At 41.7% G+C, this 141,753-nt stretch overlaps 10 protein-coding genes and 1 long non-coding RNA gene across 29 annotated transcripts in view; 5 read left to right on the forward strand and 6 right to left on the reverse strand.

Annotated features, from left to right (window-relative positions):
• Window positions 1-24,224: 24,224 nt before the first annotated feature.
• fdx2 (ferredoxin 2) lies at window positions 24,225-27,586 on the forward strand. The gene is made up of 5 exons (XM_053418535.1): window positions 24,225-24,422; window positions 24,748-24,799; window positions 25,566-25,672; window positions 26,091-26,178; window positions 26,737-27,586. The coding sequence occupies exons 1-5, from the start codon at window positions 24,236-24,238 to the stop codon at window positions 26,891-26,893; spliced, it is 591 nt and encodes a 196-aa protein (XP_053274510.1). The 5' UTR covers window positions 24,225-24,235; the 3' UTR covers window positions 26,894-27,586.
• A 7,093-nt stretch (window positions 27,587-34,679) lies between these two features.
• LOC128436993 (forkhead box protein D1) lies at window positions 34,680-35,879 on the forward strand. The gene has a single exon (XM_053418951.1). The coding sequence runs from the start codon at window positions 34,756-34,758 to the stop codon at window positions 35,650-35,652; it is 897 nt and encodes a 298-aa protein (XP_053274926.1). The 5' UTR covers window positions 34,680-34,755; the 3' UTR covers window positions 35,653-35,879.
• Window positions 35,880-38,317: 2,438 nt separating this feature from the next.
• Window positions 38,318-40,490, reverse strand: LOC128433743 (sialidase-3). The gene is made up of 2 exons (XM_053417808.1): window positions 40,167-40,490; window positions 38,318-40,046 (listed from the first exon to the last, which is right to left on the reverse strand). The coding sequence occupies exons 1-2, from the start codon at window positions 40,386-40,388 to the stop codon at window positions 39,066-39,068; spliced, it is 1,203 nt and encodes a 400-aa protein (XP_053273783.1). The 5' UTR covers window positions 40,389-40,490; the 3' UTR covers window positions 38,318-39,065.
• Window positions 40,491-41,243: 753 nt separating this feature from the next.
• LOC128433759 (sialidase-3) lies at window positions 41,244-72,378 on the reverse strand. Of its 5 annotated transcripts, XM_053417809.1 has the most exons (4): window positions 72,095-72,234; window positions 71,271-71,372; window positions 43,052-43,140; window positions 41,244-42,932 (listed from the first exon to the last, which is right to left on the reverse strand). In XM_053417809.1, exons 3-4 carry the CDS (start codon window positions 43,094-43,096, stop codon window positions 41,994-41,996), a joined length of 984 nt encoding a protein of 327 aa, XP_053273784.1. In that variant the 5' UTR covers window positions 43,097-43,140; window positions 71,271-71,372; window positions 72,095-72,234; the 3' UTR covers window positions 41,244-41,993. The 5 variants fall into 5 exon arrangements, 1 of the variants encoding a protein (XP_053273784.1); XR_008336495.1 differs by lacking the exons at window positions 41,244-42,932; window positions 43,052-43,140 and adding an exon at window positions 70,301-71,019 and having other exon boundaries at window positions 72,229-72,378; XR_008336483.1 differs by lacking the exons at window positions 41,244-42,932; window positions 43,052-43,140 and adding an exon at window positions 70,301-71,022 and having other exon boundaries at window positions 72,229-72,374.
• lyl1 (LYL1 basic helix-loop-helix family member) lies at window positions 70,784-79,014 on the forward strand. Of its 2 annotated transcripts, none has more exons than XM_053417805.1 (5): window positions 70,784-71,082; window positions 71,260-71,510; window positions 72,621-73,990; window positions 76,116-76,213; window positions 77,060-79,014. In XM_053417805.1, the coding sequence occupies exons 3-5, from the start codon at window positions 73,266-73,268 to the stop codon at window positions 77,578-77,580; spliced, it is 1,344 nt and encodes a 447-aa protein (XP_053273780.1). In that variant the 5' UTR covers window positions 70,784-71,082; window positions 71,260-71,510; window positions 72,621-73,265; the 3' UTR covers window positions 77,581-79,014. The 2 variants fall into 2 exon arrangements, with proteins under 2 accessions (XP_053273780.1, XP_053273781.1); XM_053417806.1 differs by having other exon boundaries at window positions 77,063-79,014.
• Window positions 79,015-79,758: 744 nt separating this feature from the next.
• On the forward strand, window positions 79,759-86,400 carry LOC128436554 (uncharacterized). Its single transcript, XR_008338085.1, has 3 exons — window positions 79,759-82,901; window positions 83,288-83,316; window positions 83,758-86,400. It is a non-coding gene; the product is annotated as an uncharacterized LOC128436554 (long non-coding RNA).
• LOC128436551 (uncharacterized) lies at window positions 83,046-90,381 on the reverse strand. Of its 2 annotated transcripts, XM_053418304.1 has the most exons (8): window positions 90,223-90,381; window positions 88,546-88,880; window positions 88,265-88,375; window positions 88,044-88,166; window positions 86,585-86,921; window positions 86,406-86,462; window positions 85,451-86,283; window positions 83,046-85,264 (listed from the first exon to the last, which is right to left on the reverse strand). In XM_053418304.1, the coding sequence occupies exons 2-8, from the start codon at window positions 88,876-88,878 to the stop codon at window positions 83,684-83,686; spliced, it is 3,375 nt and encodes a 1,124-aa protein (XP_053274279.1). In that variant the 5' UTR covers window positions 88,879-88,880; window positions 90,223-90,381; the 3' UTR covers window positions 83,046-83,683. The 2 variants fall into 2 exon arrangements, with proteins under 2 accessions (XP_053274279.1, XP_053274280.1); XM_053418305.1 differs by lacking the exon at window positions 86,406-86,462.
• A 209-nt stretch (window positions 90,382-90,590) lies between these two features.
• Window positions 90,591-96,017, reverse strand: LOC128436553 (HMG box-containing protein 4). Of its 2 annotated transcripts, XM_053418309.1 has the most exons (6): window positions 95,781-96,017; window positions 93,829-93,868; window positions 93,433-93,539; window positions 92,871-93,215; window positions 92,282-92,404; window positions 90,591-92,181 (listed from the first exon to the last, which is right to left on the reverse strand). In XM_053418309.1, exons 2-6 carry the CDS (start codon window positions 93,842-93,844, stop codon window positions 92,137-92,139), a joined length of 636 nt encoding a protein of 211 aa, XP_053274284.1. In that variant the 5' UTR covers window positions 93,845-93,868; window positions 95,781-96,017; the 3' UTR covers window positions 90,591-92,136. The 2 variants fall into 2 exon arrangements, with proteins under 2 accessions (XP_053274284.1, XP_053274282.1); XM_053418307.1 differs by having other exon boundaries at window positions 90,591-92,404.
• A 1,920-nt stretch (window positions 96,018-97,937) lies between these two features.
• Window positions 97,938-100,521, forward strand: LOC128436552 (heme oxygenase). The gene is made up of 6 exons (XM_053418306.1): window positions 97,938-98,079; window positions 98,236-98,286; window positions 98,698-98,809; window positions 98,901-99,116; window positions 99,734-100,006; window positions 100,135-100,521. The coding sequence occupies exons 2-6, from the start codon at window positions 98,243-98,245 to the stop codon at window positions 100,321-100,323; spliced, it is 834 nt and encodes a 277-aa protein (XP_053274281.1). The 5' UTR covers window positions 97,938-98,079; window positions 98,236-98,242; the 3' UTR covers window positions 100,324-100,521.
• A 584-nt stretch (window positions 100,522-101,105) lies between these two features.
• Window positions 101,106-104,821, reverse strand: rnf11a (ring finger protein 11a). Its single transcript, XM_053418231.1, has 3 exons — window positions 104,415-104,821; window positions 103,547-103,719; window positions 101,106-102,904 (listed from the first exon to the last, which is right to left on the reverse strand). Exons 1-3 carry the CDS (start codon window positions 104,511-104,513, stop codon window positions 102,733-102,735), a joined length of 444 nt encoding a protein of 147 aa, XP_053274206.1. The 5' UTR covers window positions 104,514-104,821; the 3' UTR covers window positions 101,106-102,732.
• A 1,137-nt stretch (window positions 104,822-105,958) lies between these two features.
• The window catches only part of LOC128437050 (nuclear factor 1 X-type), a 108,699-nt gene continuing 72,904 nt past the window's right edge, over window positions 105,959-141,753 (reverse strand). For 4 of the 12 annotated variants that reach the window (XM_053419035.1, XM_053419041.1, XM_053419044.1 and 1 more), the window contains 11 exons: window positions 128,615-128,677; window positions 128,233-128,307; window positions 127,897-128,038; window positions 127,361-127,396; window positions 126,868-126,992; window positions 126,063-126,137; window positions 121,907-122,035; window positions 118,553-118,722; window positions 116,800-116,947; window positions 114,593-114,681; window positions 105,959-110,854 (listed from right to left, as the gene is read on the reverse strand). In XM_053419035.1, the coding sequence (XP_053275010.1) occupies window positions 110,840-110,854; window positions 114,593-114,681; window positions 116,800-116,947; window positions 118,553-118,722; window positions 121,907-122,035; window positions 126,063-126,137; window positions 126,868-126,992; window positions 127,361-127,396; window positions 127,897-128,038; window positions 128,233-128,307; window positions 128,615-128,677 (1,067 nt within the window). In that variant the 3' untranslated portion in view covers window positions 105,959-110,839. The remainder of the gene's footprint in view (window positions 110,855-114,592; window positions 114,682-116,799; window positions 116,948-118,552; window positions 118,723-121,906; window positions 122,036-126,062; window positions 126,138-126,867; window positions 126,993-127,360; window positions 127,397-127,896; window positions 128,039-128,232; window positions 128,308-128,614; window positions 128,678-141,753) is intronic. The other 8 variants (XM_053419036.1, XM_053419039.1, XM_053419038.1 and 5 more) reach the window with 8 other exon arrangements.

Below are 141,753 nucleotides of genomic sequence, written 5' to 3' on the forward strand. Positions count from 1 at the left end.
GATTGACTTTTTCCGGAGTGCAGGTCTGAAAACGTCCTTAGTGTTTTGTCTGTATCGTTGTGTGTCACTACCGATCGGCACCATGGGACTGCAGAGATCAGCGGGTCACTGTGAGTTCCAGCTCCATGTCTTATTTTGGTGTTTTGTTTGGGTGCTTTTCAGTAGGGAGGGTATTTTAGTTTTCCCAGTGACTGATAGACCTCTGTGTTTACGGAAGCGCAATTATACGAGCGACTGGGCAGCACGCTGGTCCCAAATGAGTCCCCAGGGGCCACCCTATAACAGTTGAAGTTTGGAGAACGGGTAGCTAGTGTCTTTGCTAGCTGTTATAAACCATTTTACTATTCGCTAACAGTGCAGTCACTGTGCCGGGCCTCTGTTTGCAAGGTCTCCCATACTTAATGTTAGTATTGAGAGGGGAGAGGTATTTTTACATGTGGTGGAGAAGCTGGAAGAGAAGCCGGTGGTGATGGATTTCACAAGTTTCCTGATGTGCCTCTGACATTCCCACTGGGACTTGTCATCTTGAACCTTTCCCCTCACCCCCTCCCCAAACGGTACGATGCCAGGAGCAATTTAGAAGGATAGAGGAGAAAAAGGGGGAAGAATAAAAATAATGTCAGTTTGAAGAAGAGCGGAAGAGAAAGCTGGACGACGATAAAAAGGACAACACCGAGAAGAATGATGATCCATTGATTTAGTTATTAGCCAGCTGCTCATTGCTTTTCTCCGACCTCACACATTAAACAGCATTAATGATGAAGACCTAAAAAAGAGCTGTGAGTGCGTCTCTCTGTGAACAGCCAAGAATATGCCATTGTTTGAAGAGAAATGGCGCTCTTCTCTGGAGCTTGTTTAGACTAGAAGAAAAGATCCTCCATTATTCTTCACACTGTCATCTAGTGTCTTTTCTTCTTCTATAACCGAAACCTTCCTTCCTCTCTGATCATTGTGCTTTCCAGGGCCCTGCACATCTGTGCTTATGTTCCAACAGGAAAACTTAAAACCCACTGCAACACTGAGGCGGGGAGATTTTGCGATTGATGTTTTTGAGATCAGCTGTGGTGTGTCTTTTGGCATGGTGCGTTTAATTACCTCACTAAGGACACACAGTGTACAGAACGTGCACTTACAGTGAATCCACTGGTTTGGTGTTGGACTATAAATCATTCGCTTCACGTTTGTATGTCCATGTTCTGCAGCAGGGTGTATGAGACAGGGATGAGGATGCATTGTGATGTACTGCTTAGTGTGACTGTGAGAATCAGCTGGACATCCAGCAGCGCTCTCTCCTCAACAGGGTTGGGGGGGGGGGGGGGGGGGGGGGGGGTGTTTACTGTGCTGTCTGCTGTTTTACTGTTCCGTTCTCACCCTGCACTCACTCCTACTTTCACTGTTTCCTCAAACCCCCTCTTCCTCCTACTCCCCCATGCCTCAACTCTTTTCTCTCAGCAGTTCACTTTCTCTGGAACACAGTCTTCTGTTCTACTCAGCTTGCTTGTTAAAGTTCACGTCAGCGTTGGGGCTTAGACTATGTGTGTTAAGGGCGTCTGTTTGCATAAAAACAAATAGCCCTTGGATTTTCAAACCGCATTTAAACCGACGAGTTGTGTCTAGGCGATTATTCCAAAACAGATCATCCGATAAGCATGACTACTTCACATGGAATTAGGCATGGTGAGCAGAGTTCATAAAGTTGGCAGGATTTTAAACAGAGTGTCCAAAGGTGTGAGATAAATGCAACTCATCCCTCTCCACAATGCAACGCTATGTAGAGCAGCTATAAAGACTTTGCAAAAGCTTTGTGACCTTCTCTGTAACCAAACACATACTCTGCTGACACAGATTCACATGACCCGTGTTGTCACCAGAAAAGACTGAAATTAAAAAAATTAAGAATGGCAAATTAAATAAACCTTAATGCAACTAGAAACTCTAAAATAGGTCAAAATCAATTCAGAATAAATATGCAGCCTGACGCCTGACACATGAAAGGAAATACAGTAATGATATGATCATCCTAATACAGTCAATTTGAATGAGAAGGAAAAAGATTATAGGAGCTCACTTTCCCATGATTACTACTTGTCTGTCCAGTTCATTGCAGGGTTTTGTTGGTTGGTAATATTTGGATGAGTCCACTGGAAACAGAACACAGATGGGGACCAAATCTCCCTCCAGGCTATCGCTCAAACTCCGTCTCCTCCAGGACAGCTGACGATTTCATGCTCATTCAGGACCACTCTTTTCCTGTATCTATGTTACATGGGAACAAAACAAGCCAACGGCAACAAAGCCACAAAACGTTAGCATCACATGTGTTTTGCTTAAGATGCAGACATTGACTGTGAGATTTTAACTATGTTAAAAAACAAGTTTGAAACCCATTAAACTATAGACAACCCTAACTGCTACTACTCTGTATAGCATTGGTGGATGAAGTACTCAAACATTTTACTAAAGTAAAAGTACAATCAAACAGAAAAAAAGATTTCAAGTTTCTTAATAAAAACAAAGTACTTGCTTCTAAAATATATCCTAAGTATTATCAGTACTTGCTTGTCCATTGCCTGCTATGGTCCTTGTGATACATAGAGTCGATTTCTCAATGTTACCTGCTAGCTCTGATCAGTGGACCAATTCCAATTCCCCTCGTTACTGAATACTTAAATACTACAAGTATTTAAAAAAACAATGTGAATATGGAACCCAATGCATTGTAAAGATTTTGCAGATAAATTGTGAAGTACGAATATTTGCTGTAGTGTAGTAAAAGTGAAAAGTACTCACAAATTATTGAACCTTAGTATAGATACATGAAAAATGTACTAAACCATGGTAACCAAGTAAATGTACTTTGTTACATCCCACCGCTGCTTTCTAGTCAAACATCTTAAGTCACACGTGTCATGCCAGCAGGACATGGAAGAGTGATTAAGTGAACAAAGTAGATTAAATCTCCAGGCAGGACATGTTTATTTGGGCTCTTGATCAAGCGCTCCCTAACGCAGATGTGATTTACCAATGGCTCTTAACTGGTTTATAAAGATAAACACTTCACCAGCCTTTACGTTTCTGTAGGAAATTGTGCAGGACAGCAGGTTAACGGATACGTATGGCCCACTCATGTGTATTTGCATATGTGAAGGTATGTTTTTTCTGTGTGTGTGTGTGTGTGTGTATGTGTGTGTGTGGCTGTAATGATGCCCCAGGCCAAAGAGGCAGGCAGAGCCATGTGCTCCAAAAAACAAAAATATTTTCACGAAGCAGAGTTCAGCAACAGTATCTGTCACCTTTGACCTTTCCTTCTTAATGGGGATTGCTAGGCGCTTGTTTTCATTCTTGACATTTACCTCGTTCCCACTTTAACGCCCCCCCCTCTGCTGAGAAACCCCTCATCCAGGCCTCAGAGCTCGGCTTCACAAGTTGTTTAGATGTGACCGCTTGTTTTTCTTTGTGACACTGTGCCACGGCTCCTAAGAGCTACATTAACATCCATTTAAACAATTAAACCAGAATGCATGAAGAGTTAGCACGTTGCCGCTCTCCAGCCAAATATGTAATTGAGCTAATAGCAGCTGTTCGAGCCGAATCTTATAACACATTCACATGTTCCATTAGGGGCTGCAGTCACGAGCCAGCGGTGGAGTGACTGGCTCCAGATGTTCTCCATGGCAGTGGAACAAGCCTCACAGGATACAACATAGGAGATGAGGAGATGTGTTTTCTGTCACAGGAGAATCGTCCCTGGTGATTTTAAATACCCCAAAAGGAGCTCTATTTTTACCAGCTTCAAACGTGTTGCCTGCATTTAATCAGGAAGCCTTTCTTTGCCAAATCCTCTCCAGCAGTCACATCTGAGGAGCCGGGCTGTCCAAATGAAAACACCTCGAATGATTATGTTATTACATTCTAGTCATGGGAAACTGAGCACTGTGGGTGTGAGTGAGTCACATTTGTGACAGTAAGTATGTAAACAGGTCCGAGTGGCACAAGAACAGAACTGAGTGAAGGAGACTCTTCCATCAATGTCCTGCCTCACTGTCAAGAAGATGTTTGTCTGGTGGTCTTTGTGTCTTTAAGAAAACCTGTCTTACGGCAATTTTGTCAATATTATATTTTTTTCCAGATGTAAAAAATGTCTATTGTTTGTGAAGAGAGGTCGGCCTCTGATTAGCAGCATGTAAACTGCTGCTGCCGACTCTACCGCGGGTAAACTTGGTCCAAACCAGACAGCTGTGTTCTCAGGGGGAAGTTATTCACATCACTGCTCTCCTTGGGCTGTTCATGTAGAGTCAAGCTTTCAAACATTTCTCTCACGACTCAGGAATTCTCTCTTTTTCTCACCAAAGAAAACCTGTCAATGAGATAAAAGATGATTTTTCAGATAATGTTTTCATCTAGCTTGTATTAGTTTGAACTCCATTTTGTTCACCAGACAGGATTATTGTTTATTGTTTACAAATGGCCGGATTACATTCTATCAAATATTACTTTTATTTGTGTGTGTGTGTGTGTTATATTTGTGTGTATATTGTGCATTCCTAATAACCTGCGTTGTCTGTTTTGCCTGCTCATCAGTTCTGGTAGGTTACTCATGCAGATTACTTGAGCCCCAGACCTGATGACAGCTCATCAAAAGAAGATTTCACTAACTAAGTGTAGAACTCTCAAGAACTAGAAAGGCAGCTTTTAAAGACTATACAAGTGATTTAGTCTTTTTCGCCCCCTTTTTTTATGACTACAAATCATTTACATGTATCCGTCACATTACTGCCAGTGGCTTCCAGGCAGCCATGATTTCTGTCCTTTGTCTCTGACATAAAAATGAACAGAATCTTAATATTCTATGGAAATGATTTGCAAAAATCAACCGAAAAGTAGTAAACAGCAGAAACATATCAAAAAATATATTTCTTGTGACACGAAAGGTAACTTTGCAGGGAACTGTGTTGGCCATTTGGGCTTTTACACCTTTCATGTTTGGTTCAGACCCTCAGACTTTTTAGTCTGAGCAAAAATTTGTGAAAGGCGTTGGGCAAAAATTCAGCCCGACCAAAAGAGGCTGACTCCGTTCCGGTGTTAACACTTCTTAGGATAGTTGAGACTTTTAGACCAGTTGCAGGAAGTTGAAACTGCATCAAACCGTACATAAAGTTAAGAAGCAGAAGTGGCACATAGGATGGCTTACAGTCTTCTCAGAAAGTATCATTTCCATTTTGCTGATAGTTTTACAATAATGATTTTTTAGTGGCAATGAAATTAATGAAATGAGCTGGTTCATACATTTACTTCATTGAATGCATTCCATTAAAATAGAAAATGCAACTCCCAGAAGGAGGTACGTTTATATACATAAAAGTATTTAGTCGGCTCGCTAAATTATCATGAGGGAAAAAGAAGGAAATCTAAAAAAAGCAGCACTCAAGAACTTGAAAATCAATGTTCATTTACTAAAAAGACTTTACATATTAAGCTAGAATGGCACTCAGCCAAGCACATAGCTCTGCCAAGGCTTAACAATCCTACACATGACACATAAGAAGGGCTCTGATTAAAAAAAAACTTGCTGGATACACCCCTCAAACTAAATTGAATGGGTTCTTTCAAGGCCCAGGCTGGATCGCTCTACCAAGTGGAAATCGGTTTAGTATGAACAGGCACAAGTGAAAACATAACCTTTAGACAAGTAATAACTATTTTAGAAACACAAAGCTGACACATTTTTGAGTCCCAACGTGCACTGGGACCTTTACTTTTTCCACACAGTGCCAATGTGGAAGTTACTCCTGTGTCAGGCAATGTGGTTTTAATGAGCCACATCTTCTCATCTGTGCGTAGTTATCACCAGTTGTGTTCTCTTGTGGTGTTGGGTTATGGGGCTCTGATCTCAGGAGCTAACTGCTCCTTAAGCAGTCGACTCAACTGTTAATCTTAAATTTCAAGCAGATCTGGAATCAAGAGAAGAGTTTTTTGCCACATCAGAGCTTCAGTAGTAGGTAATTTGAAGAACTGGTGTCTGGAGAGTTTTTTAAATGATGCAGTCATTGGGGTCGCTTATACGTTTAACGATGCTAATGTGGTTAACATCTGCTGGCTCACAGTAAAACACGTTCAGTTTGATGAAGATCTGGATGCATGTGTGTGTTTCATGTAAACAAGAAATGAAACGAAGGAAGAGCTAAGTTCTATATGATCATCTTTTCTGTTTTTTTATCTTTTAATAGACAAACATTTTGCGGATGTTTGCAAGCTAACATTTCTGGAACAACAGAAAGTAAAGATTCTTTCAGATATGCACTGTAGTTAGGATATTTTCCTGAAACTTTCCAGAGGGGCTGAATGAGAGACTGCAAATGTCCACTTTTGTGGTAAAATGTCCACACAAATGTCCAAAAAGAGAGAAAACAGGCGAAAAAATTCGGTAAAATCCGCAAGCTAGTGGGAGTGTTGATGTTGATAACACGAGACAGATCAAACACTGACAAACAAATATTTGAGGGTGATGTGTTATACATCAGTGTTAATTTCGTTGACGAAGACGATGACGAAATATATTCGTTAACGACCTTTTTTCCATGACGAAGACGAGACGAAGACGTAACGAAAACGAATCTTTGAAAATAAAAACTATGACGAAATCTATTTTAATTTTCGTTGACGAGACGAGACGAGATGAAAATGTTGGTGGTTGACTAAGTCACAATAATTTTTAAAACATCATCGTATCAGGCCGTCATGAAGTATCAGGAGCGGGCGAGTGAATCTGTGTGTGTGTGTGTGTGTGTGTGCCTGTGCGCTCCCAGATAGCGCTCCGGTCCATAGCTCCGCCCCCCGCCTCGCGCACTCGCTCAGAGAGACACAGTGAAAGCAGAGCGCGTTCTCGTGGAGCAGCCTCTCAGTGACCGACTGCTTCTTAACTATGGAAACAGTGAAAACCAGAGTTTCTCTGGTCTCAGCTGCTCAGAGATCAGCGCAGCAGCTTCTTCATCAGAGCAGAAGCTGCAGTTGGTTTGTACCGATGTTCAGTTTCTGTGTCCGGCTCCAGTCTGACCTGCTCTCCCTTTTTGTTTTCACATTTAAAATTAAATATATATTTTTAAGCTATTAGGCTGCAGCTATATGTTTTTATAGAAAAGGAGTTTAATGTGGCTATTAAATGTGACTAAAACTAGACTAAAATGGAATTAGTTTTCGTCGACTAAAACTAGACTAAAATGTAATTTGTTTTCGTCGACTAAAACTAGACTAAAATGGAATTTGTTTTCGTCGACTAAAACTAGACTAAAACTAAGAAGGATTAAAATGACTAAAAGGTGACTAAAACTAATATGCATTTTCGTCAAAAGACTAAGACTAAGACTAAATCAAAAATAGCTGCCAAAATTAACACTGTTATACATGAAGAAGAACCAGGCCAATGTGTCAAATTGGAGAGACAACGAGATCCCAGAAGTTTTTTTTGAAGTCACATGATTTCTTGAGCGGGACCTAAACATCATGTGCTGCCTCCTGCATGCTACACCAAGACATCTCCCTTTGGCTGAATGTGTTCATGTTGTTGTGAACACGTTTGGCCAGGACAGTCTCCTGCTGCGTTCCTCCTATGTGAAAGGCAAAATCTGGAAAATGCCTGGAAATTTTGCAGACATTTTCAGGAGTTCATGTCTGACAACATCTTTAGCAGCGACAACAAAAAAGCTAAACCAAAGGCTTTCATTGATCAAATAGGCATATTGTGCATTTCATCCAGTAGTATCTATGCTAATACAGCACAGGCAGCAACTGATTAAGGCCGATGACAAGTCTCACTCCAAACTGCAGCTCCCTCTAAATGTGCCTTTTTACCCCTCGCAAGAGTAAGCACATTTTGAAGACAAAGAGTGTGTGGGGAACGACACCGGTGTTTAATGAGCTTTGCTTTCAAACAGGGGGAGTGAGACTGTAATGGTGTCACAAGATCCCTTGTTTACATTAACAGCACTCTAAGTAATCTAAATCTGTTAGGTGCTGCTTTAATGACATGGAATTAATGTCAAGTATACAACATGGCAATCGACAGACCTGTGACTGACAGCACGGCCTTCCTGTGATGTCACATCGCTCACTAATGATCCCTTCAGAGAGAGAGAGAGAGAGAGAGAGAGAGAGAGAGAGAGAGACAGAGAGAGAGAGACTGAGAGAGAGAGACAGAGAGAGAGAGACAGAGAGAGAGAGAGAGAGAGAGAGAGAGAGAGACAGAGAGAGAGAGAGAGAGAGAGAGACATTCCCCACATTCTTGCTGCAGAGTCAGTTACTGCTCTTGAGGCTATGGTCATAGTTAAGTTTCTTACCGCTAAGCTTCGTCACCGGCCAACCAGCCGATTTCTGCTCGAAACCTCAGTCGTAAATCTTGGTGAATTACTGTTTTTTCACAACTTGACCCACCCTTGACCATCACAGCATGTATTTCAAAGTTGTATTCTTTAGAAGCCAGTTTACATCGATTTTAGATGAAGACAGGACAGCAGAGACAGAGTAGAACCTTTGACTTGATCACACTGTAACTGCTGAACTCACTTTTACAGCATTGCCCATTTTGGTTTAACCAGGGTTTGAGTAAAAGCTTTTGTTTGAGCAAGGTTTACACAGTATGGGCCTAGCTGTTAACACCACCATGGCTTAGCAGCTGCTACACCAGTCAGATCTTCATTTGGCATGAAGATCCTCCTGCTCGTCCATTAGATTCGACTCCATTTCACTTTCCTCAGACTCCTAGGGCCATCAAATCAAGGATCCTGTTCAAATGGCAACACACTGTGACATCACCCATTGATTTGTGAAGCCATGAATTTGGCATTTTCTTGCCATCTTGGTTTTTTGAAACATATTTGGAGGAGCTGGGGTTGAGCCTGACTGAGAGCTCAAGGACATGCCCGACTTCAACCTGCACCCATTGGACGTTACTGGGTGTCAATCACATGGTATCCACACCCCAATGCATATTTTGCATTATGGAATATTTAACTCTAAATAGGACCATAATTCACAAAATGATGCTATATTGAAAAAGACTTGAAACTAGTAATAAAGATCGTAAACTCCGAAGGAAAATGTTCATTGGGGTTATAAATTAAGTGAGAGGCAGGATCATTTTTTAACGAACTCTCTGTAGATGGGCTCTAGCTATTATTGATTAGCTCAGGTCTGATAGGCCAGATAATGCATTACTAGTAAGCTTGTGATCAAGAATAGATCACCAAGAGTGAGATCAGTTGATCACTAGGTCCAAACGTCACTTGAAAACGTGTCACTTTCTGCAGAGGGGGATAATGGATTGTGGGCGTCACTCTGCCGCATCGCTCTCAGTCTGTATGACAGATTTCTGATTGTTGCATAGAAAAAACATAAAGTAACCAGTGAGACCCTCCATGCTGTCATTATCCTAACGATGCGAACTGTAAAGCTAGCATGTCCCACTCTGCGTAAACACATCGTGTTGTTCAGCCCTGCTCCTAGACAACTGGAGCCGTCAGCCGCCACCACAGAAACCCAAGGCTCTCTCCTTATTAAAGATCTGCCATCATCCATGGTCGTTTTCATAAGCCCCTCTACTCCCTCCTCTCTTTCCTGCACTTCCTCCCTTCCCCTCTCCCCCCCTCTTCTTTGTGGGTTTGGGGTTGGCGAGTGCTCTGCATCTCAGAAATTGAGGCCCGCTATTTCTCTTTCTCTCACTCTCTTTTCTCCCCATTTTTCTCTTTCTTACAGCCCCCTCCACCCACCCTCTTCTTCCTCTCTCTTTCCATCTTTCACTCCCTCTCTCTGGACTGGGTGTTCACGAGTTGTTGGTTGTTTTTTTTAAAGGAGGGAGACCTTGCCAAAGCTCATGTTAGGCAGAAACAATGAGGGAACGTTTGTTTGAGAGAAAACACAGGAAGCCCAGATGTATGGACTCCAATGGGCCGGTACCCAGGTAAGAATGGGAGCCAGCCAGAGGAGAGAGTGCGGTTCGCGGGTGCGGCCCGTCAGGCTTTCTACCCAGGAAACAAGTGATTTACCTCACACAGGCAGAACCCGCTGAACTGGACACACACACGCAGAAACACACACTCACTTGCCAGAACAATAATATTTGAACATTGATATTCTAAAGTCTCCATTTCCTCATTTTTTTTTCACTCCAACTGCATTTCATGAAAGCAAATCACCCCAAATGGTCCAGAAAGTTCTTCTCTGTTTCCAAGTGTGTTTGACTTCCATTTGTGATAGATTGGCAGATAGCTAATGGAAACCTGCAGGAACAGATAAGGAGAAGGAAGAATGCTGTTGAGCGCTGAGGGGACACACGCAGCATGTTATCACCAGTGTGTGAGTGTGGGAGGGCAGATGGACCCCTGCAGATGTCGGTGAACAGGGCCTCTGTTGATACCAGTGATGGATGACGTTCTCAAGCTTATGAAGCTGTAGATGGTATCTGTTTTATACAGGGTGGGTGTCTGGGGAGATCGGCCACCCTCCCTTCATCATGTGAGGATAAGAAGGACAGAGGGGAAAGAGAGAGGGAAGTAAGAGATACTGGTGAACGCGAGTTGTTTATGGGGAGTGCTGCTCCTTACATGGGGCTTTCCACTAAAGGCCTTTCAACATAGCAACATGAAACACATGATGGAAACAGGAGTTGGGAAGAGAACAAGAGCAATTACTGGTGCAATGGGAGTTAAAGAGTCAAGAGGGAGTGCAGCCTGTGCAACTGGCATATCCTCCCATGCTGTGGTTTCTTATGAATCATTGAGAAGAATTTACAGAGGACTTTCAACTCTAGTTCTCGCAAGACATTTTCTCCGGACTATGGTTGCACAGTTGGAGTCAGACCTTCTATCTGGAGTTTGCCGTTCACACATGAGGAACACAGCAGGAGATTCTCCGGTCAGACTTGGTCACGACAACACAGAAATTCTCAGATCTTTTGATATATTTGTCTGTGTCTTCTACGTGTGTGGATCCTCTGTTTTACTGTGAAATATCCTTGTGTCTATTATGGGGGTGATTGGCAAAACTCTCATTCTGACTGTAGCGTTCTCCCATAGAGCCCAAGTCAAGAAATAATCCTTAGTTCAGTGCGTGTCCCAAAGCAGCTACATATGTACTTCTTATTGTAGCTGTTGTAACTCAGTGAATGAACCTGCTAAAAGGACACGTCGTGTTGTTCACCTCCCTGCGGCTCCTGCTGACATGCTTCACATTGTGGCTCCTCATCAAGCATCAAGCTTCATATTGAACACAGATGGCGAAGCTGACCTCGCGGGTGGAGGCAACCCAAACCAAGAGGCACAAACTATTCATTTTCTTGTGCAGGGAAAAACTTGCATCAGTGAAAGGCTTTATGAAAAATGTAGCTTTCAAGAAAAAAAAAAACATCTGCTCGGAGTCTCTTTGCTGGGAGGGTTTGACTGACAGCCCACCGCCTCTATGTGCCGCTGACATTTGGCATTTGCAGCAAAGGTCACAGTGGAGAGTTTGAAGTGGCAAAGTGCCACTGATCAGGAAACATGATCCAAGAAGCCATGCTGCTGCACCAAACACCCTGCAGCCTGTCTGTGGGAAACAAAATCAAATGAAGACCAAAACTGTATATGGAACAAATACACTGACAAAATGCTTAAAGCTGGATCATTACATAATAGTGTTAGTTACATAACATGCACTCTACCAAAGTATCTATTTCCATTGTAGAGTTTATATAGTATTGGTATAGTTGAGTAACATGCAATGTTACTCAACTATACCAATACTATATAAACTCTGGAAAAATCCTGTTTATAGTATTCCACTTGACTTAACCCTGTTTTATTTACTTCAATGTCATGTGGCATAGGGAAAAGCTTCCATTCTTCACATTTGAGAACAGGACATAGTGCTTTTTCTGAAATGTCAAAACCAACATTGTTTAATTTATTATTTTAGGATAGTTGGTCATCATTTTTTTTGTCAATTGACTACTTGAATATTCCACAGCTCCACACCACGATCACTCCTTTAGAATCTGGCTTCACATTACGGCCAAAAGCTCAACATTGCGTCACCCATGTCAGGAAACTTGAGCTAAATTTTTGTAGAATGAGAAGAAGTGGAGATGCTCTGTCCATGTTTATATACAAACTACATTGTCAACTAATATTTGTCACAAAAGAATGATATTTGTTGAGCCAGTCACATAGTTTTCTGAATTGCTCCACTGATATTAAACAAACAAATACCAAAACATGAAAACATGGACTGAGTTGAGGAAAATGGGAAAGCTTTTATAAAGAAAATAGGAGAAAGATAATTAATTAAATGTGCCAAGAAAGAAAGGGAATGACTAAACTTTCAAAAATGAAAACGAGTGACATATACAGTATAGGACATTATATAACCTCGGGCCTCACACACTCTAACCTATATACAGTTTCCTCTCACATACAGTGCCTTGCATAAGTATTCACCCCCCTTGGACTTTTTCCCATTATGTACTGTTACTAACTGGAATTCAAATAGACTTAAATAAACTTTTTCCCGTTTGATCAACAAAACATACATAGTACTTTGGAGGTGCAAAATAAATTTTATTGTGACACAAACAATAATGAGAACAAAAAAGTTGACATCTGTTGGGTGCATAAGTATTCACCCCCCTGTGTCAATACTTGGTAGAACCCCCTTTCGCTGCAATTACAGCTGCAAGTCTTATGGGGTATGTCTCTACCAGCTTTGCACATCTAGAGATGGAAAGGTTTGTCCATTCTTCTTGGCAAAAAAGATGAAGCTCAGTCAGATTGGATGGAGACCGTCTGTGAACCGCAATCTTCAAGTCTTGCCATAGATTCTCTATTGGATTGAGGTCTGGGCTTTGACTGGGCCATTTTAAGACATTAACATTCTTTAATCCAAACCATTCCTTTGTAGCTCTGGCTGTATGTTTAGGGTCATTGTCCTGCTGGAAGATGAACCTCCGCCCCAGTCTCAAGTCTTTTGCAGACTGCATCAGATTTTCTTCAAGGATTTCCCTGTATTTGGCTCCATCCATCTTTCCCTCTATTCTGACCAGTTTCCCTGTACCTGCTGAAGAGAAGCATCCCCACAGCATGATGCTACCACCACCATGTTTCACTGTTGGGATGGTGTGCTCAGGGTGATGGGCAGTGTTGGGTTTTCGCCACACATAGCGTTTTGCATTGAGGCCAAAAAGTTCAATTTTGGTCTCATCTGACCAGAGCACCTTCTTCCACATGTTTGCTGTGTCTCCCACATGGCTTCTGGCAAACTCCAAACGGGATTTTTTATGGATCCCTTTCAACAATGGCTTTCTTCTTGCCACTCTTCCATAAAGGCCAGATTTGTGGAGTAGACGACTAATAGTTGTCCTGTGGACAGATTCTCCCACCTCAGCTGTGGATCTCTGCAACTCCTCCAGAGTAACCATGGGCCTCCTGGTTGCTTCTCTGATTAATTTTCTCCTTGTCCGACTCTTCAGTTTGGGTGGACGGCCTCCTCTTGGTAGGTTGGCGGTTGTGCCATATTCTTTCCATTTTCTTATGATGGGTTTTATGGTGCTCAGAGAGATGTTCAAAGCTCTGGATATTTTTTTATAACCTAACCCTGCTTCATATTTCTCCACAACTTTATCCCTGACCTGTTTGGTGAGCTCCTTGGTCTTCATGATGCTGTTTGTTCAGTAATGATCTCCAACAAACTCTGAGTCCGTCACAGAACAGGTGTATTTATACTGAGATTAAATTGCAGACAGGTGGACCCTATTTACTAATTATGTGACTTGCAAATGTGACTTGTGAATGCAATTGGTCGCACCAGATCTTTGTTAGGGGTTTCACAGTAAAGGGGGTGAATACATATGCACTCAACACTTTTCAGATTTTTATTTGTAAATAATTGTGAAATCCATGTAATATTTCCCCCCACTTCCAAATTGTGCACTATTTTGTGTTGGTCCATTACATAAACTCACGATAAAATCAATTTTAATCTGTGGTTATACCATGACAAAATGTAGAAAAGTCCAAAGGGGGTGAATACTTATGCAAGGCACTGTACATATCATGCAACTTTCTCATGCAGTGCGTTCAGAAAGTTTGCCTTCTTTTTGTTAACATTTTCTTATGTTGCAGCCTCTTTTATCAGTTTTCTGGCTCAGTCAACTGATCTCCACTCAGAGAATCATTGATACTTTGGGCGAGGAAATGCCTCGAGGAAAAGTCAAAGAGTCAATTCTAATTCTTTCCATGAAGGGAATTTCCACACGCCGGTGGGTTACTTTAAGACATGTCTAAATTGTATATCTTCGGTGTGAGTGGAATGTAGGCCCCCCCACTCTCCTTTCATTTACACAGCCCTGACTGTATATTAATAAATCCCCCCCCCCCCCCCCCCATCTATGTGTCAACTTTAATTAAAAAACAGATTACTAAATGGATTTTTGGTAAATGACTTTGCAACCATAGATTTGGCAGAGAATTTGTCTGTGGCTAAACTTCCAGTAAAGATACAGTCATTGCACTGTCTTTCCAATTTTTTTTTAATTTGCCCTACTTCATCTTCTTGTCAATATTTATTAAAGTTATCTGTACTTGTTCATCTATTTGTTTTCATTTGAACTTTCTAATGTAATTTTTTACTTCTCTGTGAATTACCGAACTAACTTGACCTGACTATAGAGTGACTGCTTGTTTACATGAGGTCATGTGCAGGTTTATTTTTAGTCTTTATGAAGTATAGAGACCAGGTGCTGCTATACAGACTTCAGAGAGAGGATGAGGTAAGTCTATCATGATAATGAAAGGATGTCGTGTGTGTGTGTCTGTGTGTGTGCGTGTGTCTGTGTGTGTTTATGTGTGTGTGTGTGTGTGTATAGGTGGTAGGGATTTCGTGCGCTCATTTCACTGTCTGTCTGAGTCTGACTACTTGTTTGGATGCGTTCATCGTGGGGTGAGTGTTTGTGTCTTGGAATGTGTGTGACTAAAGCTATATTTGCGCTGGCTGGATGTTACAGCAGCCGACAAACAGTAGAGCCTGACACACCTGTTCTCACCATGTCACCTCCTGCAGTGTCTGGTTTTGGTACCACTCTTTAATGAGGGGATCTTATAGACAGATACACTGTACGTCTCAGAGAATCCACCTCACAATATGAGTGGTGACGAGTGTGACTGGAAACCGCCTCTGTGTGTGTAGGCAGGAAACCCCAGAGTAATAACTCACACAGTGCAGTGACATAAGCTGCTGGTGATGCCCAGTGTAGATACACCACAGAAGACCGTTCAACTGCCACCTGCCAAGCCTTTATCATCACATACACGGTGTGTGTGCGTGTGTGTGTGTGTGTGTGTGTGTGTGTGTGTGTGTGTGTGTGTGTGTGTGTGTGTGTGTGTGTGTGTGTGTGTGTGTGTGTGTGTGTGTGTGTGTGTGTGTGTGTGTGTGTGTGTGTGTGTGATGTTTTTTGTTCCCCCTTGAGACATTTTCCGGTATAACCACTGACCTTTTCAGTACCACCTGATCTGTCCAAATGAGGCAAGATTTAATTTCTAAATCATGGTTAAAGTTTGTGGTCAGATGTGAATTGTGGTTGTGGCTATGAATGTATTGGTCTTGGTTAAAGTTGGGGATGGCGTCTTGGCTTGGTTTTCCACAATAAGGACTAATGAGTTATGATATGGATAACTGTGTGTGTGTGTGTGTTTGTGTGTGTGTGTGTGTGTGTGAAAAAAACTGTTTAAAGTATTGCATAGTAATGACTGTGTAAAGTGTAAAAGGTTAAGATAAGAATTAGGACATGGTTAAGGTGTAAATTGTGTAAATGATTGTCCTCACAAGGATAGGAGTGCAAGTTTGTGTGTGCGTGGCTTTATTTCCATATTTCTAAATTCCAAAATCACACAGACCATCTACAAAATAAGCATATTTTTACTAATAAGATATAATTAACATCACTGGTCAGAAAAAACACATTGTGATGAGAGACAAGGGCCAGTTCGAAGTAAATTACTTTTCCTGAGTTGTGCTTGACCCAGTTGGGCCATTTATATTCTTCTCTCACACGCGCCTCGATCCATCTCTATATAAATCTGCCCCGATATAATCCTCTGTTAGCCTGCTTCACGACCCCTGGAGATGCAGAAAGAATGAAGGCTTTGTTTAAGTTCTTAGGCGTCGCTTAAATCTTAAATCTTCACAGCTCTGGAGAGACTAATCTTCTTGAAAGTCTTCAACCACAGCAGAGCTTTTAGTACAAACACCAACATCACAGAGAGACTGGGTTAAACCTGAGAAATCAATGACAATCTTTAAAAAATCGAGCAACGCTACAGAAAATCCTGAATCCGACCCCGGAGCTGGATCTTCACCATTGTTAAAAGGATTCATACTTCAGCTTTCCAACAAGTTTTGTGGTCACCAATATAAACTTGCTACTTACCAGCCAACAAACAAACAGATGGTAATAATGTCTTCCACGTCATGGTGCGGCTCTATTTTTCCACTGTAGACTCCAAAAGGGCAGACAGAAAATCAAACATTCAGTGGAACAAATGATGCAAACTCCCTTCTTTTCAAGCACGTTCGACTCTGCATCAAAACAACAATAAAACCTCAATGAAAATCAAGTCCTCTCCATGTATGGCATCATCAGGCTGCCCGTGCTCCTCACTTTCAGGGGATTCTTTTAATTTCTTCGCTTCTTATCTTCCTTATATGCCTCTTCAAACCTTTTTTTCTCGAAAAGCGTCATTCTGGTATCAGGCACATCTAAACTCATCAAGATTCGTAGTTTCTGCTTGTCCTTGAATACTTCACTTCTCTTCATTCTGCACGTCCTCTGCTTCTATTCCTGAACCCCCATCCCTCATCCTCCACTCCGTGACCAAAACAAAACACAAGCTCAAATTTGATTTTTTTTATGAATCAGACAGACGTGTCTGCAAAATAGCCAGTCTAAACTGTGTTATCAGTAGCTGCTCGCAGATTAAACCAGCCAAAGCAGCATTCTGTGTGTGGTGCAAATATTGTTTTATTGTTGCATAACTTGACGCCAAGTATCAGAGAATATCAACTTAAAAACTCAGATTTCCAAGCATTTATTTTTCCATGACCATAAACATAAAATAAGGAGCACAGTTATGATCTACTAGCAATTTGTAATGAGAATTTGTGTCTAGTCATATCTGAACAGTAAGACTTTGAAGGTGCCAAGTGTAGCATTAGTTTCATAATCATTACAGTGGTGTATCATATACAGTTTATTTTGTTTTATTAAAATGGTTGGTGTGGTATATGGGAACATTTTTATCCTATAAGGGATCATTTTTGTGGTATGTTTTTCTTGTGTGTATGTTTTTCTTGCGTGTTTTTCACATGTTGGGGTTGTCGTCTCCTGCACGCCTGAGTACTGTTATTATCTGGAGCTCGGGGCTTTATCGCTGCCCAGCAGAGACGATAAGAGACAGCTCAGGATGTGACGTAGTTGTCTGGGATATATGTTTCTTTCCATATTAAACACAATGACTGTACACACTGGCAAATACACATGTAGTCCACAAATATCTGATTCAAAGTCTGATCCGACCCCAAAATGGGACTGTAACAAAACTAGTTTAACTTATTAGAGCCCAACAGTTTAAATTCAGAAAAGGCGGGGAGATCCTAAAAAAGTTTTATATCTTTATTTAACATTTTTCTAGATTTTTGGGGAAATAATTTATGGATCTTGATGAAGAAAAGCGGAGACATTTAGGAAACCGATATCTACGAGTCAGTGCAATTTGGTGCAGCTTGATTCAATTTAAGAGGAGGGTCGAAGTATGCAGACATTCTAGCTTTACTAGAGCTCATACTTCACATTTTCTCTGTGGTAAATGTCTTAAAAAACACCCTTTATCAAAATGTTAAAGAAAAGGCACAAAGCAGAAAAGACACAAGACTATGTATGGTGCTGATGTTCACTTTAGCCAAATGGGCAAACAAGAACCAGATTCTGTTCATGTTGGTTTGGTTGTGAGTCTGGATTCCTTCATACAGTGCGACCTGACCATTTGGGAATTGTAACGCTCAGCTAGACACAGTAATAGGTGAGACAGAGAGGACTGGTGTGCTCGTACACAGTGGCATACATAGTTTTCAATTAAAATGAAAATTACTGGCAAAAGGAAAAGCAAACCACTGTCACCACAGTCACGGTGTTTTCTAAAGGCCATTCAGTCATTTTGAAATATATTGTCCAAATGAAGAAAATTTACTGCGGCAGTGAAAAGTTGTATTGGATCATGTGGAGTGAAACAGTCCGGTAAGTCACAGAGTTTACACCTCTGCGTCCCCAGAGGGACATTGTGCTCCGGTTTGGACTGAATGTTTCACACAAACTGCGTCTGCACCACAGAGGGTCAATTACAGTCACGGCTACAGCCATAATTCAACAACACAGACACACACACACAGGCACACATTCAGGCAGGTAGCCAACAATTTTAATGTACACGAAAAGGGCTTGTAGACACAAATACATTGTTGTGAAAAAGTTTTAGACGTCTAGATTCTTATATCCATCGCTCAATATGATCAAGGAGGCGTCCAAATTTCACTCTGCGGCAGGACAACGACCTCAAACATGCAGCCAGAGTCATAAAGAACTGTCCTCAGCGACAAGGCAAACATGGAATCCTGTACCAGATGGCCTGGCCTCCACAGAACATGGATCTCAACATCATGGAGTCAGTCGGAGACAGAAGACCTGGAGACAGACGGAATCCACAGAGGAACTGTGGTGTGTGGACGCTGGAAAACAACCTGTCTGCCAAATACCTTCAAAAACTGCAAATGTAGAACTGCTGCTGTTTAAAGGAAAAGGGGATCACACTAAATATTGATTTGTTTCTATTTTTTTCCACTCAACTGCACTTTGTAAAAAGTAAATTCATAAATAAAAACCAGAGTGGGTCTGTACCTCTGCCAAGGCTCAATAGTCCTCTCAAATCCAATCAAGCTGCAACGTATTAGATATCAGTTCCCTATACACATGCCTGATTTGTTTCATACACAATACAATCCCCTTTGACTCCTGGGTCAAATAACTCTACTGCAACTTTTCTGGGGAGATGTTAAGAAAGCACTTAAAAAACCTACGTATAACCAAAATGTTGTTGTAAAAGATGTATAAGTATCTCTTAACCATAGAACTTTACTTGTAGCCCCTTACAAACTTCAAGTCACTAATAAAAGTGCCACAGATGGTGCAGGAGAGTTTTGATTGATTGACAAACACATCCATTGTTGATGGAATTAATTGTCGAAAAGAGAAGAATACAATTACATACGTTTTTTTATTTAGATTGAACTTAAACTGTCATTCTCGCTTCAAGGTCTGTTTGGCTTAGTAGCTGTTCTTGAGCAATATCTGTTAATCTGCCAAATAATCCCTAAACAAATGCATTGTTTCTTTCTGTAGTGTTTGCTGAAAACTGCAGGTTCCCACAGAAATAGGAAATTATTTAACCATTTTTTAAATACTCGTTCATTGGTGACCTATTTTTAAAATGCACATCTGGGGGGAACAACCAGGCCTGATGCTTAAAGACACTTAAGCCACTAACTGGGGAAATTGGAAAAACCAATTAATGCAGCAATAAAACAATATATCTAACCCTATTCTTTTATTGTTAGGAAATCTCATCAGCATTAATGGGTCTGTTATGTTGAAGTTTATTAGCTTCCAGATTTTTCCCACAAAAGTAAGACACAAAAGAGCATAATTGGAGGGGACCCGTAGCTTCCTTGGTGTGTTTAGATTTGTTGACATGATTCGTCTCACCTCTGTGACCTACCCAGTCTTTGACCCCTTTCTGCTGCTTTTTTTTTATCTGGTGTCAAAGGTCAACAGTCGGTGGTCAGTGCTGTCTATCACACTCCAGACGGCAGCCACTGGGAACACAAACTGAAACCACTAAACCACATCAGGACCTGGGACTAAGCAAACAGTTCGCTGCTGGCCGCTGTGCAGTTTTTAGAGTTGTGTGTGAAAAAGGTAATTAATCATAAAAACAACCATGAGCCGTGGGGAGGCTCCCGGGAATGCTCCTACCTTTAGATGTGTGACACATAATAGAGAAAGTGTCCCAGACATATAAACATCACAAGAGTATGAGTAACAGCATGTTTTCCCTAATAATGCTTGATCAAGACTTTTGCTGTGTTTACTCACATTGATGATAAGTTCTCCTTTTGTCTGGCGGAGACTCAAGCGTTCCCACGCTTCTTTTACCTTAATTAAATTTGTTATTTGAAGACATTTCTGTTAGTCATCGGAGAGAAGTGAGACACAACACAGCTTGCAAAACAATGCTCATGTACATAGCTTCATGCACGCACACACACACACAGTTGTGTCACCATGATTTCAGGGTACATTGCATTGACCTACATTTCCTGCAGACTTCATCTAATCCTAACCAGTTTCCACTTGCCAAACCTCAACCTTAATCTTCACCCAACCTTAAAACATGTCTTCACCTTAAAATGTGTGGTTTGATCTGCTGCCCTAATTACGATTTTGTATGGTGGTTCACAGGTATCCTGTTTACTGTACAACTAAGATGTATACAAAATGCATCTTTAACATTTTAAGAAAGACTATTGTGTCCTGTGCCGGGAAATGGGGCAAAAAGGGTCCATTACATTTGGTTTTTAGCTGTAAATGTTTGCATGCACATGGCTGTGTCATTCCAAGTGACTTTAAGGGCAACGTTGTTCCAGGAAACATCCAAAAGGCATTTTCCTTACTGCACCCACATGACATCCATCTAACTCTGAGCAGACTGTTCCTGAAGGAGGGAAGTAAAACAAGTGAAGCTGAGGGAAACAGCTGCTGTCATTCAACCTGGTGAGCCGATATCGATCATCATTACTGTTGATTTCTTATAGCAAAGTCTGGACCAGCATAAGGTCTGGAAGGTCATACAGAGTAAGCATGGGAGAGAGTTTTGTGCAGTCACTTACACACACTCAGTTTTTACTTTATTTGTCTTAATAATTTTCAACATTTTTACAAACCTTTCGGCCTTTGGAAACCATTACATTGGAGAAAGGGATTATTCTGTACTTTATTCACTGACAACTGAAAAGACCGTTCCTACTTCATCCCTCATTACTGTCTGACTTCCATTCTTGGTCTGTCTCAAAACTTAAAAGACAAGTCCTACTATATTCTTCATTTTTATATAACTTTTCAAACAGCTCTGATGTTTAAACATTAGTTTAATATAGTAAGTATTTAGAGCAGCACGATGTGAACGTGGAATTGATGGAAATAAAGTTTTTTCATGTTAATAGTGATAATGTGGTTTATAGAGGAATATGTCAAGTCAGGCTTTGGCTACACAGACAATATGATCTAGTTTGCATTTGTTGACAAGACCGTATATAAATATGGACGACCTGACTGCTCCTCAAAAGTGAAGCCAACACATCTCAATCGCCCCTTGGTGGCTGGCAGCAGTATAGCACATAAACCCTGCCCCCTCCAAATCAAAGTAAACATCATATACAAATTTGTTGAAGATGATATCTCTAATTTTGGGTCATTCGTATCACATAGATGTTTGATCAAGTATTCATTTTTCTTGTAACTTTGGTTTTGATTAATTATTTGTTGCTATATAACGGGGTGAAAATTCATGATTGACAGCTGACTCTGACTCTTGATTGGTCTGCGCAGACTCTTGTTCCAACTGGAGTCATCGGCAAGTTCCAAATGGAGACTCCAAAAATTCCATCTTCAGTTTTCAAGAAAAACCAGCAGAGAAAAGACTACAGCATAATAAACTATAATGGGAGGAACTGAACTGAACTGAACTGCACCCTATGGACGGCTGTTAAATGTTGTCTCTTTCCATGTTTTATCTGTTCTTGGAAATATAAGCTCTCCACAAATCAAACTCAGGGAAGACTCATCAGATTGCTGCAAGAATGTCCACACATGTTGCTGCGGCTGGGCCCCGGAAGAGGCACATGCACTTGAAGAGTGTTTGTGATTTGTGTGGGAGTCAGGGAGTGTGTTTCATGTGTGTGTGTTTCTGAAGAATCGACTGTTGCATGTATTTCCGTGTGAAAGCGAAAACAAAAAGATTTACAAAGGAAATATACAAATAAAAAAACATCTTAACAATAAGATGTAAATAATACCAAAAGAAGTATGAAATAAAGGGTGTAGGACTTATTGTACGTAATTGCCATCAAAGTGTATTCTAAAGGATCAGGATACATTTTACACACACACACACACACACACACACACACACACACACACACACACACACACACACACACACACACACACACACACACACACACACACACACACACACACACACACACACACACACAGGGCCCAGTGATATACTAACTTCCCATACTTCACAGACACAGGTAAGCGGTCCCCAGACTCAACTCCGGCACAGGTGTGTGTCTGAGAGAGCCACGCATGAAAGTGTGATAGTGTTTTATTATGTGAATTCATAGTATATATAAAGTGCAATAATCTATATGCCAGTGAATGTACTCCCAGCACTCACTGTAGAAAAAATGCAGACACGAAAGCGCCCCATTTAAGTTTTACGGCCATCCACATGGGAGGAACCTCTCCAGTTATGGGTCCAGATGGGGGGTTAGCATACATTTTAAGAGCGACTCTGAGAGTGTGATTCTCCCTTAAAGGACTGATCAGCATGAAACACCGAGGGAAAGATAAGAAAAGACAGATAAATTATAGCGGATGAAGTCATTATAGAGTCACTCAGGCCCATAAATCACATCTCAAACATCCACACATTGCTCCTCTGTGGGATCTGTAAAGGGATTACATGTTTAATAGGTTAGTTCTGTTTAGGATAACTTCCCTCAAGCAGATGCCAAAGACAGTGATATATATTTTCTCTTCTCTAAGAAAGATCTCTCTTTTTCTTTGAGAGGTAAGATTGAGACCAGGCTGTAGTCACAACAGCACTTCTTTGACTTCACACATCAGTAGCTGCTGTCATGAAAACAGTTGTCCATGCACTGCCAGCCTGCATCCGATTTCTTATCTAGGTTTGTTTTCCTCTGCAGCACAAAAACATGGCAGAACATGTATTTACTGTTGTGTGATGCTTTGAGGACTGGGAACGGGACTGTGTGGAAATATTACATATTTTTATTTGATTCTTCAGAAGCAAGGGAAGATTCACTTCTTTACTGGAATATGAGTTGACAGGTTTAGACTTGTGAGAACTGCGACCGGAACAAAACACAGTGACACCAAATGTCATGTTTATGTAAAGTGAGAACATTCAGACTAAATTACATTTGTATGGTTGGTAGTATACTTTATTATATAATTTAATATTTTATTATAGCTTGTGAGACAAGTTGAGGTGAGAAATATACGACTAAACAGGGAGTGGTGGAATGTAAAGAAAAAACATTTACTTCTGAATAAACACTGATAGTCTGACACTCATTTGTTCACACATTAAAACAGCAGACTAGGAAAACTCTTTGATTAAAAGTTATCATAAGACAACACAGATAAAAGAGACACATAAGATAAAAAGAGATAGAATCTTTCAAACACAATTACAAGGTGCTTTACAATTTAAAATGTAAAATTGAAGGCAAACAATCGGAAACACAATAGAACAATATAACAACTTTATACACAATAACTACTATATGATATGCCATGATACTTGTATGACAACATTGACAGGAGCCTCCCTATGTAGGCTGTCCATATGGAAAATATTGGTTGTAGAATAGTAGACTGGAAGATAGAATATGCAGAGATGGGGATAATGCACTTTGACATTACTGCTGTATAAAGTTTTAAAAACATATAGATTGTTTTGGTCATTTACATTTTCTATTTTATTTTATGATTACAATTCTTCGATTGTATTATTAATGTGTTTAATCTTATTGTTATTGCTTTAATCGATTTGTCTTATTTATCACTTTTTGAATTCACTCTTTTGTTTGATTGAAGCTTCTCTCCAAAGGTTTTTCACTTACTATTTTTTGTAGTAACAGTGATAAACATCTTGCTCGTTTGTTCCCAGTGTACTGTGTGTGTAGAGACCTGCAGCGCCCTCTGTTGCCGGTGCTGCGCAAACGCCCGGCGACCTCGCACCGCCAGCGCTGTTTTCTCATTGGCCGCTGTGGGCCTCGTGACCACAACAGAAACATGGCTGCCGCAGCTGCAGTCCGGTCGAGCGTGGGTCTGACTTTGAGACTTTCTCGAGTCAAACCGGACTGTAGCACATGTCCGCTGTACCGGCTGAGTAGCGGGTTGACCGGCGGGGCGGGCCGGCAGAGGAGCGGCTCCTTCCCCAGCTGCAGGACGATAAACCGACATTTACAGACGAGCATGAGTGAGTCCTGCAGTTTGCTAACAGCCTTAGCCTCAACAAGACAGTGCCCATGTCCTCAGAAGTGAAGTTATCACCATACGTTTTAATGAGCGGGGACTGGCAGTGTATTTTTACCAGTGACTTGTGCCAGTAATGTTCGGTTTTCATGTGATCGATGGAGAAGAGCAGTTATTTAAATGTGTCCTCTCAGTAACACTCCCAGCATTCACTCTGGTAGGGAAAGTTTGTGCAACAAGTCCAACACCCCCCTCATCCCTCCCTTCCACAACCGGGAGCAGCTGATCTCACCCTCTCTGACACCGTGTCCGTGTTTGTCTTTCCAAAGGTCTCCACCACAGTGAGGAGGGGGTCTCCAATGCTGAGGACCCAGAGGATGTGTAAGTTTGTTGTAAATCCACGCACACATCCTGCATCTGTAGCACTAGAACAACTTCTCTTCTTCTCTCTAGCTGTAAAGTTCAACTTACTCAAGGTTACATGTGGTTTGCGTTCAAGGTCAGTTAAATAATCACATCCTTTTCAATCCTAACTTCCCACTGACCATATATCTGTTATCTGTATCACTGATCCTATGAGGGTCAAGGTGAGGGCCATCCCAGCTGGTAAGGGGGGGGGGGGGGGGGGGGGGTGCACCCTGGACAGGTAGCAACAACACAATGATTCACACTCACATCCACGCCTACAATGAACCTAACCCCGGACTGCATGCGTTGGGACTGTGGAAGAAAACCCACTCAGATACGGGTAGAACATGCAAACTCTACACAGAAAGACCCCTGGCTGAACTGGTGCATTGCAGGCCCAACATGCAGACACTGGTCAGCGCTGAGTTCATGTCTGGACACAAATAAATGTGTCCTGAGATCCGATCACACATTCAGAGGTGGTCTGGGTCACATTGTTTTCGCTGTGTTAACATTTTCTGGAATTTTCAGGAGGATAAACAACATTATTTAATTTCTTGTGTAGTGCTTGCAGGATATAGTGGTGAATTCAACTTTTTTTAACCTTCTCCAATTAAACTCAAACGTCTGGAAAAAAATGTAATTATTTTTAAACCTTATCTTTGATCGTTTATCTTGATCTAATGGGTTAAAGGTACACAATTTTGTTGTAACTCCTGCTCTCATCTTTGTTGTTTAGGGTGAATGTGGTGTATATAAATCGATCTGGACAGAGGATCCCAGTTAGAGCCAAAGTGGGAGATAATGCTATGTATTTGGCTCACAAGCATGGAATTGAGCTGGAAGGTGAGTGATTAAATCTCTCTTAAATATTTAATCAAAGTTTTAAGACAACTGCTGCTTATTCACTCTGGCAAGGAGGTTATTTATGTACCCATATCTGTCTGTTTATTTGTTACCAGGACTATGGAAAAACTACTAAACTTATTTCCACCAAACCTGGGGGAAATATATATTGATTAAGGGGGTGGATCCAGAATTATTTCGGTTTTTGTATTTTTTTTTTTACATTGGTATTTCTCATGGAATGCATAAATCTTGATTTTTCCAATGTTTAGTAAAATGATTCCTGATAAATTAATTAAGGTCATCAGACTACCTCCTTTTTTCTTATCTATTTTCTACTAACAGAATTACTCAATCATGTGCAGGGTTGTGCTCTTTATTAAGGTCTGTTTTAATTATTTGTGTTTGTTTTATTCAGGAGCCTGCGAGGCATCGTTGGCCTGCTCAACCTGTCACGTCTATGTTAACGCTGACCATTTCGACAAACTGCCAGAGCCTGATGAGCGGTAAGTCTTGTGTCCAATCTAATGCAGATATTTTTCAGAACTTTCCCCTCTGTTTGTGTCTCTTGTCCACACGCAAACTAAGTTTTAAGACATTACAGTGCAGATTTTTACAAATGCCAGATTTTCTAAATCGCTGGTTTCTGTGTATATGTGTAAACATGTAAAACTGAGCTTTTAGAAATTATGCCACAGGTTACTTTGCTCATTTTCCCTATTGCCTTGTATATATCCTATTAAGCTTTAGGCCAGAAAGATCCTGGATAAGATGGTGAAACAGTTGTCATATAACTACAAGCAAAAACTGAGCTACTGTTTTGATTTTGAAGTAACTTCCGCCAGAGGGAAAGAAGCTCTCAATGTTCTCTGGCATTTGAAGGATCGTTGACCTTATCAGAACCTACTTGCCCGGTTTGCTTGTTTTAGCATTTGTGGTTTTTGGTGTTTTCTTAATACTAATACTAATCTTCCTCTTAAACCATGACATTTACATTTCAACTAATGTGTGTGATAGGGTGATCATTGGTAATATTTACTGATTTGATTAATGTTGGTTGTCAGGGAGGATGACATGCTGGACATGGCGCCCATGCTCCAGGAGAACTCCCGGCTCGGGTGCCAGATAATTCTCACTCCAGAGATGGACGGCATCGAGTTGACCTTGCCCAAAGTCACCAGGAACTTCTATGTGGACGGCCATGTTCCCAAACCTCACTGAGAAGAGGCCCAAAAGATGAAGAAGGGGGACTGGGAAAGAAATGAGGACGTCTCTGTGAGCTCGACACCACGTGTGCTGGTAGAGAGAGAGGGCGACGCACGGCCCAGATAGTAACGTCCGTAGCATCTCCCAAGACGTCTTGCTGACTGACAAATTCAACAGTTGACCAATGACATGACCGGCCTGCAGATGAGATCAGTCAGATACTGAGTCTCACTGAGGGTCAAACTAATGGTTTGTTCAAAATACAACTGGGATGGTTTGACTGATAATGTATTTATTTATGTGGAGCATTCTCAGGCCCAAACTAGACAATTCAATCTAAACTGTTCTTTGAGAGGACTTTGTCATTGTTGAGCCATTTTTAACAAAGTATTGTTATGCCGTCAAATGGAACATTCCTTGTTACAGCTCATATACGCACAAGTATCACATGATGTTCTCAGTTCAGCATTTCACACTTTTTTTGATGAGTCAGATATTGTATACATGACATTTATTCTCATTTTTATGAGTCTGGTTCTTTAGTAGCTGTTTTTTTCCTGCAAGGACAAAAGCCAGATACAGAGGAAGCAGCTGTATATTATGATGAAGTGTATCTGGAAAGCCAAGGTTGGTGGGAGGGTCGACTCTTAAATACACAAACCAGACTGTTGAAACTAATTTTATTCACTATAAACAAGCAAATAATCATTCTTTGTGAGTTGTGTTTCTGAAGGTCAGATGAAACATGCATGTTGAAGCACTTCCTGTCAGGTGACAGTGATTGTGGCTCGATGAGTTGACGTGGTTCAGGTTTGCTGTGATCCTGGTTTGAAGCTGGTCGACACAATCAGTTTACCTCATCTCATCTTTACTTGTTCGCTCTACTCTACTTAAATCCAGCTCACACACACGTCAGTGAACTGTGTATATTATGTATTAGAAAACATTTAAAGTTGTGCAATAAAAGTTGTTTTCAAAAGTATGTTTTGTACACGTCCTCCATTACCCCTTAGAGAAAAATGGCAAAAGTGAAGCAAGCATTGATATATATCCAGACCTAAATATTCTATACTAGTTGGTTGCAGATACAAATACGTAGAAAGGCCTCACGTGTTGTTGCAGGGAGCTGTTTGCTGCAGCAGCTTCCAGGTGAAACTGGAGTTTGCTGAGGGGCCACACTTTTATCCCCCTGCAGGTGTAATCTGTGTAAACCAGTAACACCCGTGCGAGCGGCCCAACACGACAGGAGCCGGCCATGGCCACCAGCTCAACCAGTGTGGCCCCGACTCATCCGTATCAGCTGATGATCGATCCTGGTGGTGAATGGTGAGAATCAACACATGCAGCGATCGGTGGATGTTGGGTTTTGATTTTGAGAACAGGCTCTTGTACCGTGGATCCCCTTGATGGCAGAGAGGGGGTTAGCTAAAGAGGCTATGACAGGTCAGAAAGGAGGACTGATGATGAGGAGAAGAAGGATCGGTGAGGTTGATGCGAGTGTGATCGCGGGGCCCAGGTAATGTACGATCACAGGTTATGGATCAAAGTTTGCGATAATTGGATTTATTAAGTCCATCCATGAGATCTGATGCTAAAACAGACACCGATCTATAGCTTAAATGGAGCCATGGTGAATTGAGGCGGACATGAGGATGATATACGCGGTGGTTACAGACAGTGTAAGTTCACGATTTGTGATTGTAGGAAAACAATTTTCAACACTCAAGTCGCTTTAGTACACGTTACTTTATTCGTGTTTAAAAACCACCGGATCAATCACTGCGATCAGCTCGTGCGCTCGCGACAGTTTTAAAAGTTGACACCCGCGAAAATCTGCGACATCTTCAGCTGCTGCATCAGAGTCCGAGGAGAAGTTCAACCGCAGCTTTGTTTCATCGTTACCGGTGAGTTTAAAAAAGTTATATTTAATAAAAGAAAAGTCTGTTTAAAAAAAACATGTCTATATTTTAAAAAAACAACACACACACGGTGTCCACACGGAGAATGTGCAGCTTTACTTTATTTAACTTTTGAACAGCAGTGAAAAACTTAATAAGAATGACCCGGATGTTCTGGTTTGTAGGCCACAAAGATGGAATGTATTTAACAAACAAAAAGAAAACTGATCCTAACTGTCGAGTTATGTTGTCAACTGTGAAAAGCGTTGTAGCACTAGCTTACACAGGAGCTCAGGTACAGCAGCTGTTTAAATGGTGAAGTAGCTGTTTTCTAAATCCAAGACATATTATTTACTCCCTAGAATCTATCTATATAAGGTCATGTGACACTTATTGAATAGCAATTTGACACTGTTCACTGTTTTGCATTTTGCATTTCACTTTTTACTTCACTTTTTTTTATCTTTTATCTTTTATATATTTTGATTTAGATATGTTTATGTCTAAATAAATGTTACTTTGTATAAATATAAGAAAAAGTGAGTAAATAAGTAAATAGTGAGTAAATATATATATATTTTTTTTATTGCTTTTCTTACGTGTGTTGTATTTATTGTGTTTTTATGTTTCTATGTTCATTGTCTGCACCAATAACCAGAGCAAATTCCTGGTAGGTGTAAACCTGCTTGGCAATAAATACCTTCTGATTCTTAAGAGGTAAAAACATTAGGGGTTACACAAGGAAAAATAATTATTAGATACAAGTTTTAAGAAATGTTTTATTATTGTCTTAGAATCTATGTCTGAGGGCAGTTTGTTGTGTGTGTGTGTGTGTGTGTTTGTTCCTTTCTGATGGAGACACCTCAACATGAGCACAGGACCGACGACACAAGCCACTTTTATTCAAGGAAACCAGAAGACAACCGAGCAGGATGGGTCTCACTCTGCACTCTTCTACCTCCTGCAAGAAGTGTCCAGGCTGGCGTCCCCTGGCCACAGCAGTGTCCTGGGTACACACTCGCCCTCCGAAAGTCTCGACGAGGCGTCCACACCGGGGGGGTTCATCGTCGAAACGGAGGGAGAGGATGAGCATTCAGGATGTGATAGTTTCTGCCAGCCAAGTTTCTCACCTTTAAATCAGGTGAACGAAGTGGAGGAGGAACGTCACAGCAGCCAGGTCACCAGTTTGATCGAGCCGCGTCGCGAGGGTGCCAGCCCCTTGAAAGTGCTGAGTCTGATCAACCTGCAGTGTGACAGGATCCTGCATCAGGGAGATGTGGAGGAGCCCCATCCAGGTTCAGTATCATCCAAGGCAAAATTAGGCCGTTCAACACTCACGTCTTCAACTGCTGCAGCGGATGTTACAGTACAGGGGGTTGGAAGTGACAATTATCATATCAAGAGACAAGAAATCCAAGCCTCTGTCCGTGATGTGGAAGATGTGAGAGGGCTCAGTATTTATAAAGACTCCCAGGTGGGTTGTCGTCTTCAACCTCAGCCTGCTGAAATAACAGACACTGATTTACCAGAGCTGATGAAGGATAATGCAACTGCCTCCTCTCAACCGCAACGTTGGGACAAAAGGGAAGCCATGTTTAATGTTAACAGACAATTAGAGTTGAGCCGGGAGTGTAAGATGGACTTTTTGAATGTACCCTTCTCTGAAAATGCTTTGTCACAAGCACACATGCACAGTGCACCCATTAATACCCAGCCAATTGTAAATTCAAATGAAGACACAGGTGTATATCTACCAAAGCCTGCACTGACAGTAGACTGCAACGCCAACATTGTGTTGACCCCGTGTGACACCCAGCTGTCGTCTCCGAGCGATGAGAGGTGTCATTCATTCCTAAAAACTGATCTCAAAACCACAGGACCTAATCTATCAAAGGAGGCATCATCCCGAGTTGAAAAACTAAAATCCTCGAGCTACAACGTGCCTTCCGCAAAGATACAACCAGAACTCAGGCCAGTGCAAAACAAGGAAGTTGCTCCTCCGTCTTCCTGGCAGTGGAGAACCAAGACTCCAAGAAAACAACCTCATCCCAGCCGGAGTGTTGACATCCAGGACCCAGACATCCAGGGAGTGACGTTCAGGATGGGCTCGGAGCTGGACGACAGCAGGGAGCAGTGTCGGCTCCTCATAACTTCAAAGTACAGGTACTGACAGATGTACTGCATTTTTTGGTGTGTGTGTGACTTTAGAAGATGGTGATTTAAATGTATAGAATTATCACACATTGCTGGTGTCTGCTGGATGCGTACCCTTCACAGCAAGGAGCTCTTCAAGTGTGTGAGAAAGCCGAGGCTGAGGACACGGACATCCCAGAGAACCCTCAAAACTTGCAGCTCAGAGGAGGAGAGTGACCTGACGGTTTCCAGTGAGTAACACTTGAATACCTACACTCTTTGCATACCTTACTACACCTGCTCCAAAGGGTAATGTTGAGTCCTACAAGTATCTCATTGATGAAATAATCATGAATCTTGTCAAGTCAAGTTGATTATGTTTATGAACTGAAAATCACAGGGTGGTCTCTAAATACAGTTTCTATAACCTACAAGGAGAAAAGGGAAAAATAGTCAAATTTGTATCATGTAGATCATGTTTGCTGCAGAAATGCCAATTTTCTCCACTAGGAGGTGCCACTGTTATTACAACATGTAAGGCAACAGCATAATTTGCTTAGGACAGGTTTTAAACTTTGTTAAATCTTAAGTGAAACTGCTGTGTAAACATTCTAACACCATAGTGTTTATCATGACAAGGGCCCATCATAGCAAGCAGCAAATCCAGAGGACTAGATGTTCAAACGTGTTATTTTTTTGCATCAGCTGTACGACCATTATTATTTTTACATCGTTGGATTTCTAAGGGGAGGATTATCAGGATTTACTTGAAGTTTATCACAGTGACATAGATGTTACATATGTTTGACTGATCGTTTACAGATGAGAATATTTGCATCCGATTGAAGCTATTTTTTTCAGTCAATGTTCAACATTAACAAATATGTTTGAGGCCCAGAATGATGTCAAATAATACAGATTAATAATCTAATTGAATGTGTCTTTAATTTGTGGTTTCCTTGCACACACTTTCTCTTTTTCTTTTTCTTTATATTTACAAATAAACTGGTTTCAATGTGATTGTTTCTCTCTGCCGCATCAGAGGATAAAGTCTGTGCATCGTGCGGCACCAGGAAGACGCCCATGTGGAGAGATGCAGAGGATGGGACCCCGCTCTGTAATGCCTGTGGGATAAGGTAACTCATATTAATCATATATATATATATATAAATACACACACACACACATATTTCATGATGTAGAGAAATCCCTCATGGTTGACTCTACGTGGATATTAGCCCTGCAAGGCCCAAGATGATTTGAAACACTGGGTGGCAATATTAAAAATGTTATAATAATGTGATGTAGAGCCAGAGTGTGTTTCATCTAAGAACATTCATATAATCACTCTAATCACCTGTGTATCTCTTCACAAGGTATAAGAAGTACAGAGTGCGCTGTGTCAACTGCTGGCATATCCCCAGGAAAGAGGGGAACTCCAACTCATGCTGCCTCAGGTGTGGAAACTTGGTGAGGCTGACCTCAGCTCAACGGAAACACACAACCTAGGGAACCTACACAGAGAAAAGGCTTTTAATGTCCACGTGTGACGGAGCTGTGCAAACACCAGCACAAGAGTGTACCCTTACTTTGCTGTCGTTCTTTGTCCTCGACAATTCAGTACTGATGTTAACGCAAAAAAAGAAAGAACCAACACCAGCCTCTTGTATTTTACTTGACTCAGGGTATTTAAATCAGTTTCACTGCCTCAGTTTTGCACCTCAGACAACAGAATTAATTTACAAAATATATATAATATAAATGAACTAAATCAATAAACTGACAAAAATCCTTTAAAACTAGAACCTTCTAAAACTTAAAAATGGACACTGTCAAAGAGTGGTGTGCACCTCTATCTTTCCTGCACTGGTCCTTGTATGTAGCATGTCTGACAAAGTTTATTCAGCTGATTGGTTTTGTCTTCCCTCTGTCTGCTGAGCACAGAGCACAGACAGTTTGTAGCAGGGCTCGGAGTCATTTAGCCCAAATAAACGGGATTCTGTAGTGCTACTGTAAGAACTACACACATTCTGTGGAAAGTGTATTCATAATTGTTGAGTTTTCATCTCAATAGCTTCAGTGTTGCTTGTGTATAATGGTCGTTGGTCTCCAACAACAGCTGCAATACAAAGTTATCTCTGTGCAGGACCAAAACACTGCAACCTGAGCTCAGTGTTGTGTTCACTGTTATTCACTGCAAAATAATTAACTTCATCTTGGCCTTGACAGCAAGTTTGTCTGCCATATATTTAGTTACACAAGTGAAATTATTTATTTTGTCGTGTTCGTCATCATTTCTAACTTATTTTTGGGATGTTTGTTTATCTTGGTGTATTTGGATTGTTGCTGCTAACGTTGGTACATTTTTTTTCCTGTGAGGAAAGAAACCCTGTTTGTGTGAACCTGGATGGGTTAGGGTTTGTATTAAAGTCTGTATACAACACTCTGTTTCCCGGCTCTTTCATGTGTGTAGCTGCATGAGCACTGCCCGGTCTTGATCTAAATATTATACCCACACTAAAATGCAATTAGAACATAGTATAATAGTTTTAGAGGGGTGCCCTACACATAACCTATCACATTAAACTGTATGTGAGGGGGAAGAATTGTTCATTAATTAGGCTTCCCACAGTTTCCTCAGCCCACCCTGCAGTAGTGACCTGTGTACCAGGTGGGTGGCCTCACACAGATTGATACAGTGCAGCTATTATTTCAAAATGGATTACGTCTTCTGATTTGAAACAGCCCGAGCGAGAGAGTTGTCTTTCTCACCATGAGCCAATACGTTAAGTGAAGAGGAACTGAGGGAAATGAGCATTGTGTTGGCCAACAACATAAAAAGACTAAGCTTTATAAAATTAATCATTAAACATACTTCAGCCAAAACCAGTTTCACCTGCTGTTGACATGTTAACATTGCAATTTCAAGGGATAATAAACATGTGATGGGAAGTAACTGAGAACTTTAACTTCAGTTTAGTAGATCACTCCAGAGGCTAATAAAGATAAGCTATCTCTTCACTGATCCCACACTGGGGATATTCATTTGTTAAAGCAGCAGATAGAATCAAGTAGACAAGACTTTAAAAGGCAATAAAATATATTTTAAAAAACTAATGAAAAGAATATGTATATTATATACACCTTTGAGTTCAGATGTGAATTAGTATAATGACATTGAAAATATTGAAACAGACATATCCATATATATGCAAATATAGAATTAATGATTTTCACACTAAGAGGCATGTAGAATACTATAATATGATATAATTGGTATACATTATACAGATAAAGTTATTTTTTAATGTAAAAGGATGTTGAGCTTCTACTAATTGCTCATTTATGTAGCTTAAGTTAAAGTTGGCTCCACATTGATCAATTACGAAGCTGATCGCAAATGAAGTCAATGAAAAAAAATAAACAATATAATTTATTATTAGAGCCAATCTCCATTGAGGGTCCTCTGTTTAAAAATAGAGTTCGAGTTAGAATCTTTAACTCCCACCGCTGCTAATCAATACACATGGGGACTGTGAACTCCATGAAGGTTCAGGCTATAATGGGCCTATAAATCTAAATAAACAAAATATTGTACAAACTATTAATTTGATCATAGAACTGAGTGGATTACCGGTCATCAGTTAATGTTAGAGGACCATTGAGAATCTGAAGCTTCGTGTCTCAGCTCATTGCTGTGTTCAAGAGGAGGAGGGAGTTTGCAGTGGGAGCTGAAAAGTGGAGGATACAGTCAGATGCGTTACTTTTAGTGAATGAAAGGGGAGAAGGGGGTTTGCGCCTGCTTCATCCAAAACAGGCGCTCGGCCACCGGACACTCTTGGGACCATGACCTTGGACTGCATGGAGCCGGAGACGGATATTGACGTGGAGGGACAGACAGATAATGGAGGTCATGGGGATGTGAGGAACACATGTGGGTCACTGTTCAGTAACACGAAGGAAGACTTGGAGGAGAGAGCGTCCTCCCTCACTTCTCGGCTGCGGGAGGATGGAGGCTTCTCTGTGCGTGTGCAGCGCGGTGCCGGCTGGGGAGGGTCCTCGGCGAAGCCCCCCTACTCGTACATTGCTCTCATCACCATGGCCATCCTGCAGAGCCCAGAGAAGAGGCTGACCCTCAGTGAGATATGTGATTTTATCAGCCAGCGCTTCGCGTATTATCGGGAGAAGTTCCCCGCGTGGCAGAACTCCATCCGGCACAACTTGTCTCTGAACGACTGCTTCGTGAAGATACCCCGGCAGCCTGGGAATCCCGGGAAGGGAAACTACTGGACCCTGGATCCCTTGTCCGCAGATATGTTTGAGAATGGGAGTTTTCTTCGGCGGAGGAAACGCTTCAAGAGGCGACACTTCCTTTTGGGAACGGTGAAGGAGTCCGAGGCGCAAGAGCGCATCAGCTGCACGTCCGTGTTTCCTCTGCTCGGACCACGCAGGATGGTTTCCTGTCTCCAGGGTCTTGACCGGGGCACAGGAGGGGGTTTAAGACCTCTCACTAGTCCCAGCCTCCCACCCGTGAGCCGGATTATACCTGAGCTCTCCTCGCTTCTCTCCAAGAGTTTCCCCTCGTCTTTACCCTTTGAACATCTCCACCCGGGACGCTGCGCCCTCGTCGCATCTCTGCCTCCAAACTTCATGCCTCCCGTCTCGCTTCGCGGTATCGCACCCAACTACCCTGTTACTCAGTTATCCACTGTTCCTGTTGGCATCTTTAAACATTTCCTCTAATTTCATTTGATTTGATCATCTAATGATGCCCTTCAATGTCTGAACTCACAGAGAAATTAACTGAATCTTCTTCTCTGTTAAATAAACTCTTTATGTATATAACTCTGGCTATGGCCTAGACTTACAACAAGGCCAATGTATTTCTGCGTTTTTTTTACGCAAATTATGTTGAATAAAATATATTTTACGGCTCTTATAATATTTGGAATAAAATGTGATGGTATTTACACCGTCTGTGCAGTTTGAAAGGTTTATCATTATTCATAAACACAATTGAATAATGTGTGTGTGTGTGTGTGTGTGTGTGTGTGTGTGTGTGTGTGTGTGTGTGTGTTCCCATGTATTATGTTGTGGGGACCTAAATCTCATTATAGGGACTTGCCTTTCTCATGGGTACAAAAAATAGGCCCTCATAATTTAAATCATTACATTTTAAGGCGAAGACATGTTTTAAGGTTGGGTAAAGTTTAAGTTGAAGTCATGGTTACATCTAAGGTTAGGTTCAGGTTAAGGTTAAGGTTAAGGTTAGGGTTAGGCAAGTATAGTAACTATGGATAAGCATATAGGTCTCCAGGAGATCATTGTAAATCAATGTAATGTACTCTGAATGGAGACACAACTGTGTGTGTGAGAGAGCAACAGACGTGTTGCACATCATGTTAGAAGGTGGGTCCACTTCACTCAACACAGGCCTGTAGCAACACACACAGTTCTTGTATATGTCTCTGCAGCTCAAATAAATAACACGTGCAGTGTTTGCTCCGTCAGCATGTAGTGCACATGAAATACATCTGGTCATCTGGTCGCCAGGTGACATCAACCTGACACTGTGACTGTCATCAATGAAGGGAAGTCAAGGCAATGTCCTTACAAGAACAACATGGAAACATAAGAAGCTAAACGATGAGTTGGTCAGAGTTAACAACAAATACAATGATTGTGAATGTGCTTTCCAGTGTTCACCTGTAAAAGCACATCAATGCCTATCAACCCTTACAAGTGGTGAAACATGTTTTTCGGGTTATAATAAATTGACCTCTAAAGTACCTCATGAACAACATGAAGATGTCCCAGTGTTTACTTCAGTCTATCAACAACTCATTTAGCATTAGTTATATATGAATTAAGTGCAGTCAGTTTTACAATATTGACTGTTTTGCACTAGATACATTTGTCCCTCAGATGTGTTGAGGAAAATGATGATGGTCGTAAAAGATATTCAAACAGCTGCCTTCCACTCAAACAACCCTTCAGGGAGCTGTTTTCTTTTCTTTTCATGCTCAGTCATGTTCGATTTTCCTTCAATTATAGAACACTTATACACTTGTTTCCAAAATCTCTGTGTATCTCCATTGAGTGTGGAACATTAAAGTCGGACAGAGAAAAGTGAACACAGCCCCTGAGATGAGCTTGAACTCAGTGGCAGGTTGGAGGGGAGTGTAAATATTTAGAAGACAGAGAAAGTCGTTAAACCTCAGAACTGCAGGAATAGACAGATGACGTATAGACACAGCAGAGTCCCCCATGAGCTGGTAATGTATTCATAGCAGCCAAAGGGACGCTCTGAGTTCTCACTGAGACTGTGAGACCCAGACACTGTTAGACCAGTGTCTAAAATCCATATATCAACAGCACATCAATATTTAAAAAGCAGATTTAACTGAGTGACACGTTGGAAATAAGAGTTTATCAGAAAGTGGTCCCAGCAACACCTGATTGCATTTAATTACATATTTTAAAAGTTCTTAATTGCATACTTGATAGCTTATATCTTGATGGCTTGAGCTGCTAACTGAAAGACAGATGAACTACACAAGACAAAAATAAAACCTACAATATACTAAAATACATTTATATTTAAATCTTTATTATTAAAAAAATATATAATATCCAGCTGGTTAAACTCAATGTCTGCTGAGAAAAAAAAGGTGGGTAAAAGTCTACGTGACTATAGGTATGTTTAACAAGTGAGTGATGTGAGGGACTTTCCTTTCATTTGGCAGGAGTCAGTATTGTATTGATATTGGTAACAGGAAAAATAGGTTTCCTGCTGATTTAGTTTTTGGCAGATCATCGGTTTCCTGTGGATGGAAAATCCTGCAAAGGAATTTTTACTGTAAATCAGTTACAAGCACATTAATTTATGAAAAAGAAACTTTTAATTTATTTTTATATTGAAAACATTCTGCTCTTTAATGAAATCTCATTATCTTGTACATTTGCACAATTTTCATGGTTTGTAAAGACAGAGAAGTTTTCACATGTTGTAGATACAAACCAACAAGGATTATCTGCTAATTTCTTTCCTCTCCCCACACTCCATTACTCATTCAAACAAAACTTTATACAGTGAGGTCTTAGTTAGCAGGTGGTGAAACATGTTTTTCGGGTTCTAATAAATTGACCTCTAAAGTACCTCAACTTTCTGAAACATGAAGTTGAGAAAAAAAAGGTGGGTAAAAGTCTACGTGACTATAGGTATGTTTAACATATGAGTGATGTGAGGGACTTTCCTTTCACTTGACAGGAGTCAGTGTTGTATTGATATTGGTAACAGGAAAAATAAGTTTCCTGCTGATTTAGTTTTTGACAGATCATCGGTTTCCTGTGGGTTGAAATCCTGCAAAGGAATTTTGGCAAGCACATTCATTTCTGAAAAAGAGACTTTTATTTAGTGTTTATATTGGAAACATTCTGCTCTTCAATGAAATCTCATTATTTTGTACATTTGCACAATTGTCATGGTTTGTAAAGACAGAGAAGTTTTCACATGTTGTAGATACAAACCAACAAGGATTATCTGCTAATTTCTTTCTTCTCCCCACACTCCATTACACATGCAAACAAAACCTTATACAGTGAGGTCTTAGTTAGCAGTCGTCTCTACTTCAGCGATGTTTGTCTCGCCAGCTGAAGACCCCAGTTATGAAGAGTGTGAGCCCGGGCAGGCAGGCAGGTCGGTTAGTGACAGACAGGAACACCCGCCAATCATTTCACTTGGTCTGTATGAAATGACTGGTCATGTTTATTACAGTCCTGTGATGGCTACAGACAAAACTTTAATAAAAAAAATAAAAGTTTCACTAACAACTGACCAATCTTCCATTTATCAAAAATACTAGTTATAACAGCTCTTACAATTTATCAGAGGACAATTTGTTCATTTCATGAACAAAATAAGAATTACATTGGAGAACAACATTATAACCTAAATTGTCAATGCCACATCGTTTTCATTGTTGTTCGAGCTGAAATCAAAAGCAAAATAAAATCCACATGCAAGCATAAAAGAAAATATAGTGGCTCTTAATAATTTTAAGATAAAACTTTGATTAGGATCTCCTCACTTAATAGTCATATCTATTGAGCCTTTGAAGTCTATGTAGGCTATAACACCGGTACAGAAATTGACATCACTGTCTAATGCCTTGCTCGACCTGGTCGTAGCTAAACATCACAGAAGATATTATATGATCAGATATCGGGTCTTTTATTTTGTTGGTCTCATCCTCCTTTGTTTTTTCCTTCCCACACTCCATTAGACACACAAACCTTCCATTACCAATATAAGCCAGATCTGAGTAACCACTGATTCCAATGTTAATCTTCCAGGGTTCGCTCCACTTGTCTGGATCCTGTGGGGATTTGTTCAGATACACTCCTAAATCAACCCTTTTTTTCACATCGGTTGTGTGGGAGAAGAGAAGCCAGGTTTTCGTACTTCCAACTTCACTTTGAGCTGGAAAGGAGACCACACTACCCTGACAACCTGTGTTCTTTGTATCAACAAGCTTCCCGGTCAGGATGGAGAAATCGTCACCCTCGTTCAGACTAACAGCTTCCACTCGATGGCCACTCTTGCTACGGGCGTTGCAGTAGACAACCCAGTTGCCTTTGTCATCTAAGAACTCTGCCATTTGACATTCACCTGATTCAGTTTCAAGCATGTTGCCAAACTTCCACCCTTTGTCTGGATCATCAGTGTACAGGGCGAGAGCATATGAAATAGGGGCACAAACTTTCCGACAGCAACAGGAGCCTCGTTTTTTTCTCTTTTTTATTTTATATGCGTAGACAGGAACAATCAACCTGTCCTTCTGTGTTTGAAGACCATGGCCCGGCCCGACAGCAAATGTGGCCCAGTCATCAATTTCGTGCAGATCTGGAGTCAAATCTTTCAGCTCGCTCCAGTTTTCACCATCATCGGCGGTAGTGATGTAGCAGAGATGAGCCTTGTTGGAGCAATCAGTTATCTGCGACTGTTCTGAGCAACCATTTTTAACACAGATGAAAAACAGGAACAGTTTGTTGCTCTTCTTCTCATACACTGGGCAGGGGTTCATGGTACGGTGTCCAGAAAGAAGTGCATTTTTCACTTCTTTTTGCTCCGACCACTAGAAAAGACACAATTCAGAGGTGTGTAAATCAAATAATCAAATAAAAGTGTATCTAGTTCTGAATATTCACATGTATTTCAGCCATTAGAAAAAAAAGAAAGCTTGTGAGACAATTACCTGAATCTCATTAGAGTCATCCTCCTTCAGCTTTCCTGTTTTCATCACCAGCATTTCAGCATCATCATCACTCAAACTCGTCCGCTTCTCTGCAAAGGCGAATAGAGTTTGACTGCAGCTGTTGTAGCAAAGAGCAGGAATCCTGTACACACATCCCTCCTCCTGAGAGTCAAAGACAGGCTGCTTCTGAGGTTTGTTGTCCTTTAAAATTATATTTACCATGTTGGGTTTACACGTATAAAACAGTCACTCTAAAGAGAAAAGACAGACTCGTAATGTGTGTCTCTCCACAATCATCAACGTCGGCAGCTGCATTTATAGAGTGAGGGAGGGGACTTGAATAAGGCGTCAGCTGATGATAAATGAAGATGAAGGGAGTTCCCCAGCTGGAGCGGAGCCAAAAGCTATTTGAAAGTTTCTTTTCTATTTATCAAAAAGATTCTTTACTTGTCTAACACAATGTGTCACAAGAATAATGACTGAGTATTAAGTTCGATCCTGGTTAAAAATAAAATAAAAGAATCTATATGAAATCTTGAATTAAGCACTATTTGCATGTTGGCCTGCCAGAGACTGTGAGACCCAGACACTGTTAGACCAGTGTCTAAAATCCATATATCAACAGCACACGTTGGAAATAAGAGTTTATCAGAAAGTGGTCCCAGCTACACCTGATTGCATTTAATTACATATTTTAAAAGTTCTTAATTTCATACTTGATAGCTTATATCTTGATGGCTCGAACTGCTAACTACAAGACAAAAATATAACTTACAAAATACTAAAATATATTTATATTTAAATATTTATTATTAAAAAATATAATATCCAGCTGGTTAAACTCAATGTCTGCTGAGAAAAAAAAGGTGGGTAAAAGTCTACGTGACTATAGGTATGTTTAACAAGTGAGTGATGTGAGGGACTTTCCTTTCACTTGACAGGAGTCAGTGTTGTATTGATATTGGTAACAGGAAAAATAAGTTTCCTGCTGATTTAGTTTTTGGCAGATCATCGGTTTCCTGTGGGTGGAAAATCCTGCAAAGGAATTTGACTGTAAATCAGTAACAAGCACATTCATTTCTGAAAAATAAACTTTTAATTGGTTTTATATTGGAAACATTCTGCTCTTTAATGAAATCACACTATTTTGTACATTTGCAGAATTTTCATGGTTTGTAAAGACAGAGAGGTTTTCACATGTTGTAGATACAAACCAACAAGGATTATCTGCTAATTTCATTCTTCTCCCCACACTCCATTACACATGCAAACAAAACCTTATACAGTGAGTTCTTAGTTAGCAGTCGTCTCTACTTCAGCGATGTTTGTCTCGCCAGCTGAAGACCCCAGTTATGAAGAGTGTGAGCACGGGCAGGCAGGCAGGTCGGCTAGTGACAGACAGGAACACCCGCCAATCATTTCACTCTGTCTGTATGAAATGACTGGTCATGTTTGTTACAGTCCTGTGAGGGCTACAGACAAAACTTTCGAAAAAAAGGTTTCACAAACAACTGACCAATCTTCCATTTATCAAAAATACTAGTTATAACAGCTTTTACAATTTATCAGAGGGAAATTTGTTCATTTCATAAACAAAAGAAGAATTACATTAGAGAACAACATTATAACCTCAATTGTCAATGCAGCATTGTTTTCATTGTTGTTCGAGCTGAAATCAAAAGCAAAACAAAATCCACATGCAAGCATAAAATAAAATATAGTGGCTCTTAATAATTTTAAGAAATAAAACTTTGATTAGGATCTCCTCACTTAATAGTCATATCAAGCCTTTGAAGTCTATATAGGATATAAAACCAGTACTGAAATTCACTTCTTAATGCCTTTCTTGACCTGGCTGTAGTTAAACATCACAGAAGATATTGCTTTTCCCTCCCCATGCTCCATTAGACACACAAACCGACCATCACCAACACAAGCCAGGTCTGAGTAACCACTGGTTCCTTTGTTAATGATCAAGGGTTTGCTCCATTTGTCTGGATCCTGTGGGGATTTGTTCAGATACACTCCTAAATTAACCCTTTTTTTCACATTGGTTGTGTGGGAGAAGAGAAGCCATTTGTTGTTGCTGTTGTGTTCACCCTTCGTACCTCCATCTTCACTTTGAGCTGGAAAGGAGACCACACTACCCTGACAACCTGTGTTCTTTGTATCAACAAGCTTCCCGGTCAGGATGGAGAAATTGCCACCCTCGTTCAGACTAACAGCTTCCACTCGATGGCCACTCTTGCTACGGGCGTTGCAGTAGATAACGCTGTTGTCTTTGTCATCTAAGATCTCTGCCATTTGACATTCACCTGATTCGGTTTCAAGCATGTTGCCAAACTTCCACCCTTTGTCTGGATCATCAGTGTACAGGTCGAGAGCATATGAAGGGGGGCAATCTTTGCAACAGCAACAGCAGCCTAGCTTTTTTTTATAAGCGTAGACAGGAACAATCAACCTGCCGCTCTTTGTTTGAAGACCATGGCCCGGCCCGACAGCAAATGTGGCCCAGTCACCGATTTCGTGCAGATCTGGAGTCAAATCTTTCAGCTCGCTCCAGTTTTCACCATCATCAGCGGTAGTGATGTAGCACAGCCGAGCCTTGTTGGAGCAATGACGTATCTGCCACATTTCTGAGTAAAAATTTTCAACACAGATGAAAAACAGGAACAGTTTGTTGCTCTTCTTCTCAAACACTGGGCAGGGGTTCATGGTACGGTGTCCAGAAAGAAGTGCATTTGTCACTTCTTTTTGCTCCGACCACTAGAAAAGACACAATTCAGAGGTGTGTAAATAAAATAATAAAATAAAAGTCTACCTAGTTCTGAATATTCACATATATTTCAGCCATTAGAAAAAAAGAATGCTTGTGAGACAATTACCTGAATCTCATTAGAGTCATCCTCCTTCAGCTTTGCTGTTTTCATCACCAGCTTTTTAGCATCATCATCTTTAAAACTCGTCCGCTTCTCTGCAAAGGCGAATAGAGTTTGACTGCGGCTGTTGTAGCAAAGAGCAGGAATCCTGTACACACATCCCTCCTCCTGAGAGTCAAAGACAGGCTGCTTCTGAGGTTGGTTGTCCTTTAAAATTATATTTACCATGTTGGGTTTACAAGTATAAAACAGTCACTCTAAAGAGAAAAGACAGACTTGTAATGTGTGTCACTCCACAATCATCAACGTCGGCAGCTGCATTTATAGAGTGAGGGAGGGGACTTGAATAAGGCGTCAGCTGATGATAAATGAAGATGAAGGGAGTTCCCCAGCTGGGGCAGAGCCAAAAGCTATTTGAAAGTTTCTTTTCTATTTATCAAAAAGATTCTTTACTTGTCTAACACAATGTGTCACAAGAATAATGACTGAGTATTAAGTTCGATCCTGGTTAAAAATAAAATAAAAGAATCTATATGAAATCTTGAATTAAGCACTATTTGCATGTTGGCCTGCCAGAGACTGTGAGACCCAGACACTGTTAGACCAGTGTCTAAAATCCATATATCAACAGCACACGTTGGAAATAAGAGTTTATCAGAAAGTGGTCCCAGCTACACCTGATTGCATTTAATTACATATTTTAAAAGTTCTTAATTTCATACTTGATAGCTTATATCTTGATGGCTCGAACTGCTAACTACAAGACAGATGAACAACACAAGACAAAAATATAACTTACAAAATACTAAAATATATTTATATTTAAATATTTATTATTAAAAAATATAATATCCAGCTGGTTAAACTCAATGTCTGCTGAGAAAAAAAAGGTGGGTAAAAGTCTACGTGACTATAGGTATGTTTAACAAGTGAGTGATGTGAGGGACTTTCCTTTCACTTGACAGGAGTTAGTGTTGTATTGATATTGGTAACAGGAAAAATAAGTTTCCTGCTGATTTAGTTTTTGGCAGATCATCGGTTTCCTGTAGGTGGAAAATCCTGCAAAATAATTTGACTGTAAATCAGTAACAAGCACATTCATTTCTGAAAAATAAACTTTTAATTGGTTTTATATTGGAAACATTCTGCTCTTTAATGAAATCACACTATTTTGTACATTTGCAGAATTGTGGTTTGTGGTTTGGTTTGTAAAGACAGAGAGGTTTTCACATGTTGAAGATACAAACCAACAAGGATTATCTGCTAATTTTATTCTTCTCCCCACACTCCATTACACATGCAAACAAAACCTTATACAGTGAGGTCTTAGTTAGCAGTCGTCTCTACTTCAGCGATGTTTGTCTCGCCAGCTGAAGACCCCAGTTATAAAGAGTGTGAGCACGGGCAGGCAGGCAGGTCGGCTAGTGACAGACAGGAACACCCGCCAATCATTTCACTTGGTCTTTATGAAATGACTGGTCATGTTTATTACAGTCCTGTGATGGCTACAGACAAAACTTAAAAAAAATTATATTCAGAAACAACTGACCAATCTTTGCTTTATCAAAAATACTAGTCACATCAGCTCTTACAATTTATCAGAGGAAAATTCGTTCATTTCATAAACAAAAGAAGAATTACATTGGAGAACATCATTATAACGTAAATTGTCAATGCCACATTGTTTTCATGGTTGTTCAAGCTGAAATCAAAAGCAAAACAACATCCACATGCAAGCATAAAATAAAATAAAGTGGCTCTTAATAATTTTAAGATAAAACTTTGATTAGGATCTCCTCACTTAATAGTCATATCTATTGAGCCTTTGAAGTCTATGTAGGCTATAACACCAGTACTGAAATTTACATCACTTTCTAATGCCTTGCTAGACCCGGGTGTAGCTAAGAATCACAGAAGATATCTGGTATTTTGTTTCTTTGGTCCTACCCTCCATTCGTTTTTCCTTCCCACGCTCCATTAGACACACAAACCGACGATCACCAATATAAGCCAGGTCTGAATAACCACTGGTTCCACACTTAATGATCCAGGGTTTGCTCCACTTGTCTGGATCCTGTGGGGATTTGTTCAGATACACTCCTAAATTAACCCTTTCTGTCACATTGGTTGTGTGGGAGAAGAGAAATCCTGTACACACATCCCTCCTGAGAGTCAAAGACAGGCGGCTCCTGTAGTATGTTGTCCTTTAAAATTATAATTACCATGTTGGGTTTACACATATAAGACATTCAAATGAAATAGTTTAAAGCATTTTGAAAAATTGCCCTTGTTATCATTGTTCAGGCGTATGCAGTGGAAATCACTATATCCCTCTTTCCTCTCCTCCTCCCATCTCCCTTTTTTCCCTTGCTCCACACCACTCTGCCCTGTTGCTCTTGTGATGGAAATTCATCTTAAGATTTGAAATAATGAAATCCTCAGACTGGAGTTGCTTTTTGAGTCTTTATAATAATAAGCCCTGCAGAGTTTATACAACAAGCACGGTTGCTCAAAATAGAACAACTAGCCGCAAGTTCACAAAAGCCAGAACTTATACAAAGAGGCGTTACATAACACATAATATGAAAAAAAGAAGACATGCCAGAACTAATACGAAGAGGTGCTTCATAAAACGTAATAAGAAAAAAGATATGAAATCCTCCTCTGTGTCTATCTGCAGTGTCCGTCCACTGTGGCAAACTCCCTGTTTGCCAAACAGACACTATTCAGAGGTGTGTAAATAAAATATTAAAATAAAAGTCAATCTAGTTCTGAATATGGAGGGCTCATGAATGAAAAAACCCTCATCTTCAAACTATTTTCCAAATACACTACCGTTCAAAAGTTTGGGGTCAATTTCCTTATTTTTCAAAGAAATGCACTGTTTTTTTTTCAATACAGATAACATTAAATTAATCAGTAATACACTAGAGGCCCATTTCCAGCAACTATCACTCCAGTGTTCTAATGGTACATTGTGTTTGCTAATCGCCTTAGAAGACTAATGGATGATTAGAAAATTCTTGAAAACCCTTGTGCAATTATGTTAGCACAGCTGAAAACTGTTTAGCTGGTGAGAGAAGCTATAAAACTGGCCTTCCTTTGAGCTAGTTGAGTATCTGGAGCATCACATTTGTGGGTTCGATTTTGTCTCAAAATGGCAAGACAAAGAGAACTTTCATGTGAAACCCGCCAGTCTATTCTTGTTCTTAGAAATGAAGGCTATTCAATGCGAGAAATTTCGAAGAAACTGAAAATTTCCTACAACGGTGTGTACTACTCCCTTCAGAGAACAGCAAAAACGGGCTGTAACCAGAGTAGAAAAGGAAGTGGGAGGCCCCGGTGCACAACTCATCAAGAAGACAAGTATATTAGAGTCTCTAGTGTGAGAAATAGACGCCTCACAGGTCCTCAACTGGCAGCTTCTTTAAATGGTACCCGTAAAACGCCAGTGTCATCGCATACAGTGAAGAGGCGACTCCGGGATGCTGGTCTTCTAGACAGAGTGGCAAAGAAAAAGCCATATCTGAGACTGGCCAATAAAAAGAAAAGATTGATGAGCAAAATAACACAGACATTGGACAGAGGAAGATTGGAAAAAAAGTGTTATGGACAGACGAATCAAAGTTTGAGGTGTTTGGATCACACAGAAGAACATTTGGGAGACGCAAAACAGTGAAAAGATGCTGGAAGAGTGCCTGACGCCATCTGTCAAGCATGGTGGAGATCATGTGATGGTCTGGGGCTGCTTTGGTGCTGGTAAAGTGGAAGATTTGTACAAGGTAAAAGGGATTTTAAATAGGGAAGGCTATCACTCCATTTTGCAATGCCATGCCATACCCTGTGCACAGCGCTTGATTGGAGCCAATTTCCTCCTACAACAGGACAATGACCCAAAGCACACCTCCACATTATGCAAGAACTATTTAGGGAAGAAGCAGGCAGCTAGTATGCTGTCTGTAATGGAGTGGCCAGCGCAGTCACCAGATCTCAACCCCCTTGAGCTGTTGTGGGAGCAGCTTGACTGTATGGTACGCAAGAAGTGCCCATCAAGCCAATCCAACTTGTGGGAGTTGCTTCAGGAAGCGTGGGGTGAAATTTCTACAGATTACCTCAACAAATGAACAGCTAGAATGCCAAAGGTCTGCAATGCTGTGATTGCTGCAAATGGAGCATTGTGTTACGAAAGCAAAGTTTGAAGAACTAAATTCATATTCCAAATAAAAATCATTATTTCTAAACTTGTCAATGTCTTGACTATATTTTCTATTCATTTAGCAACTCATTTCATGGAAAACACGAAATTGTCTAGGTGACCGTAAACTTTTGAACGGTAATGTAATTATTGTAATTATAATAGTAGTAGTATATGTTATTCAATATTTTGTTATGTTTATAATCTTCCTGTTGCAAGCTAAAGCGTATATCATATGTTGTTTCCCCCCCAAAAAAATCAAAAATTCCACGACAATGGGCTAAACCACAACTTGTGATGTAGAGCTACTAAATGAATCTTGTGATGAGGTTGTTTTTCAGGAATCACAAATAGTCTTGTTCATACTTGTTGCCATATATGTGAAATTCTTATGTCAAGTTACCACTGATTAATCACACTGTCTTCTGCCATAGACAGTATAAATATGTTCGATTTTTCTACCTCACCTCAGGATATTTGCAGTGTTGGATTTCTGCATTTTGCCAGTACACCACGTTTACAATTTACACAGTGTCCTTTGAGGTTTTAGTTGAGCATCTCCTTGTCTCAGTTCCTATATGGATTAGCTGTTTCTGTCCTTCCAGTGTGTGTGTGTGTGTGTGTGTGTGTGTGTGTGGTTTATGGCTGTTTACATAGCTAACAGTGGGTGAGCCCTGTTCAACAAGACATACCTCTGGGAGTTAGGCGTTCTAAAGCCCTATAAAATGTGGATGAAAGCTGAAGCCAAATTAATAAAGTTTAACAGGATAAAGATGTGGCTTGTTTCACAGCGCAGCATTAAAAACTGCCCTCCTAACTGACAGAAAACAACCTGTATTTATGAGTTCCTGGCCATAGAACATCATATAAAGAAGAGTGTGTGTTTATATCCGTTGCTATTTGTTATAAGTTCTTATCCTCTCCCTATGGGGCCTTTACCTGATCCTTCATGTTTCTCCCACACTGACATCAGCCCTCTCTGTCATAATAATCACTTAAGTTAAACCAATGAGCATTTAAAGACTAACACGCATGGAGAACAGAACCTGAGGCCATAACCAATGTTCACTCCAGCTAAGCAACCATGGCATGATGCGTTACCTGGCACTGTTAAAAGCTATTTCGGTTGATGCTCTGGTTATTGGGTGCGATGAGGTTTTATTCCACTTGGCACAGTAATAGTTGTTGCTATTTTGGCGAAAAGTGGTGGAACTTTTGTCACATAAGTTATTGACCAATAAAAGCTGAAAATAAAGTGCCTGGATTCCTTTAAAGTCGACCTATTGTGCTAATATTCCTTTTTTATGTTTCTCTGGAGCTCCACTCCAACAGCTTTGCTTGATTCACAGTTTAAATAAAGTCCTTATTTATCCCAAACTGCCTGGTATGCCGCCCCTCAGTTGAGCCTCTGACTGATAAATTAGTGTGTGACATTAAAGGTGCATTTAGTCCTTAAATCAAAATCTGTTTATAAAAATGCAGTCAAATTCCAACTAAAGAACTGTCATAAAAACTAAAGCCAACATTGCAAGTTAAATGTTATTCTGCTCTCATCAAATGACCCACGAAAACCTGTATGTAATGTCAACCTGCACCATTGACTATTTTTATGCAGGAGTAGATAACGTGCAAATAATGCTACTGTCGTAAGGAGAACCGCCTGTACTTGGAGCGAATTAAGAAACCTGTTGTAGCGTAGGTTTTCTAAATGGAGAAAATATAAAAGTTGGGCTCCAGACAGGGATTCTTCGCCTGTCAACATTTACAATATATCCCGGTATGAGAGATAACCCGGATAGCTCAGGTACCTAGCTACGCAAAACATCAAAGGAAAATAAATCAAATACAAAAAATACGGTTAATCAGTATATCTTCAATTATCTCATTTACTCAGGTTAACATCAAAAACAAATACGTACGATATATAACTCAACAGAAAAATAACAATTTTCAACCAAAATCTTCAGTATACCATGAAATCAAATTCTTTTCCACATAAGAACAATTAAACGTCCCTTCGTGTAAACTTCTGGAAGAAACATTCATTAAGAGTTCAAGTTCAAATGTTTGTTGGTGTGTGTGTGGGGTTTTGTTGGAGAGGGGAGTTAGGGTCCAAAGAAAAGGTGCAGTTAGGGAAATGTTTGTTCTTTTGCTTAGGAGGGCCTTTATCCCCAGGTAGAGGGAAGAGAAGGGGTATTTTCCAGAGGCAAGCGAGCTTGGTGACGCCAGGAGAGGGTAAAGAGTGTACTTATCTGGCTTCGTCTATCCAGGACTGAGGGAATCGCGTTCTGATCCGAGCAGGGTCCAGGGGTTTAAAATCCACTTCCTGCTCCAGGGATTAACTTGTTCCTCAGGTTCCAGGACGTTGGTGCCATCACTCCATTCAGTTCTTAGTCATCTTTCTTTACTTGTTGAGCTGTTTTTTTCTCCTTCCTTCCGTCACGCTCCTTCACCTGTTTACACTCCATACTCCTTTGTTTGAGTTTCCCTCTCTTTTTCTCACACAGGTGTGTCACCTTTATTATCTTCCTGGCCCCTCCTTTTCCTGTTGAGGCCTAAAGGGCCAATCTGTCCTTTTAGTTTTCCTCAAATCTGCTACACTTCTCCCCCTCTTGACAAGTCCACACTTAGTGGCGGCTCAGAGTTCTGGATCTATTATCCCAGCTCAATCTAGAAACCTAGGAAATCTTCCTCCTCTGAGCTTTCGTGAAGGATGTCTAGTACTCTCTGTTTTCCCATTTTCTCCAAGTCCTCAGCACTAGGGTAGAACGGTTTACATCCTTACATCCTGACCGGTATCCTCCAAAGCAACTTGATAGTTTATGGGTCCAAGTTGTCGAACTACCCGGTAGGGTCCTTTCCACTTTTTTGCCAGCTTAACGGTGAATTTCTTCTCAGCATGGGACTGAGGAAAATTTCGAACCCAGACTCTTTTTCTAGGTTTGAATACAACATCACGGCGGTTTTTGTTGTAGTTCCTCAGTTGCCTTTCTTTTGATTTCCTTATATTGTCCTCAACGTCTGCTTTGAGTTGTTTTAGTTGATGGATCACATCATACACAGGTGCATCAGGTGGGTAGATCTTTCCCTTCAGGACTTTATCCATTGGACTATTGAGCTTCCTACCAATCTGAAGTTCTGCCGGTGTTACCCCTGTAGTTTCTTGAACAGCAGAGTTGATCGCAAATCTGAACTCCGGGAGGTACTGATCCCATTTGCCATGATTATCATCTACATAACATGCTATCATACACTTCAGAGTACGATTCACTCTCTGTCATATTTGTCTGTGGATGATATGCTGTGGTAAGCTTGGGAGTCACAGTCCATTGTTCACAGAGTTCACGGAACACAGTTGACACAAACTGGGGCCCCCGATCAGACAAGATGTAGTCAGGAATGCCCCATCTAGTAAAGATTTCCTTCCTTAGGAATTTAGCCACTGTTCTTGCTGTAGCAGTTTGCAGAGGAGAAAACTCAACCCAGCGGGTGAAATAATCTACTACTACTAACAGGTATTCCTTACGCTCTGAACTTCGGGGTAGTGGACCCATAAGGTCAATACCTAACATCACATTAGGGCCTTTGACAGAGGTTTGTTGCATTTTTCCAGCAGGTTTCTGATTTCCTGCTTTAATACTTTGGCAAACCACACAGTTCTTTAAGAAGTTCTTCACATCTGTCCACATTCCAGGCCAGTATACTACTTCATAAAGCCTTTTATAGGTTTTGAAGATACTTGCGTGTCCACTTAATGGATTATCATGATAGTTTTGCAGTATCTCCTGAACCAGACTCTGGGGAATGTAGAGCCTATAGTGGAACTGATTTTCACCCATCAGTTTTTTGTGATATAGTTTATCTTCCATGACAACAAAATTCTGTTTCAGCTTTTGGTTGTCAGCTAACTGCCTCATAAGTTTCTCCACATTAGTTTCTTTATGTTGCTCTTCCCAAACCTTTTCCAGGGAAATAGGGATATTCCCATCTCTTTTCTTGGAGTACAGGCAGCACTGGCTAGAAGGGGGAATCCTCAAAAGAGCATCAGGAGCCCCATTTAGTTTGCCCTTCCTGTATTCCACAATAAAATCGAACCGTTGCAGTCTGAGTGCCCATCTGATCAAACGACTGGTGGTTTTGGTTGATGAGAGGACCCACTTCAAGGCAGAATGGTCTGTAATGACCGTAAAGAGATTTGGTTCCAGATAGTGTTGCCATCTCTCTAGAACCCAAATTATTGCAAGACATTCCTTTTCTGTAACGGAGTAATTTATCTCAGCTCGGTTTAACGTTCGGCTGGCATAAGCAAGAACAACTTCGCTTCCAGTGTCTGCTTTCTGCGTCAACACCGCTCCAAGACCTGAATTACTTGCATCCGTATAGACATAGAAAGGAAAGTTGAGATTTGGGTGTCCTAAGATAGGTGGTGAAATCAAACTGGCTTTTAGTTTGTCAAATGAATTCTGGCATGCCTGACTCCAAAAGAAAGATCTTCCTTTTTTCTTTAGATCATTTAAGGGCTCAGCAATTTTCGAGAAATCCGGTACAAATTTATGATACCATCCGGCAAGCCCCAAGAAACTCTGAATCTCTTTGAGGTTAGTCGGTGCTGGATAGGACCTAATTGCCTCAACTTTGTCGGGATCAGCACTGACTCCTTGACCAGAGACAATATGTCCCAGGAATCTGATTTCTTGCAAACAAAATCTAGACTTCTTAAGATTTATGGTCAGATTAGCTTTGTGAAGATGATCTATTACCGTCCGCAGCCGGTCAAAATGCTGAGTGACAGATGAAGAATAAACAATTATGTCGTCTAGATATACTAAACAGATTTCTCCCCGCAGGCCCTCCAAGACATTCTCCATTAGTCGTTGAAAGGTGGCTGGGGCATTCTTTAGACCAAAAGGCATTACGTTGAAATGATATAATCCAGAAGGAGTTACAAAGGCAGTTTTTGCTTTACTGCCAGGATCCATGGGTACTTGCCAGTAACCACTATTTAAATCAATGGTAGAAAAAAGGGAGGCTCCAGAAAGGGACTCAAGTATTTCATTTATGTTTGGGAGAGGATAGGCGTCTGTTTCAGTGACAGCATTGACTTTCCGAAAATCTACACAAAATCTATGTCCTCCATCTTTTTTCGGTGGTAGGACTACAGGGGAAGCCCATGCAGAATAGGAATGTTCCAAAACTCCTGCAGTAATCATATCTCTTAATTGTTCTTTCACAATAGCTTGCTTAACAGGATTCATCCGGTAAGGTCGTTGTTTGATGGGTACACAGTTAGTAGTATAGATGATGTGCTGAAGAATATCAGTTTTTCCAGGCTGATTGGTGCAGACCTTTGAGTTAGACTCAAGGAGCTGTCGTAGCTGTTTCTTTTCTCCATCTTGCAAGTGAGCATTTGACACAGCAAGGGTAATGTAATCTTTGACTTCCATTCGCACCGGTTCCAGAGCTAGAAGGGGAGGTGGAACAGAACTTATCAATGAAAGATTCCACACTGGATTTGTTTTTGACGTTGATGGATTTTCATGAGCTCTATTCGCTGGGGGATGGGCACTGCCTGGCTGAAAGGGATAAGTAACAGGGGGGTTCGACTTGAAACTGTATACTGTGTCAGCTACATTGATTATCATACCGACCTTACAAATGAAATCAAGACCAAGAACCATACCATAGGCTAGAGCTTCTGACCCAAGTACAACTGTAGGCAGCGTGGACACTTGTCCTTGAAGTTCCACAGAGAGGTTTCCCCATCCAATAGGAGTGGCTGCTTCGCCATTGGCCAGATACAAGGGACCCTCTGTCCATGGCTGGAGATCAGCCTTTGACCCTTTTAATTCCACCCAAAGGTACTCATGAATGAGAGTATAACTGGCTCCAGTGTCAACTACGGCTTTTCCACGCCAAGTATCAATGGTAATTGGCACAAGGAGTTGATGGGGACAGGATACGGTATCAAGAGGTTCAAATGTTGTCTCTGAATTTGACACAGGTGACTTTTTGTGTACTCGGTGGACAGGGTTTTTGGATTTCACAAGTGACACAGAGCCATTGCCAGGCAGACATTTTGTTTTTTGTGGTCGGGGAGGGTGCTTATGCACCTGCTGCTGGTGATAATTTGTAGAAATGCCGGGTGAGTGGTAATGTGGGCAGGAACCAGGAGGGTGGTTTCCTTGACATCTCCAGCACAAAACTAGGTGTCTGGCTTGATTTTCAGGTTGCACTGCGGGGTTATTTTGGGGAGAAGGGTAAGTATGTCTAACACCCATTCTCTGATTGTAGTCAAGCTGTTGTTCATAATCTCTTTCTAACTGGTGACCAAGGCGTACTAAATCTTCAACAGTTTCAACTCGGCCCCTGAGCTGACTAGCAAGAAGAGGCTTAATGTTTTTTAGAATCATTTTAACAATGCTAGCCTCAGTGAGAGTGGGGTTCCATCTTTTACAGAGAGCTCGATAGGAGAAAGCAAAGTCTCTTATACTTTCTTTCTCTTGTTGTCTTCTGGTTCTGACACGTTCAGCTAGCTCGTCCTCATAATCTTCGGATAGGAAAGCTGCTAGAAAAACAGTTTCAAACTGGCTCCAGGTGGTTACTGTTGATCGGGCAATTTCCCACCAGTCACGAGCAGTCCCATGGAGTACAGTTCTGAATGTGGCCAGAATCTCAGCATTAGATAGTGGATGCAGGGCAAGAAAGTCATGGCATTTTGACAAATAAGTGAGGGGATCAGGGTCATCATTAGCTGATCCATAAGTAGGAAAGGTCAACCTGATATGATCACTTTTTATTATAGCTGTGGGTGTGCCTGCAGCTGAGAATTGTTTATCCAAAGGAAAAGCACTAGAGCTTGCAGGAGATGGTTTAGCTTTGGTTTCTACCATTAGAGATTCAAGCTTTTCTTCCAGAGAGGATGTTTTCTGTTCAAGAGTTTGTAACCGTTCTTTACTTTCCACCTCCACTTTCCCAAGGTTTGTCGTCAAGATCATTTTCTCACTGTTACTTGCTTGAATCTTTTCTGATAACTGGCAGATTCTGTCTTCAGTAATGGTGTGAAAACTTTTTAGATCTTGTTGAATCTCCATTTGCAGCTGTTCTATCATAAAATGGATCCCTGACAAAATGGAGGTTTCAGAGTTTCTCAGTTCCTCTTCCAGCAGCATTTTGACCCCCTTCACTATCTTATCCATTTCAGTTTCCAGAACTTCTTTGTTGGATGAAGTTTTTTCAAAAATCTGGTGATGATTTGCATTTATTTGAGCTACCAGATCTTTAACTTGTTCATTTGATTCATTTTTTTGTCTTACAAGGCACACCGTCAGCTCTTTGATGGCTAGACTTTGTCCTTCCATTTCTTCATGCATTTTGTCCCAACCCTCTTGGGTCTTTATTGCTAGTTGAGTGAGGTCCCGAGCAGGAGTAGATATTACTCTTGGAAGTTCACATTGCGATGGAGAGGAAGCTGTTAGATTCAACATACTTCCTTCAGGTGAAGAATGCACAACTTCAGCTTCCCAAGCAAGGGACTAATTGTTGGAATGTATATTATCCATGTGAGCAGAGGATATGGGTCGGCTGGAGACATTAGGGGTCTGTACTTGGGGATGATATGGAGTGGGGAAGTAAGTCTGTAAATGTGCACTAAATGCATTGTTTGCATCGTAAAGGCTGGTAGGGGTATTAACATCAGGAGCTTCTATTTCCAGAGAAACTGACGGGGACCGTGAGAAAGGCTGTGGGTTAGCCATAATGTAATGAGTGGGAATGTTATATTTCACACAATGTAGGGTTAGTAGTCATTTCCATAAATCAATACATTTAACAACAATAGCCATCAAAAACAAAACATCAGAATATTTCAAAGCATATGCAAAGCGTTTTGACCACAAAACCTGCAAAAAGAGCCAATAGAATAAACATAAGGAAAATAAACTAAGTTGGAGCTTTGATTCTCTTGATGTTGATTTAATTTAATATAATTTAGGCTCGGGCCCCACGTTGGGCTCCATTTCTGTAGCGTAGGTTTTCTAAATGGAGAAAATATAAAAGTTGGGCTCCAGACAGGGATTCTTCGCCTGTCAACATTTACAATATATCCCGGTATGAGAGATAACCCGGATAGCTCAGGTACCTAGCTACGCAAAACATCAAAGGAAAATAAATCAAATACAAAAAATACGGTTAATCAGTATATCTTCAATTATCTCATTTACTCAGGTTAACATCAAAAACAAATACGTACGATATATAACTCAACAGAAAAATAACAATTTTCAACCAAAATCTTCAGTATACCATGAAATCAAATTCTTTTCCACATAAGAACAATTAAACGTCCCTTCGTGTAAACTTGTGGAAGAAACGTTCATTAAGAGTTCAAGTTCAAATGTTTGTTGGTGTGTGTGTGTGGGGTTTTGTTGGAGAGGGGAGTTAGGGTCCAAAGAAAAGGTGCAGTTAGGGAAATGTTTGTTCTTTTGCTTAGGAGGGCCTTTATCCCCAGGTAGAGGGAAGAGAAGGGGTATTTTCCAGAGGCAAGCGAGCTTGGTGACGCCAGGAGAGGGTAAAGAGTGTACTTATCTGGCTTCGTCTATCCAGGACTGAGGGAATCGCGTTCTGATCCGAGCAGGGTCCAGGGGTTTAAAATCCACTTCCTGCTCCAGGGATTAACTTGTTCCTCAGGTTCCAGGACGTTGGTGCCATCACTCCATTCAGTTCTTAGTCATCTTTCTTTACTTGTTGAGCTGTTTTTTTTCTCCTTCCTTCCGTCACGCTCCTTCACCTGTTTACACTCCATACTCCTTTGTTTGAGTTTCCCTCTCTTTTTCTCACACAAGTGTGTCACCTTTATTATCTTCCTGGCCCCTCCTTTTCCTGTTGAGGCCTAAAGGGCCATTCTGTCCTTTTAGTTTTCCTCAAATCTGCTACACTGTGCTCTGGGGAATTATCTCAAAATTTTTAGAGACTTTTTTGTTGTCAGGATATTTCCAAGGAATTTTCTTCAGAAATCACCATGTAAAAGTTTGAGATCTGTTTTGAGATTTATTGGGAAATTATCGTCTTATGAAAAAAAAAGTCATGAACACTTTGGAACATTTCTGGGAAAATTCCGAAAGTTTCCTGGGCTTATATAAAAATTGTCCTGTATCTTTCAATATTAATAATACAGTTTAGAATTTTCTTTTTGAACATACTCTGGCAATTTTATGAAAATGTTTTAGACATTTATTGGTGAATTTAGAAGTCTTCCAAGATTATTTCAATAAGATTTTCTTGGAACATTCTGATAACTTTATGAAAATGTACCAGAATTTTCTTTTAATTGGTATATTTCCATAAATGTTCTGTTATTGTCTGCAATTGTTTGTTTATTCTGAGAGAAAAGTCTTGTACTCCTTTCATCTGTTTGCTTTGAAATAATGCTGCAGTTAATGCTTGGAAAGAAATCCGAGTAAAAAGTAAAGTTTGGACTGAAGCATTGATCTATGACCACATTAACAGAGACTGAACATAACGTGGAAAACAGCCTGAGGATCTTTCCGCTCCACCACAACAAAAGATGAGTATCAGATTCCAAGCATGTATGACTATAAATGGAGCTGTCCATCAGATATAACAAAAACTTACACACACAAATGCACATCACTTCATGATGCTCCTCTCATTCATCCCTCCTTACCCCAAAACCAGGAAAGGTTGTATTTATGCTGGAATTATGCTACAAATCTGGAGACCATATGCTGGGACATCCTCAGCTTCATGTCTTTCAACTCAGTTTTTAGTCTTATGAAAGAGTCTACCCAACGCACATGTGAATCTATTTTGCTTTGTATCCCTACTGTTTTTGAAGAGAATCCTAACATTGTGTGGTTGCTGAAAGGGCTCTCTCAACATAGGGGGAGGAACAAGGTGAGACAAACTCAGTGCAGCTTTATATGAACTACTTTGGGCTTGGGTCGGATTCTGACACAAAATACCAAATCCCTGTCGAGTTCTGTCGGCCTCCTGTTGGGTGCGTTTCGTTGAAAGGGGCGGTGCTGAGCTACAGCATGACTCTGCCCTGGCCTGCACATTTACTTATTTCTGTTACAAGCTTCGAGCAACAGGGGAATTTAACACAGAATGTTTTTTTGTTTCCTGGTTCTTCTTACCTTTAAATGTTTTTGCTTGTTTGAAATGTGGTTGTGGACGTGACAAACCGGATCTTGGAAACGGGTTTTAAACTCAGAAAGCATTCTGTGATGTTGTTGGTGTGTCAGCCCATCATCAGAGTCACTGTGTGATGACAGTATCGTCACATATCTCAGAAAACACCTTATCAACCTGGTCTGAAATTTTGGTTTCGTCAAAGAACAAAATACAGATCCTAAAAAAAGTTCCCCTCCCTCTCTGGGAATGTAGTGCAGCCCCAACTGTATAAACCCTGGAGGATACATCATGTAAGAACACAGTGAACATCCCTCACCTCCACCCCCCGCACCGGGGATTAAACACACATGCTACCTACACAGTCACTCACATCAAATTGGTCATGGCCTCCTTGTCTGTCAGCTGTGCTTTTTTCTTGGAAAAGTTTTTGTGAATTGTCGCAGCCCCTGTGCTCCTGCAGCTATCAAAGCAAACAGCCCATTCCAAACAGACAGCTTATGCAATGGACATTAGTTTGATAAGAGATCTATCAATATTGCTTAGAAAAGTAACTGTGACTGATACATAATATTTTTTCTTGAATTTCAGGAGCCTCAAATTCATCTTCACCAACTTGCAAAATCAACATGAGGCAAACAAAAAATGTCTCACATATGAGCAGAGGAAAGGGCGAGCAACGGTGAAGAGAGAGAGTTTTTATGAGAGCACAGAGTCAACCCGGGTGGTCCTTCGCTGCAGGTTCAGATGGGCGAGCTTCTCAACATCACACACCAGCAGAAAAAGCATCCCGCTGCTCCTACGCTCTCCCGGGTTCTCCTTCAGCTGAGCATTACAGGAGAAGCTTAGCTGAGGAGGAGGAGGAAGGTGTCAGTCGATTAAAATAAAAAATGCTGCTCTTGACACTATCATTGCTTCTGCCTCCGTTTCACTTCCCTTGCTATTCCTGGTCACTTCTCCCACAAGTTGGATTGGCTTGATGGGCACTTCTTGCGTACCATACAGTCAAGCTGCTCCCACAACAGCTCAAGGGGGTTGAGATCTGGTGACTGCGCTGGCCACTCCATTACAGACAGCATACTAGCTGCCTGCTTCTTCCCTAAATAGTTATTGCATAATGTGGAGGTGTGCTTTGGGTCATTGCCCTGTTGTAGGAGGAAATTGGCTCCAATCAAGCGCTGTGCACAGGGTATGGCATGGCATTGCAAAATGGAGTGATAGCCTTCCTTATTTAAAATCCCTTTTACCTTGTACAAATCTCCCACTTTACCAGCCCCAAAGCAGCCACAGACCATCACATGACCTCCACCATGCTTGACAAATGGCGTCAGGACTCTTCCAGCATCTTTTCACCTGATCTGCATCTCACAAATGTTCTTCTGTGTGATCCAAACACCTCAAACTTTGATTCGTCTGTCCATAACACTTTTTTTCCAATCTTCCTCTGTCCAATGTCTGTGTTATTTTGCTCATCAATCTTTTCCTTTTATTGGCCAGTCTCAGATATGGCTTTTTCTTTGCCACTCTGTCTAGAAGGCCAGCATCCCGAAGTCGCCTCTTCACTGTATGCGATGACACTGGCGTTTTGCGGGTACCATTTAAAGAAGCTGCCAGTTGAGGACCTGTGAGGCGTCTATTTCTCACACTAGAGACTCTAATATACTTGTCTTCTTGCTGAGTTGTGCACCGTGGCCTGCCACTTCTCTTTCTACTCTGGTTACAGCCTGTTTGTGCTGTTCTCTGAAGGGAGTAGTACACACTGTTGTAGGAAATTTTCAGTTTCTTCAAAATTTCTCCCCTTCATTTCTAAGAACAAGAATAGACTGGCGAGTTTCGCATGAAGGTTCTCTTTTTCTGGCTATTTTGAGAGCATATTCAAACCCACAAATGTGATGCTCCAGATACTCAACTAGCTCAAAGGAAGGCCAGTTTTATAGCTTCTCTCACCAGCTAAACAGTTTTCAGCTGTGCTAACATAATTGCACAAGGGTTTTCAAGGGTTTTCTAATGATCCGTTAGTCTTCTAAGGCGATTAGCAAACACAATGTACCATTAGAACACTGGAGTGATAGTTGCTTGAAATGGGCCTCTATACACCATGTATATATTTCTTTAAAAACCAGACGTTTCCACCTAGAATAGTAATTTACCACATTAGCAATGTATAGAGTGTATTACTGATTCATTTAATGTTATCTTTATTGAAAAAAACAGTGCTTTTCTTTGAAAAATAAGGAAATTTCTAAGTGACCCCAAACTTTTGAACGGTAGTGTATATGAATTTAAAAGTAGGTATTTATGATATAATGCAGGTTGTTAAATCGTGGAAAAGTGCTCAAATGAAAGAAGACCATATGATTTTTGGTTATCTATTTTTACATATTAATGTTTTAGCCTTTATGGTTAAAACTAAAAGCCATAACATACTTTAAAGGAGGATCAAAATGTGTCTTTTGTTTTGTCTCATTCCCTCCCATAAACCCCTTCCTAAAACACCCACACCCACACACACACACACACACACACACACACACACACTGTAAATTTGACAGGCAGTCATCACTAGTTTACACTGTATGGTGACAGAAGTTCCTCTGGGAACTAAAGAAGAAATGGAAAGAGAGCAAGAGTGTGTGTGTGTGTGTGTGTGTGTGTGTGTGTGTGTGTGTGTGTGTGTGTGTGTGTTGTGCGTGTGTGTGGATGTGTTTATGTTATGAATAAAACTAAATGACAGAAATCCAGAGCGTACACACACACACTATCTTGAATGACGAAGAAGTAAAGGGAGCTGAGTGTTATTTCAGTCACAACGTGTCCACTTGTCACTGAGGCCTGTGACCAAAGGCCTTTTTTCATTCCTTTCTTTTTCTCTCAAAAACCATCAAACCTCACATCTGGCGCACAGATGTGTGCCTCTCCTCCATCCCTTGTTTTCTTTATCTCTCTCTGCTTCTTTTTCCTCTGGGCAGGCCTGGTGTTAATCCCTCTCCCTTCCACCTGGTCCAGACCACCCACTCAGCGAGTGGTTCAGCTGCAGCCCACCAGCAGAGTGTCTGTGTGTGTTTGCGTGTGTGTGTGTGTGTGTGTGTGTGTGTGTGTGTTTGTGTGTGTGTGTGTGTGTGTGTGTGTGTGTGTGTGTGTGTGTGTACAGCAGTGTAACAGAATGTCATGTCGACAAAACATGAACTGTTATTGCATTTACAGGGCTCAAACTGCAATGCAGAAAAAAAGGAAATTAATAAACGTGTATGAATTATTAGAGGAAGAAATAGAGTTATTTATGCTTATATATTCATGATAGCTCATAAAATAACAATTCATCTTTTTCTATATTGTAAATGTAACAATTATATAGGCCCTTAACTAGCAATCCTCAGTTCAAGCACGGCACAAGCTACTTAGTGGAAATACGGACAGAAAATGTGTGTTGTCTTTGAGAGAGTGGATGTCATTGTTCAGGCTGGTTAGTCTTTAAGATAAAAATGAATAATACTCAATTCAAGGTGTGTACCAAAAGTACACTCTTAAACTCTTAAAATGTTGATGTTGTAAATGTTGTGTATCTTAAACAAGCACTGTTGCCAGTTTAAATCCTGCAACAGATGAAACATTCACAGGTTAAACAGTTGCAAGATAGTTGAATCATTCTTGGTTTAACTTGAGCTTTTTCTGTTTTTAGGACCATGCACTCGTAATGATGGTAACTTTAAGCCTATTAAACTAGGCCAAGGCCCCATCACTCCACCATGTTTGATGGAACTTGATTGAAGTAGATTTTGCGTAATCCTACATAGAAACAAACAAACAAACAAACAAGGAATGAGTTCAAACTTAACAAGTACTCCACTCAAATACTCAAACAAATGTTTTGAGGCTTGAAGGGGATAAATGATAAGCCTTTGTCTCCATCTAGTGGTAAAAAAAGAAATCCATGGAAAAATACACATTTGCACAGTCGACATTGAGAAAGATGAGCTAGATTTCATGATTAGATAAACAGACAATGAAAATCTATGTTGTGTTAGTTGAATAATAGCAGGATTGTTGACGTGCATATATCGGATAAAAAAAATACTTTGAAGAATATATGTAGAAATTAAGTTTATCCTGTTGAAGACCTTCAAGTAGTAAATTGTATATTAAATATTATTTTCATCTGTGAAATACACAAAGACTACCGGACAGATTACTACCAAACCTGGTGGAAGATGGCAGTATGGAACAGAAAAGACTTCATTTAGTTTGGGATCTGGATCAGGGAGTGGATCCGAGATCTTTTTTTCATTTTCATTACATTGCAAGATGTTTTTCCTCATCTTCTATCGATTTCTCAGAGAATGATTCATGAATCTTGTTGGAAAAAACAGACATGACTGAAATGTATATTTATGAGGGTGGGAAAATATATGCAGATCCAAATGAAAATTCCGATCTAGGGAATTTGAATGTGGTTTCATGAGTGGACTGTTGGTGGACACTGATGCACTGCCCCCTACCCTTTTGGTTAGAGTAAATCTTGTCCCTTGGTGCGGACCGTGCTCTGAGGAACCTTTCATACCTGTTATTTTGGTTCACACTAAACTGAAAACTCTGAAGGTACTGTAATAGAAATTTCAAGGACAAGCACACAGTAATACAATTATCTTTCTGTAAGTTTAATTCATGTCTGCAGACGTGGCTCAAAGGTTAAATCACAGTGACAGATTTAACACAATGGCACCAGAGCTATGGAGTCGCGACACATTTATACTTGACAAGCTCCTCCTTTCCCAGAGGCAGAAGGTTATCCAATCAGCTCCCTGGGTGTCCTGATCAGAATGATCAGACATTCTGCTCTATCTATGTCCAATAGGTCTTCTTGAATTCTGGTCAAGATGACTATGCATAATTTCTCTCTCTCTGGCCCAGACACTTTGAGAGACTCTTGGTGTGAAAACATCTTCCTCAGAGATCCCTTGTCTCTGGCAACTCACACCTACATGCCCCCCGCAGGTGCAGGGACCCCTGCAGTTAACCTCTTGTTTAGCTACATCTGAGGCCTTCCAGGACGCAATACACATAGTGTTTCCTGGAGCAACAATCTGTTCACTTAAAGTTAAGTGAACAGAAAACCCATCTGTTCATGCATTCCTCTACATCCATGTCATTTCTTTCATTAAACATATCTAGATACAGAAATTCCCATCACAATACAGAACAAAAAAAGCTGTCAATAAGAATGAGCCTGTATTTTGATTCACCATGAGTCAGTCAGACTGAGTCACACCTAATGGTGTGTTTCCTATGACCATTGTGTACAGTGGCATATAGTACATGTGTAAAAGCAGAAGAGGTGGTGGCTACATTACAAATAACGTCTACTCATACACAGTAAAACAGAAGCACTATTCAAAAAACAAAAGCACTTTGGATGAAAAAGAAACTGCATGAAGCGTCTATCCAAAACAAACAATCAGGTCCAGAGCCAGGGAGCTCCAAACAGGAACTTATGTATTTTGAATTAGCAGTGACAAGTGAGGCAGAAAGTGGAAAGTGATGCTGTGTTTCCTATTATTGCAGGATGGGGGTCAACAAGAGGGCTGAGTCCCTCCGCCACGCTGCAAACACGGCAGTGGAATTTGGATGGAGGCAGTGCTGATGGTGAGAAATATAAGAGACACAATACACTGTTGTTCCACTCTGTGTCATTGTGACCCGAGGGCTGTTCGGTCAGACACACATGCACACACGCACTAACAAACAAATATACACACAAAATTGTGCAAACATCCACGCATGCAAACATCCACGCATGCAAACACACAAACACACACACACACACACACACACACACACACACACACACACACACACACACACACACACGTATGTACAGCTATCTAACTGAGGACTCATTGGCATATACCCCCACTAATGCTGGCCCGTTCGATTGGTACCATCTACGAGTTTGTACGACCTTGGTAAGTGTAGGTCAGGGTAAGGGTTGTGATTAGGGTTAGGGTTGATATTAGGGTTAGGGTTAGGGTTGCAAGTCTCTATGACCTTCTTGTCCATAACCCTAACCCTAACTCTAGCCTTAAACTCTAACCATACCCCCTCCCTTGCCATAATTGCACAAATTGGGTTTTTCCCTTCCAAAGGTCGTATAAGCTCGGGGATGGGACCAATCAATCGGGAGTGCCCGCGTTAGTGGGGGTAGAGCCTACTCGCAAGTCTCTACGACCTTCTTATCCATAAACCTAACCCTAACTCTAGCCTTAAACCCTAACCGCAGTTTTCAAGGAGTACAACATCAGCCGTCACTTTGCTACGCTGCAAGAACGGCCGGCTACGGCTCAGAGGTTGGCGGCTAATTTACAGACTCAGCAACATCTTTTTCACCGACAAACTGTGATTCAAGAGTCAACTACCAAGGCAAGTTTTTTGCTGGCATTCAAAATAGCAAAGGCTAGCAAGCCCTTCTCCAAAGGCGTGTTTTGTTAAATTGCCTCGCAAATAAATGCTTTGCTACTTGTTAAAGGCCAAATCCTTTCATGTAATGATTTTCCATGTCATTTATATTAGTTCATAAAAACACTCCATCTATCTGGTCCTGGCCCGGCCCCTCTTTCAAATTTTAGAACCCATTGTGGCCCGCGAGTCAAAAAGTTTGCCCACCCCTGCTCTACAACCTTCTTTTATCCATAACCCTAACCCTAGCCCCTAACCCTTTACCTAACCTAACCTAACCCAACCTAACCTAACCCTAAACCTAAACCTAAACCTAAACCTAAACAGTCCATTAAAGGGGGTTCACAAAGTGAAGGGCCAAATGTCCTCACTTTCCCAAAATGCCTCACTCCTTCCCTTGTAGGCTCACACAGGCTTTTGTCAAATGGAAATATTTGTGATTGTGTTGCCAAAAGTGGAAGTGGATATGTGTCGGCTTTTTGAAAAGCTGCAGTTGGCTCGTAAAATTCTGCACGTAATCCTGCTCAGGTGATGACGTTTCAGAGTCAATGGTCAGATTGATCCCTAGAGGTCACATGGTTCTGACCAGTCCTCCCAGTGAGAGCTGCTGGACTCGGTTGTCTGATATTATCTCTTAACTTAAATGACCCTGAAAAGCTTCCAACAGTACAACCACATAATTATTATAGTTAATGCTCATCACTTACAGGGTACAAATATTTCTAACATCACCACACTTGACAACTAATCGTGTACTGTAACACTCACCTTGTCTTATACTTCCAGGTTTGGTTTTCTATACATTTACCATATGGTTGTATTATTCCACCTGCCTTCCTTTCCTCAAACTAACAACACTGTCAATCTACTCTGTCTATTTAAAAGGGGATATCATTTAATGATTAAGAGCAAATTTGAATTGGTTATTAGATTTAACTTGTACTCAGACTAGATATCAGGAAAAGTGGTAGTTGAAAATGTTTAACTTATTCTATAAACTTTTTAAACATAAATTAAATCAACATTCAGAAATTAAAAGATTTTGTGTCTAATGGAATTAGTTCAACAAGGAACAAAAAGAAGACTTACTGCAACATGTTATCTCATAACTAATAATTGTAAATGAACCAGTGTCCCAGACATCTGCAGTTGGAGTCACTGTTTGAACCTCATCCTCTACAGACAACATGATGAGTTACTGACTGTATTCATGGATCAGTATCAGTTACCTCTCTCATCAGGGACAGTTTCCTCCTGGTACATAAACACTATCTACACCCGACCCTGAACTGCTGTGGAATGTAGAGTGTCTGTGTAATGAAGGAAATCATTGGTCGAGTCCATTATGCTCTGATTAGCTCGCTCGCTGCTCTCTCTCTCTCACTCCCAATAGGGTGAATTTGAGTTGTGAGGTACAGGAGATGATAAAGGAGTCAACTCTTCTCCCTCCTCGTGTCTTTTTCACTTTTTTCCCTCCAAACACTCATCGTTCTTTCAACTTCCATCCATGTTCTACTGATATGACAATAGATAATTTACTTTTTAGAGATGTATTTGTGTATGAGGTTGCGGAGCGTCTGTTCCCTCACACCTGTGGCTGTGGCAGACATATCCTGTTTGGAAAAGGCCAAACACCCTCATCCAGCCGTTTACACCCCTCCCCACTAACCCTCCCCTCTGCAAAACCAGGAAGTGTGTGCAGGAAACAGCTGTCCCTCACGTCCGCCCGCTCGCCTCTCGCCAGGTGCATCCTGGGAACGGAGCGATGTGTGACCGTCGACATGTGGCAGACACTGTATGAGGTGTCATTACAGTAATCAGGATCACCGTGAACTTAGAATACAGTAAGAGGATAAAAGTAAAAGCTCCTTGTTTCTTAACATCTCTTCCACTGTTTTGAATTATAGACATGTACAGTTTTTGGGCCGTGATGTTACAGCAGATTTATAATAAAATAATTAATTTGTGTTTAATCTGCTTGATAGAGTTTCTCACAAATGGTCACATCAAAGTCTGTGAACAGGAGTGTCAGGAATAATAAAACATCTCTGGTTCTGCATTGATTACATTTTATTCTTCTGAATTATACATCATGGTTCTCAGTGTTACAGGCACATGATGCCAAATTCTAAACTATTTGTGTTGATCTATTTAGAACCAACATTTTTATCCATATTCTGCACTTTCTCTCTCTCCTTGACATCACTCAAATTCAATTTTTATTCTAAATTAGTAATTTTTGAAAGAAATTACTTCTTCTTTGTCTAACGGTTACAATAATTCATGGATGGTAATGCAAATTTGTGAAATTTGGTTAATCTTGAATGAATTTAAGGGGACAGTTAGGCCTCGTATGATCTCAACACAATTTTTAATTTTTCTAATTATCTTAAAGTTTTACCACCAGAAAAGCATTTAACTGTCCAAACCTGTTTTTCAGAGTTTGATCTGATGATATCTCACATACAATTTATTTAGCACACCTCCGCTAAGGCCCTTTGAATTCCATCAAGCTGCACCAAATTTCACACACTCATTGATATTGTCTCCCTAAGTATGATTTTTTTTAAGTCAAGATCCATGTAATAATTCTTGAGAAATTCACAAAAGGTCTTATTCCACAATGCTAATAAAAGTTTTTTTCCTGATCTGCTCCTTAATCTGGATACGCACCAAAAGTTAATGGATTCTTCCTTGGCCCATGTCCAATCCATTCAGTTGTTTTTGTGTAAACTTGCTGACTAACACACAAATGGACCGAGTTAAAAACATAACCTCCTTGGAAGGAGTATTAAATTCTAGCTCTCTCTCGTGTTGATGCTGTTTTAATTGCATTTCAACATGTTTCCAGTAATCGTCTTCCCCTGCTGATTGCAGAGGGACAGACTGAGTTTATGTCATGTAACTCTAGGTGTTTGATATCAGATTCCAAGCTGGCGATTGTAAAAATCCATCTTCATGTTCAGCCCTGAAGCGCCGTCTCGGTCTGAAACTCTGTACTAAGGCTGAATGGCTGGTCTCCAGGACAATCAGGAAAAATAAACAGAGTCGGCATCTGTCGCAGCCGTGGAGGAGAGAGAGCGTCTGTCCCGACCAGTGCTTGCAGCTTTGTTTGTCACTTTCTCCATGAAATGCTCTGTGTATCGAGCCTCAAACAATTAGGTTCCAGTGATCCCTATCAGCCGGCACACAATGCTGTTTACACGACATGGAGGAAACGTGGCCATGGAGCCCGCTTGGGGGAGTGTGTGTCTGTTTTCTTGGACGTGAGCATTTGTGTGAGTACTTGAATGCTTAGTGTATGTTGGTGTTTAAGTGACGATATTTATGTGCCATAACAATATTACTCCTAATCTCTATTGTCAACTCCAGTTGATCTTAATCCTTGAAATGAGAAATAAAAAAATCTTCCTTTTACAAATGACACCAAATGAATGAAGCATTACTCTGTATGGTATGAGTTTAAGGTAGCTAACATTAACTACCTTTATATCTATGTATGATATTCCTTTTTAGTTGTCTGATGATAGTCCAGTGAAGTGAATTAGGTGCGCATAAGCAGGTGCATCTTTAACCACAGTTTAAATGAATCCACAGAATCAGGAAACCTTACAGTACAGACTGCACGTAAAGATGGACGATATGAAGGCTCCCAAGACGTGAAGCCAAAGACACTCCATTGCCCCCTGGTGGCTGACTACATTATTAGTGGATAGGACCAAATAAAAACTCAAGGCCTCAAATGTTGATCACATGTCTTTATACAGGGGTGTGATTTATATATTAGATTTAAGTTATTGGAACAGTGAGAGTGAGACGAAGAGTAAGAGTGGTAATACTGACATTAGTTACATATGGATGCCTTGTGATAGTTAGATCGTTGAACTATTGTAGCAGCTGCTGAGACTGAATTACTGGGATCATTCATTTATCGTAGAGTGGAAAAAGGGAGACCAGGTTTGGTTTGGATTCTCCAGATACTGAAATATGGATGATGAGCTCCACTGATAAGTATCAAACCTGCACATCCTCAGAACTTCCCAGCCGAGCCCCAACACTCCTAATCTGTTTCATCTCAGAGTGACAATTTAATTCCACAACCTCAAAACTTCAGACACAACTTTAAACACCCAGGGCCACATGGTCGGAGACGTCTGAGCCGTGTGTGTCTGGACGTACGAGGAATTGAGTATTTGGGTGTTGAAATAATTTGAGTGAATGTTTAAGGATCTCTAAACCTCAAACACACATCGTGGGATGGATGGATGGATGGATGGATGAATGGATAGATAGATAGATAGATAGATAGATAGATAGATAGATAGCTAGAGAGAGCGAGAGAGCATTTACCTTTGTTTTTACTCAAGTCTCTCTGGTATCACACACACACAAACTCTCTCTCTCTCTCTCTCTCTCTCTCTCTCTCTCTCTCTCTCTCTCTCTCTCTCTCTCTCCCTCAGTTTATTGAGTGGGGTGTTTTGAGGTAGCATGCAGGAGGAGGGCGTGCCGGTGCGGCTCTGAGATTAAAACAATCCTCTCTTGATTTCTTCCGCACTCAAGGGAGAAGCGGAAACTGTCTGTTATCGCGTGTTTCTATTATTATTCCCCTTTACAGTTTGGGTGTTCACACGGGGCTTTAAATGAGGGAGCCGACGATTTGTCCTGTGTGTGTGCGAGTGTGTGTGTTTTTGCTTTTCAGAAAACAGTGACTGTCAGCTGAGAGGTCAGGGCATTACAGTAGGACGGGGGGTAAACCCCACAACGTACACTAATGAGTTGTCCAGCTGCTCACAGGGTCTCATCTGACTCACCTCATAACACAACAGGGACCATGGCTCCAGACTATGACACTCAGTTTATTGGTTAAAGCAATTAAGCACCTTCTGAGTTTGGGTTCCTTTTGAATCATTTACTGTGAACTTCTCACCTCAGCAACAGAGGTTCTTTTGTGGATTTAAATGTGGTTTCAGAAGGGGACTGGGGCCTTAGTGGAGGTTTGCATGTTCAGGAGACTCACGCATATTTAGTACTAATCTCTCAAAGTAGTATTACAGAAGTGAAGGAGGGCTGAAAGTTCTCCTTCACTACTTCCTGTATACACAAATGTTGCTGAAAAAAATCCAAGTAATACAACTATGATGAGTCAATATGCACATTAAGAGCTTTTACTCAGATCTATTGCAACCACTGAAAATATTAGATAACATTTTAGTTCAAGTTAATGCAATAACTTCACTGCACGTCAATGTGACAGCAGAAATAAAGCTGTTACACAATCTATAAAATCTAATAAGTAAATTATTCTGAATTTTGTCCCATTTTGTCAATTTAAGCTGAGACGAATAAAGTATAATTTAAAATCGATTTGACCTGCTTTTAAATATGTATTTATTTGTCTTTTATAGATTCAATAGCATTTCCGTTGATTATATTTCGAATGATCCCCACAAAACAACAAGCACAAAACAGAAACCTTTAAAAACTTTTAATAAAAAAAGTTTGACAGTATTACATGTATTACATGTAACAGGAAAAAGCTAAAATCCCAAAGGAATTCTCTCTGTCCCTCGTGAAGCTTTTTATATGTTTCAGGCAAATTCATGCAGCATCTGCAGGTGTCACGGTGCCACTGCAACGTTCTTCTCACACTCAGAGTGTGATCAGCCGGAACCACAGCTGCTGCTGGACGCACACGAGTGTGACAGACCAATGGATGATACTGACTGCTCCTAATGTCAGCACGTTCAGAGCCCTGGGCAGCCTATTGTTTATACCAATATTTTGAAAATGATCACAATGATGATGATTATGAGGATGATGGTGGTGGAGGTGAAGTTGACGACAGATTTGTTGAGCAGTTGCTCAACAGACTTTCCTCGTTCCCAGGACCTTTAAGGCCACATAACTGTAAAGCCCTTATAATGTTTGTCTTTCAGTCTGTCTAAGAAGGAAATGACTAGGGGAACGCAAAAAGAGGTGCTGACCTTGAGGTTGTGACACACACACATACAGCCACACACACACACGCACACGCACACACACACACACACACACACAAACACACACGCACACACTCACGCACACAGAATAAGTGAATAGAAATTGGTGGGCACGAGGGAGAAAGGAAGGAAGTTAGGGAGCACTCGGAGAGGAAAGTTACCATGATGACGACTTGTTGTGTGTTGGTCAGCAGTGACACAGGTGCGCTCTGATGTCAGAAGAAGTGATCTTAAAATAAATTTGATTATGATTTCAAAGAGCCAGAAGGGACGTGTTCTTACTAACTTAAACGTGAAATATATAACATTTTCTACAATCGATGATAAAGAAAATCATAAGCCAATTTTGCCCGACATTACTTTAAATGATAAATCATTTACCACATATTTGCCTGTTGATTTGCGTTAGGGCCACCTAATCATTTAATTACCAATTAATTTGAGTAACTCAACACAAACAGCTTTAATTCTCTCCACTCATTTTTATTAATTTGTCTCAAATCTGGTAACTCAAATAACCTCAATGTGTTTATGTAATGTTGCTATAAACAAATATCATTTGGAGATATATAAACAAATTTTATCATTTTAAACAAAGATGTCGAACTGGGTGATTCCCCAAGCAATTGTGTGAGTGGTGGCATTGTCTATACGTGCACGATCACTGTATGTGTGTGTTTGTACGGATGAGCACATGCACGTGTGCACAATTCATCATTGTCTGTTTATTATATTGTGATATAAGGGCAGTTGCAGATATATTCTTGGATGCAGTCCAGGTCCCTTCAAAGTCTGGCACTGACCAGTGTGTGTGTGTGTGTGTGTGTGTGTGTGTGTGTGTGTGTGTGTGTGTGTGTGTGTGTGTGTGTGTGTGTGTGTGTGTGTGTGTGCTATGAGAAGTGTGTGTGTGCTGGTATTGGTGGTGGAGCGGTGGGAGGGGGGCTGGTGGAGGTTCCTTATCTACAGGCCACAGGCAGCTTTTGAGGCTCTTATCAGCAGCCACCACATTGTACGAACACATCCTCTTGTCCAGCAGGGAGCGGAAAACCCTCCTTGCATCATGGTTCCCTCTCTCTCCCTCTCTCTCCCTCTCTCTCTCTCTTCCCCCTTGTCTCTCTCTCCCACCTCACACTTGCCTGTACCAGACTCTCTGCGACTGGCAACCAACTCGAGCATTGTGTCTTCTTGGCGAAGAGCGTGAGGGATAGACCGAACAGTGAAAATGAGAGAGAAGAGTGACAGAGGTGAGAGTGACATATGAACTTTGAGTGTGTCTTCATTCGGAGGAGCGACTTCACGACAAAAGAAAACTAATATAAACGGCGATCCTTCTCATTCTGTCTACATGTGTCTGTGAATACCCTGGACTTTTTTTTATTATAATTACTGTTATTATTTAATTTCGAATAATACATTTTCAGAGGGGTCTCACCTGAGCACGAGGAGTTATGTTGACTGGTGTCGGACAGTTTGGCTCCATCTCTGACCTCAGGGACTGACAGACAGTGACAGACTGCAGAGGAGTGTGAGCGACCTGAAGGAGGAGGAGTAGTGGAGGAGGAGGAGGAGGAGAAAGACGTTAAACACTGAGGAGATAAAACATGTGCGTTCACACATCACTGGAACTCTGATGGATTTTACAGGACAAACAGATGGATGTCATCATGTGTCTGTGAGTATTAAAGATCATTAGACGTTTCGTTTATTTCACTTGACTCGTGTTTTGGTCTGTGAGCTGTTTGCAGCATTTTATTATTTTAACTAATATTGATAATAATAAAATGATGAGAACAATAAGTATAAAGCAGAAGTTTCGGTTGTTATGTCATCTACTTGTTTGTACATTCAGTAAAATAAAATAAAAAATCATGTGGGTTGGAAAGTGCTCTGCTTATGAAATGATCATGTATATTATTTAAATATATAATATAATCAGCATTGTGAGGCAATAACCAATGCATAAATGTCATGAACGACATTTGTAGCATAAAGTTTCAGCGAATGCATCCAAAAATATTTGATATGAGTAATTTAATAAAGTATTTGTTATTAGCTAATTTTGTATAAACGTTCAGTTAAACTCTCTGTGGAAAGAGGTTCCCCTTGACAAAATATTACATTTAAATAATAAATAAATAAATATAAACAAATATTAAATATATCCTATCGACTCTACAAAATAAAAACATGTAACTTTTTGCTTCTTAGCTTCTTAGAAAAATAACTGCCACAGATTATTCTTTCAGGATAACTAACCTTATAGTGATGAGTATTTAACACGGTCCCCTTTGAGAAATTCATCAGTGATTCTGTCAGCTTCCCTAATGGTTCGTTTAACCAAGGTGTTTAAACGGAAATGAATATAAAACTGTGACATAAAAAGATTGTACCTCAGAACAATGACCCGACACATCATCTTTAAAAAAACGGAACAGTCCGAGCGAAAAGTCACGACCACGAGAAAAGATAAAACAGGAACAATTGCGATTGCAAAACCTGAGACATCATCATGTGTTCGCCTTGCAGAGCAGAGTGTGTCTCCCTGCTTGAAGACACGGCAGCAGAGCTTCATCAGAATCTGTAAATCTTCCATGAAGTGAATTCAGATTCAAACAGTAGAACACCTTCCGCTTAAAAATCCCCTAAAACAACTTCATCACAGTTTAGTTCAAGGTCTTGTGCAAACTTTGACCTTTGACCACATTTCCACATCTTTTCCATTAATATAAACCATGCATATATCTATATATCCTGAGTGAGCTTTTCTTCTTTTGTTCAACAGACTCTTTGATACCAATCCAATCTTCCCTGGTCTGGGATGTTCTGAATGCTTTAAAGGATTTTGACTCACATCCTCAAACTAAGCGCAGACGGACATATAGACTGAAGGACTCATCAAGAGCAGCCACCGGGGACTCGTCCGAAAAGTTGAATCCGCCGCTCAGGATGTACTGTCAGGAAAATAGAGTCATCCAGTTCAAATCTGACCAAAAAAACCCACTTCAGCTCTGCGCTGCATGCACCCACAGACAACACTAGAGAAGAAGCTCTTCATTCATGACTGCAACACGGATATAAATATATTTTGTTTCATTTTGCGTTTCTATAATCATCCAGCGGGGGATGGATTGAAGACTCAAATGGTGACCCTGTGTGGCGGCAAAAAGACCAACTGACAATTCTATATGTTAGAGCAAGAAAAAAGCTGCACAGTCTGCAGGAAAGTGGAGCAAAGGAAAAGGAAATAAAGAACTTCCAGTCACCTTTAAGGGAAATACACAAAGGTTGGGCTGTGAGAGATTTAAAAGGCTTTAGCTGCAGGTGGAACATGTTAGTAACTCTCATACACATATAAAGACACCCAGCTCACAGCACGTGGGCAGCAGAGAGAACTAGACTGTGGGATTCCCTCTGGGGCTTCACCATCATGATGGAGAAGCTGAAGCCCACCACTCCACCCACCTCACCCCCGAACCGATCTCGACCCTCTTCCTCCTCCTCCTCTTTCTCTGCCTCCTCGCCCACGTGTGGGTCCGTGGAGCAGCACAGCCCCTCGGAGAACCAGACTTCAGCTATCAGCAGCCCGTGTCCTGCTAAGAGGACAGGGCCCAGGGGACACACAGATGTCCCTAACACTGTCTCCATTCAGTCCTCCATCACCACAACAACGTCGTTGGCCAATCACTGTGCGGATAAAGCTGTTGCGCTTGAGCCCATCACCATGGAGACCAAGCAAGAGCAGGGGGAGAAGCAAGAAGGAGGAAAGAGCACAACGGCCCCTGGTGCTACCTGCTACAGGTCCCCAACTCTGTCTTCTCCTCCTCCGCTCCTCCCAGCTCCGGCCAAGACATCTCCGTGTACGCTCCCACCTCCAACCGCTATATCATCATCCTCATCATCCTCTCCTCTTCCTCCCTACATTCCGGTCATCAGTCTCGGTCACAGCAAGCCACCTCTGCCGCTGCCCAACACCCCTCTGACCGCCCTCCATCCGATCCCCGGCCTCCTGCACAGGCCTCATGGGGGCATTCGCCGCGGCCATCAGACCTGTTTGACTGTGGCGTGCACTGGGGGTCCTGGAGGTCCCTCAGCTCACTCCCCGGGGTCCCTGCTGCCTCAGCAGTACCTGCCAGCACACGCCTTCTTCAGCAGGTGAAATTTGGCGTTTTGTTTTTGGAATTATCCATTTTGACAGTGTTTCCAGTATATTTAACCTATGAAGACAAAAAATATCGCTATACTCAACATTGGCATTTTCGCATCTGCGATTTTTTCATTTTTTAGGCCTAACAAGGAGCAGTCATAAGATCCTTATTACTAACAGACAGAATAAGTGATAAATGGACAGTAGTAATATCTAGCACATTTCTAGTCTTAGCGACTAATCAAATTTCTTTACAGTACATGTTACATTCACTCAAGGCACTTCTATATCTCTCATACAACTGATTCATAGACTAATGACACAACCATCAGGGCAATTTGGGGATTAGTTGTTGTTCCAACATGATAATGGACAACCCGCTCTACCTCCTGCCACAGCCTTCCCTGCTGATTTTATTTAGCTTTAAGGAAAGGGCCTGCTCTTATATCTTGTCCGGGATTAAATAATCCTATTAATAAAAAGTCAAATAATGCAGGATGTTGAACTTCTGTCAGAGGTATGTATAGGAATAAGAATAAGACATTATTTTTATAGCATTTATTGAATCTAAATACTGATGTATGAAAACAAACAAAACCCGTTAAAATGAGGTAAGAATAATGCTTTGACACGCTTTCTGATAAAAATATGTTTTTAGATGCAGCATCCGCTCCCCACAGAATATCCTGCCGTATATTAAGTAAGACAAATCAATGTCACAGACTCCTCCATCTACAGTACTTTTTTAACAGGAACACAAGCAGATGTGTGTCACTAAACTATCAAATTGACTAAATGCGGCTTCGGGAGATGTTAAAGTTTCTGTTTCACATAAAACCTCAACTGCTGGGATTCCATACTGCCTGCTCTGTGACATGACAGCAGGATGTGTGCTGTTATAAAAGAGCCTCACATTTCTCACACTAGATTTACTGAGAAATGTTATTTAATGCTTTTGTGGTTGTGCGTTTTGTTGCAGAAACCTGTAAAGGCTGTCATTTTAAAACTCTACATTATTATTTTAGTTGCAGCTAAATTTAGACATTGCACTGACGAACAAGACAAGCAAAGTTCTTTTGGGGTTTGAGGAATTGGCACCTGGTAGATTACACTTGTGAAGTAATGCATTCATTTTTTTGACTTTATAAAGCCCTCCTACTGTTCATCTATCCTCTACTCCAAAAAAGGGTTTTCCACAGTTTTCTTTCTGCAACAAAGGAGCACAAGCTATATTGAAAAAAGGGACCCCCCACCCCACTGTGGCTACATCTATGATTTCCCCATCTGTCATGGAGGTGTGGGAATAAGATCGCCTCCCCACTTCTCTCTGGTTTGTTTGTAGAAGGAAGCGTTGGTCTGTTTCATCCTCCTGAAGAAGAATCAGGCAGTAGCTAGGCTTAATGAGACCGAGCTAAAACTGTGCACGTACATTCCATCAACGCCAGAAATATATTCCCACCTCAGTTACTGGCTTTCACTGTCTTCCTGCTTTCTCCAGCCACTCTGCTCAGCCTTATTCAAAACAAGAGACTCTGCAAAGACCCAACTTGTTTGTTTTGTTAGGAAATGTAAGAATATGTTGTTGTTTTTTTAACACTCACTCAACTGAATATAATATTCCAGAGCAATTTAAGACCTACTGAACAGCTTCACTTTTATTTAATTAATCCTCAGATCCTTCTGATATTTCTCATTAGCAGAGGACAATTTTCACTCAGATTTAGAGGAGCCACATCTTGATGGAATGACTTTTGACAGGTGGCAAATAACTTTATTATAAAATGTTACAAAAAATGCTTAAAATACTATTTAGTTTTACCGCTGTTCATGACTATTCATATTAGTTTTACTATTGATTACTTTGATCAGGAGAAAGTTTTGTTGTTTGGTTAGAAATGAGAAATAAGTTCTTGAATTGAATTTAATGTCATTAATTGAGTAATTAACTTTCTCTCCCCTGAACCCTATATTATTTGTCTTGTTACTTTTATACTTGTGCAAATAAATAAATTACCATTAAAAACATTAAAACTGTTTTATATACAGTTGCATAAAAAATAAATCTGGCTAATTCTGTATGCAATTACCAAAATGTCCCACTTACACACAATGTGCTGTGCTTTCTGTCTCTAGCTCATACCTGGGTCCCTCAGGAGGAAACTATGGCGTCCTCAACAACAGCCGCATCAAGAGGAGGCCGTCGTCACACTTTGAGATGGAGATCAATGACTGTGAGTTTCACACGTGGACACAGATGCAATGATATTACCTCCGACAGTCATGAGAGTCAGGTGTGATATTTTAAGAGCTGCATTTAAAGGAGAGACGTTTGGAAATGGCTTTTTTCTCTTTATCATCAATTCCCATGTTTTCATTTATGTCTTGACACCTTTGTGGCTTTCAGTGCAGAGTATTTACTCGATTTTTTAAAGATGAATCTCAAGCACATATACTGACTATACTTAAGGTGGTTATTTAATGCCCTAATTCCTGTGGGCATCGTAGGCTTCCACAGTAAAAGGTACATGTGTTAGAGTTCTATTTTCAGCCATGGATTAATACACATCACTCTAATGAGTATTTACAGCAGCACTTAGTGTAAAGTGTGTGAGACTGATTTAAAATGAACTAGAAGTGCTCCAACAAGGTCCAAAGGTCTCCTCATGAAACCACATATAAACACACTGGATCTGTTTATTTATTTTTATCTGCAGCAAAAATGCTCGTTATAACACACACACTCATAAATATCAGTCCCCTAAATGTGTCTAATTTTTTTCAGCAAGATCCATGAATTGCAAACTGACAAAATCAACGAAATTGTTGAAAAACATTTGCAATGTTTAAGAAAGTCATACGAAATCTTGGCTCCGCCCCCTGATCCATATGAAAACCCTGAAGGGTCACGATGAGAATTTATATTGAGGATTACTTTTGCATTATATCGTAAAACTATTGCGTGGTTATTGGAGGTATGCGCTCAACTGAGTGCCATTCTACAGTTTGTACTGTTGGATCCATGTATTGTAGCTTTTGATGTTCATTTATAAATTGACCCTCTGTTTATGTGTTTCCAGCAGGCCCCCCTCAGAAAATCGCTCGTCGCGTCTTCACCAACAGTCGTGAGCGCTGGCGGCAGCAGAACGTGAACGGGGCTTTCTCTGAGCTCAGGAAACTCATTCCCACTCACCCACCGGACAAGAAGCTCAGCAAGAATGAAATCCTGCGACTGGCAGTAAAGTACATCAACTTCCTGGTCACTCTGCTCAACGACCAGGCCGAGGACAAGAGCCAAGACTCCGCTGAGGAGGAGGAGGCTGAGGATGAAGGTACGGCAGAAGGCTCGGACAGCAATAAACTGAACTCCCCTTTTCGGTCCCGCGCCGCTCTGCCGCCCTCGGCCATCGTGGCAAAAGCCCGCAGAGACTCCACAGACTCAGTTGTTGCCCTGGCTAATTCCCCAGTGACATCCAGTTGCTATGGTGACACGGACAGTGAAGAAAGCTTTGGGGCTAAGACCTCTTTGGTGACCCAAGGTATTCTGGGAAAGGTCAAGGGTCAGATGAGAATGGTGGCTGCCGCGAACGATGAGAGGTGACCCCGGAGAGGTGCAAACAAAGAAGTGTGCAGCCGGCGGGAGTTTAGCTGCCACACTGACGGAGAAAGACAGGACGATGGTCTGAGAGAGTTCCCGGAGCCGGCATGGTTCACTCCTCACATGCTGCTCCAGCTTCACCTCCCAAATCATGTGAATAAGAGGACGACTCGCTGTTGGTGATATTTTGCCATTTTAACTGTCTCTATATTGATTGATTACAAGGCTCTGTGTTTTCAAAAAGTCTGCAGGAGGCTGACAGACATGCATTCTATTTTCTGTTGTTTATTTCCAAAATAATGTGTTCTGTGGTTAACATTACACCACAGTGTCAAACCATTGGAGTTCATCATGTGGCTGATTTATGCAGAACAGAATCCTGGAAATATAGTTACATAATATTTCAGGCTGGATTGATGTTCTAACATGTTTTAATAATAAAAAATCTAATAATCAGGATCTTGAATCCCCAATCTGTCTCCCCCCAACAACAATGTAGAATCTCTAAAAAGATATGGGATGATCATGACACACTCTGAAACTGAGAGAAGGTGTTTAACAGCTTGAAATGTAATTTAATCAAATAATCTAATGAAAGCATGTTAAAATATCTACTCAAGAAATGTATGGGAATCTTTACTTCCTCCATGTTGAGCTCAATTGTTGGAGGAGTTGATTTCCATGTGATTGACATGTGATTGGACCTTACTTCAACTAAGAGCAAACTATAGATTAGGAGCAAATGCCTCTGCCTCCAGGATCCTAGCTCAGTTTCAGATCAGAGCTGCATGTCAACACTGCTGAAGATCCTGTGATTGGCAAACCTCATGATCGTGGCAATCTCAGAAAAACTGCGTGTTGTAGACTTAACTCTGAAATAACAGACAGTTGTCCCTTTAAAATTCAAGTTTCAACATTTCAGACCTGTAAATTCACCTCTGTTCAGATCACATAAAATGTTTCGAAGCAGGCAAACAAACTGATGCACTTGGAGAACAGGGATTCATTTAAGATTCCGAGAATGTGTTGTAAAAACTCTGCAATCAAGAGAACTGCAGTTTTGAAAAAGGGAAACTCAAATAGTAAGTAACATTGGCAGAGATTAGTGTTTTATTTTTCAGCCTATCACAACATTGTGCAACCTTTCAACGCCTTTTTTTCAGTTGCAGAAAATGTCATCATTTATATCCCATAAAAAGAGGGTTCAAAGACTTTCAGTGAAAATGCAGCCTCAGGTGTTTCTATGTTAATAAGCAGCATCTCCTCTGTTGTGCGTTTGAAGAAATGCAAGACACGCATTCCTGCATTTCAGTGTTGCAGTTTTGGACGTTCCTGCTGTCTTCACTGTCAGGGAAGCAGGGCCGATGGTCCCGCCCTGACATTGTGACACACTTGTACCAGACAGAAATAAAGTGCGTCTCAGTTTGCTGTTCCTTATTTGACATCCTCTTACTGCGTTACTAAGACTGCTCTTCGTCAGCACGATTTCTCAACAGCATCCAAATGTTCTGCTGCTTTCAGTTCATTGCACATACGTGTGGATCCTCAAATGTTTAGTTTAGCACAATGACCATCAGATGCAGTTAGAAAAGTGCAATGCTAGTAAATTAGAACTATGAGAGATAGATATTGGTCTGTATGTCTTTTTAATAATATTGAACGTTCATAATTCACAATAAAATGCAGTCATGTGTTTATAACTCAACACAAATGTCACCACATATTACATGGGCTAAACAGCAAAAGCCGAGCATGTCATATTTTGGATGAGAGAGGATGAGAGAGTTCAGAGCTCTGCCGAGGCCCAACAATCTCCTTCTCAAACCACATTTTAATTCACTACCTCTGGATTTTTATTTGGATCCGCCACACAATGCACAGCCTCATGAATGTCAGTCCCCTAGACATGCAATAAAATGTTAAAGAAAGTGAAAAGAAATTCTGGATCTGCAAAATGTAACAGGTTCTTTTCTGACCCATCCTTCCAACAGGTTTTCCTGACAATCTGTGCAGTTGTTTTTGCTTAATCCTGCTAACTAACCACGAACACAGTTGAAAATATAACCTCCTTGGAAAGTCACCTAGAATGGCGCTCCGTAGACATCATAACTCCACCAACGCACAAAAGACCCTTTTTTTTTAATTTAATCAAACTGCACCAAATGGCCAACACTCAGATATTAGTCCTCTTAATATGCCTGAATCAAGATGTCTACCAAAAACATAACCAAATCTGCTCCAAATGTTAGTTGGTTCTTCACTGGCCCATATCCCACCCTTCCAACAACTTTCAAGAAATTTGGTTCAGTAGATTTTGTATTATCCTGGAAAAGGGCAGATAAACAGCATTCAAAGCAAAACCTCCTTGGCATAAACAAAACCAGTTAGAAAACTACTAAATGATTCTAAACCCTTGCACCAGGTGAAACTATTTACTGAAAAAAGGGGGAAAAAAACGTTTGTATTAATTTGTCATTGCATTTGAAGAAGCTTCTGCACATGTATTGTACATGTTTGTACCTTCTGTGCATGCGCGTGTGTGCAAGCGGTGAAGTGGATGCGGTGGTGAAGAATTCACAAAAAGACTGATGCAACAGCAACATTAGTGGCTGGTTTTGTGTGAGGAAGGTCAGGGTGGATGTGGGATGCGGTTAGAGACGGGGCTCCACGCGTGGGGGGGGATTGTATAAGTGAAAGTTTGGGGTGTACACTGCAGCTGTGCGTTGGTGCTGCTGTCTTTTAGCCTGCGTGCACCGACCGTCAAGTGGCCAGGAAACGCCTACAGTTAGAGCTGTCTCATTGACGGCCAACGAGTTTCCTGGAGGAGGGGCGGTGGAGGTGAGGGCTGTATGTGTGTGTGTTTGATGGATTTTTTGCACATGTGGGTTGGCAACCGCTGCACGGGGGAAGAGAGTGGGGGAAAACAGGCACCAGGATGCTCTGGGAACCCCTGTACACCCTGTTTCGGGACCACACAACAGGAAGAGCTGCTTTCACAACTCCTGCTCTGGCTGTTTGTGTCTGCTCTGCTGTGCCAGGCTGCTCTGTCCCCTCCCTGCTTCGCTCCGAAACCACAGAGACCATTAAAAACAGAGGCAGGGTTACATGAAATACAAATAACAACTGGCACGTGCTAAGGTTTTTGGTCGCTTTCAGTAGCAACACAAATAACAAACTCACAATAGTCACCCTGGAGTCACAGTGTGATGTGTTGAGGGGTAAACCAATAACTGTTGACTATTTGCAGCGGCAGCACCACAGTTTGTCTCATAGAGCAGGAAAAGCACAGGTGTGCCTTTAAAAATGGCTGCATTCCATTTAGGTGAGCCGGCTCGGTGTTGGCACCGTGCGACTCACTGTCATCACAAACTGAGACACCTGATGGACCTTAAAACAATGTGGCATCTGAAGTTCCCCAAAGTTGATAGAGAATCACAGAAAGGTTAAACTAATTCAGCGTATTTTTTAAAACCCTTGAAAAGTAAAACAGTTAAATGATTGTCTAGTGTACTTGTCAGTCACTAACTGACCTGTCTGCGCAGCCTGCCCATGGTCTCAAGGTGAAGGATCAGAGACTTCACAAGTTAGCAAACGAGTCACGGCAAAGACGTTTACTGGCAGTCATCTGTCGCAAATGTCTTTCGGGGGAGTAGCTATGAAGAGAGGGTCGATGGGACGTTTCTGTTTCATATGTTCAAAGTGTAGCTTGTTCTTGCTAGTTTTTCTAGGATTACCCACCCTAGCTTTAATGTTCTAGCTCATTCTCAATGCTCTCATAGCTTCATTTTAGGCTTTCAGCTGCTCGGCTGCAAACAGCAGACGGAAAAACTTCAAGATTTCTCTCAGGAGCTGGTAGGGACCAAACATGGAACTACAATAGTCATCTGTTCAGAAACATGAAAGGTTTATTTGCTCCATAGCTGCTGGATGTAAAAATTGTTTGCACAAATTCATCAACTTAGATGATGATATGTCTCATTCGACAGTTGTGCAGTGTGTATTTATTCAGAACAAACAGCCAGTGTACCGGCTCTGCAGGAATCAGCTCAGGCTGGCAACACATGCACCTACGCCCATCATGTGATTTGATCTGAGTCTGTGTTTGTGCTACAGGTCAGACTCAGATAGATCTGAAAACCTAACAGGAACACCTTTAAAATATTTGTTTCCTTTCTCCTCATGCTTCAATAATCCGAGACATGTAGTCGAGAGTGAAACCTAGTAAACGGCAGGAATGCAGACTTGTCATAGTAGGAAAAGCACAAGTGTTCACCAACAACAATGGCTCTGTTCTATTCAAGTGCTGCACAGTGAGAAAGACAGTGAGTCATGAACAACTCCAGGGCCCTGAAACTGAATCACTCATTGTATAATTTAGATCTGTGTTGTTACTACTGGGAACATGACAACATGTCGTCTGTGAAAAGAACATGCTAAACCTCTCATATTTTCTCTGATCTAATCAAATCTTCCAACTCTCCATATCCACCTTTACCTTCACAAGGGAGGATATGTGTCTGTTTGTCTGAAGGTTAGTAGGTTTATGCAGAAACTACTGGATGGATTAACACACAACTTGGTGGGAGGTTCTGCTGTGGGTCAGGGAGGAAGGATCCATTACATTTTAGGTTTAGATCTGGATAATTTTCCTTGATTTCCCAGAAAAGAAATATGGATCTTGAGGAAAAAAATAACCAAACATGTGTAAGGGACAGTTATTATTGAGTAAATGACATCTGTAGCTGAGCCACACAAAAATCTGGGGCTTTGGAATTATAAAAATACAATTTTTCACATTTATTCATTACAATTAATAAACTCATAAATTAGAATTGTAACTATCCATTTAGGGTAAGCATCTTAGGAACCTCCTTTTAACACATGTTATCTCTTCAGATCTAGACACCGAAATCTACAAAACATCACGTTTTTCTGCTTCAGGCCTTTGGAGGAAATTGCCTGTTTTTTTAAACTGCACTTTTTAACAGTCAGACTGCAGTGACGCATTAGAGAGGCCAAAATGAAACTTTAACCTTAACAGCAGTTGAGCGTGCTGGGGTGATATATCCTCTCTGTCCCGATAGAGGAGGTCAAACGGGGTGAAGCAGGTCAGGCTGGGACTCAGAGATAATGACCTCGCCTCCGCCCCTTTTCCCCTCCAACACTCTGCCCCACTCAACATCACACCCACGTGTACAAATATGCAACAAGCTCAATTTCAGCCATGACGTACAGAAACGTGCACGTGAGGAGTGGTACTGATGGTCTTAGTGCAGCTTTGGCTTGTGGAAAGTAAGGACAGCGCTTTGTAATAAACAGGTTTGGTAAGCTGCCAGGTTTTTCAAATGTTAAGTCAATTTAGTATCAATAGTAGAAATATTTAAATACACAATATTAATAATTCATGTTTTTAAAACCTTACATTTGTCAATTTGCAAAAACATCATTCAAAAGAGACAAAAAAGCAATAATTTAACAATGCATTTTTCTTTAATTGAGTACAGGAGAATAAAGTATAAGGGGAAAGTGCTCAGTGAATGACGTACTGTACAGTGTAGAGCGTGTAATATAACATTTTGACAGACACAGAAATCAAGTTTAAATTCACCTTGACTTTACTGCTTACATTGAGTGATGGGTAAGAATTTGGCAAACTAATAGTGTAAAGTATAATAATTATTTTTACAATAATTGCATTTTTTTCTTACAGAAGCTGACTGCAGACTGTATATAAAACAGGTACCTACATACTTGTACAATGTGCCCTAACAACTGTGAGTTATTGTGGCCAAATGTAGACATTCTTTCATATATTTGTTGCTTGGATGACAAATATCCATCTATCAATTACTGTAGGTAATACTAAACATTTCTTAAAAGACACAAACACCAAATTTCTTAAACTAGAGGAACAAAAGGGAAGTTGAAAACAATATCAATTCAATTGATAATCAAATATCTTTTATTTTAAAATAAACCCTTTATCTTGAATTTCTGTGAATAAATAAGAAGTTGATTTTGAGTTAAATTGAGACGGTACTAAATTAAAACAAATCAATGTCTTAATTAATGTTAAGCACTTTACAAACACACTCCCTTCAGTCGTTCAGTCAGTTTTCAGAACCTTCTCTCCTTGTTTTGCCAGTGAGTCCACGCTGTCGGTCACTTTTCTCTCCACAGATTTTACGGCTTCGTTTGTCTTTTCTAACGTGGTTTTCTTGCTGAACTTCCGTCTGCCCACTTCAGTAACCGCTGATCCAGCAGCTGCACCGAGAGCTCCGCCGAGGAGACCCCACAGAAACAAGCCCAGCAGGAGACCCAGCATTGCGCCCGCATAAACAACCTTGGGCACCTGTTTAACAGTGGTCCAGGCTTTCTCCCACATTGGGCTCTCAGCCACCATTTTGGCCCCTGCCTTAGCCCCTGAGCCCATCTTCTTCCACGCCGGACTCTGCGCCACTTTCTTTGCACCAGCACCGATTCCAGCTCCGACTCGTAAAGAGCTGTCAGCTATCAGTTTAGCTCCGCTCTTGGCCCCAGATCCTACTTTTCCCCACACAGGACTCTTTGCCAAATTCTTGGCCCCAGATCCGATCCCGGACCCTACAACCATGGATCTGTCCGCCACTAGTTTGGCCCCGGAACCAACTTTCCCCCACATGGGACTTGCTGCTGCTGCTTTTGCTCCAGATCCCACCCACGCAGAACTATCCACTACCACTTTGGGAACTCTATCTCCTACTAGTTTGGATGCATGTTGGGCGCTAGCTCCCACCTTTCCCCAAACTGAACTATCAGCCATCATCTTCTGAACGTTTTGTGCTCTGCTGCCAACCGTCCCCCACACTGGGCTACTTTTCACCTTCTTAGCTCCCTCACCAACCCACATGGAGCTGTCTGACAACAGCTGGGGTAACATTTTTGCACTAGACTCCATTTTTTCCATAATGGAACGAAGGAGTGAAGGGGACAAGCCTGAAAGCGTAATAGGAGGAAGGCTCTCGATGTCCATGGTGCTTACACTCATCTCTGCCTCATGCCGTGTTTTCTCTATCTCATCTTCTCTCACTTCCTCTTCTGCCTCGGCCACAGACTGCATGTAGGGATAGATCAACCGCCTCTCAGAGTTAAGCTGTGCAACCTCGCTTGATTTTTCCGGCTCCAGCTTTTTGCCTCTTTTCTCTCTAGCTAACTCTACCTGTCTCTGTCTCACTCGGTTCTCAGCCTCCTGAAAAGCGGGACAAGAGTAACACTGTCCTCCGGCCTCCCTCACCGTCTGCTCCACCTTCTCTAGCAGCTCCGCCACGTTCCCCTTCTCCACCTGACCCCCTCCGCTCTCTAGAACATGAAACCTGTCACAGCATTTCTCCACAAGGTTTAAAAAATCCCCTCGCTGACTGGCAATATATTCCTCTATGCTGTTGTTTCCTGCCTTCCCGCTCTCCCTCAGTCGATCTGTGTAAGTGAAAAGGACCAGAGTGTGTTTCTGGATCGCGTCCGGGCCGAAAACAACTTCGAGGGCCTTGAGGGCCTGGAGCTCGGTCTTTGCGGGCTGGTCCAAGGGGACGCACAGGAGGAAGGCGTGGGGGCCGGGACTGGACAAAGCAACACAGGAGGAGATCTGAGCTCGCACCTCATCAGGAGTTCGCTCTGAAGTGAACCAGTCTGGGGTATCCACCACTGCCACCTGCAGGTGATAGAGAGGAGACACATACAGCAATATAAGAACACAGGCAGATCATGGGAGACTTCGACTGTTCTATGACAAAATGATTGTGTCACATTAAAGTAATTTGGGATTTTGGCACTTGGTGGGATAAGAGAAAGGAAATTGAAAATGAGGGTGAGCCAAACAGCAATAACAATCACTAACCCTTCGTCCTTCAACCAGCGCCTTCTTTTTCTCACACTGCTGAGTGACAGACGTGAGGCTGTCCGGGTCCGACTTGAACTCTTCTCCCCTGAGGATGCTGTTGCCGGCTGCACTCTTCCCTGATCCGGAGCGCCCGAGAAGCACCAGACGCAGCTCCGGAGAGGATGAGGAGGATGAGGGGTACGAGGTGGAAGAGGCTGAGGCAAAAGTTGATGAGGAGGTTGAATAAGATGAGGGCAATGTGGAAGAGGTGGAGGATGAGGGGACTGTGGAGGATGAGGAAGATGAAGGGACTGAAGAGGATGATGTGCGAGAGGCAGAAGCTAAAGTTGATGGGGAGGTTGAATAAGATGAGGGGAATGTGGAAGAAGTGGAGGATGATGGGACTGTGGAGGATGAGGAAGATGAGGGGAATGAAGAGGATGATGTGCGAGAGGCAGAAGCAAAAGTGGATGAGGAGGTTGAATAAGATGAGGGGAATGTGGAAGAAGTGGAGGATGAGGGGACTGTGGAGGATGAGGAAGATGAGGGGACTGAAGAGGATGATTTGTGGGAGGTGGAGGCCAAAGTTGAAGATGAGGTTGAATAAGATGAGGGGAATGTGGAGGATGAGGCGAAGGAAGAGGATGAGGAGGATGAGGGGAATGAATAGGATGACGTGGGAGAGGTGGAGGCAAAAGTAGATGAGGAGGGGGAGGAGGATGAGGGGAATGTGGAAGAGGAGGCAGCAAAGGTTGGCGAGGAAGGGGAGGAGGAGAAGACGGGTGAATAGGGAGAGGAAGTTGGAGGCGCCTCGGGGAATCTCTCTTCAAAGCTGTTGATTCTGTGATGAACTGAAAAAAAAATCCAGAATTTAGTAAAGAATTAAAAAAAGTAAATTATAATGAGACATGGATCAATATATACGTGAACTGTTAAATGATATTATAAAAGCCAACGAAGTCCTGTGACTTACACGTTGTAATCATTTTCGGAGATGCAACCTCAGACATTTGAGAGAGTACAGCTCCATCTACAAAAGCAAAACAATAAATAGTCCTAAGTCCTCCACGATTTCTGCTCATATTTTCCTTAATATAAGATATTGTGATATAAAACAAAAGTGGATGCATACTGGGCTCTATGGGTGTTTACCTGGGTTCAGTCTGAAGCTGGGGGTCCTCTTCACCTGCCTGTCATCCTGCATCTGTGAATATGATGAATACGACTCTTGCTCTGGCGCTGGAGTTGAATGAAGCCCATTGGACGTTTGACTTCCATCTGCTCTTCTCTCCGTCTCGTTCCTGTCTTCTCTCCTCCATGTCTCCAAGGTGGTACCGCCCTCCTCTCCTCTACTTTCTATTCTCTCTTCCTTTTTAGCTCTGTAACTCTCCATAAGTTCCTGTCGTCTCTCGTTCACTCGTCTCTCCAGATCTCGCTCCTGCACCATTTTCCTGTGGTACACCCCCTTTGCCTGCACCATATTCTCCACCTGTTATAACAAACATTAACTCACATTTACACACAAATAATTGTGTCACATTTTATAATAACTTTCATTGCACAATGAATTTCCAGGTCAGTGAAAGTTAGCGTTCATGATTAATCATTAATCACCAAACCGGTCCTGACCACGGCTGGGTGTGATTGAGTGGAGAACAGGGCGTAGCTGGGACCTACAGCGTGCTCAGACAGAATAATTCAAACTACATTGTCACTCAGTTGAATTCTTTCTTCCACCAAGGCCAAACATTTCCCTTTGGAAACCACGTTTCATCCAGATTTTTATTTTGATCTGCACACACTCAAAAATATTAGTTCACTAAAAATACCTTATTCTTTTGTCAAAAATGTCCTAGGAGGTTCAGTGTGTAGGATTTAGTGACATCTAGTGGTGAAGTTGCATATTGCAGCTGAATACCCCTTGCCTTACCCTCCCCATCCAAACAGGAATGAGAACCAGTGGTAGTCTTCAGTGGTCATAAAAACTCTAACGGTGTCTAGTTTTTCGAATTTGGAATGCTGTAAAATACATGGTGGCCTCCGTGGAGAGGACCCGCTCCCGATGTAGTTATAAAGTGTGTAAATATAAAGTATTTAAATATAAAGGGCTCATTCTAGGGTAAAGTAAACGACAATTTATCAAATTTAAGTGATTATTTTATATTCAATTTCTTTCAATGGATCCCTTTCACCTAAATCTATTACACTGGACCTTTTACTTCTCGCAATGTTAGAGAAAGTGTAAGAGAACTCTTGGATCAGCACCAAAATGTAATGGGTTCTTCCCTGAACCACATCCTTCCATCAAGGTTGGTGGAAATACATCCAGAAGTTTTTTGTGATCTTGCTTTAACTGTCCTTGGGTCTTTTTAAAGGCGCCAAATAAATGCAAGCTATTATTACAACAAAGCAACCAACTCACAGGGGTGAAAATATAGCCTCTTTGGCGGAGGTAACAAAAAGCTCAGTTTTCAATTAAATTTAAGTGGTTGACAAAGTCTGAATAAAATCCCCTGGATAGCATTCCAAGTACACACAAAATAAGATAAAATTAAATAATGATTTAATTCTGAATTGCATCGACATTTCTTTGTTCATCGCTCTGTCTCACCTTCTCCAGCAGCTCATGGACCTGCTCCCTGTCCTGTCGCTGACGATTATTGATGACATGGAAGCGCCCCCCGCAGCGCTCAATTATCTGCCGCAGGCCTGGATTCTCTTTCTGCAGGTATTCCTGTGGAAAACAATTTGCACTGTGTGAATTTACAGTACCAAATCTAATTAAACTCAAATAAAGATGAGTTGAAAGGGGACAGGTGTACATGTCTATACCTCCACTGTTCTTCCCATCAAATAGTCCCCACACGTCAGCAGGACAAGGGTGTGATCCAGTGACTCCTCCCCAAACAGCTGCTCCATCTCTGCAGGTACTCGACCCTCCATCTGGGAAGACCAGAGAAAAACATATTGCTAAATCCACTGAAATAAAACGATTACATTTCATACTGGCTTAATTTTGTTCATTGTAGTTTGACTGAATCTGACGTTTGAAACGATTTGTCCAAACAGTTATTTTCCAAAAAGCTCAAGCACAACTGAATCAGTAAACCAACCTCTGTGAACTGGCCCACGGGCACCAGCAGCAAAATGGCATGTGGACCCGGTGCTGCCAGTGTCAGCACTTGCTCGGTCTCCTTCCTGACGCTGTCCTCCATCTTGCCGCCGTTCCAGTACCATCTCGGCGCCTCCACCAGGGTCATGCTCCTGCCCTCGGTGATGCCCTGTCGCAGCTGGCAGCTCCTGGAGGCAGAGGGAGAGACGGGCGACAGTTGGCCCAGGATGGTGTCGGCTGAGGACGTCTTTCCACATCCAAGGTTCCCCAGAAGAATGAGCCTCAGCTCCGGGGCTGAGGACCCAGAGTAGCTACTTCTGAGGTGATTACTCATGGCTGGAAAGAAGGAAAAGATGAGACGTTGATAATGATGCATTCTCATACATCTCAGGTAAAACTGAGGAAGCTCATGAAACGACTTTTCATTGTTTTCAGACACAACCTGCCTGGGGGATATAAGGCTGGCATTTTAAGTTCCTTCTTAAAATGCCCCAAAAGATGATTTTATCTAAGTAGTTTGATTAATTTATTTCAATTACTTGATCTATACTGGTAGAAGTACCTCAGAAAGTATTTTAACATCTGGATTTTATTTAATTTGTTTGCTCATTTGAACAATTTGTATCTATAGAGGAACTTATAGCAGTCCCTAAAACTGTACTTCTATTCTGTCTATTTGGCCAGAGCCCTGTAGGTGCAAGATACCTATTGTTTTTTTAATGGTGACTATGATGATGGGGATTATTATTATTATGATAATTATTATTATGCTGCAAGAACCTATTTGTGAGGGCCTTAGGATGCTGGAAAACTCACTTAATGTGGCTTCAGGCAATGTGAAAGTCACAAAGTTTATGTTGCAAAGCCAATGGGCTCCATAGCGCCCCCTGTAACACGGCCACTTTTAGTTTCAGGTGCTCAGAAGTTGATGATGATGGGGACATCTTTAAGATTTAAAGACTTTTTTTTTGTTGTTCATTGGTCAGGAAGTCCCCCAGTCACTTTTCATTTTCAATTTGTTGTCTTGCACTAGTGAAGCACTTGGTTACCATGTTTTGAAAGGTGCTATACAAATAAAGCGTTTTATTATTATAAACTAATCGGTTATTTATAGAAAGGATGTGTGATCTTTAAATACACATGAACTTTGTGAAGACTGATGCCTGTTTGAACTCCGATTGTTTTTCCTTCTCTGATCTCTTTGTCCCACAGTCAAAGATCTGTCCTCTTCTTGCATTCCTTCCTCATATTTCTACTTTTTCACGTCCTCCTCTCACCTGTTGTGTCTGAGTGAACCAGATCTAAACGGTGATCTTTCATTTTACTGGTACCTTTTTCTTAGGTTGCTCACTGCATCCCAGCCACACCCTGTCCGCCCTGTTCGACTACATTCTACCAGGACTTTAATAATCCCAGTTTACATGCAGGCATGAACAAACCACATCCACGTACATGCGCACACAGAAATAAGACCCATTGCAAGTTCACGATGAAACAAGACAGTGACTTATTTAACAAAGACTGTATTTGACACAGATATAAGAATCTTACTTAACTAAACTCTAAACTAATAGTGAAAGTAAACTGTATTAGTATTCTAGTTGTTTAAATGACACTGACAACTCCCTCACTGGTATCTATACATTCATTATTAAAACCATAGGAAACATATACTCACTCAGATGTGTGATGTCCCTGTTGCTGCGTTCATGTATCGTCTTCTCTCACTGCTCCGTCTCTTCAGCTGTCACTGAGTCACGTCGCTCGACCTCAGTACATGTCGACTGCCCAAAAAGCTGCCAGTGCAGGTGAGGTTCGCGATCTCAGGAACACCACCAGACGCACAGCCACTCCCAATTCTCAACTCATGCACACATGTCTTTTTTTTTCTGTCGTGCACAACAAGTTTCTTTTGTTTACTGGCTGCTAAGCATTCCAGGATGGGGCGCAGGAGGTGTATCCCAAGGCGGATGTAAATCTTTCTTGGTTTTGATCTGCCACACCCGTGAAGTGTCACGGCTCATGCAAATCTGTCGAGATGAGCCGTCCCTCCTGGTCTACAGTCGCCAAAGGGAATAACTGGTCAAATACGCCTGTAAATATTATGATGTTGCTTGACGTTGTCATTGGAGAAGTAGTAACTCAACCTGTAAAATAAAGTTATATACTAAGATAAAATACTTTATTTCATAAAGTGAGAGTATTTAGTAGCATAAAGTGAAAATAATAACCCTGATTTTATTATTATATATTGTTGTATATTGTCTATTTTGTTTTGCTTTATTTTATTCCACTTCCTCTCTGATGCTGAAGATGACAATAATAATTATAATGTACAAGTACACGCATCTTAAAATTGTTCTTTAAACCAGTACCTGAGTAAAATGATTGATTGACTTTCCAACAGTATCTGTTGCAGTCATCACCTCAGAGCCGGTCGGAGGGCAGGTCCCAGAACCACGGGACAGGTTTACAGTGTAAATAGAACAAGTTTCTCCCTGCTTGTGCTGTGAGTCAGTGTTTGATGGGAACCTATGAAATACTTCTGAGTATGAAACCATCAGAGCCTCAAACTGGATCCTTCAGACTCTGGTTGGATTGATTGATTATCCAACTTTTCTTTAAATCACAGGTAATAAGGAAATTATTGATGATTCATAAGTGAGTAGAATGTCAATCAAACCTCGGCCAAGGCCCAACAGTCCCCTTAGGAAACCACTTTTTAAATCACCAGATCAAAATGCCCAATTTCGCAATGTTAAAGGAAGCGGAAAAGAAAAATCATGGACACGCCCCCTGATACAGATCTGCAACACATGAAATGGGTTCTTGTTTAACCCAAACTTCATACCCCACTAAGTTTCATAGTATCTGCCAAGTTTTTTGACATTAATCAAATTAATAATTTACAGTAAGAAGCACAGGTTAGACACTCACATGGAAATTACCTGCATCTCTTGGCTTTTATTACAGCTGAGGTGTTTGGTCAGTTTGAGCTTGTGTGAGTTTTTGCTTCCATATAGAAAATGATTAACTCTCTGGTATACATGATTATTTAAATGTACAAAGGGATAAATAAACATTTCACCATTTTAACATTTACTATCGTACAATAACACATTTAGATGAGAGCTGAATTCATTAAGTTGCTTCTGTACCTCGACTATTTCTTGTTAATGTGCAATCAAATGAACATTTTCATCGGTCAGGACTCTGAGAAGATATAGCAGCATTCCATACCTGTGCTATTGCAAACTAATTACATTGTGGAAATTGTATCATAAATAAATAAGTATAAACCTAAGACACCAAAAGTTTGCGATGCTGGATTTTCACTATGAACCAAGCTATAGAAGCAGGAAGTCTGTGTCAATTTTCAAATGAAGAACAGTAAATAAGTGTACAAATGTCTTTTAATTAAACAACCAATACATAAACGTAAACTAATGTGTACAATTAACACAAATATAAAGTCCAAACCAAAAATATTTTATAATGAAATAGTTTTGATTCTCACTTTTTCTATGTAAACTAAACTGAAGTGTCTTTCAACATATCAGAGCACATGTGCCCTTGTGGTCTCCGTCATCACTCACAGCCCAGGCATCATATAGGCAATGTTTTCCAGGGTGGAGGCCTTAAAAAGAGACATGATGTTTCCTCCTTATATCATCAAATACTGACAGAACAGTAGTGTCATGTGTGGACAGTGTGTGGTGTCCGTGTGCGTCTCTCACCAGTGTGTGTTGTGTGCAGCTCCTGAGCTCTGGTATCTGTGCGGTGAGGCAGATTATTGGGGCCAGGGCACAAAGCAGAGAGTCGAGGAGCAGAGACAAGCTGCTGGACACGTTCAACATTTTCTACAGGGACACATAAAGACGACAAAGGTTCCTTCAGTCAGTGAATGTGCTGCATGTTCTCCAGGAGCCAAATGATAAGTGCAACCGCTTGTAAAATCCTGCAAATGTTACAAATTTACATTTGTATTTAGAAAACACATATTAACACAGAATATGTGTTTAAAAGTTTAGGAGTCAAATCTCTTACAAAATTAAAATTGTCTTTCAACGACGATGCCAGAGACTGCTTTAATACAATATAAAATATGCATATACATCCATATAGCTATACATAGACATGTAAACAAGATACTTGTTTCAGGCCTATCTCACTCCAACGGTATGAGCTTAGTTCCAGGAATACTTTCATCATGATTTAACAGATTCATTATGGTTTTCCCATTATGAAGGTACAGTCCTTTAATGATGTATGACACTATAAAACAAAGCACCACTGAGCTGTATTCAAAGAAAATGTATGACCTACATCTGTTTCCTGAAGATGGTGTCCAATCAGGGACAAGGACTCCCCCAGGAGGTGAAGATGAGCAGCAGCACTGACAGGATCTCCATCAGAGCAGCTGGGAATCGTGGATGTGGATCTGAGAGAGTCCCAGCCTGAAGCAGTGGGAGTGCACATGGAGCAAATAGGACTGCAGGTGCCAGTCATGGGGCCAGCTGGATCTTCTGCAGAGTTAACTGCAGCAGCCACTGAACTAAGAGGAGGTGTGAATGGACAGGGCCTCTGGGCTGGTGGGGTGAAAGGGGGGTTGGTGGTACGGTGCTGGTCACGTAGATGAACGGTGTACTCGAGCAGGGAGCTTGGACGTGCCTGAGAGAGGCACCAGAAGAAAAATGGTGAGTGGAAGTGAAAATAGAAAGCAAATTTGGACTTTGGAACAATGCTGCCCCCTGCTGTGCAACATGAATGCAACACGTTGTCAGACAGGTTCTGTTTATTCTGAGCAATCAAGATAAAGTTTGGATTAAGTTTTGACGAACAGTTTCCGTCCAAAGCTGGTCAGGCCTCCTCTTATACATTCTCTCACCTCTCTTCCTCCTCCTCCTCTCTCACTCCATCTGTCACGGGGCTCACAGACTGGAAAGGCAGACAGGACGTCCGCTCCATAAGGATCAGGCTCAGTTCCACTAACACCTGAAGAGGAGATTGTGGTGAGAAAACAGAAATGCGTCCTAAACCAATATCTTATTTTTTAAAGATATAATTCCTATGCAACAGATCACTTATATAATTAAATATATTGTGATAAAACGATTTCTCTGCAAAGGGCTATGTATTCACACGATTTCCCCATTACACACTCAATCTTATCTAATGAAATTTTCCCTCTCTGCAGACTGGAGTCACATGATGGCTCCGAGCTGTTTTAATAAAAGTTACGACATAACCACACGGACCTTTACTCTTCACACGTCCTTCTTACCAGATTGTTGTGTCATCGTGCTGACTGAGCCTTTCGGTTCCTGAAAGAGTTGAACAATAACCCATCATATTTAAGGTTAATGCAGGAAAGTAAATACACTCATATTTACCTATCAGCAATAGTACTATGACAAAGTTAGTCTTTTTTTTATTATTTAATAAATACAGAGGGATTAACGTAACCCTACACTCTCCTTTTCATGCATCAGTTAACTGAAGATATTCACAACCCTATATCAGCAGAGATAGCACAACATGTTCTAAACTGTGCAGTAATGAGCACACAGCCATATACCTACAAACGGCTGCAACAAAGCAGCACAGTTCAGAGTTCACATGTCTGCAGGCAGGCCTGCAAAGGTCTGTTGTCGTAGCAGCAGAACATGACACTACAATACTGTTGACAGTGCAGCAGTCAGGTTTAGAGCTTGAATGTGCATCACGAGTTGTCTCGTCACAGCTCAGTGTTCAGAATCCAGCTGCAGCTGAAGGAGAAATTCACCTTGATGTCATGCTCCTCAACATCTGACTTTGGTTCCTCCATCAAAACCGATTTGTGCAGCTTTTTATTTCCTTCTTAACTGCTCAGGCCTGCCTCACCATCCATCTACACAGTCAGCAATGAGAGGCAGAGTGGGACAGCCGCATCACTGAGTGCAACGTGGCTGGAGAGAATGAGCTCCAGTTGAGATTAAGTAGAGCTGCAATGATCACTTGATTAGTAAACTAACAGAAAATGACACGTCAACTATTCTGTTGATGAATGAACAACTTCATCACCATACACTTATTAACTTGGAAGTATTAACCCAGGAAGTGATGCTTCGCCTGCGTTTGTTTATCTGTTAGTTAGCGGGTTGACACAGACACTACTGGTCAGATGACCATGTGGAGGGATGAGGTGCCGGTCAGGGAGGAGCTCATTCAATGTTGCTGCAGATCAGGATCAGGGGGTCGATTCATTAATTGTTTTCTCACTTTCTTTAACATTGTGAGATGGAGCATTTATCAACATTTAACTCATGGATCTTGATTAAAGAAAATTTGACTAATATGAATAAGTGTGAGGAGTTTGTTGGAGATACAAAAACATCTAATGAATTTAAACGTGGTTTCATAAGGGGACTGTTGGGCCTTTAGCGAATATGAATTCTACTGAGTGCAAGCTTTGACCTCAATGTGAGGATTTAATGCTCTGTCATGAATGAGAGTCAATTTAAAAGCCTATTATTGAGTTTTTAGACTGTTGGACAAAACAAGGTGCAGAGAAATAGACAGCTGTAGGGGCAGTCGTGCCAGAGTGGATGAACATGCAAACCAGCCATATTTTTTTTTATTTAACAATGTCTTTGGGTGGGTTGATTTGTTGCTTTTTTGTTGGTCTTCTTTTTGTGAACTTGAGGCGATTTCAACCAGAGAAAATGTTTGGAAATTTACAGTTGAGAATATGCAGACTAAAACCAGCCTATGGACATTATCTATTTACAGTATTTATAACTGAATATTGCCCTGAGACAGCATCTGATTATCTAGAGTACAGGTTCTCCATTTTTAATCAGCACAGGAGACTTTATAAGATAAATAATATTCGTCATTCATGCATTTCCTTTTCAATAATTTGACATTACCTGTATTTAGTTATGTGAAAAAAGCACAACGCAAGAGAAATGTCTTGGAAAGATATTAGACATGTATTGAATATATCTTATCCTCATATCAACACTGAATATTAACATGTCATAATAGTTTTAATGGACGAATCTGGAAACAGAAAACATTGAAGAGCTTCAGGGGTAAAGTGATCAAAAATCCCACATTGTCCGCGGCTTTGAAGGCATCCTCAGTAGAACGGACCGGGACAGACTCGATCACGAGTTTCCATCGTGTTGCGTTTTTGACGTGTATTTCTCCACAAAGCGTCAGTGACACGTGTTTCTGAGGGTTTGTACACACCTGAGTCAAACTCACGCGCTGGCTGCTTCCTGTTGGTGATCAGATCGGGAACATTTAAAGTTTGATTCCGATCAAAGTTTACAGAAAACTTCTTAAAACAAATCTGTGACCGTGTGAAAGCGAACCACCGCACAGATTCGCAGATAGTGGCAGCTCCTCATCCGCCATGATGCTAGTTCACGTCAAATTGTTCATTTACGTCTCGCGTGAAAGAGAACCCCACACGTAGACTGACGATTTATTTATTTACTTGTTTTTCCTGGCACAGGCAGGTTTGTGGGTATATATGCTAATATTGTATATTATGTAAAGTATTCAGGAATAATAATAAAAACAGGCATGTGATAAAATTTGGCCAATCAGCGCAGTCTTCTGATGGTTCCCAGCATGAATTCGTCATGACGTCAGGATGGACCGAGTGTAAAAGTAAAATGAAAACGTCTAGATTCTATTCCATGATTCACTTTAAACGGACCTCGTGGACATATTCATGATCGATCGCAATATAAACTGGACAGATCGCCTGTAATGTCTCATCACACTGCGAAACAAGAACTGCTTTAAATAGATTTACAACTGAACTCTGCAATTTATAGGCTTCAATCAAGCTACTTCTACATTTATGATGTATGCTACCATTTCTAAATAGATTTTACATAGTCATGGTTTATATAGTTTCAAACAGCGGTGGAGAAAGTACTCAAACTTTCTGGTTTAGAAAAAAGAAATAGAACAAACTTTACTCAAGTAAAACATTGTACTTGAGTAAAAGTAAGTACTTGCTTTTAAATATTAAACTTATAATTCTTTTAAAGGACTTGCTCAGTGAAGCCTATTCCCTAATGCAGCAGTCAACTACATCGTTATCCGTGCTTATTGTATATTCTGTTAAATAAATAGTACGGACTGTCATATAAATATATTGATGAAGAAATGCTGCAGAAGATGCCACTGAAAACACTTGATTATCACAGGGACTGATATCACCAGCCTGCTCTAAATGGAGCAGTGGATCAGTTCCTCCTCTCCTTGTTGATTACTTCAAATAAAGCCCCATGGCCTAAATATATATATAGAAATATGAAAACAACAACGTGAACTTGTTATGAAATGTGTTGAAAAATGTAGCGGAGTAAAAGAACAGACGTTTGCTGATAGTTGTAGTGGAGTTAAAGTGAAAGCCTGAAAGTAAATCAACTTTAAGTACAGATACATGAAAATGTACTTGAGTAATAATGAAGTAAATGTACTTTGTTACATCCAAGCACTGGTTACAAACCTACAGAATCTGTTTTCTTCCTAATTTTAAAAGTTCTGTTATTGAGTTATTTGGACAAAATAACTGAAGGAACGCAGAACATTTGGTCTGATAACATGGATGGAGAGGCGGTGGACTAGTGGCAGAAAATTGGACAAGGGGCCGAAAATTACGGACATCAGACTGGAAGGTCTCTGGTTGACTCCGCAGAGTGACAAAACAACATATATCTGGATGGACAACACCTGAATCTGTTCAAAAGTCCAAGAGGACTCTCCCTACCCCACTGTCTAAATCTGAATCCCCTGAACAAAGCACCTCACTCCCCCAACATCTGCTCCCCGGGCGCCGTGCAAGGCTGCACACTGCTCTTTGTGTCCTGCTGTGTTCACCAGATGTGTCAAAAGCAGAGGACAAAGTTCTCCCATTTGCATGTAGTGTGTCTGTGCATGTGTGTAGCTCAACCCACAAACTCCCTGGACTTTTTTGGTCTGGTCAGTGATCTAGTAATGTGAATAAACATGTTCCTCATGGAGTCAAACTGCTTTTGTGTGCTCCTGGTTCAGATTGTTTGTGTTCCTCTGAGTCACTGTTTCAGCCCTCCCTCCCCCCTTTCTCAGGAACACACAGTCATGTTTACAGCTGGCTCCTCCTCTCCTGTGGTTGGACTTCCAAAGCTGCTCTGTCATGTTTAGCCCTCTTCCCTCCTCACAACTCAAACTTCCTGACTCATGCTTTGAGTCCTTTGTTGCTCCTCCTCCGCCACTTTTTTTGTCCCAAGCTCTGCTCAGATTTGCTGCATCATGTTAACTCTCAGTCCCTCCTACTGTTATGGCTGAACTTGCCAGATCATGTTTAGCCGTGGTTTGTGTCACTGGAGTTCCTGTTTTCATTCAGCTGCTGGAGGGAGGAGACAGAGCCGGGCTGCTATAAAACAGGGACAGGACTGTGTACCAGGCACACAGAGCAGAACATCCCGTGAGAGAACAGTGGATCACTGTGGACCTTAACTACCAAACCTACAGGACGTCAAACTTACTGGTGAGTAAACACAACATTTACTTAGCTGCTTTTGACTTAGTTTGAATCTTACACCCTTGTGTTGATGGTTCAACTCTCTTCAATCACTGCATTGTGTTGATGATCATTGCAGAAGATGGTTTTTGTTCTATACAAATATTTTTATTATTTTTTTAGGGCCACAATGGAAACAGAGAAGAAGACAGCAGCAGAACAGATGACGAGCAGGTAAAATGATCAAATGTTATAAAATAATAACATGTCACTGGAGGTTATTATCCATCTGAGACATCCTGAGTGTTCAAACTGGATTTACTTTGGATGATTTCATTAGAATTTATTGATCATAATTACAATGATCAACTCTCCTGCAACGTCCCAACCTAGGTCTCTAGAACAGAACGTGCAGACTCTGTACAGTTTATCAATTGTACACTGCCTATGCTACTTGTACAGGGATGTAATTCAAACATTCACATACTGTCCTTGCACCTCACTTAATCTTATCTATCTTTTGTCAATCTTGCCAAACACTAAAAAAACAGAATGAATCATCCGTGTGGTCACAATGAACCTATTGTTTATTTCAATTTCACATTGGAGCTCTCTGTATTGATTGTGATTCATCTCCTCTTGCAGTGACTTGTCTGAACAAATCAAAGAGGTGACCAGGGAGAGTCACGTCCGGGCAGAGAGCACAGAGATGATGCTGAGCTTCCAGAGAGGACAAGTCAGCCTGGCACAATATAAGGTAACACGCAGCGGTGCAGCTCGATTGCTATGGTCGCTTCCCTGTTTCACACTGACCTGACACCAGATCTCCTCCTCCGTCTCCTCTTCAGCTCCTTCTGTGCTCGCTGTACGAAATCTACCGGGCTCTGGAGGGAGAAATGGACAGGAACTGCAACCACCCTGGTGTCGCACCAATTTACTTCCCCACAGAACTGGCCAGGCTGGAGTCCATCGAGAAAGACCTGGAATTCTTCTACGGCCACGCCTGGAGAGAAAAGATTGTTGTACCTGCAGCCACCAAAAGATACTGCCACAGACTGCGACAGGTATGTTTCACTGTGTCATGTTACACACACTTCTTTAATTCATATTTAGATTAGAAACCCACTCAGTGGAGCACATAGCACCTTCGACAAGGCCCAACAGCCCCCTCAGCTACACATTGATGGTAGTTACAGGTTTCTGGTGCTATTTTTTACCACAGACCTAAAAAAAGATACACATTTAAAAAGTCCGCACCTCAATGAAACCACATTTAAACTCACTAGATTCAGATTTTTACTTGAATCTGCACCACTTTCCCCAAACGTGTAAATATCAGTCTCCTGAATGTGCCTGACTTTTTTCATCAGGATCCATTAATTATTCTCTGAGAAATCAAATAAAACCTACGGATAACGGCCTATTTCGCAATGTTAAATAAACTGGAAACAAATGCCTGGATCAGCCCCCTGATCTGGATCTGCACCAAAATTGAATGGATTATTTCTGTACCTGAACCACAATCCTCCACCAAATATCCTGATAATCCATCCAGTATAGTTTTTGCATTATCTTAACAACAACAAAAACACAGATGAAAACAGAACCTCCTTTGGGGGTTAGATACACCTCTTGCCTGCTGGTTGATAATATAAATAATACTTGAATGCCCTTTTTTCAGATTGGTCAAGAAAACCCTGAATTTCTACTGGCCCACGCTTACACCCGGTACCTCGGAGACCTGTCTGGCGGCCAGGTCCTGGGTCGGATTGCCCAGAAGTCAATGGGGCTGAAGAGCAACGAGGGTCTGTCGTTCTTCACCTTCCCCGGAGTCTCCAGCCCCAACCGGTTCAAGCAGCTCTACCGCAGCCGGATGAACAGCGTGGAGTTCACGGAGGAGCAGAGGAGCGGCGTGCTGGAGGAGGCCGTCAGGTCCTTCGAGTTAAACATTCAGGTGAGGGCAAAGGATGGTTAAGCAGAGTCAGAAAACCGAAAGCAGAAACGTCAGCTTTACAGGTGAACCTTTGTCCTTGCAGTTGAAGTAACAAGCAGCTGTCCAACCCTCTTTCTCTTTTTTTCCAGGTATTTGATGATTTACACAAGCTTCTGAGTGTCACTGGGAACCAGCAGCAGAACAATTCCACACCCTCCAAACCATTGACGACTGTCCAGATCCCTGGAGCCATCGCGAACATCTCCCCTCTGCTGAGGCTCGTGCTGGGACTCTTTGTGGTTCTAGCTACTGTCAGTGTGGGAGTGTACGCTTTTTAGAGACAATACACAATTATACCAACACTTTGCACTGATATGTTGCTCTTCGGACTTTTTGTCAAAATACTGTGGAATAATTTGTTTAATTTAAACAATGTACATAGTCTTTCTCTGCAACACTTACAACGTATGTGTTAAAAATGTATTACTTAAATACTGTATCTGTTATTTTTTAATAAAATATTTGTTGAGAGAAAATCCTGTGGTTGTCTGTGCTTCGTCAGACAGGTTTCATAGAGCTGATGTTCATCCTCCAGCTGGTTTGACATTTCTATTATTTTTGCATCCGATTGTGTGCTGGCTGCTCATCTGGCCCTTGGTCATCTATTGGTCCCTGTTCAACTGAATGGATTTCCCCAAAAACTTGGTGGAAGGATGTGGTACATGAAGAGAAGAGCCAATTAAATCTTGATCCAGTTGTTAGACATTACGAGATACAGGGTTATTTCAACATTTTCCAATGGAAGTAATTTATGGGTCTCGATGAGAAAAATCCGGCACATTTAGGAAACTGACGAATGTAAGTGTGAAATTTGATTGAATTTAAGGGGACCGTTGGACATTGGCAGTGGTATGACCTCTACTGAGAGCTATCCTAGTTATTATTTATGATTCATTTCTCAAGTACCCTTTCTTTCATTCATTTTTTGTGATAAATTAGACAATTGATAATAAAATCAAATGTAGATTCATATAGTCAATCCACTCGGTGACAAATTGAAGACAGAAAAACCTTTAGTACATAGGTGATAGTGGCAGAGTATAACTCCGAGGAGAACATGTCAGTATTAGGAAAAGCTTTATTACCCATGGAGTCAAATACAACATTATATCCAGGATTGATCTGTAAATACAGTTTTGTCCAGTTCTTACTGTACAGTAAAATGCTACAATAGGTGAGGAATGGTAAGTCACAGCCCTAATCGTGATAACCTGTGGAAGCTGGAGTCACTACACAGTGTTCCACATGTTGTGTGATTATGTGGGGTCACAATCAATGTATGCTGGCATCTGAATAAGGTAAAAGGAAAATATTATTTGGCCAAATAAAAAGAAACCATTCTCTCTTTCTCCTCAGGGACCCTTTCCTTTTTAATTCATATTTAAGAAACAGCACGTTGTCCTTGTGTAAAAGTTTGGTTTCCACTTCATCATGTTTTTCCTAAAACCTATGAGCTGGTAGCACACATTATAAATTTAAACACAAAAATGATTGTTAACGTCAGCCAGTCACAACTTGTGGCTTCCTCCTCGGCCTGTTTGACAGTGATGTTAAATCAGTGCAGTGCTGGTGTCTGTCTCCAGACTGAGGAATGAAAAACCAGTCATGTCAGAAATGATTGTACTTCAATGGAGTTAGCTTAGCTCCGCCTTCGAAGGCACAGCAGCCTGAGGAAATCAGACCTATCCTCTTATTGTCTCTTTGACTGTCTAAAACTTTAAAAAGCTGAAATACAGGTTCACATTCAGGATGCATCCCTGTCCTTCTCTCTCACCAGCTCGCTAGTTTGTGCTTTAGCTTACGCAGTTAGTATCAGAGAGAGGACACACATCTGATACTAATACTGCCCATATCTAGTCTTTGCAAATGTCACTTAGATATTGACAGTAAACTTTGAAAACATTTTTTATAACAGAACCAAGTGCACAAACCCGAGGCAAAGCACAAAGGACAGGGTCCACATTGTGGAATAAAACAACAAAACAGATTCACACATCTATAACAGCAGCATCAAAGTCAAAGCTACAGTTATACTGAGAGAACAAACCCAAAAGAGAAACAATCTTCAGAAGTGTTCAAAGGCTGAAATGCTGATGCTCATGGATGATTTATCTTAACATATCTTTGTTCAGAGAAACTTTTTGTGTGTTTTTTTCTGATTACATTCCAGTAGAGAGGCGTGTGTGTTCAGTTACATTCAAGGCCATGGGTTCATTTGAAAAACACATTTACTCCCAGTCATCTTCTCATTCATATTCTGGTGTGAGACACACGTTCTGCATTCTCTCCTTTGATATAACATATTGCACTTCATGTCTTGAAAGGGGGAAGTCAATGACATTGGTGATGTATAGTTAATTAAAATAAGAATCCACTCATTAAAAATGCATTGACGGTCATACAAAAGTGAAATTACTTTGCATTAATGTTTTGCTACTGGTGAAGCGTTTCATCGTGTTCATCTAGCTTGATTTGGCACTTTGGCCGACTTTTAAAAGGCAAAGAGTCAGACCTCTGCAACGATCTGCAGGGAACAGTTTTCCACATCTGGCTGCATCCTACCACGCCCCTTCACACATCTGCATAATGCCGCATCGCCTTGGCAACCTGTCTGAACAGCTACAGCACAGTTTTGGCTAATAATAGGTGCAGTTACTTTTAGGCAGGAGCAGCCACAAGGGGGCCGCTCAGTTGGTTTCATAGGAGGACAGCAGGGCTGCGTCTACCGGCTCCATGCAGGAGGGGCAGGTGAAGGAGCGCATCATCCAGGGATCGATGCAGTCCACGTGGTAGATGTGAAGGCAGGGCAAGAACCGGATGGGATCGCCATACTCAAAATCCAACATGCAGATCACGCACCTGCACGAGAGAGAAACTTGTTATCATTCCTTTTCATCTCAAAACATTAAGACAACACGTACGATTAGTAACGTTAGACACAAATCAAGTGTTGGTACATATCCATGTGTTGAGGTCAGTGTTTGATATGTTTTTGTTCGGAAAAAAAGAGAAATACAAAACAACAACTGTTTCTATTATTTATTTACATCAAATTGTGTAAATTGTGTGAAATTGTGTGAAACCCTTAATTGGGTTCGAAGAACATTTTTGAAATAAGATTAGGCTGTAATTAAGGATGACATCGGCCTGGGATCAGGGTTTGACACCAAAAAAAGGAAGCCTGTTCGGTTCGGTTTGAGCTTGGTTGGTTTTCTTTCATGCTCGGTCGTGTTTGTTTCAATTTGATTTCATAGAGTTTCAAATTGAATTACACACACACCAACATTTTCGCCTGATGAGCTTATAGTGTTCAAATGGCTGGGGCAACCACAACCTATTAATCTAAGCAGTTAAGGTTTCACTGAAGATGTCATTTAAAAAAGGTTCTAAAATGAATCTGATCCTTTATTTTCCATCAAAATGACATGGAAATGAACTGAAGGAAACACAAAGACAAAGAGCCAAAACCAAATGCTGTGAAGAGTTTTGTTTAAAACTCACTCTTTAACCTTCTTGTCAGAGGGGTCGGAGCCCAGGTGGAAGACGCCCCTGGGCAGGTGCTGGATGAGGCCGATGCGCTGGGCGATGCGGATCTGCTCCTCCTCGGTCAGCTGGCTGGCCAGGCGACTCTCGCCCGGGTTGGGATGGTACACTGGCCCCGTTTGGGTGCGCTCCTGAAAATGAAGAAACAGAGAACACTTGCATCAAACATGAAACAAGCTCTTGTTAAAGGAGGTTACAAGGATTCAGGGTCTCCAAATCATGGACTGAGACCATATGAAGAGACCGATGAATGTGAGATAAATTGCTCCTTAAATCAGACACCAGATCTGTGCTGCTGATAATTAATAATGATAATAAACTGATCGTGTGACTTTGGTCAGTTTTCAAGTGTTAATGTGAAAACACCTCAATCCATCACAGGACACTGACCAGTCCACGTGTGGTGATGGATGACACCATGTTGTTAGTCTGTGATTTGTTTTTTTGACATCTTAAAAGGTAAATGTGATGTCTGCATTATACAAAGAGTTAGATGAAGATTATACAAAGAGTTAGATGAAGGCACTGGCTGTGCAGCAGGGTGACAATACCTCCAACAGCTAACATGACTTATTAACCACTTTGTCTTGACCCATCACAACGTTAAATTCACTTCCTGTAGTTTTCCAGATCCTGAGCTTCAGCAGTCTAGAGTCAGTGATCACCCTCATCAGTGATGGTCGCTCTGGATAAAAGCGTCAGCTAAATGAAATGTTATCTAATGTTATGATGATTACACTTTATAGAGATTGGTGTCAAGAGATAATGAAGTGACGCGCTCTTGGAACCCCCGGGGTGTGTTGGACCTGCGCCCCGGGCTGCTCACCTCGTAGGGCGGCGGAGGCTCCCCGGGCAGACTGCCTCCCTCCGACTCGTTCAGCAGCGACAGGTCGTCCGCTCCCTGGCCAAACAGACAGTTCCCCATTGAACTGAGAGCACCATGAAAAGCAGCCCGACGCTTCACCTCCTGTGTCAGCGGCTGCTAAGCTAACTGGCTGTCGTGTGTCAGCGTTAGCTTAGCTTAGCAGTTAGCTGGATGTTTGTTGTCATCGGGGGAAGACGCGACTGGCCGAGGCGGAGTCTGTGTGTGTTCGAACAAAGTGCATGAACCTACACAACCACCTGGCATGCGTGTGTTGACGTTTTCTGTTTGTTGAAGAAAACCAAACAAAAACACAACAAAATACAGACCGGAACTCACGTCATCTGGGAGCTCGTTCACGCGGACATTCAAAATAAAGGCAACTTGTTTTCTCTACTAGTCTTATTCCTAGTTTGCTTATAAAACAATGTATTGAAAAAAAATATATATTAAACTCAGACAACAAACAGATTCATATCATTTGAATGATGTAAAATGCGTGATAATTGTTGTCTACGTACCTATCAACCACTTTTAATAAAGTATTGTGACATCACATTGTGTGTAAATTCATGAATTTATCATCTGACACATTTGGGCTACATTTTTTTGTTGTTGTGTTACACATGAACGTTTATTGGATCTGAAAACATCTGTTTTTTCTCTCTTGTTAAAGATAATAAATCATCATGTCTTAATACAATTTCTATACATACCACTACAGTGAAAGGTGTATATAATATACATACTCAACTTATATATATTTATATTCTTGTCTGAGTAAATTCTGTTATTTCAGCAGCAGGCAGTTCAGAATAAGGTAGTGTGTGTATCAATAAAGTTTGATCTTATCTTGTTTTTTAGGCCTGACTGGTATAATTGTTGATTTGGCTCCACTTTGTGAAACTGATACTGTCAAACCGTTGACATGAGGTTGTGGGAAAAACTGCACAGGTAAAAAATTATAAAAATTAAATTATATTGACAACAGAATTAAACTTATGTGCCATTGAAATAATATTTTTGAATTCTTTTAAAATCATATTTAGATAACATGTTTTAAAGTCCATGAGTGCCCATAACCTGAGGTAAACTTTAAAAAGTCAATGGGTCACCAAAGTCAGTATTTGTCTTGTGATTGTCACCTGCATAACAATTTGGTGATTATCCATTAAGCAGTTGATAAAATATTAAAATCTGGACCAAAGAGTTTGATCAAAAACAACACTGGCTTCCATGGAACCACATTACTAGATCCTTACATATCCCAATATTAATATATTATTTAATTTGTTCTTATGTGAAGTACTTAATGTTTTTTTTCATGTTTTATGTTCATTGTATGCACCTATACACGAAAGAAAATTCCAGGTAGGTGTAAACCTACTTGGCAATAAATACTTTCTGATTCTGAATGATTTTATTATTGCAGAACATGGTCCAGTTGCAGAGCTGATTCTTTATGTAGGCGTTAGCCATAGAAAGAAAGACATGGCACAGCAAGATGGTACAGTCAAGAACATCCTTTTTATTCAATCAGGTGCTGCTCTTCTCAAACTGTGTTTTTCTTCTTATGGAAAAGAAACTGTAATTAACACATGCATTTCACCTAGAGCTCTGGGGGTGTTCTCACAAAGAAGTGGTGCTGAGGGTGTAGACAGAGGCATAGAAGAGCTGGGAGTCAGGGGGCCTAGGGTGCTGCCTATTACACCGATTAACCTTACACGCTTAAGAAGATATAGAACAAAATAAACAACAGAACAAAGACACGGAGCAGTCCAGCATGAGGTGATCAGAGGGGAAAAAATGGAGGGACTTCCCCCGAATCCTCAGAAATCTGAGGAATCAGGTTCATGCTGGCCTTTTAGCTGGTCTGGTTGGTGTGTTGTAAATCGCTAATACTGCTGCGAGGTCTTCACTTTGTGAATCCCGCCGTTAGTGATAATAATTCACTTGAAGTGACTGAAGGTTGAATGGATGTGGGATATGTCCTGGAAATGCTGCACCCCCTCTTTTAGCCTCATGCAGGAGAGGTCCGGTCATAAGGTGCTTGTAGCTTTCATTTACAGTCCAAGGCGTCCTCTAAGAGGGCCTCAATGACAGCATACCCTGATAGCAAATGTGAAAAAAAATCCAAATTCAAAGGAAACAAATAAGGGGGATAAAACAAAGCCAAAAATAAATATCTAAAAGCAAAAGAGCAAACTCTTATCCTAGTCCAAGCAGCCCTTTTCCAACATCCCAAAGCAGTTCATCCAGCCCTTGAGACCCCATTAGTCTTCCCTGTAAACCTCTTCAATCCCAACCCCTGAACCCTAGTCATCCCTTCCAAACCCACCCAAGGACACCCCCAAAAGCCCGTCAGTGTAATTTGTTCACTTACATTAGCTGTTGAATGGAGAAGCTGAAGAAGATGGGTATGGTAATACAATGTGAAGCATACAGACAATAATAACATGTGAGCTAACTGCATTCTGCTCAGACAAAAGTTTTTTTCAGCAAATATTTTTTTCACCCTCTTCAACAGCGGAGGGCGGGAGGGAGGGATGGGGGGAGAAAGAGAGAGGGAGAGAGAGAGAGACGGAGGGTGACAGACACATAGTTACAGACGACTCCAGTGTCTAAGAGAAAACAGACAGTGGAGACAGAGGGAAGGAAAAAAGCAAGAGCTGAACGAGAACAAGTTTTTTTGCCTTTTACATTTTTTTGTCATTATTTATCAATAAAAAGTAAAGAACTAATTCACACCAGTTTCCTTTTGTACTATATGTATATATATACATGTGTATATATATATATATATATATATATATATATATACATATATATATAAACATACATATATGTAGGCTTTTGAAAAGGAAGAAGGATATAGGGGAGGTACAATGGAGGGGATTCATTTCGAGCTGGAGGAAAAAGTTGCCCGTGAGCGCTGAATGGGTAACGACCTTCTCCCTCCTTGCAGCACTCAGGGGCATCCTGCTACCTCGAGCCATTTGGACAAAAAAAAGGGGCGATCTGGATTACAAAATGGATTCTGTGAACAAAAGGCACTTTTAAGGGACAACCTTTAACTGCTGGGAAACTATACACTACAGCACAAGCACTATAAGAGTCATTTACAGAGGAGGGGGTGGAACAGGGGAGAGGCTCACCTTGCCGTCCGTTTCAGAAATGGTTCAAACCTCGTATCTTTGCCCAAATTTTAAGGGACTGTTTTTTTTTGTTGCAGATTTCTGCTGTTGTGTACAGAAGACAAAAGGTCTTTGTACCTTGTGTGTCCTATCACAACCTGCGGAGCTTTCTATCCAGTTCTGGATTCAGAAACATATCAAGATGATCATGGGGGTAAAAATATTTGTGGGTGTGAAGCATCTCCCTCAAGCACTGGGAGGAACTTTAATGCCAATGTGGGTGAAAAAAAAATGAATTCAACTACTGTTAGTCTTTGCTGGTGAGTTTCAGGCAGTGCATGGGTACGTTTTCTGAAGAGTTTCAAGGGCTGGACAGTTTGGGTTTTTACTTCTAAAGGGTAAACCAAAATGCCTTTTGTGTCACAACCTTACGGAATAGGAACCTCTCCCCCCACTCGATACAAATAGAAGAATACAAATAGAGAGAGGAATAATGCTGTTTCCTAAATGGTCTGTTATTTTTGTTCATTACCATTCATTTATAATAATTCTGAATGTACTTTAAAGTGTTAAAGCACCAGTTTTCATTTGATGACAGAGAATTTTTTTTATCTGAAGTTGTGTAGATATTTTTTCCTTCAGCCCTCCCACATTTTTATAAACAAATGATTACACGTAAAACATTTAAAAAAAAAGACAAAAGGAAATAAAAACAAATACCCCCAACATACAAAGACTAGGATTTTTCATGGCCCTCTAGTTTAGAGTCCCGGAGCTTATGGACTTGAAACAAATATTTTTTTTTTTCACTTTTCTCTTAGCTTTCTTAAAAATCTCTAACAGACAAACACAATGATCTACCCAATGCATTGCACGTGGCTCAATCGACACATATTTTTCAATAATAATACTTTCCATCAAAAAACAAACACTTTTTTTTTCTTCAAACCTACTGTCGATTTTTGACATGTTCATCTAGGTATTATGATGCTGCGCTGCAGATGGCGGTGGCGTGTGTGTCGTTCGATTCGTACTGGTAACAGCAAGGTGATGTTACCGAAAACAAGTTGTGTGGGGGAGGTGAAAGTTCAGAAAATAACTAGACTGCCAACAAGCTCATGTAGTAAAAGTTAAAAAGGAGCATATATCATAAATATATATGTATAAGATCTCTCTCTGTCTTTACAAAAAAAAGTTTGCAGTCCTCTATAAAGATCTGTTCTAGGCCAATGGTTTCCACATGCACCAACGCTACCATTCCCCGTAGCTTTAGCTTATATGTGGGAAGAGAACCTGAAGTCAAGTTTATTACTAATTGCATGAAGGGAATACAGAGGCACTTTCATATAATGTTATAGTCTTGATATAAGGTTTTAGTACATAGAGCTAGTGTTACTAGAGAGGCTGAGAACGGGGTCTCGGCCCTGTTTACTATCCCTGCAAAACAGAACCAACAGCTGGGCAGTCCAGTTATTTTGTGAGGTCGGCTTTTGTCAGATTGTGTCATGATGAAAATAATACCAAGAGAAATTTCAATGTGAACATTTACATAGAAAAAAATATCTCAAATTAAAAAGACAAATCTTAAGTAAATGAAAAACCATTAACAAAGGCAGTTTGGAGAACCAAATATAAAGGCTTCCCTTTATTAGTTAATGTCAGGTTGTTGGTGGTGTTAGTGTGCATTTTATGTGTTTGTGTGTGTGTGTGTGTTTTCCTCTGGGTGTACCTGTGACTTGACTAGGGGGCAACCGGGCGAAGCAATGCAAGGGATGCATGTGATGAGCTGATGCTACAGTGCTGTCCATACGTGAGAGAGATTTGAGAAACTGTTTTGTTGAAATCTGTGAAGCTGTAAATTCAAGCATGATACTTAATGTCTTACTGCAAACTAAAGAAAAAGAAATGATGACATGCAGAGAAGGTTAAAAACAATCCAAGTGAGACAAAACCAAAACCAAATCTGTCAAAAAAATTAAAGTTTGAAAGAAAACACCCACAACACAAAATTAAAGCTAATAATATGAAGTTAACGCTGTGCATTCCTGCAAATCCAAATCTGCTTCTATGAATAAAACCAAGATGCTATTGTGAGTGGTAGTGAGACAGACTATTCTGTAGAATTTTGTCTGTATGTACTGTAAGCAAGTGTACCTATGTGAGTGTGTGTGAGAGCGTCTTTGCGTGTGTGTGTGTGTGTGTGTGTGTGTGTGTGTGCTGTGTGTTTCAGGGCCTAGACTCAAGTGTCAGCAAAGCCACGTTCCTGCAGCGGCGACCAGCCTCCATTCACCTCTCTAATCGCTCATCTGACCATTGATGTGCAATACTGTTCATCCCTTATTAAAAACTAATAGTGCATAGGTGAGGGGACGAAAGAGCACATGTAGAGTTAGTGTTATGACTGTCTGTCGTGTGTTCACTCGCTCACACTCGCCTCATGGCTATCACTTCTCCCACAGCAGGACGCCCCTGATATTTGACAGGTAAACAAAGACCAGCCACTTAGTGCATATATGTCACACCATTGGATGGTGTCACCATGATTGGCCAATCAGAAATGAAAGAGGCTCAGGGCTGAGCGAATGAAGCGGCAGAGTGGTGGCGACGCACGCAGGCACGTGGGGCTGTGGTTTACGTCTGGACCCTGAGCAGCACTGAGCTCCAGGTGAGGTGGGGGGGGGGGGATGTGAGTTGGTTGTTGACCATGTGGCCCTGAAGGAGTAATACGAAGAAATGGAGCCGTGCAATCTGGGTGGAAATCTTTTCAAACCTGCACATCTGACTTCATCATTTACCACAAATTTTTCTTGTTTGGATCTCCCAGCCAATGCATGGAGTTTCATTGTGGAGACAACAAAATAAAAAAATAAAATAAAAAAAATGTAACAAAAATGTATAATTGGTCATATGTCAGGTTACCATATTGCGTTTCTTTTCTGACATTTCGGGGTGTGTGAGACAGTTCCTCATCTTCCTCCTCTTCCTCCTCCTTGCATTCTGAGGCTGTCCACCCCATGTCATTGAAGTCTTCTGGACGTAGGGGTACGAACATTCCTGTTCAAATCGTGTTGGATTTGGGGGACAGCGTGGGGTTTTATTTTTCGGGGTTCTGTAGTAGTACTTTGAATAGTGTTGGCGAGAGAGAAGGACTTTTTTAGTGTCAGCAGTCTGTTCTTAAATCAGCAGTGATGTGTTTGTTTCTCAAATTTCCAATTTTCATGACACAATTTTAGTTGTTGATTCAGAGAGGCCTTGTCAGAGGAACCAGGACTGTGGAGGAAATAAGAAAAAAGGAAATTAGTTATTACACATCAGCAGATTTACAAAAAGATCCAGCCTTGAACTGCCGGAGTGGAAAATACAGGAAAGAACACAACACCTCTGGGTGCCTGCTGATTAATAGGACAGAAACCAGAAGAGAAAAAAAAACATCTTCTAGGCAAGTATTGTTTAACACAGTCCTCTAATTCAACTTTTTCTAAAAAAATCGGAATTACTGGATAATTTCTCCTCTTGGGGCCTCCAACTAGAATGCATGTGCAAGCACTAACAGAGTTTATGCTTCATCCACTAGGTGGCCACCTTCACCTCCTTTTTTGCCCACATGTACTTGCTGAACTCGGCTGTCTCACACATTGTCGGAGAAAAAACTACCTCAACTTGACTACTTGCTGCTTTTAGGAGGGCTGACTCCGGCCTTTCGCCCAATAAAAACACAAAAACACTGTTGTTACAGACCTACAAATAGCATGAGAGAGGCACTTTTTATGTATCTGTGTAAACGGCTTTGCAGTGAGCAAACACAAAACTACGACTGCTCTGTCATGTGCTACCAGTTTACATGTAAAGTGATCCTCCTAATATATCTGTGCTCTGCGGGTCCTAGTGGTCTCAGGCTACACTGTGGAGCTATTGAGGGCAGCTCCTCTCGGGATCCGGTTTCTCAGTTTGATAAGAGGGCAGAGTGGAGGCTTTGGCACAGGCGGAGCTGTTCTGGCTGCGTCTGACATTCCACAGGCCTCGGCCCCGGGGAGAGCCTGCGAATCACCCCATCTTCAACAGCAAACACTCTGTTGTCCCCCTTATTCGAGCAAACTCAGAGGAAGCTTTAACCCCCGTCAACCTCAGTTTATCCTCTACCACCTCTGCCCCCCCCCTGCTTTCCTACCCATGATTCTTTAGCGTTTGTAGTTAACTCCTCCTCCTGGCTCCAACTTCCCTTAACCCCCTTCTCTCTGTCTTTTCCTCTCCCTCTCCTACTCCAGCTCTCCCAATGTAATCCTTGGCAGTGGAAAGTGACCCCCCCCTCTCGCAAACCCCCCCTCCAAGTCCAAGTTCAACTGCCTATGACATCATGTCTGGTTGCTGCGGGCAACCAGACAGCCGGGACGTGACTGTGGAGTGCAGCGAGCTTCGACTAACTCCCTCTCGCTTTTTTCCATCCCTTTCTGTCAGTCCCTTGTACTTTTTTCATACACGCTCCCCTATCTCCCTTGCTCCTCCTGCAGAGCTGAGGTCTCACCACTAGAGAGCTCCTCGGTCCAGCTTTTCTCTGCACTAAGAAGACTCTCTCCCTCTGTCTTGGCTAGTTGTCTAGCAGGCGGCGAGGCGGGCTGGCAGGACCATCGTCTGCACCTCTCCATATGCCAGAGAACAGCAGGAAAGGCAGAGACCTCTTTTACTCACTCTGGCCGAGGCTGTTACTGACCTACTAGGCTCAGCTAACTAAGAGCAGTCGATACCAGTGCCTGGGTTCCTGCTGTGCGTGGCGCAAACCCGGCAGATGTGTTCAACGGTGACAATTTTCAATAATATTCGATAAGCAATCACAGGAGAGAATAAGTGCTCTGAACAGATGCACACTGTTGTAAAAGCCCTGTTGTTTTTTAGGGGAGAAAATGGGGGGCAAGAGTTCTGGCACAGAGTTGAAGAGTGTGTGTGCGTGTGTGCATAGGCACTGACACACATTTGGATGGGGTGTAGTTGTCCACCCAGTGCCAGGGCTACATCTGTGGCAGAGTGGTGCAGGTGGGGAGCTTGAAAATACTAGAAGGAGCAGCAGGAGGAGAGCGGGAGAAGGGGAGACAGGGTGGGCTGCTGATGCATGGTGGTGGGGCGGTGGCAGCAGCGCAAAGCAGTGCGGAGCAGGAATGCAGATTGTTTCCATGTGTGGGGAGGACAGGAGAGCCGAGTTGGCTGCAGGCAGGTGCGGTTAGCCCCTAATGAGAAAAGTTGTGTTGGTGATGGAGGAGGCCCAAGACACTGCAGCCCAGTGGCAGAGCGCAGCCAAAGCTGAAACCACAATGTAGTGCACTACTGGCCTCACACGCTGCACGAGCACACACTGTGGGGCCGAGCGGAGATAAATCAACACTGCTGGAGCTGAAACTAACTGGCACCGCTTACTTTTCTCTGTAGGGAAACTACTGTGGTGCTGAAACTGTAAACCAATACTGAAACTAAAGGCCTTGATACATGGGCATCACTTTATGTCAGGGTAGGTGGGAACATTTACAAATGAATGATCGACAATTGCTCTATGCTACATTATTTTTTACCCCCTGTCCATTATAATAAAGCTTTTATTTGATGGTAATGTGTAACATGTGGACAAGCACAATGTCAACTCCAACAAGCTCCACATTTTTTAAGTTTTAAGAGGCTCTAAAACTGGTATAAGCTCTTAAAAGTCTTTGGAAATATTAGTTTGGCAACCCTATCCCAACTCAAGGTCGACTTACTAGCATTTTCCAGGGGCGGGCTGACGTGTCGCAGTAAGAATTTTGTGTTTCGTGATGTTTTGCTACTCAGTTAATTTCACTCTAGTTCAACTAGTGTACCTTATTAAGACAATGTCTACGGGAGAACCACTAAATAGGACTATTACATGTGGACTGTTAAATATTTAATCAATGTTATCTTAGTTCTCATTAGTCAGGATTTGATAATGGATCTTTACCTTGATTTATTTTGTATAACTGGAACCTGTTTACATGAAGATGAATGAGTCTTAATGAATCAACACCCCCCCACACTCATATTAAGTCTCACATTCCTTGAAGCCCAGGATGCGAGGGAGCAGCGATTGTCCACATCACCTCATGAATCAACCCTGTACCTGATATTAGTTCTATCTCATTTGAAACCTTTATTCTTAATCTCTTACATCCAAACTAAAAAAACACAAAAATAAGTTCACTAGTTGATTGTTTTTAAATCCATAGTTCATACAGATTTAGTAATTAAAGCCTTTATAAAACATGCAGCAAAGGGCCGATCCTGCGGCCTGAAGCCTTCAATTACGAACCTCTCCCAGAATCTGTCCAAACCCGACAAAATCACAATAACAGACGACTCAGTATTTACAATGTCTCTTTTGAATGTCTATCTGAAAATGCTGTTTATTTAAAGAATTCATTTTTTTACTTAGTCCACTGCCATGTGTCAATTCAATGAGGGACAACTACCTCAACTTTACACCCTCTCAAGTTCATGAAGTCATTGCTATAGTGTTGTCTTTAGAGCAGACCTCATTGAAATTGGGAAAGAAAGGGGCGTTCCGCTTATTTATCACTGAGCCTGGTAAGTTAGACTAATAAGATACAAAAAAGCAAACTGAGCAATTTGGCTGCTGATGACGACTCAGAAGTATAACCTTAGTTGGGATTCAAAATACTAAAGTTGGAGGGCTTCCTGTGTCATCTCAACTTTTAAGAGTAACAAAATATTTATAGAGTTGCTCACTGCTGCCGAGGGCTGAATCATTAAATGTAGAGCCATTATCTGAGCATTGCCTCTTTACCACTGCCTTTGCTCTGATTGGCATGTTTGACCCTGTGAACCCAAACATGTCTGGATTAACATTGTGCTGGGGAGTTGCATCTGCATACAGCCCTGTGCAGTCATGCTCGCAGTCAGTAATGAGGGGAACAAAGAAGAGGAGACATTCAAACAGAGGAGGAGGAGGATGGGTGGATGTCAATTAAATGAGGGAGGTTGGTGGGGTACCTGAGTCTGCTGGGGGATATTCAGAAAGTTGTCCCGTGTTCCGATGCCGACAAACCGGTTGGGAGCTGTTGAGCCTGGCGTGGAGTATGCTATAAAGAGAGAGACAAGTGTGTACATGCTTTTATAGACACACGCATACACACTGAGCTTATAGTATTTTTTTATGCTCTCATCTAGACTTTCTATATATTTTATTATAATATGTACTCACTGCAGGTCTGTGTATCACTGTCAGTTATTTACTGGGTCAGGGGTACTGATGACCTATAAGTCACATGAGTGATTTGTTCATGTTGCAGGCAGATTCTTTGTTACTTTCCTTCCCTTGGCCATTTAATCAGTGGTAAACAAGGATATGTACAGTGTTTAATGATTAGCTCTAACATGAAGAAGTTACTTCCCACAAACAAGTGTGCTATTGTTCACAGGTGCTCCTTGGTAAAAAGCCATCATAATCATAGAAAACCACTGAGGACTTACAGTTATTCTGGACCAATGGAGGAACTCTAATCATGACTAGTGCTCTATTTAAATTTAACAGGCTACGAGGAGCATCTTGCCTACAAAGTGACATCACTCAGTGATGTCACAGGATCAATTTTAGGGCAGTTGTGCTCACTGGACTCCAACATGGCGGCTGTGGTCGAACTTTAGCTGTGCATGACTTGAGTGAGGTAGAGGGGATGGGGATGTTTCAGGGAGTGACAGTGAAAGGGCTGGAAACTGATACATGAGTGAAGGTGAGCTTGTATCATATGCATGTTTGTGTGTGTGTGTGTGTGTGTGTGTGTGTGTTTTCCCCAATACTGTAATTACGATATCTTGATAATCAGAGACAAAATTAGAAAGGGGGAAAAATGCAGTGATAACAGTCACTGGAATGAGAAAAGAGACGGAAATTGCGATCTTTATTTATATAGATGTTGATATCAATAAATAAAAATGTGACACGTTAATCTGAGAGAGTTGGAAGGGGGAGGGGAGGAAAGGTTGAGAGGACAGGAAGAGGAGAAAAAGTTAAAACAAAAGGAGGAGAAGGTGCCGAGGTTGCTCCGTCCAGTGCCCCCTTTTGGTGTGCCTCTCCCGTGGCCCGACTCTCGCACTGCACCTGTCTCAGTGGAACCAACCAAAGCCTCACCACTCCCTGATGACACTCCTCTCTCCCACTTCCCCAGTATATAGTGCTAATTAGACAGGTTTGATTATATTTTATCATTCATGTTTAGCGAGACTGGGTTGTTCTTGTTATACTGTGATTTTCATGTTTTTTGTTGTTCTCAATTTTTAATTGTTGTGAGATTTGTGTGAAAGCGGCGAGGGGATTGGGTGAGTAAAGTGGGGCATGATGTTTTTTTTGGAGTCCACGCCAACTGCCCTAATTTTGCTCCCTTTAAAAAGAAAAAAGAGAAATAAAGGAAAAGAAAGAAAGAAAGGAGGATATGAAAATATATCAAATAAAGAAAAGAACAAAGCAAAAAAGAAATGAGAGAAGGGGTAGATTGTATTGCCCGCTATCACAGACATGCAAAGTCTGCACTGATCAAAGCTTTTCGGCTACAGAGGCAACGTGCATAGGGCCCTGCACTGCTCTGCTCCCCCCAAACTGCATAACACATCAAAAAGAAGGGAGAGAGACTATACTGCCTCTTGTGGTGCTAGCCGGAAACCCAACACCAGAGAAAGAGAGAAAAAGAGAGTCAAAGATTGTGAGGAGGGAGGAGGAAAGAGGCTTGCAAAGATACGAAGATAGAAAAAGAGGCTGAAGTTCAGAGCAAGTGAGAGCAAGAGATAAAGAAGAGCTTGAAAGAAGTTCTCTGGTTTGGCAAAGGCGTGGCTTCTGCCTCGTCAGAATTGATCTCGCCGATACAGTACAGTACAGTACTGTGGCGTACAGTTCATAAGGTGATGGATGAAATAGTAGTGAAGCCTCCAGGGCTGCTGAGTGTTGGACTGAACTGACTGCATCCTCACTGGAAGCAGACAACCAGCTTAACTATGCAGTGTTCATTGTGTAGCTACACTGAAAATACATCCAAGGTTTCTATAACTACTATATACGTTCTAGCACAACAGACTTGATGTAGCCGCCAGCTAAGCGCTAATCAGTCTAACACTGGTTTGGACTGGCATCTGTAAGACGTCTGTGGGGAGACTGGGGGCAGTAATGGGGGTTTTGTGGAGGGGAGTGGGAGTGGGGGGTGACTTACACGGAGATGCGGGTGAGCTGAGTCCGCCGTCATTGGGCGTGCTGATGGTTTTAGAGTCGGGCATGGGGAGGGGCACAGGGCGTGCCACCGGGGGTGGCGGAGGCAGCAGGAAGGAGCCCGGCATTTTGCTCTGGCCACCTCCATTAGGCTGCAGACGGACCATACAGACAGGGTGAGAGGGACACACCCCGAGAATATACAGTGCACAGCAGGGAGTCAGACACACACACACACACACACACACACACACACACACACACACACACACACACACACACACACACACACACACACACACACACACACACACACACACACACACACACACACACACACACACACACACACACACACACACACACACACACACACACACACACACACACAGTCCCATGTGAGGGTAGGAGACTCATATTAAGAGAAATCAACAGCATGCACAAAAGTAGTCCATCACGCACGCTCTTTCATGCAGGGACGAAAGAGATCCCCAAACACACAGCTTTGAAATAAAAACACAAAAATATCAGACAGTCTGGACAAAAGTAGAGAGGTAAATAAGAAGAGGAAAAGTGAAAAACATTGTCACACATGGGCAGAAATAAATACTGAGCTGTCATAAGGACTGTTGCTATAGTGCAATGTGAGACTTTTAAAACAAAGAGGGGAAAGTCAGCAATGTAAAAAATGGTCTCTGTGTGTGAAAGTGTGCAGTATTATATGTTAAAGATTTTACTGTGTGTTTGGTGGGTGGAGTGATGAGAACAAAGGGCAATAGGGAATGAATACGGGGTTTGATAAGTGTCTTCAGAGTTGCTCAGAAGGCCAAGTTTACAGTAGAGGTTTACAGTTTAACCAGCACCGAGCAATTCACTACAAGTGTCCCAAAAGGTTCTGCTGAATTAGGCCCATGACAGCTCAACAAAGTGTCCCAGGGGCTCTCCCCTCTGTGACTCATGAGCTTGCACAGTTTCTTGCTCAGCTTCATCTGACACCTGGTGTGTTTTACTAACTTTTTTGTCATAGTATGTTATTGTAATATAACTGTATATATCCTCCTAAATGTATTGTGCAGAGGGAAATGAAAATACTTTCAGAGATGTGCCCCAACACCACAACTGAGAGTAAAGGAACATTACTAAGAAGGAAAGTGGCTTATTAACAACAACAAATCAGTCTTCAGCAGCAGGAGTCTGCTTCATGATCCGTCCTGACTAACCAACTCACCAAACCCTGCTGACATCGGTCTGTCTACAAATCCAAGACAGGCCTCTCTGTTTGCAGCCTTACTTTCCTCTAGGTACTCTCCCTTCCCTAAAGCCCCATCTGCCTAAAAGCCTTGTCTTGTTGAACACAACTGACAGGTAAGATGGTTTCCTACCTTATATGAACATGTGACGAGTCAAAAGGGTTTTGGCTCCTTTGTCCAGCTGAGTTTTGATTTGATGTTTTAAGCACATCTGGCTGCCTCCTCACGTCAATACATTTTCCCTAAAGCTATTTTCCTCCTCCCTTGTAAAGTTGTCATCTCATAGAGATATATTCTCTATTCTAGACTCACTTGACCTTGTTGCACTTGTTTCTAAAAAATATATAAAATCATGTAGAAGTAATTCTCTGATCATGATGCGATTTGTTCTTTTCTTCAGTAAATTCCACAAAAATCCACTGAATTCTAACTTTTCTGTTATGTCAGCTTCCATCGCACACTGTCCCACTTTCAAGACCTCTTTCTTTGAGCCCACCGATCACTTACCTGTGCGCTGGGCTGTCCTGTGCCGTCAGTGCACACAAACTGCACGAACTCCTTAAGCGGGTCCTGGTGGTGATGGTAGCGTATGGTGGGGTGGGTGAAGTATGGGCTGGACTGCTGAATGATTGAGGAGGAGGGGAAGTGCAGAGCTGAGGCTGAGGCACGAGGACTCCCTGGGGAGGAAAAAGTAAAAAACGGAAAGGGAAAAGGGAAAGCAGAAGAGGAGGAAGAGAAAAGATAGGAGAAGATGTAAGAAAGACCAAGAGCCTAAATAAATACAATGAGGCTCAGCTCATTCACATACAGCACACTTATTAGGTATATATAAGACTACACACACTGTGACATTCAGTACATTAACATGCACAACTATGACAGTATATAAGACATGCATATGTTTTAACTAAGCACCAACACAGCTGGCATCAGGGACCACATTGCTGCTTAGGCCTGTTATTGTTATAATGCAGAAAATAGCTGTGACATTCTCGTGTGGCTGACTGAAGCTGCTTCTGCTTACAAATGATTGGCATTATCCTCGGCTAGTGGGCAACATCTGGTCTCAATCATTTTATAAATCAGCCCACTAGCTTTCTCCGTACCTCTCTGGCCTGGCATCGCCACAAATGCACACACACGATCACGGTCTCATACAAGCTAGAGTACAGTATTTTCTGCCGAATGCTCCTTGTCCATTTCTCTCGCAAATACCCAACCACACAAATTACAGGATTTTTCCCACTTTTGTTTTATTGCTTGTCGGTGATGTGCAATCAATCAGCAGCAAATCCTTGCTGTGTGGTTCTGCCTTGTAGTTTGAAGCTTCAGAGAGAATGTACCCTCCGCTCCCAGCCGACCACAAAACGCCTCCCGGAGACATTAATCAGCCAGCCAGCCAGCCAAACTCTCACACACACACACACACACACACACACACACACACACACACACACACACACACACACACACACACACACACACACACACACACACACACACACACACACACACACACACACACACACACACACACACACACACACACACACACACACACACACACACACACACACACAGCTCCAATGTCTGTCCTGTCTGCTGAGATTCTAAGGCTTTGGCAATTTGGCTCACCAAACTAAAGAGGCAAGCTGCTAGGTGAGGGGAGCCTGGCGAACAAGCATCTGTGATTATGTCTGTCACCTACAATCTCTTGTGTATACACCATACACAAGTGTCTGTTTGTTCAAACTTTTAAGTTTTTCTTTATTAGTGGTATGGTGTTGTTGTGTGTGTGTGTGTGTGGTTAAGTGAATTTTCAGTGTCTATTGGTTCTGGTAATATGTTTTTGTTTTCTGTCTGTATAAAAGTGATTCTACTTATTTATTACTTTGATGTGTCTGTAAAAATTGGTGTATGTGTGTGTCTACTTTCTGACACAATGGCGGACTCTCCGGACTAGTATTGTCAACCTGGCAGCTCTCCACATCAGCCCTGAGCCAAAAACCGGACATAAACCATCCAGTCCTCACACCAGCACTCACTAGACCTATACAACAAGAACCAACCGCTCCAGTCTATCCAAGGCAAGCCGTGATTGCTAAGTCTGTCTTCCCCCTCTCAGTGTCTAGCCCCCTTTTTCTTTTCATCTCTCTCTCGCTCTCCTTCCTTCCCATCATCCTCCAGTCTCTTTATAGAACCAAGGCCTCCGAGGGACATTCCATTTGGATGGCAGCCATTTTAGAACAGAGAGTCCTCCGCAAGAGTGTAAATTTACACATGCACGGTGTGTGTATGTGAGTACATGCTGAAATGCACCCATATAGAATCTCTAAACATCGTCTCATTGCAGCCTCTCTATTACATGAAAACCTCTTAGCCAACTGTCCCCACACTCGGTTTGAAGAGTGTGACAAGTTAGTCGTTGAACAAAGAAACCTGAGCTGGTCCCTCACACCTCTTACACTCGCACAACAAAACTGGTGAGCTAATTTAGTTAAATCATCTAAAAAAGCGAATTTCAATATGGTGTTTTGGGTTCTCTGGGGGGGTGTTCAGGACAGGACTGCTCTGTGCAGATAAACAACACGGCTTAATGGTGCAAGATCCGGCCTGTGCTGAATTTTCTAAATATACTGCTGGGAGCTCCGCAAGAAAAATTCAATACGTTTCAACATGGAGGGCAATGAGTCCAAATGACCTTTAGATGGTAGGCTGTGTTTGGCTGTGGAGCAATCCATCCCTTTGAGAGAAAAATGGAATGAGAAGGAGAGATAGAGCGAGGAGGACATATTTATTCCTCCTGAAAAGTGAGACCAGTCTACAGGGACTTGTTGGCAAACTTGAGATCCTCGAGACTTTGGGAATTCTCAGACTGTAGATGGAGAAACCATGTCGGTTATCCTATAGGACCAAAGCACTAATGAGGACAACTTGTCCTCAATGACTCTGGTTGAACAAGAACTTGGTAACACTGGCGCTTACACAATGAGTTGTATCTGCAACTGCATGGGTTCAAATTCTGTATGAATCTCTGCTACTTCTTCTTTCTCCTTCTTATACCTGTATTTGCTCTATATTCAGGTATAGAGGTACACTGTGGAAAAGCAACAAATCCAATACCTTTGTTGTCTTGTTCTTGCCTCTATGATAAAGTTGATTTATTTCCACTTCAGACAGTTTGTCATTGGGATTTCTTTTCTCGGTGCAGCAGCTGTTTTGACCATTTAGAGATACAATTCTGCACTCATGCACGGGACATAAAGAGTTTGGTCTTCATATAACATATATTAAACTAAGTTGATAGCTCCATCTGGTAAGTTAATACAACCTGTTGAGTTCATTACATCAAAATAAACAGTTTTGTCAGTTAAAATGCAAGAACTGACTTCTAAAAGAACATTCCAACAAATGCACAAAGCAGTTAAGATGTAAGACAAATCAATCACAAAAGAATGGATGCAGCAATGGTACCATGCAATGACGATATTAATACAAACACAGGCACAGAGATGGTGGTAAAAATGGATGGATGGAGAGATGCTGAAAGAGAGAGAGAAATTAATGCCAAGCCATGATGATAGCAGTAACACTGAACAGGTGAAACTCTACAGTCATAATGCTTCTCAGTTGCAACTGTGGAACTGGAAAGTTTGGAATTGCTTTCTCAGCAGGTACGTTTAGCATTTTCATATTCGGGCACTCGACTGTCGAATTTTTTGTTTGTTTCCAGGGATGGTTTTAAGGAATAAATATATGGCAAATCTTGGACCAAGTTGGACACTCCCTTTCCTTCTCTCTCTTTTTCAGATTATAAAAGTGGGGGGGTTGGGGTTGTTGGGTTCATGGCAGGGCTCTCACCTGGTCTCACTCCTGCCAGCACGGGCAGCGGGTGGTGTGTGAACGCCATGCGGGGGGACCTCGTCTGGGAAGTCAGGGCGTTGAAATCAAACTTCCCCGGCTTCTTAAGTGAACCAGGCGAGGACAGTCCTGGCGAAAAAAAATGGGATCAACAAAAAAAAAAAAAAAATAGGGGGGAGGGGGAGGAAAAGAGAAAGGTGGTTTTAATCAATAAAATGCTGCTTATTTAATTGGCTACACTAAAAAAAAGATTATTTCTTTCATTCTTATTAAAGGGGACTTGAACAATCATGAGTTTATGATTAGATTGTTTTAATTTCCCTACTGGTGGATGGCAGTGCATTGCTTACTATCCTTGGTTGTTGGTCATTTACTCTCGACAGAATCAATGAGTCGATCAGAGAAATCTGATCGTAATCATGGGGTTTTGCTGCCCCTAATCTGTAATAACTTATTCAAAATAACACTATACGGTTCCCATGAGCAATCAATCATCCTGAGTCTGTGTCTTCAAAATAAAAAAGATGAAAAACAGCACAAGCCAATTTGAATCTGTTCTTTGTTTCAGAGCGAAAGCACATCTGTAGCTATTATAAACTCTAATGTGCCACTGTATGTTTTTTTCTGTCGCATCTCTGTTTCTTCATTCCTCTCTTCTCTTTAAGGTGCCAACTCCAGTCTCTGTCTCTGTCTATGAGCATGGCCACCATACAGCCACAGTCAGCTAATTGTGGTTGGGCTTCAGTGAAGCTCACGGGCTGGCTGCATGAGAAGAAGGCTTCATTCAGAAATAGCACACTGTACAGTATGAACACGGCAGCTGTTGAGTGCGAAAGACAAGCAGACGGACGGAGAGAGCAGACAGAGGGAGAGAGAGAGAGTGAGAGAAGGAGGCGAGAAGAACGTGGGAGACATGAAAATATGCGAGGGAGCGAGAGAGCAAAGCAGAACCTGTGAAAAATGCAGTAGTGTCTTGCTTTTCAGTGCGTTGCTCTGACGACAAGTATGAAATTGGAATGTCATAAGATGTTAAATATGGTTATTATCTTTCGCTCGCACACACTCACGCACACGATGTCTAAACACACTCGTAAGCAAAAGCACATGTTCCATCACCAAAAAAACGAAAGGCCCATAGCACCACACCACTGATGAAACAACACACACGTTTCTTCCTCAGCAAGTTTTCTTCTAATCTTCCTGAGTGAGTAATGTGATAATGCTTTGATTTTGTAACTTTTTTTAGACTGTTGTTTTGCAGTCTATTTCTGTGGCCCCTCCGCATCAAAAAAGGCATTAAATACGATTCCTCCTCAGTTCTCCAGCTGGAGACGTGTGAAAGTCTATGGGAGTGTGGGGGCGTGTAAAACCATCCCTCCCTGTGTGAAAGAGTTAAGTCTCAAGCAGGTGGGAGTGAAAATGTGTGAACCATTTATGTCTTTAGCAGACATATATTTCTTTTTTTTTCTTCCTCCCCCCGCTTTAGCGGGAGTCTGGGGGCGTATTGTACTGTCAGACAAATTCCAAGCATGAACACAACCCCGATCCTACTTCTGACACCAATCGTTAGCAGTGATTGCTATGACACTGTCACTGGAAATAAGAGCAGTCTACAGAGACCTAAACAAGGAAAGGCACCTAAAGGGGAGAGCTGAGGAAGATCTAGAATTAGAAGAAATCAGAACCATATATATGAAGGAGTTATGGAGTTGAAGAGGTGCTTATGTGCTTTTCATTTGGAAGTTAACCTAAAAAAGACAGGTATAAAAATCTGAGCCAGAAAACACAGAAGATCAGATGAAGACTGACAACAGAATACACTGAGGTAACATTAAGGGACATTTTTCAGAAAGTCTGTAATGGTCTGATCTGGTTTATGTGTGAGAGTATGTGTATGTCATTGCCTTTGTGTATGTGTGTGTGTGTGTGTGTGTGTGTGTGTGTGTGTGTGTGTGTGTGTGTGTGTGTGTGTGTGTGTGTGTGTGTGCCACAAATGCACTGTTTCCTCTCCTGGCAAACCCTCAGTATTTCACTGGCAACCAATCAAGCGCTCCCATGATGACCCTTCTGTCTCTTTGCACTAACAGGCCTGCCACCAGATGCGCCTCTGAAGCACACACAGAGGCAGAGACACACACACACACACACACACACACACACACACTTGGAAAAGACAGGAGATAGTGGCTTAAACAAGTGAAGCAAAGTCAGGGATTTCTCCTCTCCAGTGATTTAAAGCACATATGTACATCCAGCCGTGTTCCTCCAGGGGCCTGTAACATTTAACTCAAAGCACCAAACAAGGCCCCCACAACCACCATAAGTCTCTGGTGTCTCAGAAAAAATTTCACAATCATCGGAACTAATATGAAATCATGGTTGTTTTGTTTGCCTCCACTAACCTCCCCCCACCCCTCTTCTAGGCCCTGTGGAGCAGATGTCTCCAGCATCCTCACGGATCCCAAGGCTGCATACACACGGAAACACCATCTGGGACCATGCTTCAGCTGTGCCTGTGTGTCTGTGTGTCTGTGTGTGTGTTTGTGTGTGATATGTGTATAGAAATCTATTATGAGTGTATCTGAATGTAACCGTGTTTGTGTGATGTATATGTATGAATGCATCTTCATAAGTGTCTGTTTGTGTGTGTGTGTGTGTGTGTGTGTGTGTGTGTGTGTGTGTGTGTGTGTGTGTGTGTGTGTGTGTGCGCTCCCGCTTGTTTGCGTACCCCCAACCTGGACAGGAATTCCCAGGTGAGCTTTGCCTGTGGCAGGTGGGATCTTTTGGAAATTGGATACACATCGTACCAAAAATAACACATTCTGTACTCGCTTCATCTTTGCTCTCCCGTTCCCATCAGTGTCTCCTTTATGCCTTGGTTTCTCAAGTGTGAAATACGTTTTGTTCTAGCTACTGTTTAAAATTATTTCTAAACCCACATGAAATAAAAAAAAAAAACAGGCTGATAATTGCAGAACGTTTTGGCTTCCTAATTTTTCACTTGGGTTCTGTAAATTAATTGGTAGAGGGTCCAGATTTGCATGCTATTCTACACCTCCATTTGCCAAACTCATTAGGAGGTGTACAAGGCTATGTGCTGCACTTTGGAGAGTAAGAGGGTAGTACACATACACAGAGAGGGAGAGCGAGAGACAGAAACAAGATGGGAGGCGAGGCTCTCTGGAGCGCTAAGGCGTGTAGCATCCTCTGTTGAGGCTCTGATGAGCAGCCTCTTAATTACATTTACAGCTAAGTGGAGCAGGAGCAGGAGAGCAGCCGCTGAGTTTCCAGTGAGAGTAGACTGGGGCAAGACCTAACCAGGGCTTTTGGCTCCCTCAGTTCACATTCTGACAAACCTTCACTCTCATTAGCTATCACCATGTAAGTCCTCTCCTCTCTACCCTCCCATCCACTTCCCAGCATTCTGCTTCTCTCTCCTCCCTCTATCCTTTGACATGTTTTCTTCCTCCCCAGGGTCCTTCCTGCTGTACACATTTTCAATTAGACAGAAGGGAGACAGGGATGGAGGGTTGAAGCTAGAGCTAGGGAGCAGGAGGAAGGGTTTTACACCTCTGATCCAGACGGTAAGCGTCTTAATGGGGATTTGAAGCAAGGGAGGGATGGAGCGAAGGAGGGATTGCGGCAAGGCAGGCACCTGAACACCTGCAGGGGTGGGGAGCAGGATAAGCATGTGTGTTTCAATGTGTGAACGTCTACATATGAGTTGGGGGAGTTGGAGGTTTGCGAGTCGCTGTGTGTGTGGTGGGGTGTCTGTGTAAGTACTGTATATTTGCATGTGTCTCATCTGTTGGGAGGACTGACTTCATCTTGTTAGCAACTTGTAGCCTTATGTTTCAAACAGAAAGTAGTAAAGCTTGAAATGAATAATCATAGACAACCCTGCTGCTGTATTTCACAAGAAATATAATTACTGTTAACAAAACTTTAACCAGCAGCAAGTGTAGTCCCATTTCTGTGTACGGTATCTTAGTCTTTACCACAGACATTCATACAACTCACTTTCAAACACAAGCACCTACAGTATGTATAATGTATATGTATAAGTATTATATATACATAAATCAGTATATATACACACATACACAGAGGAATGATTGAGCTACATGTATATGAGTGTAATCAATGTTGTTCTAACCATGGTAAGGAAACTGCACGCCATCGTTTTCATGTTTTATCTTCCTCTCCTGCACACTCGCCAAATGGTGCTGCACTGAAAGTGGAGAAGGGTATTGTTAACAATGAGAGAGAGACAGAGAGAGAGAGAAATAGAGGGATTGGGAGAGAGAGGGAAAGGGAGAAAGAGTGAACATTTCTGTATGATGGGGGGTATAAATCGCAGATGATTGACACAGAATCCGGAAAAATTCTAAGGGTGACTGTGGCTTTAATAGTGAGGGTAAGGAAACATTAAGCCTTGGGATTTGGGAAGTGAAGTGAACAAGAGAGAGGGTTTCTTGGGGGGGAAATAGTGGCTTTTTTGGGGAAATAAATAAAATAGAAAGAAGAGTATAATGTCTAAAGTGGAATCACAGAAGTAGAGGTTACTGCCAAAACAAGGGAACTACTAACACTAAAGATGCCAATTCACTCTTGATTCAGATAGAATTTAGCACAATCTATCAGTGCTTTAATCAAGTTTGTGGGCTAATAGGGATGAAAACATTCTCAATTTAAACCATGATGTTTCCTTAAAACTTTGAATTTTGCAAATAACCCAAATGTAAGAGTGATGTGTAATGTGTAATGTGTATCCAAGTCTCCTTTGTTTTGGCAGGTATCCTTAAGTCTTTGTCAGAACGAGACAAATCTGATCAGGTAGAGTGTGGAGAAGAGACAAGTCAGATGGAAGCATCATTGTTGACCTTGTGAAAAGGCTTAATGATACTTTCTTAGTGGGTGACAGGTGTGGGGTGGGATATTGGGGGGGGTTGGGATGTTACCTGCATCCATGTCATTTGGCCACGCGCTGGACTGGGATGAGCTAGCGGCAGGTGAGCGTCCAGGGTAGAAAACATCATCTGTGGGGCTCTCCAGCTCACTGTCATCTAATGACTTCCTCTTGGAGCTGAGGGCATGGGGAGGGAAGAGGGGGGAGGCGGAGACAAGATAAACAAAATATACAAAACGGATCAAGGAAACAATACTCTGCAAACATAATAACTAGATGGTAATCACATTAACATGCGTTTGACATTTTTAAACGGCTTCAACTTTTGCATCTTAGTGAAAACTTAAATTCAATTACAAGGCCTTGGAGTGAAATTGACATAAAGGATAATAAATTTGATAAGGAGGAATGAAAAAGGAGGAAACAGAAAGAAAAGTTAAAAGGTACAGCGAAACAGTAAGACTGTGTGTCTGTGTGTGTGTGTCATGGTGTTTTTCTGTGCACGTGTCTCATTTGTTTGTGTCTTTGTAGGTGTTGATAACTACCTCCGTGGAAGGTTTGCGTACAACTCCACATCAGACCTATAATGACCAAAGCATTTGATCGAGGTAAGAGGAAAGAAAGAGACAAGTTAAGAAAGACACAAAAGAGGAAAAAGGCAGAAATTGCTATCACACATCACATGAAAAGGAGAACAGCTAACAAGGAGAGAGACGCACACATCTATACAGTAAAGAGATTCAGGAGAGATTCCAAGAGTGGAAATAGGCTACAGTACTAAACATCTTTCACAGCAAGAAACCTCAATGAAATGGCGTACTAGTTGCCAGTAAAGTCATTCCTGCAAGAAGAAGCGATATACCGTTGGCAGATATTAATGTGACATCACACTTCCCTCTAGTCTGCCATTGGCATCGTAGCAAACCACGTGCCAGAGTAGCAATTCTAAAGCCACATGCTGGCTTCGCCCACTGGGGACTCTTCTAATGGCAAACAGCTGGACTTGTAAAACGATCACTGGTGTTTCCTGAGCAGTATACACCAGTAAGTTATTGTTTGTAGGTATGAAATTAGAGCTCACAGTGTGTACCTGGTGGAGGGAGGGGAGGTTAGGGAACGACGCCCCAGAGCCAGAGCTGCCCCAGAGTTGATGTTGTAGTAGCTGGGGCTGCTGTCCAGGTCAGCCAGTGAGAAGTTAGGACCCGACGCTGTGGCTACAGGAGCTAACAGGGAGAACAATTAAAGAAAGTGGATGAGTTGATATAATTACAGCAGATATATTCCAGGCACTTATATTGGATACACTGGATACCACTGTGCACCGTCGCTAAACATCAAATCAAAATAGAGCCGGACGGTCGTTGTTTTGTTCAAATCAGGAAACTTCCTACTGCTCTGTGTGCTGTGTTTTACTTACTCTGTGACACTCTGACCAGCTCAGCCACATTCCACACCCCTGAGGTGACGAAGCAGTCCTGGAAACTCAGGTGCCCTGTACAGACATGGATGTGATCAGGACACACAGAAGCTTCAGAGGGAGAACAAAGACCACAACATAACAAATTCATGGAATTGTGGTTTGAAAAAAATTTAAGAAATCCTAAAAAAAACCAAAGGCCTATGAGAGGCTGACCATCTGCAACTATATTTGTGGATCAACCTCTGTGTGAGTGTGTTTGCTAATTGGAGCCATAATTGGAATATGTTAAGACTGATAAGTATGATGAAATCAATTGTGTGTGTGTGTGTGTGTGTGTGTGTGTGTGTGTGTGTGTGCGTGCGTGTGTGTGTGCTCCTACCATTGGGCGGTGGTTTAATGTCTGTGTCCCCCTGTTGGCTAGAGCTGTCTGATTGTCCGGAGTCTGCACAGAAACAGAAACAGGGAGGAGGGAGTGGAGAAAGACAAATTGTTAGGATCTGCTTCGATTGCTAAAAAAAGTAATGAAAAACATACTGTTAAGTGTAAGTCTTGATGAATCACAGCTATGTATCCATGCTGCCAGGACTGTGATATTTGAGGTGTGAAAAGAAATAAGAGGAACTTGCAGCATGTGCTTGGTTATGGTATACATCTTGTACCCGCACGCGTGTGCGAGTGTGAATTTAAATATTTTTGCGTGGCAGTCTTATGTGTTTTTCTCTTATCTCCCTCTGTCCCTCCTGACTTAAGGTGCGATGATTTACAGTGAGCTGTTATGCTATTTAGTATCTAACCACGCAATCATATCCCTCAACCTAATCCCATTTAATACCTTCTTGCTGGTAGGGATTTAGTCTGCGTAAACAGAACACCTTACACACACAAACACACACACTTTCTCTCAATCGGTTTTTCCTCTCTCTAATTGTCATTTCATACTTTAACACATGTTATAATCCTTTGTTGGACACACCCACATTAATGCATAAACAAACACACACACACACACAAACACACACATACAGAGAGAGAAGCACACACACTAAATCTTAAAGTTGATTCAAAACTCTTCTTCCTATTTGGATCAAGTGCAATCACATTCACAGACAAACACTTGTGCACAAACACACACACACACACACACACACACACACACACACACACACACACACACACACACACACACACACACACACACACACACACACACACACACACACACACACACACACACACACACACACACACACACACACACACACACACACACACACACACCTATTATGACTGGTCTACAGAAGCACTGGGGCTTCACTCACAAGAGCAGACTCAAACTTGCCAAGTCTTGGCAGCAAAGGGCCACAATTAGACCTGGAGAAGCTACAGGCAGAAAGAGGAGGCTGCAGGATGAGGTTTTGTAACATGAGTCCTGAGAAGAGTCGGGGTGCATTCTTGTCCAGGTCGTGAAGAAAATGTGTCAGATGAGGCCGTGCATATATGTTTATGAATTCGTAACACATGCTTGTCAGCTGTCCACATTTCCTCAACCTGTATGACCACATGTATGAGTTGGCGAATGAGCCTGTGCTCCATTTCCAGGGCTGGTGTATGGTGTGGGAGCTAATGCTATTGGCCAACTATTCAGGCCTTGCTAGGCTGCAGCTAGCTAGCTATCTAGCTAAAGGAGGTGTTTATCTGCAGGCTGTAGGTGATAACAGAGCACACAGACTCCTGCCAGCAGCACTTGCCTTGCAGCCACACTAAGCCACAGATTACTGAGCAGAAACAATAACAGACCTGTCTCTCTGCCTACGAAGCACTGCTTATCCACAGAGAGAAGAGCAAGACAGACCAGAGCGAGAATCAGAGAAAGAAAGAGAACAGAAATGAAAGAGAGTTTATTTTCCCCTTCTCTTCGCATGCAGAATCTCTCACACTTCTCTGTCTCTCACTGGCTGGGTGTAATCCTGGCAGCCATCTTAGAGCTTGGCAGCCATCTTAGCATTGGCGGTAGCGCCACATTCCAGCTAACTGACGGCACTCACTCCAAACATACGAGGCTGTGCCCCCGCCGTGCACGCACCCAGACACATTCAAACACACACACATACACACACACACACACACACACAAATGTGTGTACACACACTAAGGTACACACACTCAGAGTAAACATATATGATGGCCAATGAAAGCTGTTGAGAAAACAACCTGACTTCAATGAACTTTTTACTGGCGTGCAGTATTTCACCACAGGGCTCTACTATATTGTAAACACTATATTTCCCACACCATAGTATGCACTGGTTGGATACACAGCCACCTTACTGTATGTGCAGTATGCTCGAGAGATATGTATCTCATAGTGTTAGAGTGCGAGATGCAGAGGATGATTTGCTGCCACAAAGCTTCGCAAAACTTCGAGAGAGCGTAAGTTGACAGATGGAGGTTCAAGATACAAGATTCTACAGTTCTTTAGCAAAGCCTGCTTCCTACTTTGATAAAATGTGCATGCACACACACATCCACAATAAGGTGGAAGAACTTGCAGCACTTGAAGTTCAGTTAATAGTCCTGAATGTTTTTTTTCGTGTTCACTTGATTAATACAGTCTCTCTTTATGTTCAGCCTTAGATACATATACAGAAACGAATAGAGCTTTCATTCTTCACTCAATTCCATCAGTATTTTTGCACGTCTCTTTGAAAGCTAAAGCATATGGATGAATCTGACTAAATGTAGCTGTTTCAAAGAAAAATCGTGGGGGCAGTGTAACCAATAGGGTGAAGATCATACGGCAAGACACAACATAGTTGTTTTCCTGGATAGACAATTGCTTATAGTGATCACGTTTGTCCAGGCTCAAATTCATCACTGTAAGCAGTCGATTACTATAACCATTTTTAGAGCTTTTGTATGATAGTCCCAGATCTTGAGGGAAAGGTAACAGCACACATGCACACAAACACACACTGACTCCGCTGCTCACTTCTCATTCTCTTTCTCTCTCCCCTGCTGACACAGACAGCCAGACACACATACAAACAATGTGATCAGACACATGTGTAAAGTCCGAAAGGGTAATAAAAACATAATTTGCAAACATTGACAATGTATGGAGAGCTCAAGGAGATGGGGGCCCTCAGTTTGGCTCGATGCGCTCTACCTCGAGAGATGGAGCTATGCATGGCTCCCTGGGTGTCTGCACTGGGGCTGGTGCTACACCCCTAATAATTTCTAGGGGTGACTACAAATAATGTGTTTATTTAGCTCTTGAAGTAATTGAGATGACCTGGCTAGATACTGAAGCTCTCAATGGTTCTGCTTCTACTTTTATGAGATCAGGCACCTTGGCCAACCAACACTTACAACACAACACTACATCACTCATTGGAAATCAGTGCCACTGTTGAGTTCAACAGTGCATCATACAGTTTGGTAGAGACTGGAATACAGTGGGTGGGGAGGTAAGACAGCAGGTCTGGTTGCTGATTATCGCCGCTTTGCCAGCTGCAGCCTACAACAGCAGAACCCCCCCTCCAGCCTCCTAACCCCACATGCAGCGCCTTATCTTCCCACCGCAGCCCCCCAAAGCCCTCCCTTCAGCAACCCCAATCATAGTCCTGCAGCCCCCCCTCCAGATGCCCCTCCACCTCCACCGCCAGCAACCTCATTTCTAACCTCAAACATATAGCCACCCTCCAGCCAGTGAATTAAAAGCAACTACATACATGAGAAAACGAGTGTGGCCTGGTGATATATCAAGAAGCAAATGTACAACAACTGTTGGAGGTATGATCATTTGTTTGATATCCAACTATGTTTGACAAATGTCGCAAATAAAACTGAATAATCACTGTAACCAGCACATATAAGACACTGGATGACCAAAATTGACTGTAAATGGTTCTGTGCATGAGTCACTCTTAATGTTCAATGTGTACAAGGGACTCTCAAGTAAAACAATAACAAAATACCTAGTTTGATGACGTCGTGAAGCAGCATAGGGTTATGGGAGTTGTTGTCTTCACAACAGGATATGGAAATATACCTGAAGCGACTCGGGTGCAGACTCAAGGATGAGGTAATGTATGTAATAGTGGACGGAAAAAATAGTAGATTGGCTGGCCGTGTTTTTCCTTTATTCCTAGTTTGCCTTGACAATTTGAGCAGAGACAGCTGAGCGGATGGCTGCAATTAAAATGCACTCAAAATGAAATGTTTCGTTACCTTGAACAAAATTGGAAAATTGGGATTGTTGGAAAAGACTGGATAATGTAAGTGCAAGTCAACAAAATGGTCTTGTCGCTTTTAAACACTTTAATGAATAATTGCTACATGTTATTTCTTTAATTCAATAACAACAGAGACAGCTCAATGTTTGCCAATACATTAGTCTTTTAGTACTCTGTAAATTGAAACTTCAAGGATTTTGTGGTAAGTTTGTGCTGAGAGACTGCTTTCAAACTTCCATGGCTCTTTGTGGCTGCAGATTAACGATGGTGGCCATCGCTGGTTGCAGAAGTTCCCTACAGGCTCCATGGCAAATCTCACGACCCCACCACAATCAACATAACCCCAGTCATCATGGCCTTGACATACAGAACTGTAGCCCCCCCCACAATGTGGTTTCTCTCTTCCTTTCACAATCATTTATACATACAGCACATATTTTTTGTGGCTTTCCTCTGCATCAATTCCATCTATGCTTCTCCTTATCATTTTTTTTTTTATGTGACCATTTAATCTGGTCTTTTGGTAATGACTGCACGCCCATTCTAAACCTACACAACCTATCATTATCAAGCTCCACCTCATCTTCTTCCATTTATTCCTTGCATGACTCTCCTCTTTTCTCTGCAATCACCTTTAGCACTGTTGGTTTCTAGGGTCAGATAAGACAAACTGATCTGTTACACTGTCCTTCAAAGCAACTCACCCTTCATCAGTCATTTACAATTACAAACATGGGATAAAACCAAAGTCAAGGTCAACACAGAAAGTAGTGAACTCTGCAGTGCATCAACAGTTCTGGTCATCTGTGAGTCTTTACAGTATGTGCATGCACACCCCTAACATCATCAACATAAAAAACAAGAAGTCAGCTAATGTACTCTGTAGCCACATCAAACCAGTGTTTGTCCATATGTGCCCGCACGCACGTGTTTAACTACATGTATGCGCACAGACTGTTGGTTCACATATTCCCCCTCTTGTTGGAACAAATGTCAACTCAACTCTCCCCCTCCTTCTCCTCGATCCCCTCTCCTCTCTTCTCCTCCCCAAAACACAGGATAACGTGGTACAGCCTCCCAATTGGGTTTCGCTTAAGAGGTTTATCGGTATGTTGCTAAACATTCTGACCTTTTTTTAATCCTTAATGCGCTTAAAATGTTCCAAACCCTCCTAATCCCCCTGGCTATCCCACACAGATGTTCACTCAGTTCTTTTATTGGACGTTATTTTATAATTTTTTTCCCCTTTTTATTTATGTATATTTTTTCATTTATTAATTATTTAATTCTGTGTCATACAAGGGTATATTTCTGTTTCAGTGTTAAGAAGTATTTATCCTCGCGACTGTTTGGTGTATGTGTGTGTGCAGTAATGATTCTATGTTAACCACATCCACATAAGTGTAAATGTGACCTTTTCAAATGCTTATTCCGTTCAAAATAAAAACTTATGAGTTTTTTGTTATCTTAAAGAGTAATTAAAAAAAGAAAACAGTACATCAAATAAAAAAAAATGATATGATGAAATTATGCCTTATGTGTGTGACATGTGCACTGCTTGCATGTACAAATCTGTATGCACAAGCATTTGTACGTACAAATGAATGTATGTATGCATGTACAGTATGTATGAATGTGTGTCAGTGTGTATTTGTGCTTGTATCCCTGTATCACTGTGCCAGGCAGGCAGGCTGTGTGGCGAGGTGGCAGAGATGGGCTCTGTATGAGTGTGTGTGTGTGTGTGTGTTTGTGTGAGAGAGAGTGTGTGTGGAGCAGGTGTGCCTGGCCGCCCTGCGCAGCTTGCTGCCCATCTGTGCTCCCGTCTGTGTGCCGCCTGCGCCTACGCTCTGCCAACAGCTCTGCACCACAGCAAGAAGACCCAGGAGAGAGGGAGGCTGAGAGACGAGGGGAGGATGGAAAGAAAGGGAGAGATGGAGAGGAGGAGGAGGAGAAGATAGGAGGGAGGTGGAAGGAAGGAGGGAGGAGCACAGAGTGAAGGAGGAGGGGGATTACAAGGCTGGGAGCATGGAGGATAGAAAAGGAAGCAAAGTAAAGTGGGAGAGGGAAAGGGAGGAGGTTATGGGTCCAGAGGGTATGCATGAACTTGCAGGGAATGAGTGTAGTGGGCGATAGTAGTGGGAGTGGGGGGGATGACTGGCTGGATGCCCATACATAATTCCCCTCCTCCTTTATCCCCCTCACTCCTTCCCATTGTCCCTCCCTGTCTCCATTCATGCTCTTACCCCCCCACCATCACCTCTTGGCTCCATCACTGCAGATTACTATGGACCTGTGTGACACAGCTACACAGTATTTTAGAATTTTCTCCATCTCTGGGTTGGGTTCTATGAGCCTCCTAAAAATTTGTCCCTGAGTCTTTCTTGAGACATGTTTTATCCAAAGTTGTTGGCTTTGTAAAGTCACTGGGGTATTTCCAAGCTGTTACAATAAAAGCTGGCTAAATAGGCTGTAGGCTCAGAGGTAGTATCCCCAAACGGGGTAGATTATATCAAATTAGTCAACCCAAAGGTGTATAAAAATCAATTTTGGGAAATTCCAAGTGTGAGAGCATGAAAACCCAAGGGCTGAATGTCCACCATACTTGCAGACTCCTTGGCTTAGTTCGTGTGTTCCTTGAAACTGCTGAAGCAAACCCACATTTCATCCAGTCTACAAGGGGCCTCAGGAGGACTTTCTGCAAACTTCCCATCAGTCATCTTGGGGTGCAGTCTTAACCACACTTCACTGATTTAATTACTGTTACTTGTAAATAACATCCTGATATAGAAATCTATAGAACTGCAGGAAATAAAGGTAATCAAAAGCTTTTCTTCTTGTAGTCCTTAATCGAAGTGCCAAGCAAAATTGCTGAAAAATGACAACAATTGCTGATATATGATGATCAGAAGAATGTGTGTCATATTGGAAAAAAACTTGTGCCCAACTGAGCACTCATATACGCATACTGGTCTTAAAATGAGGTGTGGTCATTGAGTGAACATTGCTATTTGATGTATTGGCACTTTTGTCCAACTTGTAAGATGTCAGTGTGCAGTATCTTATTGTTATTATTGTTATATATTATTATATTAACAATGTTTTTTGCTCTGCTTGTTGCACACACACAGATGGTATGCTCCACACTTTCCTCTGCAGAAAAGCCTTCTTTTTTACTACCCTTATAATAGCAACCCACCAAAGTGCAAGCACACCTGGCTTGTAAAGGAAATGTGAGATGGAACTCTGATTGGTTTATTGCATGTTACACCCAAAACACACCCATGATTAATTAAAAGACTAAGGGTAACCCTTTTGAACCAGCCTGGCATGGTGCCCTTTTCCACTGTTAAACTAACAAAAGTGAACATAGACTGCTGAAATGTACTTGTGCTAGACCATGCGTTTAGATCGTTAAAATCTAGCCCTTGGATTCAGCCAAGTTATACCAATTACCCAAATTTTAAGTCATTCTTTACTCTGTGCTGTATTATGGCAAATAAAAAGAAATTCCGATTTTTGTGTTGAAAGAGCTCAAAGTGAAAGGATATATTCTGTACATCAAGACGGAACTCGACCCGTGGCATTTAAACTGAGCCAAATGCCAAAAGCTTAGGGGTGTAAAATAACTTCCCATGAGATTGTGACCTGGAGTACAGGATGTGTAAACTTACCATTATATGTATGAATGAAAATATAAAACTCTCTGCAGTTGCAACACTGATATAATCCGATTCATAGTTCTTATCATAGTTTAATTTTGATTTACAAATGTGATAATGAGTCTGAAAATGAGTCTGGAAACAATGTATTTGCTACTTTAAAAACCTTAGTGGTCCATGCTCTGGGTTTTCTCTGTTTGGTGGTAATATATGTAAAAACCTTGAGTGTATCCGGGACGAAAAACAAACCTAGAATTAATTCAATACCCCTAAGCAAAACATAAACAAGATCCTACGTTGTTATACATGTTCTTATTTCCTTTAAAACATATGGAGCTTTTCCAACAATAAACCCTGGCAAAACGAGTGTTCCATTTGGTTACTGTGATCATTGTTATGCAGTGCGGTCACAGAGGCTTCCAACACAACTCGGTTCCATAATTATTATGGATAGTCAAGTGTAAATGGGATTCTGTGCTTTGGAGTCACGCTTACAAGATTTGCTTTTGGACAGCAGCTCAAAAAAGTCCAGAAGGACGGCAAGGGCTCAAGGAGCGAGAATCCTACTTAATCAGACAAGACGTACATAGTCTCAAACCAAACACACACACAAACATACGTCTACAATTGTTTTCTCTGAGCAAACACGTGGCAGTGAGAGAAGGACAAATGGTTTCGATAAAGTGTCACTGAATTAGTTGATTATATTTATATATGTACACACTTAAATATGAGTAGAAGAATTGTCTTATATTGTGCACTTATACATAATGACATTTTTTTTACCTTTTGTAAATGTTGATAAATCTGATTAACTGCATGGATTTGAGTATTATGCCTGCATGCACATTTTAGCTGCTTTATTAGCAGAGGCACTAACTTGAGTTGTGTGTATGTGTGTGTGTGTGTGTGTGTGTATGTGTGTCTGTGTGGCTGAGGGGGCCCCCAGCACGGTTCACGACCCAGCCTAACAGAGTGTGAACGTCCCCCCGCCGAGCTGATACTGATATAACTGTCCTGTAAGTGGTGTTGACACCAGCATTATTACCCTGTCAACCTCCATCTCTAGTCAGCTTAAAGGAGTCAACCGGGGCGGGGGCCCCAGCGTGTTAAGGACCAGTGTCTCTGCATAGCCCTGCTCCAGCCCAAATAAATACAGCTGCACAAAGGCCGGAAGGGGAAAGAGATGGGGAACACAGGGGAGTGAGGAGGAAGGAGGAAGAAGGGGGGAGCAATGAGGGGGGCTACTCTTATTCTATCCGCTACCAACGCCGCTTTCACAAGACACAAACAGACACACTTGCTTAAGGGGTTGCTGCAGTAGAGGGTTATCACCACAAGGTGGCATTTTCCTGGCACACAGAGAGCATGGTGAAATGCAAATAAAGCAACAAGGCCTTGGGCCAAGCGTCTCAGCTAGCTCAGACTTCACTCTCTAGACTGTAGAGAGAAGCAGGCCAGGAGCGTGGAGAAAGGCAGACAAAGAGATGAAAAGGGAGAGAGATGTGATGTGAATAAAATCAAAGTGAAATATGGAGCTGTGAATGTTATTGAGATGTGAGTAGGAGCTTATCCCTTCTGCAAGTCTGCCCTCAGATATCAGGATCCAGCACATAGTGTACACACCATTATGCTCCAAAGAAAGTGTTGCAAATCAAAATGCCTTACACTTTGCAACATCGGGAGCAGAGCGCTATTAAGACAAAGAGGCAGTTAGAGAGGCGCAAACGACAGAGTGCAAAGATATGAAAACTGAAACGGAATGTACATTTGCAAAAGAGAACAGTGCAGTCAGAAAATAAAGCATGGAGTGAAAACAGCAGTAAAATAAAAGAATGAGATAAAGTTGAAAAAACTAAGAACCACATGTAATTTGGGAAAAAGTATGAGGTACAGCACATTAGTGTGCCTTGTTCGGAGTTTAGATTTTCAGTATCTTTAACAGATACCCTTGAGCTGTACAAGACAGATCAAGGGTATACCAAGAACATTTTGAAGACAGAAAAAAGCTTGAGAGACTTGGAGTAAAGTCGTCCAGTTGCAGTTGGGGCTTAGGTTTGCAAATGTTGCAAAGAAAGTATAATACAGAACTGTGAAAGTGCGAAGCGAGGGGAAGGCCTGTGTCAAGACTTGGATTTCTCCTCCCTCGGTCCCTCTTCCTGCTGGCCCAGATACACACTGTGGGTCTTTGTGCTGAGGCTGTTACATACACTTCCTGTCTGGCCAGCAGTGGGGTTTTTTAAGGTAAGCCTCTTCCATGTTGGAGCGCTAAAACTGTCATTCTCTCCATTCTCTTTTTCTAACTTTAATTTTCTCTTTACTTGTATTTATCTATCTGGTTCCAACGTATCTTTACTTTTGCTTTCTGGCCACATATGTCCTGTCCTATTCCACCCTATTTAACATGATATTTTTCTGATAGTTCTATTTTACGGACTCTTACTCTGGTGCTTACTTTTGCTCACTTATCTCCCCAGCTCTCTTCATTTCTTTACAAGATATATAAAAGAAAGTAAATTACACTAATGAAAGTTAGTGCACTTGCACAGCCAAGGACACATTGATAAGAGCGAGAAAACATCCTCAACACAGACACATCCACACGCAAACACACCCACAAAGTGATACTGAGCAAGGTTGCCAACTCCTCCAAAAGCACCACTGAGATAACAGTGATAACAAACATTCTTCCTACAGCCAAGTCTTTTTCTCCCGAGGAACACTTCAATGAAAATTCTGTACAAATGTGCCACTTTATGAACATAACAATACCTCAATAAGTCAGTTGGGTGAATGTGCTGAACTGGAAAGCAAGAGACCCAATTACAGAGAAACTCGTAAGTTCTTTGCCCCTGAGAGCCGAGATGATTAAAGTACAGAGAGAATCCATCCATTTGAATGAATCTGAAAATAATGATTGTTCTGCTGGGAATGTAGAAAAGTCATTATCAAAATGTTTTTAGTTGGGAAAAAAACTTTGCGGTATAATATGATAAAATCATTTATCGAAAGTAATTTATCTTGGATCTGTGTCATTTTTGTTAAGTGTAAACATATAACGACTGTGTTTAAGTTTGTGGCTCTTGTGTTCATTGGGTTCCACAGTGACACAGGCAGGTATTTGCAGAGGGTTTTGGACGGTGTGGCTCCCTGCTGTGTTGTACACATACAGCACTCAGTGGGCTGGACACTGACACAATGTGTGTCTCACTGTGAAGTGCAGACAATCCAAGTGACTCAATCCTGTCAATCCGTGCCAAGAGGACAGAGGGAGGGTGGGAGGCAGAAAGTAAGAGGGCTGTGGGAGATGGGAGGGAGGGAATCAAAAGAAAAGGAGGAGCAGGGATGCTAGCAGGAGAAGAGGAAAGAAGCTGCTGGCAAGTAGAGGGGGACAGTAAAACAAATAAAGGCTGTGTATATTATATTGTATATATACATGGAACAAAACTCCAGGAGAGCAAGCTTGATCAAAGAGGCCATGCTGTCACATTGACAACCACACACACACACACACACACACAGAAAGGCACATGCCCAGAGAGGAGCGGAAGGACATGGAGCCTGCGCTGCCAAGTGGTGGTCACCTTTGACCCTTTGGCACTGTAGCAGGAGATGATGCCAGCCAGACGGCTCAACGCAGGAAATAGAGCAAACAGTGTGTTTGAACGCCCTTATGCCTGTGTGTACGTGAGTGTGTTTGAGTGTACACAGGGGTGTGGGTGAGCATTGGCCAATCATAGCCATGAAGTCAGATCGCATGAGCAAATGAAAGCAAAGTTTGTCGAGGTTAAGAAAGGTTTGTGTTGGATGCTGTGCGCAATAGAGAGAAGAGGAAGATATCTGGCTCAACCAAACAATATACTGTAAGAGATGAATGACTGTCATGTTGCTTGGTCATATTCATAGGCTTTCACATAAGCACATACACTCTCGAGGCCCTCTTTGTCCATTGTGTGGCCTCCTAAGGGCAGATGGAGAGAGTGCCACGAGGCGAAGGGTGAGGTCATGTGAGGGAGCTGGAGCCAGGCGCGATGGTCAGCCGCAAGTAAACCCAGTAGTCAGTATCACAAATGGGGATGGCCCTGCGAGGATGTGTCTGAGTGTCTTTGGAGTTGATTTTTGATGCAGCTGATGGCCACCAGCAAAATAATAGGGGTTAATTTCCAAACCTTGGATGCGTATTGAAAAAAAAGGAAAGAAACAGGTCTGTGAATGAACAGCTGGCAGGACCATTCACAGCAAAACATTCAACCAGGAAATGCCTCATTACTACATCACCCAAACACAGGTGTTGATGAAAACGCCATTAAACGTGGGGTAAGAATAAATAACAAATAGCCGATAACAAAATCATTCAGAGCGGGTGAGGGGAGAGTATTCATTCGCACATGTACAGCATATGCTGATGTGGAGTGGCGTCACACATGCTATGTGCATTGTTAAGGCCCTAAGGAAGTCCAGCGTCAAATTTGGTGTGATTTGGACATGTGTAGCTTCAGTAGCTGGGACACATCAATGTATGCGACACGTATGTGGCTTCATTTGCAGGGGTTCAATTACTGCAAGTCACTTTTACAGTTTCCAAAAGAGAAGCCGCATTATCACCGGCCAAACATCAACCCATTCCAAACAGGAATGTTTAAAAACGGAACTGCACTTGCCAGTAGAAATTAGATGAAAGAGAGGATTGCTAATTGAGGAGGGAATTAAAAGGGAACATACATAAAAAATACTTTAAAACTCTGCGGGAAAGACAATTAAAAAAACAATGCAAAAACAATGTCAAAGAGCTAATTCAACAAGCGGCGATGGTGGTAACCCTCACTGCTAGGATAGATCAGAACAGCTTGGACTCCGAACAAACAAGTGATGGCACCAACACACACAGGCAGATAAATCAATCAGGACGTAGATGTGCGGTAAAGCAGACCACCATCTGTCTTGCGGTATAGGAACTCACTGGGGAGCCACATCGCTGCCACATATGGTCAATGTGTGTCTGAGAGAGACAGCGAAAAGAGGGATGAAGATGAAACACACCTGAGATTTGTTTCCATGACTAGTATGACCAGATCTGTTTTCTTCTTATGACCTTTTGTCACCCTCTGTCTAGCATTCAGTCTGGGCAGAAGACAGCAGGCAACTCAAAGGCTTCCGCCAGACAACAGAGGCCTACAGTGTTTTAAGAGTTTGGATCTTAGACAAAGTACGTGTGTACCTACAGAACACAAGACTTCAAAACATCACACGCTAAACTGTTTGCATATGTGTGTGGGGGTCGCTCTCTACGTCTGTCTGTTCATCTCAGTCAGACAGACGTCTCAGCCCCTTTCCTTTTCAGTAGTCGTCTAGCTACACCTCCATCCAATCAGATCAGATAGGCACACATCTATGGATTGATCTTGCTCTGCGTATGTGTGTGCGTGTATGTGCTCGTGCGTTTATGTAAGGATCACATCCGCCCACCACCTCATAACGCTTAGCCTGTAAGCCCATCCCGCTTAACGTCTCTGCTCTAATTCTAATTCTAAATCTAATTCACCTCCTTATCGCAATCACTCCACACATCATCCCTGTACTCGGCCCCAGCTAAGCTACAGACACACACAAAATATCTGACTGAC

This window comes from Pleuronectes platessa, chromosome 3, assembly GCF_947347685.1.
Source record: "Pleuronectes platessa chromosome 3, fPlePla1.1, whole genome shotgun sequence".
NCBI classification, from domain to species: Eukaryota; Metazoa; Chordata; class Actinopteri; order Pleuronectiformes; family Pleuronectidae; genus Pleuronectes; species Pleuronectes platessa.

What these genes read in the sequence shown, in the direction of transcription:
- fdx2 (XM_053418535.1), top strand. Translation starts at nt 24,236, where the DNA reads ATGGCTGCCGCAGCTGCAGTCCGGTCGAGCGTGGGTCTGACTTTGAGA. An exon ending in ACATTTACAGACGAGCATGA is followed by an intron (nt 24,423 to 24,747) that starts GTGAGTCCTGCA and finishes GTCTTTCCAAAG; the next exon opens with GTCTCCACCACAGTGAGGAG. An exon ending in CTGCCAGAGCCTGATGAGCG is followed by an intron (nt 26,179 to 26,736) that starts GTAAGTCTTGTG and finishes GTTGGTTGTCAG; the next exon opens with GGAGGATGACATGCTGGACA.
- LOC128436993 (XM_053418951.1), top strand. Translation starts at nt 34,756, where the DNA reads ATGACCTTGGACTGCATGGAGCCGGAGACGGATATTGACGTGGAGGGA.
- LOC128433743 (XM_053417808.1), bottom strand. Translation starts at nt 40,388, where the DNA reads ATGGTAAATATAATTTTAAAGGACAACAAACCTCAGAAGCAGCCTGTC. An exon ending in ATGACTCTAATGAGATTCAG is followed by an intron (nt 40,047 to 40,166) that starts GTAATTGTCTCA and finishes TGTCTTTTCTAG; the next exon opens with TGGTCGGAGCAAAAAGAAGT.
- LOC128433759 (XM_053417809.1), bottom strand. Translation starts at nt 43,096, where the DNA reads ATGAAAACAGCAAAGCTGAAGGAGGATGACTCTAATGAGATTCAG. An exon ending in ATGACTCTAATGAGATTCAG is followed by an intron (nt 42,933 to 43,051) that starts GTAATTGTCTCA and finishes TGTCTTTTCTAG; the next exon opens with TGGTCGGAGCAAAAAGAAGT.
- lyl1 (XM_053417805.1), top strand. Translation starts at nt 73,266, where the DNA reads ATGATGGAGAAGCTGAAGCCCACCACTCCACCCACCTCACCCCCGAAC. An exon ending in GCACACGCCTTCTTCAGCAG is followed by an intron (nt 73,991 to 76,115) that starts GTGAAATTTGGC and finishes TTCTGTCTCTAG; the next exon opens with CTCATACCTGGGTCCCTCAG. An exon ending in TGAGATGGAGATCAATGACT is followed by an intron (nt 76,214 to 77,059) that starts GTGAGTTTCACA and finishes ATGTGTTTCCAG; the next exon opens with CAGGCCCCCCTCAGAAAATC.
- LOC128436551 (XM_053418304.1), bottom strand. Translation starts at nt 88,878, where the DNA reads ATGAGTAATCACCTCAGAAGTAGCTACTCTGGGTCCTCAGCCCCGGAG. An exon ending in CAGCTTCAGACTGAACCCAG is followed by an intron (nt 86,463 to 86,584) that starts GTAAACACCCAT and finishes TTGCTTTTGTAG; the next exon opens with ATGGAGCTGTACTCTCTCAA. An exon ending in TCCGAAAATGATTACAACGT is followed by an intron (nt 86,284 to 86,405) that starts GTAAGTCACAGG and finishes TTTTTTTTTCAG; the next exon opens with TTCATCACAGAATCAACAGC.
- LOC128436553 (XM_053418307.1), bottom strand. An exon ending in GAGGAGGAGGAGGAAGAGAG is followed by an intron (nt 93,216 to 93,432) that starts GTGAGAGAATGT and finishes TGCCTCTCTCAG; the next exon opens with GCACGTCCAAGCTCCCTGCT. An exon ending in ACCATCTTCAGGAAACAGAT is followed by an intron (nt 92,405 to 92,870) that starts GTAGGTCATACA and finishes GTGTCCCTGTAG; the next exon opens with AAAATGTTGAACGTGTCCAG.
- LOC128436552 (XM_053418306.1), top strand. Translation starts at nt 98,243, where the DNA reads ATGGAAACAGAGAAGAAGACAGCAGCAGAACAGATGACGAGCAG. An exon ending in TCAGCCTGGCACAATATAAG is followed by an intron (nt 98,810 to 98,900) that starts GTAACACGCAGC and finishes TCTCCTCTTCAG; the next exon opens with CTCCTTCTGTGCTCGCTGTA. An exon ending in CCTTCGAGTTAAACATTCAG is followed by an intron (nt 100,007 to 100,134) that starts GTGAGGGCAAAG and finishes CTTTTTTTCCAG; the next exon opens with GTATTTGATGATTTACACAA.
- rnf11a (XM_053418231.1), bottom strand. Translation starts at nt 104,513, where the DNA reads ATGGGGAACTGTCTGTTTGGCCAGGGAGCGGACGACCTGTCGCTGCTG. An exon ending in AGCCTCCGCCGCCCTACGAG is followed by an intron (nt 103,720 to 104,414) that starts GTGAGCAGCCCG and finishes CTTCATTTTCAG; the next exon opens with GAGCGCACCCAAACGGGGCC. An exon ending in TCTGACAAGAAGGTTAAAGA is followed by an intron (nt 102,905 to 103,546) that starts GTGAGTTTTAAA and finishes TCTCTCGTGCAG; the next exon opens with GTGCGTGATCTGCATGTTGG.